Below are 144,179 nucleotides of genomic sequence, written 5' to 3' on the forward strand. Positions count from 1 at the left end.
AGGTTATTAGAGATTTTACTTTTGTGCTCTTAGTTAGTCTAGCCAGAGGTGTGTCTATTTTGTTTATCTTTTCAAAGAACCAACTTTTTGTTTTATTAATTTCCCTTATAGTTTCTTTGTTGTCCTTTTCATTTAGTTCTGATTTGATCTTAGTAATTTCTCGCCTTCTGCTGGGTTTGGGATCGTTCTGTTCTTCTTTCTCCAGCTCTTTGAGTCTATTCGTTAGGTTGTCTATTTGCATGTTTTCTGTCTTTTGGATATAGGCATTTATGGATATGAATTTTCCTCTCAGGACTGCTTTAGCTGCATCCCATAGATTTTGATAAGTTGTATCTCCATTGTCATTTAATTCAAAGAAATTTTTGATTTCCATCTTGATTTCTTCTTTTATAGAATAATTATTCAGGAGAAGGTTATTTAGCTTCCATGACTTTGAGTAAGAGTGAGGGTTTCTGTTTGTGATCATTGTTACTTTTATTCCGCTGTGATCTGAGAAGATGCATGGTATAATTTCTATTTTTTTGAATTTTTGAAGACATGATTTATGTCCTAGGACATGGTCAATCTTAGAGAATGTCCTGTGAGCTGATGAGAAGAATGTATATTCTGTGGACTTTGGGTAGAATGTCCTATAGATGTCAGCCATGCCCATTTGTTCTAGCATTCTATTTAGGTCCATTATGTCTTTGTTTATTTTCTGTTTAGAGGATCTGTCCTGTACTGTCAGTGGGGTGTTAAAGTCTCCAGCTATTACAGTATTGTTATCTATCATCTGGTTCAGATCTAGTAGGGTTTGCTTTATGAATCTAGGTGCACCTAGGTTGGGTGCATATATATTGAGTATAGTCATGGCTTCTTGTTGAATTGTGCCCTTGACCAGTATGTAGTAGCCATTTTTGTCTTTTATTATTTTTGTTGGTTTGAAAGCTAAGTTATTGGAAATTAAGATTGCCACACCAGCTTTCTTTTCGTTACCGTTTGCTTGAAATACCGATTTCCATCCTTTTACTTTCAGTCTAAATGCATCTTTGCTCGTTAGGTGGGTTTCTTGGAGACAGCAGATACTTGGCTTGTGCTTTTTTATCCATTGGGACAGTCTATGTCTCTTGAGCGGGGAATTCAAGCCATTCACATTTATTGAGAAAACTGATAAGTGAGACGGTTTTTTGTTCAGCTTGTTGGGTAGAACTTCATTGTGATGTTTTCTCTCCTGAGCCATTGTGGTATCTGGAATTTGATCTTTAGCTCTTGAGTAGTTTTACATTCGTGGATCTTTCTTGTGCTGGTCCGTGTGTAACTCTCTTTTGAGTACTTCTTGCAGGGCTGGTCTTGTCTTGGTGAATTCCCTCAACCTTTGTTTATCTGAGAATGTCTTGATTTCTCCTTCGTATAGAAAACTTAGCTTAGCTGGGTACAAGATTCTAGGCTGGGCATTATTCTGTTTCAGAAGCGTGAAAATGGGGCCCCAACCTCTTCTTGCTTGTAAGGTTTCAGCTGAGAAATCTGGCGTAATTCTGATGGGTTTTCCTTTGTAAGTTACCTGTTTCTTTCTCCTTACAGCTCGGAGAAGGGACTCTTTAGTGGATATTTTGGTCAGCCTGATGACTACGTGGCGTGGTGTTTTCCTATTTGCTATGAATCTCCCAGGGGTCCTTTGAGCTTCTTGAATCTGTATGTCTAGAGTATTGGCAAGGCCTGGAAAATTTTCCTCGATTATGTCTTCAAATAGCTTGTCCAACCCTTGCTTATTGTCTTCTTCACCCTCAGGAATGCCAATAACTCTCAAGTTAGGTTTCTTCACATAATTCCACATTTCTTGAAGACTCAGATAATTTCTCTTACTTTTTTGATCTATCTCTGTGACTGACTTATTTAGTTGGAAGGAGTTATCTTCAATTTCTGAGATTCTTTCCTCTGTTTGATCTACCCTGCTTTTGAGACTTTCCACAGTGTTTTGTAGCTCTCTGAGTGAATTCTTCATTTCTAGGAGTTCAGTTTGGTTTTTCTTCAATATTTCAATTTCTTTAGTGAATTTTTCCTCCAAATCCTGTATTTTTTTTGCATTTTCCTTGTGTTGTCTGTCCATTGATTCTTGTATATTATTCAGCTTGTTTATGATCCATAATTGGAATTCTTCCTGTGACATGTTGGTGTTTTGAGTCTGGTTTGTGTCAAATGGTTGAGAGGCGGTATTTCTCTTTGGGGGTGAGCTTTCTGTTTGATTCTTTGTGCTTCCTGTGTTTTTTCGCTGGGCCCTTCCCATCTAGATTGATCGTTGGATCTTTACTTATAGATTTAGTCTGGTTAACAGCACTCTCTGTGCTCTATTCTTAGGCTGTGGAGCAGTCTAGGTATATTGCTTCCTTTGGTAAGAGGGGAAGACTGTTGTGAATTGTTTAGAAATTTTTCTATTTCAGTTGGGGGACTGCTTCTGATGGGTCCAATCCTAGAGGATTGGAGTGATCCAAGACTGCTTTGGTGAGTTAGGACACTGTGTTGTAGTCTTTCAGAGGGCAGGCAGGGTCCACACTAGTAGTGGACCAAAATTCTCTTTGTTTGTTTGTTTCCCTTTGGTTCTTCCTCTATAGGGGTGGTTTCTGTCTCTATCTGCAGGAAAGATACTAGCTGTGGGGAGTGGATGGTGCCCTCGCTCGCTCAGCGCCCCATTTGCCGCAACTCCCACACCCAAAGGAAAAAAGGTCATTCTGTAACAAAGGCACGTGTACCCAAATGTTTATAGCAGCACAATTCACAATAGCAAAGATGTGGAAACAACCCAAATGCCCATCAATACATGATTGGATTAGTAAACTGTGGTATATGTATACCATGGAATATTACTCAGCTATAAGGAATGATGAAGATACGACATCTCTATGGTTCTCCTGGAGAGAGTTGGAACCCATTATATTAAGTGAAGTATCCCAACAATGGAAAAACAAGCATCACATGTACTCACCAGAAAATTGGTTTCCCTGATCATCACCTAAATACAAATCTGGGAATGACACCAATTGGACATCAGACTGAGGTGGGGGGTGGGGGAGGGGATGGGGGGTATGCCTACACAATGAGTGCATTGCGCACCGTTTTGGGAGTGGTTACACTTGAAGGTGCTGACTCGGGAAAGGGGGGGTGGGGAAAAATATGAAACTATTGTTTTTAACTTGCACTGTTCACTTAATAATTTATCATGAATATTTCCCATATTATTTCATATCATTGTACAAGAAATAATGTATACATTATGAGGACATACTGTATCTAACAAGATATACTGTTAGACTCTTTGATTCTGTAAAATTAAATTGAAAAAAAAAAATAAAAAAAAATAAATAAATAAATTAAAAATTTAATTTAATCTCTTCTGCACAGCCAAAGAGACAGTCACGAGAATAAACAGACAACCTACAGAATGGGAAAAAATTTTGGCATGCTACACATCACATAAAGAACTGATAACAAGAATCTATTTAGAACTCAGGAAAATGAGCAAGAAAAAATCAAACAACCCTATCAAAAAGTGGGCAAAGGGCATGAATAGAAATTTTTCAGAAGAAGATATAAGATTGGCTAGCAAACATATCAAAAATGTTCAACATCTCTAATCATCAGAGAAATGCAAATCAAAACCACAATGAGATATCACCTAACTCCAGTGAGAATGGCCTTCATCAAAAGTCCCAAAACAATACATGTTGGCATGCATACAGACAGACGGAACAGTCATACATTGCTGGTGGGACTGCAAAGTAGTGCAACCCCTGTGGAAAGGAATATGGAGATACCTTAAACAGATTCAAGTAGACTTATCATTCGATCCAGCAATCCCATTATTGGGCATCTACCCAAAAGAACAAAAGTCATTCTATAAAAAATATACCTTTACCCAAATGTTTATAGCAGCACAATTCACAATTGCAAAGATGTGGAAACAACCCAAATGCCCATCAATACCTGAGTGGATTAGTAAAATGTGGTATATATATATATATATATATACATATATATCATGGAGTATTACTTAGCCATAAGAAATAACGGTGATATAGAATCCCTTTTGTTCTCCTGGAGAGAGTTGGAACCCATTCTATTAAGTGAAGTATCCCAAGAATGGAAAAATAAGCACCACATGTACTCACCATCAAATTGGTTTCCCTGATCATCACCTAAGTGCACATTTGGGAATAACACCAACTGGATGTTGGACAGATGTGGGGGATTGGGATGAGGGGATGGGTGCATACCTACATAATGAGTGTGATGCGCACTGTCTGGGGAATGGACACGCTTGAAGCTATGACTCGGGGGGAATGGGAGGGGCATAGGCAATATGCATAACCTGATCTTTACTTTGTGGTCAGTTTACATCGAATAATTTTAGGTTTTATGGCTAGCTTTCAGGACATAATTGGTACAAGAGGCATTCAGACAAGGCAAGGTCAGAAAATTTTTGCTTCTGAAGCCTTCATTTTAAGTTAGTTTTCTGAATCCCATCAACATAACATCACCTGACTGTAGATTGAGAGAACCAAAAGAAACAAACAAACAAACAAAAAAAACTTCAGTTGCAATCCTTAGCACCTCAAACAATGATACAAAGTGGTAACATGCTTTTTACATGAGGATCAAAATTAAGCTGTTTTAAAAACAAATAGTCTCAAAACAATTTTTTTTCCTTCAGTGTATACTTGAGTACATGCAATATTTATGAAGAGTAAGACTGTTTTGAGATTCTTTTTGGATTTTAACCATCGTTCACTTTTTATCTTAAAGTAAGTTACTACACAAAAATTAATCATTTAGGAATTTTTTTTCTAGGCAAAAACTTTGTTATAGCAACATAATGTACACATAACCAGCTAGCTTGTAAGAGTGAGACAAACATGGACAAGACCAAGGGAAAACTAAAGCTACCAACTTAAGCTCTTCTAACTACAACTTCTAGGACAACTTTGATTCCCTAACAGTACTGTTAATATTACATGACAGTTAGTTAGAAACATATTTTATGTACCTCTCTACATACATTGAACTGGTGGAAGTAAACTATATCTGCAGTTAGGATTAAAAGATCAAAACCAAAAATATTTTCCTAAACCTTTGACCATAAGTTTGTTTTTAAGCTCTATCTACTTGGTCTTTTACTTATTCTAATTTGCTGACACTTAGGCACATTTGCCTTTTTAACTTAAAGTTAAACACACAGGTATTTTTTGTTAGTAACTCAGATTTAGTGATTATCATTAGTCCAAATATTAAATGTACTTTATTTATCAAAAATAACTCATTATTTTGTCTTTGGCTGAGTTTATATTTTAATAACCTTTATGTCAAATTTTGACACCTCAAGAACATAAAAATGTCCAGTAAAACCAAGGCAAAAACAAATATATGCCGACAATTTGAAAACATTTTTACTATTACTTTACTAATAACACCTTTTATTTTTTAAATAATAACACAGCTTATTTACCAATGATTACTAAATTCATGTGAACCATTTGGGTTTGATTAATTTATGAGCGCTCCCTTATTTTTAAGCCAGTCTGGAACCATGTAAGCACAAACATGTAACACATGGACATACACAAAGCATACCTAAACATATACACTGTCACACACATGTACATAAAGTTCTCATAGATTTTACCCTAGAACTCTAGCCATGAGATGGTAACACAAACTCACCAGTCTGCAAAAGACAGATGAATCCAAATTTCTTCTGACAAAACTGGAACTTGTTCACATGGCAAACTTTATTTAGTTGCCTGATAGGTAACCTAATTAGGTCTGTGGATCAAAGTTTTGCGTAAAGCAGTTACATGGCAGTTTGATTAAAAAAAAAAACAACTTTACCCTTTTTTCCTTCAGTTCAAAATGAGTTTTCAATGTTTGCCTTTTAGCTAGAACTGGCTTCAGGATCTCCAGGTAGCCTTTCAATTGTAAATACCATAAACAATGAGTTATCTTAACATCAATAGAAAAAGTTAGCAGGTTTTAGAGTAGCCAGAAAAGAGAGAGAAATAACTTGAGACATTTTAACCATATAGCAGTAGGTTGACCATTTGATCTCTGAATTTTCCTTGATGTAATTTGCCCTTTTGTAAAAACTTGTGCACAAGAATTAGCTATAACCAGATGGAGCCCTAGAAAAACCTGGCATGCCTTTTAATCTCTTTCATTTACAAAAATACTTGCAAGTAGAAGTCCCACAAAACAAATGGGTTGCCCAACGGGGGTCATTCTCCTTGTCTTTCCTCATTTTTAAAGGGTTTGTTCCCATTTTTCTTTAAAAGAAACAAACAGACTGTAATGTAGGGATTGGTGTTATGGATTAGTGTGTGCTGATTGTGGGTGGGGCTCCTCAATGTTTCACCACTGAGTCAGTCCCACACTCTTACATGCCTCAGTTTCTTCCTTGGGGGTCTAGTGCCTCTGAGAGGGCTCAAAATGCCCTCTCAAAATGCTGAGTAATCAGCTCTTATATGTGTTTCCTGGACGAGCCTTCTTTTAATTAAGTTTTTGGGGGGTTCCCTATAGGGCCACATGCGCCTCAGGGAATCACCTCAGGCAACTCCCACTCGGGACCCCGGTCACCCAGGGCTTTAAAGTCTGGGAGGAGTAAAACACCCCTTCTCTTTAGAGCTAAGGAACTCAGTCTCTCATTTATCTACAAATAAAACAGTTTGGTTTCCTCTTTCAAAAATGCACAGAAAAGCTAATTGAGATTAATTTTAGGATAAAAAGACAATGGAGAAGACCCTGTAGAATGCACATCCAAATCTAAGTTGGGTTCCCAAACAGAAATTCCTAGGAAAATAACCAGCTCAGAGTAAACCAAGACCATCAACTAAAAACGGGAGGTCCGGAGCTCAGGAGGACTTACCAGTTCTGCCAAAGGAGAAGCTCGGAGTTGGAGGGCCCAAAAGGGCCATGCCAGTACCTGGTGTGGGGTTCAGGCTACTCCTTCAGTGTTCCTGAGTCTTCTCTGAGCCCCACGTCTGGGTGCCAATCTTGTCAATGGAAAAAAAACCAAACTCTGTGAAATAATTTTAAAGAGATTTACTCTGAGCCAAATTTGAGGATCATGACCTGGAGCCATTCTTGAGCAATTGGACTCACTGTGGCTGAGTTAGTTTGGTTTATTAATATCAGGGAGACAGGGGTTACAGGTAAAGTCATAAATCAGTACGTGGGAGGCATACATTGGTTTGGCCTGAAAAGGTGGGCCATCTCAAGGGGGGTGTCTTACAGGTTTTAGGTGGATTTAAAGATTCTTTGACTTATAATTGGTTAAAGACATGAAACTTTGTCTAGAGGCTTGGAATGTTTTAACATAAGGAGCTGTTTATCAGAGATAAGCCACTGGACATACATTTGTTGTGTAAATTGAGGAACAGGAGGTTTGTCTTGGATACCCTTAGGCCTGTTAATGGGTTACAAAGGATGTCCCCAAGAAGGGAGGGGGGCATGATGAGGCATGTCTGACCTTCCTCCTACTGGCAGGCAATTTAGTTTTAGGATATTCCTTTGGCCAAGAGGGGGTCCATTCAGTCAGCTGGTGGGGGAGTGAGCCTTAAAATTTATTTTAGTTCACAATACCATGGCATATTATTCAGCCATAAAAAATGGTGAACTAATACCCTTTGTAACAACCTGCATAGAACTGGAGACTACCCTTTTAAGTGACATATGGCAAGAATGGAAAAACAAACACCACATTTACTCACTACTAAATTGGACCAAATTGCTCAATACTCATGTGCACATTTGGTAGTAAAATTCAACAGAAATCAAGCAGGTGGGAGAGTGGAGGAAGCAATGGATAAATTCACACCTAAGGGGTACAATGCACAGTATCTGGGTGATGGACACACTTAAAACTTTGACTGAAACTGTACAAAAGCAATTCATGTATCCAAAAATTTTGTATGCCCATAATATTCTGAAATTAAAAAAAGTAATCTTTTCTTCTTCAGGCTCATTCATACATTTTGCTATGTTCTCTCTCTTTCTCTCTCTCTCTGTATACACATACACACATACAGAGAGAGAAACACACATATTTATATATTAGTAATAATTGTTATCCATCTTATCATAATTTCAATATAAACTATTTTTGTTTTACATTTATACTTTTAGATGCCAGATGATAATAATTTTGTACATCTAGTAATTCTTAGAGAACTAGTAGCTCAACACTTACAGATTTCAAAGGAAAACACTAGCATCTAGATAAACCAAGTAACTTCCTCTTATGGGTGGCAGACCTGAACTTAAAATCTGGCTTCTTCATGCCTTTTTTGCTCTTCTTTTCACTCTTCCTCACCAAATTGATGATGCTATATTTATTAAAAAAATAGAAAACAAAGCATATACTCAGTCTTTAAAATGCTATTTTTTAAGATTCATTTTGTTTTTAATTTACACAAAATTGTACATATTTAGAGGAGTACAGGGTGATGTTTCAATATATATATATACTGTGTAATGATCAACTCAGGATATTTAGCATATCCATCAGTTCCAATATTTATCATTTTTTTGTGGTGACAACATTCAAAATACTCTGTTCTAGTTATTTTGAAATATACAATACCTTATTGTTAACTATAGTCACCCAACTATGCAATAGGACACTAGAACTTATTCTCCCTACCTTACTATAACTTTGTACCCATTGACCAAACTCTTCCCATCCCCTTCTCCTCCCTTTTCTCTCCAGTTCTGGTTACCACTGTTCTACTCTCTACTTCTATGAAATCAGGTCTTTTTCAGAATGTATTTATGAGAAATATTATGTAAAATTTATCTTTCTATGCCTGGCTTATTTCACTTAACATAATGTCCTTTAGGTTCATCCATGTTGCTACAAATGGCAGGATTTCATTCTTTTAATGGGTAAATAGTATTTTATTTTGCACATATATGTATAATTTTCTTCATTCATTTATCCATTAATGAACACTTAGGTGAATTCCACATCTTGGCTCTTATGAATAGTGCTGTAATAAACATGGTAATGTAGATATCTCTTCTACATACTGATTTCATATTATTTGGCTATATACCCAGTCATGAGATTGCTTGATCATATGATAGTTCTATTTTTAATTTTTTGAAGAACCTCCATACTGTTTTCGATAATGCCTATAATAGTTTACATTCCCACCAATGATGTATAAAGGTTCCCATTTCTTCACATCCTCACCAGCATTTATTTTTTCATCATAGCCATTCTAATGGGAGTGAGATAATATCTCATAGTGGTTTTCATTTGTATTTCCCTGATGATTAGTGATTCAAAAACCCCTGTTTTTAGCTCTGTGGTTAGGACTTCATTGATAGTATAATTAAAATACATAATAAATCACAGTCAGGAGAAAATAAACAGACTTTGTGTAGACAGAGTCTGAGTATGGATGAGAAATTAATGCCACATTTAAATTTGTTGATGTTTTATGCAGGATTAGAAGGTGTAATATAAGAGAATTATGTCTGTTGCTGATATTGAAGGAAGAAACTAGCTCTAGTCTATCATATTTTAACTATGTCTAGTAAATTGTTAGAAGTTGAGAAATGACCCATGGTATTATTGTATCTATGTCACAGCAAACCATGTTGAACAGGATTCTTAATACACTATACATTTTCTCTTCAAAAGATGATTTCCACAAAATGATCCTCCTACTGCATCTCTTACCAGTCATCTTTTGTGCTATAAAAAGTAATCACACTTTATTGCTGAGGCTTTCATTTCTATCAAAAGATTTTACACAGAAACCAAAGTGGTAAATAATTTAACAGTTGGATAAACTAAAGAGGATTTTCAGCAAGAGCATTCCTTTCCCTTACCCTTTGATTCAGAGGGTAACAGGGATAAGATGAGAATTTAGTCAGTGCAACTTCCTCAATAAATCTATAGTCAGCAGCATAAAATATTTTTTTGAAATCCTTTATACCTTGCAGTCAGGAAAAAATGAAAGCAGAAAAGTATAAAGCAGCAAGAAATTAGATTAACTGTCCCAGTGAAAGTTCCCTAGGGAAAAAGAATTTGATTTTTCATAAACATACCCAGCACAGAAGACGAAAACAAAGCTACCTGCTTTTATAGTATTCCTGCCTGCTAGGAGGGTTTAATGCTTTACATACTTCATAGCTAGTGTTTGTAAGAAAGAAAACTGTTTTAAATATCATGCATGTTGAAGTTAATATCCAGTGATATTTTGAGTGTATCAGAGGATAGAGATAGGGAAGTAATAAAGAAACTTTAAGGAGCAGTGGGTGCTTGATAGTCTTTAGGTAGTTAGCAGCCTAATGCAGAAATGAACTGGAAGATTAAGCAGGAAATGTTCATTGCCCGTTTTGTAATTTATTTGTTTGGATTTTTACTCAGCAAGAGTACCCAATAAAGATGAGTAACTCTTAAATATAAAATTATGGAATCTAATGGATACCACACAGTATTATTAAGAAGAGTAAGATTTGAATTGTTTTTTCCCTTTAAAACTTAATAGTGTCTTCTTGCTGATGTGCAAAAACAAAACAAAACAAAACAAAACAAAACAAAACCTTTGGGTCCATTTTATATGCATAAATTAGAGGTTTGGTATAGTCCTTGTAGTAGGGACCCCTAAACATTCAATCTTGTTACCTCCTCTCTTACCATTTGATTGATGGCAGAGATCTCAACAACAGCAATGGAAGCCAAAGGGGAAAACTTAAAATAATATCATCAAATGATGAGAGAAAAAATAGCTTTCAATCTAGAATTTGGTACCTTGAAAAGTATCTTTAAATAAGGACAAATATACTTTCATATAAACAAGAACTAAGAAAGTTTACCACTAGTAGACCTTTCATGAAAGTAAGTTTTAAAGAATGTAATTTGGGGAAAGGAAATGAAAGTTAAAAAGTTCTGAACTATAAATATGAAGAATGAGCAAAGAATTTACTAAGAGATTACCTTTAGGTATATCGAAAGTTCTTTAAACAACAAAATGATAATTTTTGTGATTTATTTTAAAGTTGGCTGTGAAGAGGGTGATCTGTTTTATAAACATTCTAAGAAATTTACATGATTGAGGTAGTCAGTCAGCTTTATTCTTTATTAATAATGCATGGTAAAACTTTAAGAGTAACCATTAAACTAATAGACATATTTGAATGATATAGAAAGACAAGGTATCCAACAGAATATTTTATTAGGATAAACATCAATTAATAAAATGTTCAGCTATGTACCCTGCTGATGCCTGTAATCTTGACACTTTGGGAGGCTGAGAGTGGAGGATTGCTTGAGGCCAGGGGTTTGAGATCAGCCTGGGAAACATAGTGAGATCTCATCTTTACAAAAAATTTAAAAATTAGCATGGCATGGTGGCATGCACCTGTAGTCCCAGATACTAGGGAGGCTCAGGCAGGAGGATCACTTGAGCCTAGGCATTCAAGGTTGCAGCGAGCTATGATTACACCACTGTACTCCAGCCTGGAAGACAGAGTTTGTTAAAAAAAAATCTCAATGACAATAATATATTTTTAAACATGCATTTGTAAATTAAACATAGACTTCTATTATTCATAAGTCAAAGAAGTCATAATGAAAAATTTGAAATATTTATGTCTGAACAAGAGTGACGATGGTATAAGTCAATGACAATGATGTGCATGGAATGTAGCAGAAGAAGTATGTAAAGTGAAACTATTGCCCCTTAAATGCTTATATAATATAACAGTAATCAGCAAATATTTTTGTAAAGGGATGTGGAGTAAATATATTTGACTCTGCAGGTCAAAAGATCTCTGTCACAAATATTTAACTCTGCCTCAACCCAAGAAGCCCTAGAAAATACATAAGTATGTGAGCATCACTATGCCACAATAAAATTTTATGAATATTAAATTTTGAATTTCTTATGATTTTTAATGTGTTCAGATGGGCATTGGGCTAGATTTGGCCCATGACTGTTATATAAGGAAGACTACAAATTAATGGGCTAAGCATTTGAGAATTTAGAAAATAATGTCTCAGCTAAAATGATTTTAATTACTGCTTCTCTGCTTGTCAAAATATAGTCACCTGTTTTACTTCTTTAAATCTTATCTGAAATATAGTTGAAGCCTCCTATTCTCTGTAACTATTAATTTTTCTTTTCTATTTTCCATTTCAATCTTTTCTGTTCTCTGCTGTAACCAAGGTGAATTTCTCAGTACAGTATTATATCTCAGTTTATTAATTCTCCCTGTTACTCTCTTTAGTAGATAAAATAATCCATTGAGAATTTTATTTTGATCACCATAGTTTTATTTATAGTCACTTGTATATCTCTTCCATTTCTGGTCCAAAGTTATCCTTATTTTAAGCATGGCTATGTTTATTGTTGCTGGCTTTATTTATTTTTTTGGATTAGGATTAGGATTTTGGAAGGGGGAAAAGGGCCATCTTGACTGAAGTTGGAATGCTTTTTGAAATCGTCTAAATTCAAACTAAAACTTTACCTGACTTTTCATGGACTAAGCTCTAGACATAGAATTATTAATACTTTGCATGAAACTAACCAGAAGAGCTAAATACCATAGAGCAGAAGTCCCCAACCATTTTTGGTACCAGGGACCAGTTCCATGGAAGACAATTTTTCCACGGACATAGGATGGGGATCAGGGGGACGCAGCGCTCAGGCAGTGATGTGAGTGATGGGGAGTGGCTATAAATACAGAGGAAGCTTCCATTGCTTTTCTACTCACCTCCTGATGTTTAATATGTGACTGTTATATTAATTTATTTAACCCATTTGAAGATGAAATAAAACAGTTTCAAATGGGTGAAATAAACCCCAATCTTATATAGATTTTTTATGACTACCTGATAGGATGAACATTTTAAAGATAAATATTGGGAAATGGTGATAGCAATAGATCCCTAAACATTAGATTGCATAGTGGAAAGGGCAAATATTTTGAAATCATTCAGACCTTATTAATTGTGTAAATTTGAGCAAGTCATTTAAATTCACTCTGTCTCTCTCAATTTCCTCATCTATTATGGGGGATAATTATTAATATAACTACAAAATAAAACTGTTGGGAGAAATTAAATGAGATATTGTACCTATAGCACTTAGCAATAAATCATGATTAAGCTTCATAGAAAAAGAATGTTTCTACACCCTTATCTGACTATTCTTCTCTTGCCACCGCCTTCCAAATTGTATTCCCTCCCATAGATGGAAATTTTTCTCTTTCTGGATATATATGACTGTATTAGGTTTTTACATACATCAGATCACCAGAAGGTGATAGTATACCAAGAATTGGCTTAAAAGGAAATTACTGTCCCATTCAGCTCTCAAGATTAAATACCATGAAACAACCAAGTTTTGACTTTTCTATTTATTGAAGATATCGGGCATAAGACCAGCTGATCACAAAGCTGTACTTTGATTATAATTTTGCTTTTTTTCCCTTGATGTTAGAGCTCTGCTGGGGGCCTCACAGTAAGGAAGGATGATTGATTGGTAGGCCAAGATTTGGGCTATTCTCTTTAATCCAGCTAAAACAATAAATACTTTCAAAACTTCACCTTGAGTTTTAACATCTGCCATTTAGGCTCAGTAAGTAGTAGCTATTATTATTAAATACTTTGATTAGATATATTTATATTTCTGAAAATAATTTCACTATTGCCTTTTACCTTACGGCTGTAATGCCACATATAATTCATTTTCTGAATTGAGAATTACTTTCCAAAAACTTTGTACTGTATATACACAAGAAATCTAGGAATGCAAGGCTCTCAATAAGTACCATCTTTCCAATATTTGAAAGCTATGGGTACTATAAACTTATTCCCAATTTTTTAAATGAATAATAATTGACTTCTCCAAACATATTTCCAAGACATAAGATGCTTGCATATTGTTGTGCAATGATTTAAGGTAATTTAGGAATGCAAAAATCAGATTTTCTTTATACACAGGAATAGCCTCCAAGAATTAAAAGTTGATTAGGGTAAACTTTCTTTCCCACAAACTTGTCACCTCAATACCATAAAATGAAAGCAATTCTCAGGCTAAATTCTGCCACCTATAAATCAAGCATATTCCCAAATGTAAGCTAAATTAATCTCAATTATTTGTCCTTTTAGGTTCTCTGACATCACCTTTCATAAAGCAATCAACTTTTGTCTATTCAGAGCGTGGTAACTGTATTAGTCAGGGTTCTCCAGAGAAACAAAACCAATAGGGTACATATATAGATAGATATAGATATAAGTAGATATATGAGAGGGAATTTATTTGGGGAACTGACTCATGTGGTCATGGAAGACAAATCCTATGATAGGCTGTCTGGAAGCTGGAGAAGCACAACAGCCAGTAGTGTGGCTCATTTCAAGTCCGAAATTCTCAGAACCAGGGAAACTAATGATATAACTCTTAGTCCAAGGCTGAAGGCCTGAGAAACCAGGGGAACACTGGTGCAAATTCCAGATTCCAAAGGCTAGAGAACCTGGAGTTCTGATGTTTATGGGCAGGAGAAGAAAGATGTTCCAGATCCAGAAGAGAAAGAAAGAGAATGAATTTACATTTCCTCTGCCTTTTTGTTCTATCTCAGCTCTCAGCAGATTGGATAAGTGACTGCCCCTGTTGAATGAGCTTAAACATTCCCCACTCAGTCCACTGATTCAAATGCTGATCTCTTCTGGAAACACCCTCACAGACATACCCATAAATAATCATTTGTCAGCTATGTGGGTATCCCTTAATCCAATCAAGTCAACACCTAAATTTAGCCATCATAGTAATTGAGTCCTCAAAAGTCAGCATGTAGACACACAACCCCTTAGAAATCAAGCCTACATGACCATTTTTAATGGTCCAGGCAACTGAAATAATTATATTTTTATACCCTATGCATGGAATTGTGAGAATGACCTTAAAATTATTCTAGACAATGCACATATTTTAAACTCTAGAAATTTTGCCAATAAAAACTCATTTATAACAATCATGTTGTTTAATGATGCCATTTTGCTATTTAAGAAAGCTACTACATGGTCTTTACATGGATTGATATATCAGACATCCTTATTCCCCAGGTCACTTGCTCTCAGCTCAACTTTTACTCCATCTAGTACTTAGGCAACCAGTCTCATATAGGTGTAATCTGACAGCATCACATTTTTGCTGAATCATGTATTTCTTACATTCTGCCCTCCAGTTTCACTAAAGGCCACTAAAAGGGATGCCGGCAGAAGACTGCTCAGAACTTTCATATACTTAAACTCGGAAAAATGGAGCAGTATCCCATACAGGATGAGATCCAAACATAAATACTCTTTACTTCCATCTCTCATCTGGATAATTCTCAGGCACAGTATGCCCAGCTCCTCAAAAAGCCCCAGCCTGACTGATCCCTGGCTGCCCACAGCAGTCTTTAGCTCCGTAATACACATTTGTATTGGCTTTCCCTTCTTCCCTAATTCAGTCTTCCTTATCTTCCACTACAGTTCTGTGGGAACACTTCCAAGAATAATTAACCTGGGGGAAAAATTGTTAGTTTCTGCTTTCTGTGAGAACACAAGATAAGACACTGATAGTGACACTGAAATATATCTAGCCACTTCAGATATCTGGAATAGACTGAATTTCATCAATTAAAAACTCATATATAACATCCAATATGCTAATTAATAAAGTCTCCTGTGTTGATCAAAGATAATAATAATGAAGTATTTACAGTAGCTATGTCCATAGTGTGGTCTTTTATAAAAATGGTAGCTAACCACCCCTGGAGTGTGCATTCCTGAATAGGACAATGGGGTCACCCAAAGCTGTTGTTTCAGAATTAGTGTGCAGAGGTATAACACACTCTGAATGCTAAAATGATTGAAAATAAATTATACACCACATAGCATATATTTGATTTACTTTAATTCACCATAGTCTCTGTTTGATTATTTGAAGAACTAATTCTCAAACTTATTTCAGGTTTGATGATGATGTTCTAAATTTTTCTTTTCCAAAAGAAGCTGAAGGTTGTGAGACTTTATTTTATTTTATAAAAACACTTGATCAAAAATGATTAATCCAACTTTGGGGAATTTTCTTAGCACTAAATAGGATTGGGAGTTAAGATGGAGTTGTGAGGGGAGGTTACATTTGACAAAGATGGAAAAAGTGACAGAAAACATACTAAGACAGATCTACATACACTTATTTATTATTATACTACAGAGTTTACATAAGTACATTTCTGATACTATATACATCAGAATCATATGCAGCATTATAAAATAAATATATTAATAGATTCCTGTCCTATACATCAGGGACATTGAATTAGAATCTCAAAGAGTGGAAGCCGAAAATTGTTCTTTTTAACAAAGCTGACCAAATGATGGATGTATCATGTATCATGTTTCATGATGAATTAGAACCATAATAATAAAGGAAAGTTGAGTATTAAAAATTATCTCTTGGTTTTAAAAGTTCTGCTTTTCTTCTTCATGCTATAGCTTACTTTTTGTCTCATCTTTAATGGATCCTTAACTTAGAAGGGCTATCACTTTGGTTCATCACGACTATGGATATCAAAGGAAGCTTTGTGATACCCTCTTCTCTATATCAATTCCAAGTTTGGAGAATTCTTCATATCCACTCTACCAAAAAACATACAGTCCCCCATCAACCAAAGCTTGTGCTGGGGGCTGCAAATCTATTAGACTAATTTATTAAGTACTCCCTGATGATTTACACTTTCATTGGGTTAAGGTATGCTATTGGATGAAAGAGTTATTTTTTTCTGCTAACATTTTGTTGCTGATTTTTGGAGAGAAGGGCCCTGATGGTGTGAGACAAAGATAAATTTCAATGGGAGAAGAACAGAAGAAAGGAAAGATCTGAAACATTACATTCCTTTATATGGAAAGCCAGAGGAATTATGAGATCATCTAACAACCCTTTATGGTTAAATTTGTGATATGGGAAGAAGTGACAAAAGGCCAAGGAAATATGGGAACCACCAAAAGTGAGGATGAAAATAAAACAAAATTTGCCTGATTTAAAGTTGTGAGGAACCTGACATACTTATTTAAAATTCTGACTCAGTTTCACGTAGACCTACATTTTGCTTTAATTTGTAACCTAGACAAGTATTCTAGCTATTTAAAATGTTTTTGATAGTTCTGTGTATTTGTAATTTAAACATTACAGCTTCAACGTGAGGTTGGGAAAAGAAAGTAAGATAATATACCCAAATGATCTATTATGTTCAAGGCCATATGAAATCATTCTAATTAACCTTTGGGAATGCTGAACATCATTGTTTTAGATTAGATTCGATTAGATTGTATTTATAGTATAGTTCAGTTGAATGGCAGGTAAAATTAGACATTAAGGTTTGTGTACCATTGCAATCTGTTCTTTTCAAGAGGCTTAGAAAAGCTTCATATTTCTCTTTTCATGGGGGAAAATATCAAACTTATTTAAAGATACTTTGAGAACTCTCAACTGCACATTTCAAGCCAGAAATATAATATGTTTCTTTCTGATAAAATTTCTGAAATGACTCCTAAAAGCATTATGCTGTCTGGGAAATCTCAACTTATACACTTATATACACCATTGTTTTTCTTCCCAAACGTTATTATGTAGCAGAATTTAAAAGCACTGATAAGGAAAAGTTTCTGTTTAGGTACATTATGCTGCTAGACTTTATATTCTATACACTTTAAGGTTTTAAATTTAATCTTTGATTAATGATTTGTGTGCCTAACCCTGTGCTCTGCATACTTGTAACAACTGAAGGAAGGTTTGGAGTGGGAGTTGGAGCTCAGAACTAAAGATGCATAAGTTTAGCTCACTGCCATGGAGGAATTGATATAATCAAGTTGGTGAGAGGAGACATGTACATATAAATCAAACTGAGGAAAGCAGACAATAGCATATGACAATGAGCCATTTTTTGTAGTATGCTTCATTACTATAGAAGGTCACAGAAGGGGCCAAGTAGGCTGAGCCAGTCATAGTGAACTTTACAGAAGAGATGGGTTTTGAGCCCAACCTTGGAGGATGGGTGGAAATTGAATAGGAGAAAAGGAAAGAGATGGCATACTAGGCAAGAATAGTATGAACAAAGTTGCAGAGGAATGATAAGCCTGCAATATTATTTTGAGAAACAGTATGGAGGTGAAGTCAGACTATTCAGTAGTGAAGGATTGTAATTTTCTTTCATTTCCAACATTTTACAGAATCATTATCATTGTTACTATAATACTTTAGTATCACTCATTTTTAGTGAATATGGATTTGGCAAAGGGACACTGAAAAAAATTAATAGAGAGAGAAAGAGTCTAAAATCATATTGCTGCTAACTTGAAAAGGGCAGTTACAGAAGAAGGAAATTGGTTAAGGAATATTGATAATGCTAAAATGTCATGACATTATTAGAATTAGAAATTTGTCTTGAACCACATGAGCAAGCTATTCCAAATTATTATAAACCTCAGAGATATTGAATTCTTATCTAATTACTCTGCATTGAGTTAACTTGCCTAAGGAAATGTTTTCTGGTTATTTCTCAATTTCATGGTATCACCCTATAACTCTCCTTTCTTTCATCATCAAATTTATGAAAGTCTTTTATATTCTCTTGCTATTTTGTCTTCCTTCAGTTGATTCTCAAACCACTGTAACCTACATTTGGTTCTCACTACAGTGGTTAACGTTCTCTTAATTGGATTCATTAGTTCATCCTGTTAAACTCAATAATATATTCTTAATACTAATGTAAACTGTTTCACCACTGATAGGAATATGATGTTATTGGCCACTTCTCCATTCTTTTTTATTTCAAAATATTAAGGGGATACAAATGTTTTAGGTAACATGGATCATTTTTGTAATGCTCGAGTCCTGGCTATAGGTATGCCTGTCACCCAAATAGTGTTTGTAGTACCCAGTAGGTTGGTTTATTCTCCTTTCCTAATCCTGCCTCCCCCAGGTTGGTTTCTACTGAGTTTTACTTTCCTTTGTGCACTTGTGTGCTCATCGGTTAGTTCCAATTTAATAGTGAGTATATGTGGTGTTTGTTTTTTCATTATTGAAATACTTCACTTAGGAGAATGGTCTCCAGTTTCATCCAGATTGTTATAAAAGGTATTAATCCATCTTTTTGTATGGCTGAGTAGTACTCTATAGTATATATATACCACATTTTCTTAATCTACTCAAGAACTGATGGGCACTTGGGTTGATACCACATCTTTGCAATTGTGAATTGTGCTGCAATAAACTTTAGAGTGTGGGTGTCTTTTTGATAAAATGACTCATTTTTCTTTGGGTAAATACCTAGTAGTGGAATTACCGGACCAAAGGGTAGGTCTACTTTTAGTTCTGTGAGGAATCTCAATACTGTTTTCCAAAGAGGTTGTACTAATTTGCAGTCCCACCAACAGTGTATAATTGTTCCTTTCTCTTTGCATCCACACCAACATCTATTGTTTTTGGATTTTTTAAATAAAAGTTATTCTAAGTCGGGTAAGGTGATATCTCACTGTGGGTTTAATTTGCATTTCTCCAATGATTAGTGATAATGAACATTTTTTCATATGTTTATTGGCCATTTGTCTTTCTTCTTTTGAAAAGCATCTGATTGTGTCTTTTGTCCACTTTTTAATGGGGTTGTTTAAATTTTTTTTTGCTGATTTTCTTGAGTTCTTTGTAAATTCTGGTTAATAGCCCTTTATCAGATATGTAGCTTGTGAATATTTTCTCCCATTTTCTAGCTTGTCCATTTGCTCTGTTAATTGTTTCCTTAACTGTGCAGAAGCTTTTTAGTTTAATCAAATCTCATTTATTTGATTTTGTTGGTGCTGTGACTGCCATTGGAGTCTTATTCATAAATTCTTTGCCTAGGCTGATATCTAGAAGAGGTCTTCCTGCATTTTCTTCTAGAATTCTTATGGGTTCATGGCTTAGATCTAAGTCTTTTATCTATCTTGAATTAATTTATGTGAGTAGTGAGAGGTAGCGGTCCTGTTTTATTCTTCTGCATGTGGCTATCCAATTCTCTAAGCACCATTTAGTGAATAGGGCTTCTTTTCCCCAGCGTATATTGTTGTCTGCTTTGTCAAATATTAGTTTCCTGTATGTGGATGGTTTTATGTCTGGGTTCTCTGTTATGTTCCACTGGTCTATGTCTCTATTTTTCTGCCAACACCAACCTGTTTTGGTTACTATAGCCTTGTAGTATAGTTTGAAGTCTGATAATGTGTTGCCTTCAGTTTTTTTTTTTCTTTTTCATTAAGATTCCTTTGGCTATTTGTGCTCTTTTATGATTATAAACAAAGAGTAGAATTATTTTATCTGGACCTGTGAAGTATGACTTCGATAACTTGATGGGGATTGTGTTGAATCTATAAATTACTTTGGGTAGTACGGACCTTTTAACAATAGTGATTCTACTTATCTATGAGCATTCTATGTTTTTCAACTTGTGTCATCTGTGACTTTTATCCTCAGAGTTTCGTGGTTCACTTTGTAAAGATCTTTCACCTCCTTGGTTAAGTATATTCCTAGGTATTTGTAGCAAATGGACACAAGCTATATCAAAATCTATGGGATAAAGAAAAAGGAGTCCTAATGGGAACACTCATAGCCTAAAATGCCTATATAAAACAGACAGAAAGATCACAAATTAGCAATCAAGTGACATGTCTTAAGGAACTAGAAAAAGAAGAGTAAACCAAACCCAAAGCCAGAAGAAGAAAAAAATAACTAAGGTCAGAGCAGAACTTTACAAAATTGAAAATAAAAAAAAATATGCAGAAGATAAACAAAACAAAAGGTTGATTCTTTGAAAAGATAAACAAAATTGATAAATCCCTTGCTAGATTAACCAGGAATTGAAGATAAAAGGCTCAAATAGCATCAATCATAAATAGAGAGGAAATATTACTAATGATATCACAGAAATAAAAAATGTCACCTGTGAATACTATAAAAATCTCTATGTACATAAACTCGGAAATGTAGACAAAATGGACACATTTCTGGAAACACACACCCTCTCCAGACTCAATCAGGAAAAAACAGAACTCCTGAACAGATGAATAATGAGCAACGAGATTGAAGCAGCAATAAAAAATCTTCCAACAAAAGAAAGCCCTAGACCTGATGGATTCACAGCCAGATTTTATCAGACCTACAAAGAAAAATTGGTACCCATTCTGCAGAAATTATTCTATAACATCAAGAAGAAAGGAATGTTCCCCAACTCATTCTATGAAGCCAGCATCACCTTGCTAACAAATCCAGGAAAGGACACAACAATAAAAGAATACTACAGATCAATATATCTTATAAATGTAGATGCAAAAATCCTCAATAAAACACTAGCAAACCAAAGTCAACAGAATATCAAAAAACTAATCCACCAGGACCAAGTGGGCTCCATCGCAGGGATGCAAGGATGGTTCAGTACATGTAAATCAATAAATGTGATTCACCACATAAAGAGAAGCAAAAACTAAGATCATATTATCTTCTCAATAGGTGCAGAAAAAGCATTTGAAAAATTTCAGCTCCCTTTCATGATAAAAACCCTCAACAAACTAGGTATAGAAGGAACATATCTGAAAATTATAAAAGCCATATATGGCAAGCCCACAGGCAGCATCATACTGAATAGGAAAAAGTTGAAAGCATTCCCAGTAAGAACTGGAAAAAGACAAGGATGCCCACTATCACCACTTCTATTCAACATAATGATGGAAGTCCTAGCCAGAGCAATCAGTTAAGAGAAAGAAAATAAGGGTATCCAAATCAGGAAAGGGGAGGTCAAACTGCTGCTTTTTGCAGATGATATGATCTTATATCTAGAAAACCCCAAAGATTTCAGCAAGTGACTCCGGGAATTAATAAATAAATTAATCAAATTCTCAGGTTACAAAATCAGTATACACAAATGAGTAGCATTCCTATACACCAATAACAGTCAACCTGAGAGTCAAATCAAAGTCTCAATATCATTCTCTCTGAATTTTTTGGTATTCAATTTTTTTCCCTGTGAAGCCCCTGTGCACATAATAAATTTTTATACATTTCCTCCTGTTAATTTGTCTCTTGTGAGTGTTCTTCATAGACTTAGTTATGAAACCCTTAGAAAGTATAGGGAATATTTCCCTCCCCTACAAATGGAACTTGAGATAGTCTCTGCCCAAATGACTCTGAGTCTACTTTCAAAGCTTGCATGAGCTTTTTCCCTGGGTTCATCCAACTAAGGTAAAACATATGCTGGTGTGCATATCCCTCTGTCTGAAGTTTAGTCAAGAGACAGCAGAAGGAAAGACTGGAGATGTGGACAGAACTTAGGCATTCAAGCTGCATTCAAGACTCCTTGAAGTACAATTCAGATAAGGCAGAGGTGGAAAGAGATGAGAGACAGGTCATGAATGGCTCTCCTGGAATTGGCACTTTTTTGATATAGAACTCCAAGCAATCTGTGGTTTCTGAGCTAGAATCTGGCCTTCCAGATCTTTATGAAAGTATACATTGCCAAGAAGAAGGTGTTTTGAGCTTAGGGTGGTGGCTCACAATTGTCCCAGCTCCTCAGGAAGCTAAAGTATGAAGATTGCTTGAGCCTAGGAATTCCGGGCTGTAGTGAGCTATGATTATGCTACTGTATTCTAACCTGGGCCACAGAGTGGGACTCTGCCTTAAAAAAATGAGAAGATATTTTGTTAAACAGTTAGTTTGATTTACAACTTTTAAATATTTAGACATATTACAGGTGAACCTCCATATGTGTTTTTGCCTCAGGCTCTGCTAATGTTTAGGGGGGATTTGTTAGTTCTTGCCTCAACTGGCTGACTATCAGCTTAATGTCAGTCAGGTGTCAAGTCATCTCCAAACAGAAATTATTTTCCTAATATCCAATTTAATAATGACTTTTAACCTCTCTCTTTTCCTATAAAATGTCCTTACTAGGAGATTATCTTTGAATTGACCTGTTTTAGGTCTCTCTCCTTGTAAGTGTGAAATACTACTTTAACATGTCCTTATAACTATATTGAATAAATTATGTTTTGAAGCACCAAAATCCCAATTTCAACCAGATTTTCTCTTGTTTTAATCTACTTTATTTTTAAAATTTTGAATAATAGTTTTTTTTTTTTGACCACAAATTTTCTTAGCTAAATAAAATGATTGAAATCTTCCATACTAGAGTGTACTGGGCCTGGGAAATAAATAGATAAATGGATTGTTGAGGCTCAGAAAATGATACCCCAAAATTAAGGCCTAAGGAATAACCTCAGAAGGAAAAGTTTATCTCTGATATTCTCCTGCCCTCCTATCTTTGACCCTTCATTATTCCCTAAGGCTAGCTATGGAAACTAGAATCCATCTTCCCAAGGTGAGTGATAGATACCAGAACCCCTTTTCCCCCAAACCAGACATGAAACCTAAAAATATTACTCTAACTCTTCCCCTTCCTTTCTATGTAAAAACTGGGCATAAATAAATTCTCTGACCTACCTTGTTTGATTGCAGGTCATAAGACCCCCATTCCAGAGACAGTCTTACCCCATATGCAGAAGGAAGAAATGCTGCACAGAGAGGCCAAGAAGAATCTGAATAGACAGAAAGGCTTTGCAGTGTTCCCCCACTCAGTCTATTAGCATTAGACCATATCCTTTCTGTGTAATAATATTTCTACATAACTGTTCATACTTTATTGAAACTAGGCATAAAAATGGACAGTTTTCCCTGTAGTTTGAGGCTTCATTCTGAAGGCTCCTTTGTCATATAAAACTACGATCAAGTAAATTTACATTCCTTTTCTCCTATTAATTTGCCTGTAGTGAGTGACATTCAGTGAACCTTCAAAGAGCAAAGGAGAAGCTTTCCCTTGGCCCCTACGGGATGATGGAAAAATGAAAGGAAGGATAGGTGGATGGGTGGATGGATGGATGGATGGATGGGTAGATTTTTAAAGTAAATTCTGTGTAATGGAATTATTTTGTCCTATGCAAGTTTCAAATTCACAACCTACAGATAATGAGGTTAATGGCATGAGGTTAATGAGCTTAATGACTATTATGGCATTTCCTGTGCCATAATAGTGTAGTAGAGTAGACAGAGACTAGGTTTTAGGATCATGCAGACCTTAATTGGCATCTTCACTTTGCCACTAACTAGCTGTATAATTCTAACAAGTTACAGGAACTCTAAAATTCACTTCCTCACTTTAAGATGGAGAAAATATACTCATTTCTCTCTATAGGAGAACAATTGCTTCTAAAAGTGTTGTTTATATGTATTAGAAGTTTTATTGCTCATTATAATTTATGTTACATTTCCAAGTTTTTAATCAATTAAAAAGTGAACTCAAGCATCAAGCTCATAATGGGCTATAATATGCATTCATAATTAGATGGGACATAAAATTGCAGTGTTAGTCATTATACCAATAAACAATGTCTATATTTTATGACTTATTTAGAAGCTGGGTAAATTACTGTAAAAGAGCAACAAGATTCTAAAGGATTTGGTAATCATTCTTAGACAAAATAAGGTTGACTTGGTTTTAGAAAGAAAAAACCCTCTGTATTTGAATGTAAGAACATAGTCTGTGAAAGTCCACTAAGAAGAGATCTAAATCAAATGCTTGTTTGGGGAGGATTAGATATGGTAGCATCTGTTAACCATCTGTTAACTACAATGCATATTTCCTAGCAGGTGATTGGTAAATATTATTTCTCTTTTATTTGCAGAAACTCAGTGTTCTCCATATGAGCATGACTGCTTATCATTTAAAGTGGTACTTGAAATGCCCCCACTGAAGGGAATGAAGTTTGAAAATATGTTCATTTTCAAAAATCTCCCATTGAAATGCCCATCCTCCTAGAAGGTCTAACCCCTTAAATAGTTATAAGTTAACATCTTAGTTGTAAGAAATTTACTGATAAGAAGAGAGTGTGGGGGCAGGGGGCGCACAGCAGGAGGTGAGCAGTGGGTGAGCAGGAAGCTTCATCTGTATTTAGAGCTGCTCTACTTCCTATTGTTTGTTTCACCACCTGAGCTCTGCCTCCTCCACCCTCCTCCATCCATGGAAATATTATCTTCCATGAAACTGGTCCCTGGTGCCAAAAAGTTTGGGGACTGCTGCTCTAAAGCATAGAGGCTACTGGGGCTCAGTACACATCACTCCAAAATATGACTGCAAGAGACCAGAATATGTCACCCTAAAATATACCTCTTTGGCATATTGAGTATTTTAAGCTGGTTATTTTAAGAAACTGCAGACACAGGAGTAGCTTCGAAGAGCTGCCCTTTTATAAAAGAAATTTACATCTGTAAAGGGAATTTTCATTACTAGGGATATCTGTATCAGGAAGAAAGCTGCTCTAAAACAATCTTTATCACCTGAGAGACTTTTATCTGCATAAATAGGCAACATTTATGCACCATGCATTTCTTCCTCTTATCCTCCCACAAGTTGTATCCACCCTGCACCCAGAAGCCCCAAACCCCTATTTCTTTCCATAGCTCAAGATGCTAAATAAGTTTCAATCAGCTGGCCCTCTGAGTTTCACATTTTTGTGGTACTCCTGTGCATGTAATTAAAATGATTTTTTTTCTCCTATTAATCTGTCTTATGTTAAGTTAATTCATAGCCCAGTCAAAGAACCTAGAAGTGGAGGGAAGCCTTTTTTTCCTTCCCTACAGGTCCCAAGGCATCAGCTCTTCTTGCTGGGATCTAAAAGAGATATCTTATACCTTGTTTCCTAGAAGAGTCCTTAATCACATCAAAGTTTATTCGGAAATTGCTTAAGCATTTTATAAGAAATACTATGCCTTTTTCAGAGTTTGTAGATTACATTATACAAACATGTTTTGTTATATACTAGGTTTATGATAATGTTATTTATCAGGGAGAGTGGTACCCATCATTCTCTCCCCTCCAACATACACACACATAATTATTGATGCACCTAGTAGGCTGTGTGAGGACAGAAAGTACAACTTTAAAACTACTGATCCACTTATAAATGGTATGGACTTTGAAAGTCAAGCCCTGAATTCCAGTATAGTTCAACTATTGCCTCTTTCTGAAAACTTGGACAAATTATTTAACCTCTTAGAAATCAATTTCTTCATTTATCACACAAGAATATTTTGGAAATCTTTTCAACAATTAAGGGGAACAAGAAGGGTATCAAGATTTATCTTCAGTTATCCACTTTCTGAGGATTGAAGTTAATACTACAAGGTTGCAAGTTACTGAGAATAGTAATTTGAAGACATTTGAGAGGAGATCCTATGAAGAAAAACAAGTTCCACAAATTGAGATGGCAAAGAGTAGTCTCCAGTGTATATATCAAGGTTTGTAGGAGGCCTGAGTGCAAAGCTCTTTAACGTTAACTGGTTTTCTACTTATATTTATGTAGCTGGCATGCTTTGAGGGGATTTGGGAATGTGTGTATTCTGTAATAGATGCAAGTGTCTTTGTAATGTTAATAATGGTAGGCATATATAAATCCACAGGACCAAATTCAAGCTTTAATTATGTCATGAGAGACAATGAGAAAGGTCATACGAAGAATAAGGAAATGAGGTTGTTCTTCTTAGTATTAGTAGACAATAGCTTTCAACTTCATTATTTGGTTTTACTAATCCCCTTACAGCTCATAGAGCAAAACTGGAATAGGGAATACAGAATAGGCCTAGGGAGGAAATGTGTGGGACTCATAACAAAAGGATAGGGACAGCAATGAAAGCTGCAAAATATGGACAAATGCTAACTTTAAAATAAAAGGAAGAAAAATCTGGGACTTTTAAAGATCTGGGGTTGGTGTATTTATGACATAATTTGAAGGAGACATTCACGTCACCCTCTTCCCCAAGAAACTTTGAAATTTTACCAAGAAACATATAATCATTTAGATGTGCATATTCTTTTTTGAAAATGCAAATTCTATTAAGCATTAAATTATCTAAATATAAGAGCTATTTTAAAGATTAAGTGAAATACTGGCAAATCAAGAACCCAGCTCAGTATTTGGTCAAAATAAATTTTTGTTAAATATTAGCTCTCCTGCCCCTTTGTATGTAAAATTAAATTACATAGCATTCTTTTCAGCTACAACTGAATGTAGTTGTATAAGTATCTTATAAATATTTATGCATTTATTAAATCAGATTAATTATCAAGCAACACATAAGATCAGTGGATTGAAATAAGACTTTTGGGTTTTGGAGGGGAAGGTCTGAAAAAGAGCCTGCAGATGACAAGGCTGGTTTGGCTGAGTGCACTCTGGACAGTGAAGACTTCTAAGTAGCTGAAGAATACTTGTGGCCTGAAGAGCAAAGATAAGAAGGAACAGAAGGGTATATATAGGGAGGCTGTCAAACAAAGGTTATTACTATGGATCAAAACTGTTAGAAAAGAGAGAGAAAAGGCATCAAAGACAAACCTACATTTTATCAAGCATATCGTTCTTAGCCTTCCAATTAGCCCTTTTTGCTACTTTACAATACAAGGGGTTTTTAGTGGATAATAACACATCTACCTTGCATTTTTTCTTTTAAAGTTACAAAATATTTCCTTAAAAACCACTTTAGAAATTACAATCCAAACCACCTGATTGTCTATATCTATAGTGTGTTAATTGATTTTTTATATTTTCACAGCAATCATGTGCAAAATACATAATATCTTTTGACTATTACATCAATTCTATGAATTAGGAACTGTAAGGTTCTTCTTATATCCATGTAACATAAATGCCCAATACTTTAATGACTACTCATCCCTTTTGTGTCAATCAATACACAGTAGGCCAAGCTCTTATACTGCTTGATTTTAAGAGTTATATTTTGTTTGTTTGTTTTTAACTAGATTCCCTTCCAGAAATATTTATGGGACTCTTCATAGAATTTTTTTCTGCTCTACAAATACATTTGAGGGTGTTCCTTGCCACCTCAGCCAGCCTCTATACTTGTGCAGGTCACACTTATACATTGAAAGCTGGTTTTCACAAGCTGCTGTAGCTCTTCCTTACACATCTTCACCACAGATGTGGGCTGCACTTTCTCCTCAATTTTCTACAGCAAAGGCCAAGATCTAGCCATAATCTTTAATAAGATTTTACTAAAGTCTTAATTGTAAGGTAATGTCGTCTGAAAACTGAATGGAGCTTCTCTCAGAGTCTATAGATCTAACAACCTTAACTAGCTCACCTTTATTGCTTATAAATACCTTTTAGCATATCTCCCCTGCTCAAAGTTCTAATCCCTACAGCTCTAAATTCCAAATAAAGTCAACTGAATTTACAAAATAGCAACATTGTTATGCAAAACAATTTATGCTTATTTTCCATTTCATATTAGAATCTTAAATACAGTATGACATAATCAAAAGACCCATGAAGTCATTTCTCCATTATAAGGGGCAGCAATCTTTCATTAAGAGTAATTTAAGCCTTTATATCCAGAGAAACAAACTTTGCAGGCATTTTACAAATGGCAGTTTGGTCCCCCTTCTAGCAGGTAACTTTTCAAAAAAAAATGTGGTTCATTTTCAACTAGAGCACCTTTCAACACTCCATTATAATCACTTTACAGAAAAAGAAATTAAGTTTAAAAATTTTGTGACTTACTCTAATTTAGTAATTGAGTTCAATGAAAATTTATTGAACACACATATCATTCAACTAACATATGGTAAAACTGAAACTAAAACTAGGTCTTCTGACTCCTCATCCAGATCTCTTTTTACTCTGCCATTATACCTTTAAAGAGTTAAGATAAAAACACTGCTATATTGTTGTTATTTTTCAAACATTGTTTGAGAAGGAAAATATTGTATGGGATTTTCAGTCTAGACAAGATAGCATAGGCTCCTCTTGCCCTTTTTCTCCCTGTGGAGTACAACTATAAACCCTGAAAATAACAGATGAGACAACTAAAGGAGAACTTTGAAAGGTGGTAAGACAAAGGTGAGCAGGTTTGGGACCTAAGAACTGGAAGAACACAGGGGCAGGGCTTCTTGTGTACCCCCCTCCACACAACCAACATAAGAAGATCACCTAACCAGCATTTCCTGACATCAAATCAAATAAGAGACGACAGAACAGGTAGGCACATTACTGCCCTGGACTGAATCGGAGTCCCACTAAGAACACCAAGCAAGCTAGGCTGCAGCACTTCCAAGGACGATCAATAGGGACCATGCTGACAATAAGCTGCCAAAGAAATACTAACCTTTCTTCCCCTCCCCCTCCCCCTTCTCCGCCTCCTCCTCCTCCATCATCATAGTGCCTGAGACATCCTACCCCTGCCAAGAGATACAGAGGCAGAGACAGGCCTGTGGGATGGTCAAAGGGGATCCTGCCTTGATAAGCAGCTTTTGCCCAGAAGCATTTTTTGTCCTACACACAGGGAATCCCAAAATAACAAGTGCTCAGCCTGGAAATCACTGTTTTGCAATGTGGGCTGGAGGGTCCCTTCCTCCACCTAAAGGTACCAGACTGCTTTGCCTGATGAAGCTGCTTCACCCTGTCAATCAGCATCAGAAACACCAGACAATCCAAGCAGAATGAAGTAACACTACAAAGGCTCTAAAAATTCAACTGCCAATGGAACCACAGATCACACAAGTAGGCCAAATAATCCAATTAGAAAATGGGCAAAAGACACAGGCAGACTTTACCAAAGAAGATATACAGAAGGCAAATAAGCACATGAAAATGTTTTCAACAATGTGAGCCATCAGAGAAATGTAAATTAAAACCACAATGAAATATCACTACACACCTATCAGAACACCTAAAATGGTTAAAAGACCAAAGGGAAGTAAGGATTTGGAGAAACTGGATTATTCATACGTTTGCTGATGGGAATGTAAAAGATACAGCCACTCTAGGAAAGACTTCAGCAGCTTCTTATAAAACTAAACGTGCAAATACCATGCAACTAAGCAGTTGGGTTCCTGGGCATTTATCACAGAGAAATGAAAATTTATGTTCACACAAAAACCTGTACATGAATTTTCATAGAAGTTTTACTCATAATAGCCAAAAACTGGTTAAAAACTGGCACAGAAAAGGTAAAAGAAACAGTTGTACATCCATACCATAAAATATTACTCAGCAATCAAAACCGTCAATGGATCAATGCAACAACTTGGATGACTTTCTAGGGAATTAAACTAAGTGGAAAAAAGAAAATAAAGATTCCAAAAGGTTACATACTGAATGACACCACTAATACAACATTCTCTACAGGACAAAATTTAAAAAATGGAAAACAGATTAGTGTTTGACTGGAATTAGGGATAGGTAAGAAGGGGGATGGGTTTGAGTATAAAAGGACAAGAGGGATTCTAGTTGTAACGGAAATGTTCTGTATCTAGACTGTATTATGCTAGTTTCTTGTTCTAATTGTACTATAGTTTTCCAAGATGTTACTGGGAAAACCGGGTAGAGGGTACATGAGATCTTATAATTGCATGTGAATCTACAGTTTTCTCAAAATAAAATGCCTAATTAGAAATGCTATATAATTTTTTTAGATTGGTAAAATACTAATGCTAATTTGCCAAAGTAACACCCAGTAACTAAGAAAATAAGCAGACAAAAAATCATAAACAATATAGTAGAACATAACCCCATATAGAAAGCTCTACACCAAATATCTGCCAAGTAGATATTCTTCTGAAGTACACATGAAACATTTACCAAGATAAGCCATAATTGGAGCTTAAAGCAATTATTAGTATATTTCAAAGTATCAAAACCATAGAGATTATGTTCTCTGCCCACAGTGAAATAAATCTAGAAAAAAATAATATAAAAACAATTTTAATAAATCATCATGTTTTTGAAAATTCAACAACACAAGTTGAAATAATCCATGGGTCAAATAACTAATCACAATATAAATTGGAATATATTTTGAACTGAGTAAAAATAAAAATAAGATTTGTCACTTGTACCCCCTAAATCTATTGAAATAAAAATAAAAACACTTATCAAAACATGTGGAATGCAGTGATAGAGGGCTTGTAGATAAATTTATAGCTAAATTAGTATATAAAATTAAATATTTAAAATTAATGATCTGTTTCCTTTCCAAGATCAAAAAATGTAATAGCAGATTAAAACACAAAGAAAGCAGAAAGAAGAAATAATAAATTTAAGAGCTGAAATAAATAAAATAGAAAATTGGCATACACTAGAGAAATTTAGCAAAGCCAAGCATTAGTTCCTTGAAAAGATTAAAAGAAAAATTAAAGACTGACTAAATCAAGACTGACCAAGAAGAAAAGGAGAAATAAAATAAATTAGCAATATCAAACTTTGAAAGTAAGACATCATAAAAGATTTCATACATTTTTAAAAATTAAATGAATATTATGAACAGCTGTTTGCCAATAAAATTGGCAATATAGAACAAATTGATAAATTCCTTGAAAACTCAATTTAAAAAAAACTGACTTGTGGAGAAATAGAAAAACTTGATTAGTCTTGTATTTATTAAATAATCAAATTTCTACAAAAAATTCTTTCTATAAAGAAAAATCCAAATGACTTGCTGATAAAATCTTTAAATATTTAAGAAAGAAAAAATAACAAATTTATACAATTCTTATGGAGTGTAGAAAAATAAATAACCTTCCCCCCTTTATGAGGTCAGAATAATTTTAATATCAATATCTTACATGGACATTAAAAAATTACAGACCAATATCTCTCATCAAAATATATACAAAAATCCAAAGGCCAATATTGGTAAATTAAATCCAGGAAGTATAAAATGATTTTAATTATAGTAATTACTGATTGATTTAATATTAGAAAATAAATCAGCACAATTCACCACATTAACATAATAAATGATAAAGATCATATAGTCACCTCAATAGGTGTAGTAAAAGCATTTGGTCAATCCAATATTCATATATTGTTTTAAAAAAGCTCAAAAGAGTAGTTACTATGTAAAAGGTCAATTCTTAGTGTATCTACAAAAACTATAGTTAACTTATGTAATTGTGAAATATTCAATGGTCTTTCCCTGAATTCAAGAACAAGACAAAACTATGTACTACTACCGGATGTTCTTTTCATCAGTGAACTGAAAGTCATTTCCAGTGCAATACAGCAAAAAGTAATTGTCATTTTTCCAGATGTCATGATTTTATGTATAGAAAACCCAAATAATACATAAAGTAAGTAGTAGCATTAATAAAGGAATTTAGGCAGGTTACATCATATAAGGTGAATAAACAAAAATCAATTGTAATTATATTATCAATAAACAATTATAAATTAAAACATTGGAATAAAAATACCATTTACAATATCCTCAAAAGTATCAAATATCTAGGAATAAATATAAAGAAATATGTTCATTTTATTTATGCTGAAAACAACGAAATACTGCTGAGAAATTAAAATGAATCTGTATAAATGGAGAAATTTTTCATATTCATGGTTTAGAAAACAATATATTTAAGATGATAATTATCCCCATTTGAAATTATAGATTCAATGCAATTCTAATTAAACCCCATAAAGTTTGTATGTATTTGTGTGTGAGTGTAAATTGAAAATCCGATTCTAAAATCTATGTGAAAAAGAATGAAGCACAAGGAATTACATTAATGGGGGCAGTAATACCACTTCATTTGCCAGTGTTACATTTCTTTTTTTTTATAGTGACAATTGCCAGATTCATTTTAATATGCTTTCTTTTTTTTTCACTTCAGCATATTATGGGGGTACAAAAGTTTAGGTTATGTATATTGTCCTCTCCTGCAGTCAGAGCTTCAAGCATGTGAATCCCGCAAATAGTGCGCACTGCACTCATTATGCATGTATATACCCATCCCATCCCCCCACCCATATCTGCCCAACACCTGATTAATGTTATTCCTAAATGTGCTCTTAGGTGATGATCAGTGAAACCAATTTGATGGTGAGTACATGTGGTGCTCATTTTTCCATTCTTGGGATACTTCATTTAGTAGAATGGGTTCCAGCTCTATCCAGGAAAATACAAGAGGTGCTATATCACCATTGTTTCTTATAGCTGAGTAGTACTCCATGGTATACATATAACACATTTTATTAATCCACTGAAGTATTGATGGGCACTTGGGTTGTTTCCACATCTTTGCAATTGTGAATTGTGCCACTATAAACAGTCGGGTGCAGATGTCTTTGTTATAGAATGTCTTTTGCTCTTTTGGGTAGATGCCCAATAATGGGATTGCTGGATTGAATGGTAGGTCTACTTGAATCTGTTTAAGGAATCTCCATAATGCTTTCCACAGGGGTTGCAATAGTTTACAGTCACACCAGCAGTGTATGAGTGTTCCTGTCTCTCAGCATCCACGCCAACCTGTGTTGTTTTGGGACCTTTTGATAAAGGCCATTATCACTGGAGTTAAGTGATATCTCATTGTGGTTTTGATTTGCATTTCCCTGATGATTAGGGATGTTGAGCATTTTTTCCTATGTTTGTTAGCCATTCTTATATCTTCTTTTGAAAAATTTCTATTCATGTCGTTTGCCCACTTTTTGATATGGTTGTTTGATTTTTTCTTGCTGATTTTCCTGAGTTCTAAATAGATTCTTGTTATCAGTCCTTTATCTGATGTGTAGTATGCGAAAATGTTTTCCCATTCTGTAGGTTGTCTTCTTATTCTCGTGACTGTTTCTTTGGCTGTGCAGAAGCTTTTTAATTTAATCAGGTCCCATTTATTTATTTTTGTTGTTGCTGTGATTGCCTTAGGGGTCTTTTTCATAAATTCTTTGCCTAGGCCAATGTCTGTAAGAGTCTTTCCTACATTTTCTTCTAGAATTCTAATCGTTTCATGTCTAAGGCTTAAGTCTGTTATCCACCGTGATTTGATTTTTGTGAGAGGTGAAAGGTGTGGGTCCTGTTTCAGTCTTCCACATGTGGCTATCCAATTTAGAAACACATAGCCTTCCCAGGCTCAACCATGAAGAAATAGAATTCCTGAATAGACCAATATCAAGAACTGAAATTGAAACAGCAATAAAAAAACCTTTCCAAAAAGAAAAGCTCTGGTCCAGGTGGGTTCACACCCGAATTTTACCACACCTACAAAGAAGAACTGGTGCCCATCCTACATAAACTATTCTCCAATATCGAGAAGGATGGACTTCTCCCCAACACGTTTTACCAAGCCAACATAACATTGATACCAAAACCAGGAAAGGATGCAACAAAAAAAAGAAACTACAGACCAATATCTCTTATGAATATAGTTGCAAAAATTCTCAATAAATCCTAGCAAATCATATCCAAGTGCTTATCAAAAAAATAATCCATCACAACCAAGTGGGCTTCATCCCAGAGATGCAGGGATGGTTCAACATACGCAAATCTATAAACGTAATTCACCACTGCAGAAGCTTTTTAATTTAATCTGGTCCCATTTATTTATTTGTTGTTGCTGTGACCTCTAATGGGTGCCTGAAACCACAGATAACACATAATTCTGTATATACTATGTTTTTTTTTCCTATACAAACATACATATGATAAAGTTTAATTTATAAATTAGGCACAGTAAGAGATGAACAATAATAATAAAATAGAACAATTATAACAGTGTATTGCAATAACAGTTATATGAATGTGGTCTCTCTCTCAAAATATGTTATTGAATTCTGATGCATGGGTAACTGAAACCATGGTAAATGAAATTGTGGATAAGGGGGCACTACTTATTGTATTAGTCTTCTCAGGCTGCCATAACAAAATACCACAGACTGGGTGGCTTAAATAACAAGAAATTTATTGTCTCACAGTTTTGAAGTTCTGAAGTCCAAGATCAAGGTTCTGGCAGGGTTAGTTTCTGATGAGGCTTCTTTTCCTGGCTTGGAGACAGTTGCTTTCTCACTGTGTCCTTTCTTTGTGCATGAAGAGAGAGAGCACAAGAAAGAGATGTCTCTTCCTCTTCTTATAAGAATACCAGTCCTAGCAGATTAGGGCCCCACATTTATGGCTTCACTACTTAAGCTTCAATTACCTCCTTAAAGGCCCGACCTCCAAATATAGCGACATTAGGGGTTAGGACTTCAGCATATGAATTTTGGGGGAAAACAATTCAGTCCATAACAGATACCAAGAATTACTATAAAATTGCATAGATAAGAGAGTGTGTTACTGGAGAAAGATTGGAAAAGTAGACTAATGAATGAGAATAGAGTCCAGAATCAGACCCACAAATGTACAGACATTTTATTTACAGGAAAGAGATTAAGTGAAAGAAATGTTGATCTTATCAATAAATGGTGCCAAGTCAATTGGATATTGATATTGCAAACAAAATTTCTGCAATATGCAAAAAGTATTTTGAGATAGATCATAGGCCTATTTGTGAAAAGTAAATTAATAAAGCTTCTAGAAAATTAGAATATCTTCACAAACTTGGGATACACAGATTTCTTAAATAGGACAGAAAGGGCACTAACTACAAAAAATATATTAAATAATTGGATGCCATTAAACTTCTGTATAACAAAAATTACCATTAAGTCAATTATAGTACAAATCATAGAGTGGGAGAAGATATTTGCAGTATGTTTATATGACAAATAAATAATAATGAGAGCATATTTCTTAATCCTACAAATAAGTAAGGTAAAGAAAATTTGGTTTTTAAAAAATGGGCACTTAACTAGGCAGCTCACAAAAAAAGATTTCCAAATAGCTATTAAGTTGCTTAATTCCAGTCATGAGTAAAATACAAATTAAAACCATAATAAAATGCCACCATACCTCCACCACAAAGGCTGATATTTAAATTTTGAAATACATTTAATATCAAGTCTTGGAAAGACTGTGGAGGCAATAAAACTCTCATACATTACCCATGGGATTGTAAAGTGGCACAATTACTTTGGAAAGCTGGTCAACATCATTGCTGAATTTCACCATAAATACACATACGATATATACTATCATACAGAAATTCCACATTACCTAACAGAAATTAGTATTTTAACCACAAAAAATATATAAAAATATTAAGGAATTAAGCCCTATAAAGCGCTAAAAGCTATGGGAACAACCCAAACTTTCATAAATAGTAGAATGAATAAATTTTTATAAATTTATGCAATGGAATACAACACAATAATGGAAAATAATAAATTATTGTTATATGCTACAGCATAAATGAATCTCAGTGACTTAAGTTTAAAGAAAAGAAACCAGGCACAAAAGGATTACTACTGTATGATTCCATTTATTTGAAGTTCAAGAATAAGCAAAACTACTCTGTGATACTAGAGGTCAGAATAATGGTTACCTTTGGGAAAGAATTGACTGGGAGGAGACATGACACAGCCTTGTGTTATGGTGAAAATAAGGTTCAGGACACACTGCTCCAAAATATGGCATCTTGACATTTAAGGAAACAGCAGAAGTGAGAAAGTCACTCTCACCTTAGTTTTGCCTTTCTACTGTGGAGCGAGCCATAAAAAAATTATGTGACTTTCCTCTAAAGTAGGATAAGACCCTCATTACCAAGGTGTCCTACCTATATCCAGAGGAAAGGAATATCACACAGAGAGGCCAAGAAAAATCTAAACAAACAGGCCATGCTAGGTTCCCCCAGTTTATTACCATTATATCATACCTTTTGGCCTCCAATCATACTTCTGTAAGATTGTCCATAAAATGCGTAGTTTTCCCAGTTTCTTTGGGTCTTTATTTATCAAGGCTCCTGTGTCATATAAAAACTTATATTCAATAAATTTGTATGCTTTTCTCTTGTCAATCTGTTTTTTTGTACTCAGGTCTTCAGCTGCGAACCTTGCAATGGGTGAAAAAATGATACTACTGTTTCTCCCCTACAATGGAAGTACTCTTTGTTTTAATCCAGGTAGTGGTAATACAATTAAACACTCAAATAAAAATTAATTGAGCTGTACTCTTAAGAGCACCAGACTTTACTCTGAAGTCAACTCAGAAAACAGGAGAAAAATTAAAAATAAACATCCATTTGAAGTCATTTGAGTGCTACCTAGGGTAGTAACAAGTTATCAAACATTATCTTAGTGCTAAAGAAAAACCAGAAAAGAGAGCTTGGGATTTGTGGCTATTTTTTTTTCAAAGAGGCTACTAAGTGCTCAAGAAGAAGAACAGAATTTGACAGTCTTTCAGGTTTAGAGAAATAAAAATTGTAATTGGAGTTTAGCACCTGCCAAGGAATAAAGGCCCTGTAAAACCCACCAGGATTTGAATTGCACTACTGAAGGGTTATATTCTAAATGTAAATGTGAATCAGAAATAGATTGGTGTAACTAGGTCTGAAATGTGGCTTCAAATCACTTATTTTCTGAAATTATATTAGGGTGATATGGAATTGCTAACATCTTAAGCCACTTGCCAGGAAAAAAAAAAAAAACCAAAAAAAAAAAACCATAAATCCTTTGTGAATGAAGATAAAATCATAAGGCCTCAAATTATTTTGACAAATTGTCACGTAGAATCTTCAGCATTGAATACAATAAGTAGAGACATTAGAAGAGAAGAACAAATTTAAAAAGGGAGAGAGAGAAACACACACACAATAGATAATGAAACAGATGTAAAGGGGAAAAAGTTTAAAAAATATACTATATAGTAGGAAGGTCTAACATAAATTTAATTTTACCTCACAAAAAAGAGAAGAAACTGGAAAGGCAAAAAATATTATTTGATGAAATAGTAGATGGAAGCATTCCAAAACTGGCAAAAGACACCAAGCCATAAGTTGAAAACATTCTACAAACACAGAAGAGGATAACAAAACCGTAAAAATGATAAAAATCAAAGAAAAAGAGAAAATATTAAAAGTACCTAGAGAAAAAGGCAAATTATTTTTAAAGGAACAAATTAAGACTGATACACACTAATGTGCTATAAAATAATTTAACATTGGCAAATAATCTTTTAAATACTAGAATGACAGTAAAAAGATCTGAATTGCACTCTTGGCTCTACCTCTAAATAACTACAAGAGCAGCATTCAGTTTTCTCCTCTATAAATGGAAGCCCAGTATTTCATCCTTTAAAAAATATGTGAGTGTAAGATGAGAAAGACACTTCTGGAAAGTAATTGGTTTTTGGATGATGAGGAGGGGGGACTAGGATCTTTAGTTTACCCAAATGTTAATAAATGTAGAAAGTGTGATGCGGCTGCTAAATAAACAAATGAACTAATAATAATAAGCTACTAGACTTCATTAAAAAAATGAGGACTAAACAAAAGGATGTAATAGTCTCTCTCAGCACATCAGGCATTTCCAGTTCTTTTTTTTTATTATTTTTATTTCAGAATATTATGGGGGTACAAACATTTTGGTTACAAGTAATGACTTTGACTCACTCAAGCCAGGGCTAGAGGCATGACCTTTCCCCATACAGTACGCACTGCATATATTAGTTGTGAGTTTACCCACCCCCACTCCCCCAACACTCAATGACTATTACCACCCTGTGAGCACCTTAGTGTTGATCAGTTAGTACCAATTTGATGGCAAATACATGTGGTGCTTATTTTTCCATTCTTGTGATACCTTGTTTTGAAGGATGGGCTCAAGCTCTATCCAGGATAATATAAGAGGTGCTAGATCACCATTGTTTTTTGTAATTGAGTAATATTCCATAGTATACATATACCACATTTTATTAATGCACTCATAGACTGAAGGGCACTTGGGTTGTTTCCACATCTTTGCAATAGCGAACTGTGCTACCATAAATATTCGAGTGAAGATGTCTTTATTATAGAATGCCTTTTGTTTCTTTGGGTAGATGCCTAGTAATGGGATTGCTGGATCAAATGGTATTTCTGTTTTTAGATCTTTGAGGTAACTCCAAATTATTCTCCACAGGGATTGTACTAATTTGCAGTCCCACCAGCAGTGTAAGAGTGCTCCTATCTCTCCACATCCATGCCAGCATTTTTTGTTTTGGGACTTTTTGATAAAAGCCATTCCCACTGGAGTTAAGTGATATCTCATTGTGGTTTTGATTTGAATTTCCCTGATTAGAGATGTTAAGCATTTTTTATATGTTTGCTGGCTATTATTCTGTATTCTTTTGAAAATTTTCTGTTCATGTCCTTTGGTCATTTATTGATGGGGTTGTTTGATTTTTCTTGCTGATTTTTTTTTTTAGTTCTATATAGATTTTTGTTATCATCCCTTTATTGGATACGTAGAAAGCAAATATTTTATCCAATTCTGTAAGTTGTCTGTTTGCTCTACTGATAGTTTCCTTGGCTGTGCAGAAGCTTTTTAATTTGATCAGGTCCCATTTATTTATTTTTGTTGCTACTATGCTTGCTTTTGCCGATGATATGATATTATATCTAGAAAACTACAAGGATTCAACCAAGAGATTCCTGGAATTGATAAATGAATTCAGAAAGTCTCAGGATAAAAAATTAACACACACAAATCAGAGGCATTCTTATACACCAATAACAGTCAAGCCGAATTTCAAATAAAAAAACATAGTACCTTTTACAATAGCCTCAAAGAAAATAAAATATCTAGGTATATATTTAATGAAAGAGGTGAGAGTCATATATAGGGAGAACTGGGAAACACTAAGAAAAGAAATTGTAGAAGATGGAAACAGATGGAAAAATCTACCATCCTCATGGATTGGCAGAGCCAATATTGTTAAAATGTCCATACTACCTAATGATCTACAGAATTAATGCAATCCCTATCAAAGTACCATCATCATTTTTTACAGATCTAGAAAAAATAATTCTTCACTTTGTATAGAACCAGAGAAGACCTCATATAGTCAAAGCAATCTTAAGCAAAAAGAACAAACTGGGAGGTATCAGTCTACCAGACTTCAAGTTTTATTACAAGGCTATAGTAACCAAAGCAGCATGGTCCTGGCAAAAGAACAGAGAGATATAATAGACCTTTGGAATAGGACTGAGAACCCACATATGAAAGCATCCGCATATTGTCTTCTGATCTTTGACAAAGCAGACAAAAAATTATACTTGGGAAAATAATATATTTTCAACAATTGGTGCTGGGGAAACTGGATAACCACATGCAGAAGATTGAAACTGGATCCCCACCTCTCACCTTTTACAAAAATTAACTCACAATGGATAATAGACTTAAACCTTAGGCATGAAACCTTAAGAATCCTAGAAGAAAATGTTGGGAAGACTCTTGTATACATTGGCCTAAGCAAAGAATTCATGAAGACCCCCAAAGCAATCACAGCAGCAACATTTCCAGTTCTGAATACTACTCTTTCTTAAGGACATTGCAGAGCTAGGCTGAGAGTTATCAGGAGCAGCATAAGGCAGATTTTCAAAAATACCCCAAAGTAGCAATGAAGATCACATGAGATTTTTACTTTGTAGAAGAATGTATTTGGGATGGAGATGGGTTTAGGATGCAATTACTATTTGTAAGTATTTGACAGCCTGTCAAGTGAAGATAAAATCAGTAATTATTTTGCATTGGTTCAGAAGACAGAATAAAATGGAAGGTATAAGAAAGTAAATAAATACAGATATCTTTTATTCAAATCTCAGCCCCTTTCTTTAGTCACTGTGTGACCTGAGATGTGCTAATCAGGATTCTCTACAGAAACAGAACCAATAGGGAACAGTGCACAATCTGCAGAGTTGATGTCCCAGTTATAGTCTGAAGGTCAAAAACTACTATAGAAACAGAAAGAACTGATGTCCCAGTTTGAGTGCTGTCAGGCAGGAGAATTTTCTTTTATTCTGAGAAGGGTCAGGTTTTGGTTTTAATCAGGCTTTTAACTGATTGGACAAGTATCATCGATATTATAAAGGGAAATTTGCTTTACCCTGTCTACCAATTTAAATGCTAATCTCACCCAAAATTGCCCTCATAGAAATAGAAAGAATGATCAAATATCTGGGCACCTAGTGACCCAGCCATGTTGACATATAAAATAAACTATGATTTGGAAAGTTGCTAAACTTCTCTCTGTGTTTGTTTCCTCATCTATAAAATGTAGCTAATTATAGTACCTACCTCAGTGATTCATTGTGATAATTGGATGATAAAATACCTAAAATGGCACTTCAAAAAAATCCCTGGAACATAGTAATTCCTAATAAATAGTAGGTAGAATTGTTTTTATGTTCAGTGTACAAAGCTATAAGATAATTACAATATTTTGGCACAATATGATAAAAGACTATAAGTCAGAAGGCAGCTGTACTTTGACCCATTTCCAGATAAGAGCAGAAAACCAAAGCTTATCCATACCCTTTATAATATCTCACATATGGCAAGCTAAGCATTTGTCAAATGATTGACAATTTGTATAACTGTATGTTAATATTTCATTACTTTATGAAATTATATTGGATAAAATTTTTGAAAGACTTGAGTTTTGATTTTACTACAAAGCAAACATAATTAGCTTATTACTGTGTAATTGTAGAAGATTCTGTCTAAACAATGACAAAGCTTTTGAATCAATGAGAGGTTAGATTTCAGAATAATTTAAAATAAATTCATTTTTATCACATTGAAGTGCAGAAAATAATGTTAAATAACAAAAGTATACCAAAAAGGAGTTTTGTCAATTTTTCTTGAATGGAGAGGCAAAAGTCGTTTGTAATCACCAGTAGAACTTTTGCTATAAATAATGAAAGTTCTAAATTCTTAAATAACAACAAATTCTCTTCATTAATTTAAATAATTTTCCCTTGGTACTTTCTCAAATTTGCTTAGCAAAATTTTTCTTCATAACAAGTGCAAAGATAAAATTCAGCTAATCATGGTTTGTAGTATTTTTAATCACTAAAGTATATTAAGGATAGTTTAATGTATGAAAGAACAAATCATAGGTAAATATGGGATGTAAAAGAAATTGTTTTTGTACTCAAAGGGTGACCCTTCCAAGTATATCACCTAGAGTGAGAATTTGTAACAGGTATACTTCATTCAGTTATTTTTTTCTTTAATTTAAAATACCTACTTGCATGTTAATATTTTATGGCATTGATTATGCCATTATAATGCTATACTGTATGTATGTCATCTTGGGAAGTATAAACATCGAATGAATTAGATGCATAAGAAGGCCTCATTATGTCTAAATTGAAGCATATCACAAATTGTCAAACATAATTTACTACTAGATTTATGTCAGATTTCCAGTTGACACTAAATACTTTATCTTTAGAAGTTCAAGGAAACACAGCTATATTCCACTTTGAGAATGTTTCCTGACTCACCATGGATATATGTGTGAATCTTCTAGTTCCCCCTTTGTGAAGCAAAAATAGAAAACTATGTATACCTACTTATTTTAATTGACCTTCTCCACCCCTGCCCAAGAAAAGCAGGCTGAAAAGGAATATAAGACCTTTAATAACCAATCTGCAAATTGGCAAGATTTTGTTGGGGGGTGGTTCTGCTATCATATTATGTATCAAGATAATTTTAACAAGCATATGTTAGAAGGCTGTGGTCTCAGTGTCCCATAAAGTTTGATATTCTGAAATTTAACAGGGTCATAGTAACTTCCATGCTGCTGTAAAGTATTGTTCATATAAAGAATATTGTCGCAAACCTGTAAAACACTTTATTTACATTTAATTACCTTCATGGAAACCTCAGTTAGTGTTTTCAAACTACAAAAGGCTACTATAGAAGTGTATGGAGGATCTTTGGAACTCTCTTAATGGTTTCTATGGAGGAAAGGAGGAGATTTTCCTCCTTTCGTCCTACTCCCAGTCTAACTTTAATCATAGTTGTTCTATTTTTTTCCTTGCTTATATATTATGCTTCTAGGTGATGTGAAAGAAAACAATTATTCATTACACTTGTTTAAAAATAATAAGGACAACTTTATTCAGAGGGACTATTGCAATCAGTATAGTGACTACTACAGTGAGGTTTAGAAATAGAGGAGAGAGATTGGGCTCACCTCCCGTTACAACAAAGAAAAGTGGGTATTTATACTCAGGAACAGGATGTGGTGTTGTGGATAAAAAATTACTAAGAGGAAATATCAGGGGTAAGGGCAGATTCTAGCTAAATCAACTTAACAGGATCCTTGCTGAAGGCAGGCCATGATGATCAGACATCATGGTGAAGGATGAGGAAGCTGAGCAAATATCAAGGGTGATCAGATATTCAGGGTGGGAGATTCTGGCTGAACTGACTTAACAGGATTCTTGCCAAAATTGGACAATGCAGGGATGAACAAGGAAGCCCAAAATGTCAAGGCCTAGTTGAAAGAGAGTTCAGAGGAGCCTGACTAGAGTTTTGTCAAGAAGAGAACACTGTCAGTGAGAATTTTTCTGAAGCAATAGCATAAGAAAAGGAGAGGCTGGGTGTGGTGGCTCACACCCATAATCCTAGCACTCTGGGAGGCCGAGGCAGGTGGATCGTTTGAGCTCAGGAGTTCAAGACCAGGCTGAGCAAGAGCGAGACCCCGTCTCTACTAAAAATAGAAAGAAATTATATGGACAACTAAAAATATGTACAGAAAAAATTAGCTGGGCATGGTGGCACATGCTTGTAGTCCCAGCTACTTGGGAGACTGAGGCAGTAGGATTGCTTGAGCCCAGGAGCTTGAGGTTGCTGTGAGCTAGGCTGATACCATGGCACTCTAGCCTGGGCAACAGAGTGAGACTCTGTCTCAAAAAAATTAAAATAAAAAAAAGGAGAGGTGATAATAAAACTAATTAAGAACAGGAAGAAGTCCATGGCTTCTGGTGTGCAGGGTTCAGGAAGTTAGGAGTTACTTTTGTGAATGAAATCCACTAGGCTTTCAAAATGACATCAACATCATTTAATATCATCCAATACTCTTTTTGGTTGTGCAACAGAGAGGATAAGTGTGAAGAATAGTAACATTTGATGAGTGAAATAAAATACCCAATCTTGCCTCTGTTCTTAAACATTATTATGCTTTGTAGAGATACAACTTTTACAATGTTTAAATGTTTTCATAAATACAGATATATTTTTAGAGCCCCAAAAGAATCTTTTGGTTTTTTTTAAATAATAGTGATTACTGAGAAATAGAAAAAAAATCACAAAATTGCAGATAATAGATCTACAAAGAAACATTTCAGACCATGGTAATGTAGCTCAACTCCCTTATTTTAATGTGAGAAAGCAAGACACAGGAGATTGACTTGTCCAGGTTCACAAGGTTTTCTGGCTCCCAGTTCAGTGCTCTTTCTTTTATGTCACCCTGCTACCAAATTCCAAACTTTTAGATGTTTTTTAAACCATACGCATTTAGAGTTCCTCAATTCAGAACAAAAAGACATAATCTCTTTTAAGAGAACTCTTTTTTCTTTTTTCTTTTTTTTTTTTTTTTTTTTTTTTTTTTGAGACAGAGTCTCACTCTGTTGCCCAGGCTAGAGTGAGTGCCATGGCGTCAGCCTAGCTCACAGCAACCTCAAACTCCTGAGCTCAAGCGATCCTCCTGTCTCAGCCTCCCGAGTAGCTAGGACTACAGGCATGCGCCACCATGCCCGGCTAATTTTTTCTATATATATTTTTAGCTGTCCATATAATTTCTTTCTATTTTTAGTAGAGATGGGGTCTCGCTCTTGCTCAGGCTGGTCTCGAACTCCTGAGCTCACACGATCCGCCCACCTCGGCCTCCCAGAGTGCTAGGATTACAGGCGTGAGCCACCACGCCCGGCCAAGAGAACTCTTAACATTAGAAATCTACATGTTGTAGGAGACCAGACTGTGTCATCCTAAAATATGACTACAGGAGACTGGAATATACTACCCCAAAATATCTTTTTTGGCATAAAGATTATTTTGTGCTGATTATTTTGAGAAACAGCAGAGACAGAAGAAAGTCAAAAAACACAAACTTACCTTCCTGTAAGGGAAATATACATTTATAAAGCAAATATCCACTTGTAAGGGTCTCTCTCTCTCTCCCCCCCCCCCACCACCATTACCAGGAAGGGAAGGATAACTCTAAATCACAATAGAATCTTATCAATTGAAAAAGCACAGACTTAAATCTACAATACAATCCTTACCCTTGTTTACTATGCTTTTCTTGGTTATAGTCCCGTAACTGGCCTCTCACATCTTTCTTTCTTTGCTTTTAGCAGAAGACAACATTTAAACCTGAATTCAAAGCCACCTCTTTGAGAATTACTCCTTCCCTGAGTTTTCTCCCGTGTATACATGAGGTATATATGTTAGTAAACATCTCTATTTTTCTCTTATTAATCTATCTTTTGTCACAGGGACCCCTGCTGAGAACTTTTAGGAATGATTTAAGAAAAATTATGGTTAAGACAGGAAACATGAAACAGGATTCTTTGACATTCCTACTCTGACTTTCTCTTAAAGAACAACACTTTTTATTTATGCCATATTATGTAGAAAATTTCAACCAGCATTGAAATTATTGTATTACATAGCTATAATTCTAGTTTGAAAATAGTTTTTGATTATCAGATGTTCCCGATCTGACGAGAGTGAGCTTTTCATCTCCAGGGTTAGGAAGGAGTCAATGATTGGAAAATTGGCTACATATGTTGTCATAAATAAGGCCATATACATAGTAGTAAAGAAAATGGCAATTTTCTTTCCCAAAGAGAAATGACTAGTTCTGTCAATAATAGAGCTTATATTTTCTAACTGGCCTCAACTAACCATTGTATCTCTAGCTTTTCTCACAAGCTATTATTGTTCTAGAACAACAAGAACATCTAGAAATGTAATTGCTTGTAACATTACTGAAGCATGAATGGAGATGAATCTTTTGCATAGTTGTTTAAATGACAAGAACTATCAAAAAACAAACAAACAAAAAAACAGTGTTTCAACAAAGGCCCTTTTAGGAAACATGAAAAGCTTATTTCATTTTAAGAATATGTTACTGATTAGTCCTGAAACACTATTTTGGAATTCAGAGTGTTAATGTGAACTTTTCTTTTTTAGTATCATTGTTCAATTACTAAATAAATTTTAGCATGTCTGTGTTGGTTTGAAAGTTACAGGGATGCTAGCTTTGGTCTATTATTTTTGTCATTGTAAACTTTGGTGTTGCATGGTTTCTATTTTGTATTTGAAATGTTATACACAAACTGGATTATTGCAAATTAAAGACAATGGCTTTGGAAATATAATAGCAGGTTGCTGGATAAAGCTTAGCTATTAGAAAATCTATTTTGGGGAAAGAAAGAGGAGAACATTATATTATGCTCTGACATAAAAATCCATAATTGTATTTCACTTGTACATCTGAGACAAGTTATATAATTATATTGCTTTTTTTTATTTGGAATGTCACTGTTTAAAGTTTACAGGCACCAACGTTTAATTTGATGATATTTTTTAACGTTGAGAAAAATTCTCAAGACTTTCAAAATGCTGAAAATAAAATGAGTGAAGTGTTTAAAAAGATTCCCTGCAAAATCAAATATGGAGGTTTCAAATGACTCCTCAAAATATAATTGAATGTTACTATTTCTTAAATTGAAATATTTCAATATACAAGCAACATATTCAATTAGAGTAATTTTATCTTGATCTATAATTATGACATTGAGGTATTTTAGGACATTTTTGCATTTCCTCAGAATCAGAATTCAAATATGTGTACATTTATCACATGGAACAATTCTCCAGGTAAAGTTATAATACTCTAAACCTAATTATATATGCAGCTACGGTTAGCTTAGTATCTTCTCTCTTATGTGCTATCTAGCTCAATTATAATGGAAGAATGCTATTTTAAATTTAAAACAATATAGATTAGAAATTGAAAAGAAAACATTACTTGTAAGACAGATCCTAGCATTGCTGGAGGGTTGACTTTAATATATTACTGAGTCTTTAGAAACCCGAGGTCCATTTCCTACAAGAGCATGCCACACACCCAACAAAATTTCCACTCTTGGAAAGTTCTTCAGTTTAGGCAATCAAATTTAAGTTAGTATGTTAATATTGTTTGATATCCTATTTGAGTTTATTTGATTGGTTGGCCCCAAAGAGGCTGTAAGTGACAACCCTTGCAAAGTACCTACAGTTGGGGCCTACAGGCTGTTAGGATGGCGTCAATCCACATGGAAGAGTATCAACGGGAAATTAAGAGCCTGTTACCCTTCATTTCTCATATTGATGAGAAATTATGGTAATGAAGTACAGTGCTAAATTCCTCATGCTGCTGAGATTTTTGACTTTTTGTTGCATTAGAGCCCTGTTTGGTGCCTTGTAGTCTCCTGCCTCCATCCTGTAACCTACATCATTCTTAATTTTCAGGTGTGCTCAGGTGAATGAGATAGGTTGAGAGTAAGGTGTGTTTTCAAGGCTGTTTTCAAAGAAACTGAAAGGACATTTTGTAACATTTATCATGAATTTAAGAGCATTCTAAGATTATATGGTAAGCAATAGCATTTATAGGATTTAGGACAAAAAGAGTGTGTTTTTGCTCATGTGAGTGTTACATTTATTCAGTCAATAAAAATGTCTCTCTCACTTGCAAATCTGTGTCTCCTTTATAGGTCCATATCTCATAGGCTCTTCCCCTCTGTGAATTCACTGCTTTAGGTTGTACTTGGCCCATCTGGGAAATTAGGTTTACACATTCAGGATATATCTAGATAGGATAGGAACAAAACAAAAGGAAACATTTTAATGCAACAAAACCATACATTGATAATTTAGATTAGTTATCTTAATCTACTAACTGGTTTATTTAAAATGATCATCAGGACAACATGACAATTTTTTTTTCTAATATCAGTTCTTGAGGAAGGTGGAACACATACACACACAAGTATAATATTAATTTTTGTGACAATATGGCAGCATGGAAAAGTTCTTATTCCTGCAGGGAAAAAATATACATAATTTTAAATAAACAATTTTTATATTTGAAAATAGAGAAATAAAAACACACAGAAGCACATGTACCCCATATACACACATATATCCCATGACCATTTCTTGAGATTAGTCTCAGGATGAATGGGGAACAAATTTTGTTTTCCTATATGGCTAAGGCCTTCAGTCACCTACTGTTTTCTCAACAGTCAGGGAACATATTTATAGTTATAGGAAGATAATGCAATCAAATTAGTCCATTTCAGTGGGAATTCTTATTTGTCTAAAAACAGAAGCAGGACTCAAGATAAAGTCACTGGAAACTCATGACTCTTCCATTTATGTTAATAGATGTTGTGGCTATTTTTGCAAGCCTGCTCTCAAAAATGTGAAAATATTCTTTGGAATCCATGTGAAGTTAATTTATCATCATGTAGAAAATATTAATTTATGACAAGCAAAATTCATCAGGGTCACTGACTACGGGAATACATGGATTCACCTCTATTCTCATTGATTTTTCTGTTATAATTAAAAATATGAGGGAAGACTTGTCTATTCTTAGATTTCCTAGAAGATAACTGAATTTAATAGAACTATAAAAATTATTTCTCATTAAAATAATGTTTATTTACACCAAAATATATTATTTACATATACTGAAATGAAATTTCTCTAGTGCTTTTTTTTTTATTTCAGCATACTGTGGTGGTACAAAAGTTGAGGTTATGTATATTGCCCATGACCCCTATCACCCTGAATCAGAGCTTCAAGCATGTCCATCCCCCAGACAGTGCACAATGCACTCATTATGTATGTATACACACATCCCCTCCCCCCCACATCTGCCCTACCCGCAATTAATGTTATTCCTGAATGTGCTCTTTGGGGATGATCAGTGAAACCAATATGATGGTGAGTACATGTGGTGCTCATTTTTCCATTCTTGGGATAATTCACTTAGTAGAATGGGCTCCAACTCTATCCAGGAAAACATAAGAGATTCTATATCACCATTATTTCTTATAGCTGAGTAATACTCCATGGTATACATATACCGCATTTCACTAATCCACTCATGTATTGATGGGCAATTGGGTTGTTTCCACATTTTTGCGATTGTGAATTGTGCTGCTATAAACATTCTGGTGCAGATGTCTTTGTTATAGAATGACTTATGTTCTTTTGGGTAGATGCCCAATAATGGGATTGCTGGATCAAATGGTAGGTCTACTTGAATCTGTTTAAGGTATCTCCATATTGCTTTCCACAGGGGTTGCACTAGTTTGCAGTCCCACCAGCAGTGTATGAGGGTTCCTGAATCTCTGCATCCACACCAACATTTATTGTTTAGGGACTTTTTGATAAAGGCCATTCTCACTGGAGATAAGTGATATCTCATTGTGGTTTTGACTTACATTTCCCTGATGATTAGAGATGTTGAGCATTTTTTCATATGTTTGTTGGCCATTCTTCTGTCTTCTTTTGAAAAATTTCTATTCATTTCCTTTGACCACTTTTTTTTTAAACTTTTTATATTTTTATTATTTTTTTTCATCTTATTGTTATGGGGGATACAGAAGTGCAGGTTACATACGTTGCCCATGTACCGCCTTTCCCCCCAAGTCAGAGCTCCAGGCGTATCCATTCCCCAGGTAGTGCGCATTGCACCCATCAGGTAGGTATATGTCCCTCCCCCCCTTCCCGAGTCAGCACCTTCAAGTGTTACCACTCCCCAAACGGTGTGCAATGCACTCATTGTGTAGGCATACCCCCATCCCCACCCCCACCCCCCACCTCAGTCTGATTTCCGATTGGTGTCGTTCCTAGATGTGTATTTAGGTGATGTTCAGGGAAACCAATTTTCTGGTGAGTACATGTGATGCTTGTTTTTCCATTCTTGGGATACTTCACTTAATATAATGGGTTCCAATTCTCTCCAGGAGAACCATAGAGATGTTGTATCTTCATTATTCCTTATAGCTGAGTAATATTCCATGGTATACATATACCACAGCTTACTAATCCAATCATGTATTGATGGGCATTTGGGTTGTTTCCACATCTTTGCGATTGTGAATTGTGCTGCTATAAACATTCGGGTACATGTGTCTTTGTTACAGAATGACCTTTTTTCCTTTGGGTATATGCCCAGTAATGGGATTGCTGGGTCAAATGGCAGGTCTACTTGAATCTGCTTAAGATACCTCCATAATGCTTTCCACAGGGGTTGCACTAGTTTGCAGTCCCACCAGCAGTGTATGAGTGTTCCTGTCTCTCCGCACCCACGCCAACATGTGTTGTTTTGGGTTTTTTTGATAAAGTTCCTTTGCCCACTTTTTGAGAGGGTTGTTTGATTTTTTTCTTGCTGATTTTCCTGAGTTCTAAATAGATTCTAGTTATCAGTCCCTTATCGAATGTGTAGCATGCAAAAATTTTTTCCCATTCTGTATGTTGTCTGTTTGCTCTCGTGACTGTTTCTTTGGCTGTGCAGAAACTATATAATTTAATCAGGTCCCATTTACTTATTTTTGTTGTTGCTGTGATTGCCTTTGGGGTCTTCTTCATATATTCTTTGCCTAGGACAATGTCTATAAGAGTCTTTCCCACATTTTCTTCTAGAATTCTAATAGTTTCACACCTAAGGTTTAAATCTGTTATCCACTGTGATTTGATTTTTGTGAGAGGAGAAGGTGTTGGTCCTGTTTCAGTCTTCTACATGTGGCTATCCAGTTTTCCCAGCACCATTTATAGAATAAGGATTCTTTTCCCCGGGGTATGTTTTTGTCTGCTTTGTCCAAGATTAGATGGCTATATGAGGATGGTTTTATATCTGGATTCTCAGTTCTGTTCCACTGGTCTGTGTCCCTGTTCTTGTGCCAATACCAAGCAGTTTTAATAACCACAGCCTTGTACTATAGTTTCAAGTCTGGTAAATTAATACTTCCCATATTGTTCTTATTGCCTAAAGTTGCTTTTGCTAAACGGGGTCTTCTGTGGTTCCATACAAAGTGTAAAATTATGTTTTCTATAGCTGTGAAAAATTATGTTGGTAATTTAATAGGGACTGCATTAAATCTGTACATCATTTTGGGTAGTATAGACTTTTTTTCTGGATTTATTTTTTATTTTTTATTTCAGCATATTATGAGGGTACAAATGTTTAGGTTACATATATTGCCTTTGCCCCACCTGATTCAGAGCTTCAAGTGTGTCCATCTCCCCGATGGTGCTCACCACACCCATTAGACGTGACATTTTAACAATGTTGATTCTTCCAATCCATGAGAACAGTATGGTTTTCCACCTGTTTACCTGCTCTGCGATTTCCTTCCTCAGTGTTTCATAGTTCTCCCTGTAGAGGTCCTTTACTTCCTCAGTTAAATATATTCCTAGGTATTTTATTTTCTTTGTTGCTATGTTGAAGGGTATTGAGTCCTTAATTTGGTTCTCTGTTTGACTGTTATTGGCATATATGAATGCCTGTGATTTGTGTGTGTTTATTTTGTATCCTGAGACTTTACTGAATTCATTGATCAATTCCAGGAGTCTCTTGGTTGAATCCTTGGGGATTTCTAGATATAACATCATATCATCAGCAAAGAGTGAGAGTTTGATCTCTTCTGTCCCTATTTAGACATCCTTGATTCTGCTCTCTTGCCTGATAGCTCTCGCAAGGACTTCCAATACTATGTTGAAAAGTAATGGGGACAGTGGGCAGCCTTGTATGGTTCCAGTTCGAAGTGGGAGTGCTTTCAATTTTTCCCCATTCAGTATGATGTTGGCTGTGGGTTTGTCAAATATGGCTTGCGTCATTTTTACATAGGCCCCTTCTATGCCTATGTTGTTAAGCATTCTTATCATAAGAGGGTGTTGAATTTTGTCAAATATTTTTTTCTGCATCTATTGAGAGGATCATATGGTCTTTGTTTTTGTTTCTATTTATGTGGTGAATTACATTTATAGATTTTCATATATTGAACCATCCCTACATCTCGGGGATGAAGCCTACTTGGTCATGTTGTATTATTTTTTTGATAAGCACTTGGATTCAATTTGCCAGGATTTTATTGAGAATTTTTGCATCTACATTCATAAGGGATATTGGTCTGTATATCCTTTTTGTTGCGTCCTTTCCTAGTTTTGGTATTAGAGTTATGTTGGCTTCACAAAATGTGTTGAGGAGGATTCTATCCTTCTCAATGTTGTGGAATAACTTTTTTAGGATTATCACCAGTTCACCAGTTCTTCTTTGTATGTGTAGCAAAATTTGGGTGTGAAACCATATGGTCCAGGGCTTTTCTTTTGGGGAAGGTTTTTTATTGGTATTTCGATTTCATTTCTTGGTGTTGGTCTTTTCAGGAATTCTATTTCTTCCTAGTTGAAACAAGGGAGGCTGTGGGTTTCTTAAAATTTGCCCTTTCCTCCACATATTCCAGTTTGTGTGCATTAAAGTTTTTGTAGAATTCATAGATGATATCTTGTGTCTCTGTGGCATCAGTTGTAATTTCTCCCTTGATGTTCCTGTTGGAGCTTATTAGAGATTTTTTTTTCTCTTTGTTACTCTAGCCAAAGGCATGCCATTTTTGTTTATCTTTTCAAAGAACCAGCATTTTTTTTATTAATTTCCCATATAGTTTTTCTGTTGTCCATTTCATTGAGTTCTGATTTGATCTTATTAATTTCACCCCTTCTGGTGGCTTTGGTGTCAGTGTGTTCTTATTTCTCCAGCTCTTTGAGTATATTCGTTAGAGTGTCTATTTGTAAATTGTCTGTCTTTTGGATATAGGCATTTATGGAATTAAACTTTCCTCTCAGAACTACATTAGCTGTGTCCCACAAATTTTGATAACTTGTGTCTCCTTTGTCATTTAGTTCAAATAATCTTTTGATTTCTGTCTTGATTTCCACATTTATAAAAAAATCATTCAGGAGAAGGTTGCTTAGCTTCCATGACTTTGAGTAGAAATGAGAGTTTCTGTTAGCTTTGATTTCTACTTTTATTCCACTGTGATCTGAGAAGATGCATTGTGTAATTTCTATTTTTTTTTTAAATTTTTTAAGACAAGCTTTGTGTCCTAGGATATGGTCAATCTTAGAGAATGTCCCATGAGCTGATGAGAAGAACATTTATTCAGTGGATTTTGGATAGAATGTCACGTAAATGTCAGTCAGGCCCATTTTTTCTAGCATTCTGCTTAAGTCCATTTTTTCTGTGTAAATTTTCTGTTTGGAGGATCTGTCTTGTGCTGTCAGTGGGGTGTTGAAGTCACCTGGGAAATTTTCCTCAATTATGTCCTCAAATAGTTTATTCAACCCTTGCTTATTATCTTCTTCACCCTCAGGGGTGAGTATAATTCTCACATTAGGCCTCTCCACATACTCCCACATTTCTTGCAGACTCTGGTGTTTTCTATTATTTCTTTGCTCTATCTCTGTGACTGACTTATTTAATTGGAAGATGTTATCTTCAATCTCTGAGATTCTTTCTTCTGTTTGATCTACCCTGCTCTTGAGGCTTTCCATTGTGTTTTGTAGTTCCCTGAATACATTCTTCATTTCCAGGAGCTCGGTTTGATTTTTCTTTAATATTTTGATTTCTTTAGTGAATTTTTCTTCCAAGTCCTCGATTTTTTTTTGTGTGTGTGTGGTTTCTTTGTGTTGATTATCTATTTTTTCTTGCATAACATTGAGTTTTCTTATGATCCATGTTTGAAATTCTTCCTCTTTCATTTTAGTGTTCTGAATTTGGTTAATGTCCATTGCTAGAGTGCTGGTGTTCCTCTTTGGGGTGTGTTTTCCATTTGATTCTTCATATTTCCAGAGTTCTTTCACTGAGCGTTTTCATTCTGGATCAATGGTTGCTTCCTACCTTTCAGTTTTCGTTTGGAAAGTAAGACACCTTGTGCAGGTTGTGTTCCAGTGGATGCTGTTGGGGGGAGTCAGTTCACCACTGCTAACAGCCTGGATGTGTTCACTTCTATGTTTGCTGCCTCTGTCACTAGGGGGAGCCACTTATGTGTTTTGCAGCATTCTTCTACCACAGTTGGGGGGCTGCTCCTGGTGGGAGATTTTACTTGGGGAGCCTGTTTTCATCTCTTACCAGGGTTTTTGTTCCCTGGCTGCTGATGGCACTGTTGGCAGCCAAATGGAGGTAAAAGTCCAGCCCCAGGATTTTGTTATGACCAAATGATCAAAAACCAGTCTGATGCATAAAATCACTGGCCTGACGACTTTTGATCTACAGCCAAGATTCACACTGGTTGCAGAGAGAACGTGGCTTTTTCTTGTCTCTCCCTACCTCCAGAGATTGTGCCTTCCACTTTCCATGTGAAAGATGCTGGCTAGGGGTGGTGCCACTGTCCACCCAGTGCCTCAGTGCCTGCAAGATCCAGGCACTAGTCTCTCACGACTGGGGGAGCACTCAGAGTTCACACATCAGAACAGGTCAGCTAGTTGACCATAGGTCATGTAAGGGTGGAGTTCATCAGGAGAGTCCCCGGGCTGGGGGAAGGAAGCTGCCCAATACCATGTCACACTGCTTTGGCTAGGCTTTGGACTCTGAAAATGGCGACTTCCTGCCTGCAGCTTGCCAGCACTGGGGGTCATTGTTCAGGGGTTGGCAGTTGTTGGATTGGGGGGCTGAGTCATCAGGATGCCCCCTTGTCTCTTTTATGTTGCCCTCCCACAATCTCACACCTATTCAGCAGGAGGTCTCGCTCTTTCTGTTCCACCCTGAATGGGTCTATTAGGTTGCAGAGGTTTCCAGGTTAGAGTCCTTTATTTAGTGTTCACCTCCATCAATCTGGACCTGCTGAGTGATAGAGGCAATTTACCTGTCTCCTAACTGCTTCCAGCGGTAGCCCAGACCAGTCCCTCCCCTACCCAGTGCAGTCCTGGCACAGAGCTTGGGGAGTTCAAGATGCTTCCCGCTATTGTCTCCTCTCCACAGAGCCCCACATCTCTCATGGTGATTTTGCACCGACTTCAGGCAGATCCCTGTCTGAGTGGGTGTGGAGGCCAGTGGGGCAGCAAGATGTTCTCCTGTGGAACTGATCTCACCTCATTTGCTGGCAAGGCAGGCACAGCCGTCCCACACTTTACTATCTATTGATTGTCTCACACTTTCCAGATTTTTGCGATCTTATCTCCCGTTCACCTTTTCTTTTTCCTGCATTTTGTGTCCCATGCTGATTCTGTTGATTCACAACACTGTTCTTGTGGGGGAGCGATCCAGTCATGTGTAGTAGACCGAGATCTATGCCTCCCTCTCTGGGAGCAAGAATCCAGGAGGTTATGTCCACTCCTCCATCTTTTCTTCACCCTCCTCTAGTGTGTTAAAATAAATGACCTAGAGGAAAGAATTCTTTCTGGAGAGTACAGTGAATTTAACATTTCCTTGTATAAATCTTCTGAGATATAAATTCAAATAATATAGCATAATCTTGTGTTAAGGATCTTTGAAATATATCATAAATATTTTATAGCTTAACAATCTTTGATGATGATTTTGGACATTATAAGGGAATTCATTAACATTTCTATAAAATTCTTCAATTTGGACACCATTATGTAGACTTAAAGCATCAAAGGTAACTTTTTTAGTACACACAATTTAGTTCCTATGTTGTAGTTTATTTGGCATATATTACTTAGATACACAATTTTAAATAAGAATAGTGAGATGCTGGAATCTTATAATGTGTATATACATATATGTATATGTGTGTGTGTATATATATATATATATCTACATATATATAAAATCAGTGATGAAAAAAGTATATTACCACAAACACTGAAGATATTCACACATTATTTGTTAACATAATTTATGCTATTAGGCTAACATATTGGAAAATTTAGAGAAAATGGAAAAACATTTAGAAAATATAAATTACCAAATTTTACCCAAGAACAGAAAACATGAGCAAATCTATAACTATGGAATAAATGGGAAAAATTATCAAAGGATTACTACATTAAATATGCCAAGCCTAGGAAATGTGATATATAAGTTCTTTGAAAGAATAGATTCTTTTCATTCTATATAAACTCTCTCACAGAATGCAGAATTATGAAAACTTTCCAATTCATTTCCTACAACTATAATAATTTTACAAAATATTTGAAGTATGGTACAAAAAACAACAGATTAATTGATGGGTGATGAAATATACTAAGTTCTAAATTAAAATATTTCAAAACCAAATTTATAAGACATTAAAGGAATAACACCATGACTAAGAAGGGATGCCTTTAAGAATTTAAACATGATTTAATATTAAGCTATCAATATAACATATCTTATAAATATATTATTCATATAAAAATAAGTTCATGCACAATAGGTATTTCATAAAACTCAACGAGTAAACCTTCCTGACAATTGCAGGTAAAATAGGAATTGATGAATTTTTCAAGATAGATCAAGTCACTCCAGTGCTCAAAGCTCTCATTGACTTTCCATATCACTCAGTAAGTTAAAGTCCTTACACTTTCCTACAAAGAAACATAAATGATCTGATCTCAAGCCCCCTCTTTAATTTCTTCTACAATTTTTCCCCTCGTTCTCTGCTATAGCTATCCTGGCATCTTTACTGTTTCTGGGACATGCCAGGTATGCCCCTATCTTAGAGTCTTTACACTTGCTGTTCGTTCTGCACAGAATGCTTTTCTTCAGATATGCATGACTCATTTCCTTATTTATAACAAGTTTTCAAATGTCAAAATTTGGATCTTTCCTACCTAACTTAACATAAATTTTAACACCGCCCATTGTCTCATGACCCCCTTCTTGCTTACTGCTTTGATTCTTTTTCTCCTTAGAATTTTTTAACAGTCTCTTTCTCCTTCCTCCCATTACCTTTTATTTTTTGTCTTCCCTAATAGAATATAAGCCCCAGGAGGTCGAGGTTTTTTTTCCTCTTGTACCTATAGATGCATGGAAGAGTTCCTGGCAAAAAGTAGGAAATTATACATATGCACATATATAAGACTGCCTTAACTTGAGGCCTATATATTTAAAATTTATAGCTAGCATCACGCCTAATAATGAAAGCTCACAAAAAATGTTCACCAAAGCATGTTCAACATTTCTCAGAATGCAAAAAATCCCATGAGAGGAAATGCAGTTTTCTTTTTATTAGACATCAACATGTTAACATGTGATGTCTGGATCTCCTACAGCTATCTTGCATCCACAAGGGGAGATGCCATTTGTACACTGAAGATGGCAGAGCAAAAACAGTGGAAAAAATCTGGTTATTGACAATATTCTTGAGCTGCTAATTTAACCAAATTTGGTACCATTCTAATTTTGGATTTCTTATATGAGCTAATAAGTCTCTTAATAATGAGATTACTTTTAATGGGCCTTCTTTAGTTTCTGGCTGATGGCATTCTATCAGACATATACACATTATTACATTATCCCTTATAGAAACCCTAAGAAGCAGTTGTTAACACCACTGCACAAAGAGTAAATTTAGTATCTGAGGGAATACTAATTTGCCTCAAGTCACACAGCTCATAATTTGTATAACTAGCATTCAAACCCAAGTCTTCTGAGCTCTAAATTTTAAGCTCTCAGTCATTATACCAGTCTGTCTTCTTTTTGTAATGATGAATACAATCCTGTAGATATTATCATAATTTATTTAAATGATATACTGTCATTTTATGTATACATTGTTTATATAAATAATATAATAATGAATATCATCATTCATGAATCTTTTTTTTTTTTTTTTTTTTGGAGACAGAGTCTTGCACTGTGGCCTTAGCTAGAGTACTGCAGCCCAGCTCACAGTAACCTCAAACACCTGGGCTCAAGTGATCCTCCTGCCTCAGCTTCCTGAATAGCTGGGACTACGGGCCCATGCCATGATGCCCAGCTAATTTTTTTCTATTTTTGGTAGAGAAGGGTCTCGCTCTTGCTCAGGCTGGTCTCGAATTCCTGTGGTCAAGCAATCCTCCTGCCAGCCTCCCAGAGTGCCAGGATTATAGGCATGAGCCACGATGCCAGCCTTCATGAATCTTTTAATCTAATTTTTCATTAGAAATAAGTACTAGATATAGAATCGCTAGGTCATTTTGTCTATGAATGCTCTAAATCTGATAATATTCTCAAGTAACTCATGCTTTTTGTTCTCCAACTGCTAAAACAATTTGTCTCCCTTCACCGTATATACCATTAAGGCTAAGGGCTTGGGTCAAAAGGAGGAAGGGAGACATAAAGGATGCGTTAGTCATGCAGGTGAGAGAAAAGCCCTCACTCTTTGGCTCAGTACAATTTGGGAATGAGAAATGCCAGAAGGGGATTGTTAAAAGATTAAGGAGATTATTGAAATCAGCAGGGAAACATTTTCCTTGCTCCCTTTTCAGGACTCTGGAAAGAGACCTCTTTACAAGTTGCACTTTCATAGGGGTAACAGCATCAACATAAAAGATAACAGGGACAGAGCTTGGATTTATGTTCTTAAACTGCATTAGCTCCACGTAATAGGAAAAAGAGACACATAAAATCTTCCATCCCCAAAGGCACTGTTTAGTTCTGGTTGTTGAGCCAGCCACATGGCAGCAATAATGAAATAACTTAAAAAAACTTCTGAGCTGCAAATGAAATGGGAGGCATAAGCAGACTGCTGGAGATTCCCCAAACTGCGGGGGTTAAAGTATAGCCAAATCACAAGAAAGAACTACAGGATTCTACCTAAGTCAAGAGAAAACAGATTGTGAGTTATACCAGCAGTAGAATCCAGCTTTGTATTGCATCAGAATGCCCAGCGACAGGACTAGACAAACTACACTTCAACCAATAACCAAAAGTACACACCAGATGTCTAGCTAAAGGTGGCCTGTATCAAAGAGCCACAAGGTCATGTAAGCCTCCTTCCTATATTGGTCATCTTGACAAGATGGGGAATTGGAAATAATCTGAAGGGTTTGGTAAGACAAAAGGCTAATACCCAAAGAGAATTGTAAATTTTGGATCAAAATGAATATACTGTTTCAGAATAAATTGTGTTTTTATTCTCCTTCCAAGATAGCAGAGGTGAATTTGGGATGAGTGCTTTGAAGGGAACACCGGGATCAGCTAAGCAAATAGTATAGGGCGACTAAATGTATAAACGCACTATAATTGTTTTAAAGCTCTCAATATTTATTGTTAAAATGATCATCCAGGAAAGACGATCTAATTTACATTAATACTTGCAATGTCCAATTTAGGTTACTAAGTATGGAATGTCTGATTTCCTTAAGTACTAAGTTTAACAGTTGGTATCTGACATTTCACTTTGACACTTCTTGTTTTATTTATTTTTTTATTGTGAAGGTACATCCTCATTCTTTCAAATGCATGTTTTGGCTTGTGATTATCTTTCAAAATATTTTTAGAGCAATTTTGGTGAAACTATGGGTAAGTCAAAAACTCATGTTATTTTTGAATATGAATTCCATCGTGGAACAAACGCAGCACAGACAGCTCAAAATATCAATAAAGTGTTTGGGAAGGATGTGGCTAATGAATTCCTCGATGGTTTGAGAAGTTGCATTCTGGTGATTTTAATCTTGAAAATGAGCCATGTGTGTGACATGAGACCAAGGCATATAATGATGAGCTGAAAGCTGTAGTGGAAATGAATCCATCTCAATCTATGCGTGAATTAGCAGCAAGGTTTGACATTATTATTCCAACAATATTGGACAATTTGAAACAAAATTGGCAAGGTAAAAAAACTGGGTAGATGGGTCCCATATGAATTAAGTAAGTGTCAGAAGAGAAATCATCTCGAAGCTTTCCTTTCTTTGCTGTCACGACATAAAGGTGAACCATTACTACACTGTATCGTTATGTGGGATGAAAAATGGATTCTTTTTGACAATCACAACCATTGAGCACAATGATTGGATTAAGATGAACTGCAACAGCACAGTCCAAAATTGAATATTCATCAAAAAAAGCTAATGGTGTCTGTTTGGTGGTTCAGCGCTGATATTATCCACTACTACTTCAGGAAACCTGGTGAAATGATTATAACAGATGTCTACTGCAACCAGTTGGATGAAATGATGAGTATGCTTGTGATCAAGGAACCCAGATTGGTCAACAGAGACAGGTCAATACTCTTGCAAGACAATGCTCGACCACATGTCACAAAAAACATCACTGCTCAAACTACAGAAGCTGGACTTGGAAAGTCTCTGTCATCCACTGTATACATCAACTGTATAACCCACACAGAGAATAGTACTCCCGTTGAATCTTATGATGTTTCTTAATGTAATAAATTAATCACTGCCATTTAGTGTTCTCCTCAACAGATGGCTTATTTCATATTTGCCTAAAGACTTATTATAAGGTACAATTTAGAAATGTGGTCCTCAACGAAGAAGCACATTCTCAGGACCTCATAGAAAAGCCTGTACCAGATACTTCAAGGTGTGTGTATGAGAACTCACAAAAGGGTGTGTAACAGTATGAGTCCATTTATATGAATGAAGTTCAAGAATAAGCAAAACTTGGCTGGGATGGTCCATTTATATGAATTTAAAGAATAAGCAAAACTTGGACTTTATATAAATGGAATCATACTGTTATGCACCCTTTTGTGTCTAAGCCATTGATAATTACATATTTATTATGCATTTGAAGACTTTCTTGAACACTATTTTTATAATATTGTGATGTATTTTAAAAACAGCAAGAATGTCATTATAGCTATAGCTGTGGGTGGTAATAGTAGTGAGAAAAACCTTTTAATAAACCTTCTTCAGTCCCATTGAACAAAACTGGGTTATGTGTTGGTGATTCAACCAATCACCAGAAAGAGAACTAGATCACTGTGATTATATTTGATTTATTTAATTCATTCTCTGGAACTGGGAGGGAAACATTTTCCCTGAACACATAGCTGTGTTGAGAGTGGATATAAAAGGAACATTTCGGTATTGCCAGTGAGAAAGAAACTGTGGAACAGTGAAGGGGATGTGACTATGTCAACTAACATCATCTAGCACAGTTTTTAAAGAATTTAGCACAGTACTTGATTCACAGTAAAACGTAAAAAATTAAAAAGTTAAACAAAGTGAAAAAAATTGTTATTACTGATTAATTCAAATACAATAAAGTTTTAGAAAAATAGTGAAATGGGAGAGTTCCCATTTTATTTCTCTAGAAAGTAGTTTATAAACTATATGATTACAATCTTGTTTTAAGATTATTGAGTAAATATACAAACATAAAATATGTACAAGAGATAAGGAAGAAGAGAAGAAGGGAGAGATATACACACACTGGAAATATAAAGAAAAAAAGTATAACAGTGAGTATCTTTGAAGGCTGATAACTGGATTAAAGATGATTTTTTTGAACATTCCAAATTATTCACAGCTTTTGTTATCAAAATAGTTACCTAAATTTAACAAGAAATATAGAGAAAAGCAAAAAGATAATTTTGTTTAATTTTACATTTTATTCATATTAATTATACTCCATATTGTCATTGAGTAAGGTCATTAATTAATTAACATGCCACTGATCATTTGGAGATTAATTAGCTGTCACCAAGCTCATCATTAAATGAATTGCTTCTCTGGGAGAATCCGTGTGTACTTTGGAAATGTTTTCTTTATAATGCACTTGACCTCTTCACCTGTGATGTTTTGTTACCATGCCTCAAACTTAGTCTGATTATGCTTCTGTTATATACCATATACATTTGAACATTCTCACAGTCAAATGATATAAAGATCTGTAGTAGGCCAAATAATGCCCACCCACCCCTCCACAAAAATGATATTCACATTCTAAACTATAAGTATTTTTACCTTACATAGCAAAAGGAGATTTGAAAATGTGTTTAAATAACTTCAGGTGGGGAAATTTTCTGGCTTACTCAGGTGAGGCCAGTGTAATCACAGGGTCCTTATAAGAGAGAAGCAGGAGGGTCAGAGTCAGAGAAGGAAATGTGACAACAGAAACAGAACTCAGAGTGTTGCAGCCACAAGGCAAAGAATGCAGGCAGCCTCTGGAAGCTGGAAAAGGCAAGGAACAGACCCCTTCCTAGAGTTTCCAGAAGGAACACAGCTTTGCAGGCAATTTGGTTTATTCTTTTAAAATACATTTTGGACTTCTCACCTCCAGAACTATCAAATAATATATTTGTGTTGTTTTAAACCACTAAGTGCTAATTTGTTATAGCAGCAATAGGATATTAATACCTTTCTACACTTTTGTATATTTTTTTTTACCCAAGTTTGTAGGAGATGATAGAGCAAAGTATTTTCATGTCTCTCTCCATTACAGAAATAAAGTAATATATGCATTTTCTTCTTAGAATAGATTTTTCTTATTCTGACTGATAAATAATTTTCTGTCCTGATGGTCACAATTTAAAAAATGCTAGCCTTGGTCAAGTGAGTGAACATTCTTGGAACAGTTTTCAAATCAATTTCTGAGTCTGTTCTGTTTCCCATGTGAGAAGTCATTTTTCTTAATACTTATATTACCATAGGTATGCAAAATAACATGCCCTATAAGCAGCATTACTTTTCTAAAAATAATTAATCCAACTCATAAGAAATGTATAATTCTGAATGGCTGAATTTCCAAGATATTCAATATCCTATCTCTATGATATAGGTTAATACAGAAGTATTTTTTAAAAATAGACTGGGCCAATATGTATTTTGGCAATTGCTCTATGCCTCAGGAAATTGTTATGGGAAAAAAAGGTTGTATATATAAAATCTTTTCAAAGTAGAATGCTGTTGCTATTATAATTTATTATCATTATAAATAATGACCTCTTTTCAAATTAAATGACCTGAATGTCTCTATATTACATACAGTTTCATTTCTGATGTGATAATTTTTTATTCCAGGATATTATGGGGGTAAAAACATTTGGTTACATGTTATGACTATTTTAATGAAAACAAAAACAGAAACGTATTTAAAATTGAAAAGAATTTTCTATTCTAAGTGGAATATGTTTTCAGGCTTTCTTTTTGTTTAAATATTGATACTAGAGGAATTGGTAGAGAAGTGCTTTTTGAAATCCTACTACATGAACTTGTAGCTCAGGCAAAGTTACCGTTAGTAACTTTAGAAAGTTACCATTAGATTTCTGGAAGGATAGAAGAGAATGGAAGAGAATAAAAGATAGCCACATTAACAAGGAGTGAATTAGAGTAAAACCACGGAATACAAGTAATGATTTTATTTATGTATGTTCCATTTTATTGGGGGATATAGCTGTAATTGTCTGGAGCTTAGTCTGACTGCAACCATGTAAGCAGACAATAGCCTTGCTGCTTTAGGATTCAGGCCAGTGAGTGGTCTCAAGTCCCTCATGACTAACCTTTCTACCCTTCTTGACTTTCTCTAATAAAAGTGAAATTTTTAATGAGTATTTGAATGCATGAGTAAAAATGGAGTTTGTGGAATATTTAACCTTCATCAGTAATTTGCCTATTTAATTTTTATGGAGATTATCTCTTTATTAACATATTTATATAACCTCAAATAAAAATGTTTGCTAAATGTGTGTCTATAAATATCATAAAGTAGGTATATCCAGAACTATTGGGAGAGGCTGTGCTAAGAGAAAAGGGATTTTCATGATTCTAAAACTACTGATCTATGCTCTTGGGTGAATATGTGACTATAGAGAGAGTCACACTTATGACAGAAATGTTTTGATATACTAATTCACATGTATTTGATATCCAGGTAATTGTGTATGTGTATATGCATCTTCATCTGAAAGAACTTATTCAAAAAGTAACATAATGGTAAGCAACCTTAATGTACCATTGAAGTCCAAGAAATGGTATAAATTATTCCTTCACTGTTCTCCTCAGGTTATCTTTTAGCCCACAAATAAGTTTCTCCTGGACTTTCAGAGACCCACTGTCTTTTGGTCCCTCTAGCCATATTGTCTCCCCTTCTGTTCTCGCACCCATGATTCATGCTCTTTTATCCCACTGCTCTTTCTATCTAAAGAAGTTTCTACAGGAAGAACATCTACAAGAAAAAATACAACCTTACTAATAATGATCTCTTCTCATAGAGCAGCTTTGATGTGTTGTTATGATAAAATACCCCTTCTCTACCAGTGCTGAACTTAAAGTGCAAAAATGAAACAGGGAAGTCACCAATCACTACCACTGACTCCTCATAAAGCAGGATATTTTTTTGTGTTAATATATTTAACTTCAACCACCACTTATATCTGAGTTAAAATGTACATACACAAACACACACAATCCTTTCAAATCTCTAGTATTATGATGTGACCTTTTGTATTTTGAATATATATAATTTTTTACATGTGACATTAGGTACTCAAATGCTTTATTCTACAATAAGCATATTCCCCCAAAAGATACCAGGTAGCTTTTCTTGTTCAGATTTATTTTTGTATCACATGACTCCTATTTAATGCTAGTCTTTAAAAGAGCTTGACATGAGGTGTCTCCAGAACATAGCCTGTTTGGTGAAATGCTCCTATTTTCTGAAAATCAAGTTTTTAAAAAACAATGATGAAAGTTGTGTATTGGAAAGTGGAAGACAGAGCAGCAAAGTTAAAACAATCAGAGTGAATGAAACAGGTGTTTGGCAATCTGACCAAGTAAACAAAAGCTTAACATTGTCACCCATGCCAAAATTTATGAGCGTCTACTATTCAGATAATCTTGTTCATGCATACAATTAAAAGTAAACATTGGAAAAGCTCCTACCATTAGTTAATCTGGCGAGTAAAAAATAGAAGCAGAATTTCTCTCTATCGTTCTATTTTTCTCTCTCTTTTCCCCCTCCACCTCCTGTCCATACCTGTGTGTGTGCATGTGCTTGTGCCTGTGTCTGTGTTTACATGTAATGTGTGTATAAATATATATACACACATATATGTTTAATATATGTCTTAAAGCATATACACATTAAAGGAGTTGCCATAGTCATTGTCAAGAATGGGATGTGTGCATATAAATATTTTTCTTGTGGTTTTTAAGATATAAACATTGAGATATAAGCATTCTGTCTGTTATGCTAAAATGGGTATTATAAAGTTATTCATTGTACGGCCGGGCGCGGTGGCTCACGCCTGTAATTCTAGCACTCTGGGAGGCCGAGGCGGGTGGATCACTCAAGATCAGGAGTTCGAGACCAGCCTGAGCAAGAGCGAGACCCCTGTCTCTACTAAAAATAGAAAGAAATTATCTGGCCAACTAAAATATATATATAGAGAGAGAGAAAAAAATTAGCCGGGCATGGTGGCACATGCCTGTAGTTCCAGCTACTCGGGAGGCTGAGGCAGTAGGATTGCTTCAGCCCAGGAGTTTGAGGTTGCTGTGAGATAGGCTGACACCAGGGCACTCACTCTAGCCAGGGCAACAAAGCGACACTCTGTCTCAAAAAATAAAATAAAATAAAATAAATAAAATAAAGTTATTCATTGTAAAGAACCATAGGGTAAGGCAGAAATAATTCAAGACTTCATCAATAAAGTCAGTCTCCACTATTGCTAACTCAAATAGAAACAGATGTTGAAAAAGGAACTAGCTTGATTTAAATAAATCTGGACTATTTTGGTAGGTATCAACCTCCTGTTACTGTTATTGTCTCTGGCTGTCTTTAAAGAAACTGGATTACATAAACTCAAACCATTTAATCTGAATGAGATTTAGAAATAGTATACTTGCATAAGAGATATACACTTTAGGCATAGATCATCTAACAACTGGTTAGAGAACAGATAAGGTAGAATCATTTACTGTGGGACTTCTTAATATCCAAGCAGAACACATTAGTTCATTCATCTCCTAATAAAAATGGTTCCAGTTGACCACATTTTTAGTTTATCCATTTAATAAAATGGCTTATTAAGAACTTTGAATTGATTTCATTGTTTTTTTCTCTCTAGTTCCTGCTCTGGGGCATATTTCTTAGATTATACAGCCTGATTTGATAAGATACTTTGCTGTATTTGGAAAAGGCTTAACATGGTTTGTTACAAGTAGATTTTATTGCAGACAACACCATTATTTTAAAGGCCTGTATATCAGAAAATGATTTTTAAAACACTGGATAAATGATCTACTTATTTCAAGAACTAATCGGTAAGATGAACTTTAAGAACCATGAGAATTAATCTAGAAAAGTGGTTGTGTTTATTTTAAAGGTTCTTGTTTCCTTACTTGAAGTAGTCTGAAAGTAGGTTTACCTTATTTTACTATGTAATTCTCAAAACTAAAACTTTGAAGTGAGGTATTAAAGTTACTTAGATGTTATTAAAAATCAATTTGCATGTATTCTTAGACTGTGACATTTCACAACCTCTATTGTGTATATGCCTATTATTTATTAATTGTATTTTGACTTTACCAATTAAAAAGAGAATAATCATTTGATTAATTCAACACATTTGGAAAAAAATATTGATAAAATGTTAAATATATCATTATAAATACTTTTGGCAAACTATTAATAGGTATGAACTTCTACATTCCAATTAAGTTTATATATCAAAAATAAAAAATCTACAACAAATATTTTACTATTACATAAGATCTTTAGATGATTTCCTTTAAAGTCAGAAACAAGAAAAGGTTCCCCAATAGCATCATTTCTATTCAACTTTGTAGTGGTGTCCCAAGTTAGTGCAGTATGTAAAGGAAAAAAATGGTAAAAGTTGACACTATTTTCAGATGACATGACTGTCCATAAAAATCTCACATAAGTATTTAGACAAATCAGCGATCCTAAAAATAGAGTGCTTATTCCTAAACACTGTCAAAAATCTCCAGAAATATAATTTTTAAAATGTAACATTTACAATTATGAGGAATACATTACCTAGAAAAGAGCCTAATGAAGCACTTTCATGTATTTTATAGAAACAATTTTAAAATTTTATTGAATGAAATAAAAGATGACCTAAATAGATAGACACATGATATTGGTTTGTAATATAGTTTGACATTCAAGTGCATATAGGAAGGTCAATAAATGCTACTCTATTAAGAGGCTATCCATGTGGTAAAAGGTAATAATGTTAGATCTTTTAGATGATGGATAAAAGGTCAATGTACAAAAATAAAAAAATGGCATTTCTACATATCAGTAACAGGTCAGAAAATGAAATTTTAAAAATAGTACTATTTATAATAGAATAAATAAAAGTGGCTAAGTTTAAATCAAATGAAAAGTGTGAAAATCTCTAAACAGAAAAGCCTAAACATCCCTGAAATTAAGGAAGACCTAAATAAATGGAATGATATACTGTATTCATAAATTATAAATCTCAATATTATAACTATGTTAATTTTCTCAAAACTGATCTATAATGTCAATATAATTATGGTTAAAATTAAACCAAGATTGTTTTCTGGAAATTGACAAGTTGATTATAAAATATGTATGGAGGTGTGAAAAGCCAAGAATTTCTGAATAAATAATTAAGGAGAACAATTCTAGGGGACTTGCACTAGCAGATATTAACTTAAAAAGCTAGAGAAACCAAGACAGTGTAATATTGGCAAATGAATGTACTAATAGACCAATGGACCATAACAGAGAAGTCAGAAACAGATTTCTATAGAAGTGGACATCTAATTCATGATGGAGATGATGCTGAAGAGGAGTGAGAAAAGAATGGCCTTCTCACTAAATAATAATGAGTCAATTAGATATTCATATAGAAAAGGGAATAAAACTTTACTGCTACCTCATATCATATAACAATTATACATGTAAATAGTAAAAAAAAACCTTCTAGAATAGAATTAAAGGTAATATTTTTGTAATCATGTCATAGAGAAAGATTTGTTTAAGCTGGATATTAAATTTAATTCATAAATGATTACATTGATGGATTGAATTTTATTAAAATTAAAGCTTTTTTATTCAAAAGACACCATTATAAGAGTAAAATCACAAAGCACTGTATGGGTGATTTGCAACACATCTAACCAACAAATGAACTTGCATAAGCAATACATAAAGAGCCTCTAAAAATCAATAAGCAAAAAGACAAACCAAAAGAAAAATGAGCAAGAAACTAGAACAGGCATTTCAAGATAAAAAAATGACAGCACCAACCATAGGCAAAGATATGGAACAATGAAAATGTTTGAAGATTTCTAGTAAGTATATAAATTGATATAACAACTTTGGAAAAACCAGTTTGGTAATGTGTAGCTAATATCGAGACACATATACCCAAGGACTAGGATGATGCTATTTCTCAATTATCGCTGGTCTAAGTTTATACTTTTTTCTCAGAATAGTTATAAATAGCACCTGCACCTCATTTTATTCTCACAGATATCATTCATATCAAAATGCATCAAATTGCACATTTTAAATATTAGCAGTAATGTACATCTATGACAGTTTGGGCAACAAATTCTATGGTCACCTAGTTTATGACTCAAAAATGTTACTCCTAGGTCTATACCCAACATAACTTATGCATATATCCACTAAAATACACGTGTGATAATGTCCATAGTAGTTTATTTGCATTATCCCTGAGGAATATTATACAGCACTGAAATTAATAAACTGCTTTGCTCAATAGCATCATTACGTCTCACAAACATAGTGAAATAAACTAAAGCCACATAATACACACTGAATAATTCCATTTTTGTAAAATTCAAGGGAGGGCAAAACTAAATTGTGGTTTTAGAATTAGGAAAGTGAGGAATATCCTGGGAGAGAAGAAGGAGTTAGTGATTGAGAGGAGATATGCAGGATACTTCCGGGGTACTGGTAATATATTTTTCTTGATGTAAGTGATAGTTACATGTATGTGCTCACTTTGTAATTAATTTGGCTATATACTGTTTAATTAATGTACTTTTTTCCCCCTAAATATTATTTTATTTGAAGACACTTGTTTTGGTGTTAAGGACTACCTAAATTAAAATGTTTATTTCAATCATTATGACAAAACAAATGTTTGCTTTTGGCCCAATATAAATGTACAAATGTTCTTGCAAATGTTAATGTACTTTTTTGAACCTATGTCATAGTTCACTAAAAAGGTTTTTAAAAAACAAATATTTATAGTTATTGCTTCTCCAAAACTCATGTTGAAATTTAGTTACCATCGTAACAGTATTAAAAGGTGAAATCTTTAAGAGATGTTTAGGTCATGAGGGCTCTGTCCTCATGAATGGATTGATGTCGTTATCAAAGGAGTGGGTTTGCCCCCTCTTGCACACACTCTCTCTCTTCTTTTGCCCTTCCAGTATATGATGACTTCCACAATGTTATGAGAAGAATGAAGGCACTTGCAAGATGCCTCCAAACTATGAGAAAATAAATTTCTGCTTTATAAATTACCTAGTCTCAGGTATTCTCTTAGAGCAGCAAAAAACAGAAAAGGCAGTTTTATAAAGTTGTATAAGGTTTGTATTAAAAACATAAGCTTGCCTCATCCCTAATTTTCTGTTCTTCAGACTCAACCTCTTTCAACTTTTTAAAGTGATATATTTTCAATATTTTCTCCATATCTTTAATAATATGCTATTTTGGTGATTCCTGGATTTTCTGTTCTTAAGATTTTCTATTATCTTTCCTTTATTGAAAATAAGAATTTACTCTTTTTTATTACCTTGTTGCTGTCTCAAACCTCTCCTGTGCACAAGCATTCTGCTTTGCCATACTTCTAATTTTATTAACTATATTTTGCTTAAATCAATTTTTATTGTTCAGATGATTATGTTTTTGAAATGCTACTCATAGCATTTAATTTTGGAAAAAAACTTTTTTTCATGGAGTAAATAATCGCCCTGTATTTTCATTTGCATAGTTTTTAATACTTATTCATAATTCACTTCTAATTTCTTACTCCATTGCATAAATATCTTCTCAATATTGTTCAAACACATATGATATTTTACCAACTTCATATTTTTTAAGAAACCTTTACTGGAGCCCTTTGACCTACTCCAATCTCTACTGTATAACCTCTAGTGTTAAAGAAAAATAATTCACATAGTTGGGAAAACATTAAGGAACATTTTATTCAATGAGTATTCCAATAGGGGAGAGATATTGAGCTCAACTCAGAATACAACAAGAAAAAGTGGAGATCTATAGCCAAAAAGCAGGGTGAGATGGTCAAGAGATGAAAAATTGAGGAGAGAAGATGGCTGACTAGAGACATCAGGTGCCAAAAGTCTCAGAAAGAAGGAAAAAAAGGTTTATTTGGGGAGACAAAAAAAAAAAAAACATAGCTTTGGTGTAACTCTGAAGGAAAAGTGCCAGAGCCTACCAGAGATTCCAAGGAAAAAAGTTGAAGAGCGGAACAAGAAGGAGCAAAATTTCACTAGAAATCCACCCCAAGAAGCTTGGAACCCAGCAGAAAGCCTGCTGCTATCTTGGGGGCTCCAGGCTTTGGGATGGATGCAGCACCCAGGGATCAACAGCAGAACTATGTGAGACAGCCAGCGCCTGAGCCCCAGCCCAGCCCCAGCCCCAAGCAAGCACTGCCATGCTTCGCACTGCTGGTCCCCAGACACACTGCGGCTGCAGGGAAGGATGCCAGTGCCTAGTAAGTTGCAGGCGTACCTCTCAGCCTGGGGAAAGTTTGTCCCACAGCCACCATTGTGAGTACACATGGGGTCTCGCCAATGTCTCTGGAAGAGTTATCCTGAAGCCACCATTGGAAGGAGACTTCAGGAAGGGAAAAAAATGGTGGATTAGAAGCAGCCCATGAACTCACAGCTCCCAAGGAAAGAAGAGTAAATAGGAAGCAGGTGCCTACCTATGTACAGCTGTTCTCAGAATGAACATTGTGAAACCACAGAGAAGCAGCACGGGACTCTCAGTGTGGAAAAAAAAGGTGATGGGGTGATACATTTAATAATATCAAAGTGTGTGTGGGGTAGATTAGCAGGATAGAGTGCTGAGGCACCATGCTCACCCTGTAGGCATTGTGGCTGAGTTATAAGAAGGCTTTCTCCACTGTCACAGATAAGGGACCTGCCTAGAGTCTGTGCAGGGTCATTGCAACAAACAGGTATGGTGAGGATTAGGCAGCAGCTAAAGCCATCCTGAGCTATTGTGTGCACAGCACCAGGTCAGCAGGGGACTCAGCTTTGCAGCTGTGACCTTCACATTGTCCCCACTGGGCTGAGGAGGGAACGGACCAACCGGAGGCTCCTGTAAGCTATACCCAGTGATTAGAAGCCAAGCGCCCCTCCCCAATAGAGTGACGGGATCTGAGCATGGGAATTGACTGCAGTGCTATGGACTCTGACCTGGGCGGCTTTGGGCGACTGCTTTGGTGGAAAGTAGAAGGTACAGGGAGAACTCCACGGTCTCTGGGCCATTAGAAATGACCCAGGTGACTTGGCATCTGCACAGTCGCCAAGCCTGTGGACCAACCCACCACCTGCTTGGCCCCAACTCCGCCTTCCAGGTCCCAACTGCCTACTGCCTGCTCAGCCCAACTGCACCCTCCAGGTCTCAACTGACTGGCACCTGATCAGCCCTGACCCTGCCCTCCAGGTCAGCTCAGCCCTGCGGCCAGCATGGTCCTGCTTAGGGCTCTGAGGCCCTGCTCAAAAGCCTTGCTTCTGGCTCCTCCCCATTCTCAGCTTTGAGGCTTACATGCCAGAGCCTGAGGTTCTGCCTCTATGGCACCAGAGCTCCCGCCAGGCCCAGATACCACCCCTGAGATTCCAGCACTGCACCTGGGCCCCAATACCCACCCCAGATCTTCCTCCACTGCCACAGGGCCGGCATAACTGCTCCAAAGTCCAATGCCCTGCCAGGGACCCCTCAGTCTCTGGCTGCCAGCACACTGGGACTTGGTTTGACGGAAAGACCACAGCCTAGTAACTCACAAACATTGCCTGGAGAGTCTCACCCAGCTGCCACTGTCACCTCTATGGGGAGACACAAGTAGAGCAATCCCCACAACACCAGCTTGAGTGAAGAGGGTCTTTCCTAGCTTCCAATTCCAACGTCCTACAACTATCTGGTGAACAACCCAACACCCAGTGCAAACAGCATCCAGCACAGGCTTGAACAGAGGCAATCACAGGTGAGCAGATCAAATCATAACAGCTGCATTATAGGCTTCTAGTGCACACATACCTCCCCTGCCTTGTCAACATTCCAGACTAGGGGATAAAAGCACCATGTAGAGACCTCCCTTTCTTCTAATTAAACACGAGAGTTCCCAAAAAAGAAAAGGTGCCTTGCAAACTTATTAGCCCTGAGTGGAGAAAAGAGATTTCAGATGAAAAGAAACCAGCAAAAGAAACCTGGAAACATGAAAAATCAAAACAAGTCAATACCCTCCAGAGATCACAATGGAGCCACAATAGCAACCCCCAACTACAAGGTAATTGTCAATTACATTGTAATTATTTGACAGAAATGGAATTCAGAATATGGATGACAAATGAGATGAATGGAATTGAAGAGAAAGTGGAAAAACAACAAAAAGAAGCCAAAAAAGGTTTCAGGAAATTAATGAAAAAGTCACTAAAGGGCTAGAAAACATAAGGAAGGATATAATAGAACTCAAAAAATAAAATAAAATAACATGAAAGAGTCATTTAGGGAATTTCAAAACAGCAGAAAGCTGTTTAGCAACAGACTAAACCAAGCAGAAGAAAGAATCTCAGAGGTTGAAGACAAGGCTCTTGAGCTAAACCAGTCATTTAAAGAGGCAGAGAAGAGAATAAAAAAGGTGGACCAATCACAGAGAGATATGGCACTATGCAAAAGAAACTAATATACAAATTATAGTTTCCCTAAGGGAGAAGAAGAAAGAGCTAACAGCATGGAAAATCTATTTGAGGGAATTATTTAGGAAAATTTCTCTGGTATTGTCAAAGATACAGACACCCAGATACAAGATGGTCATCAAATTCCAGAAAGATTCATAGCAAATAGGACATCTCCAAGACACACAGTAATAAACTTGGCCAAAGTCAAAATGAAGGAGAAAATTCTACAAGTATCTAGATGTAAGCAACAACTGACATATAAGGGAAAATCCATTAGGCTAACAGCAGACTTCTCAGTGGAAACTCTACAAGTCAAAAGGGATTGAGTTACATAACCTAAACTTTTATACCTCCACCATATGCTGAAATAAGAATAAAAAATAAATAAATAAAAAAATAAACTATTCCAGACCAAAAAAAAGGGGGGGGGGATTGAGGCCCTATATTGAAATTTCTTAAACAAAGCAGCTTCCAGCCTAGAATTTTGTATTCTACAAAACTAAGTTTCAAAATTGATGGAGAATTAAGTGTATTCTAGACAAGCAAACACTGAGGGAAATTATCATGACCAGATAGATCTTCCCTGCAGGAAATACTCAGAACTGCATTATACACGAACCAACACAACAGATGTCCAGCAGTATAAAACCATGGAATAAAGCTAAAGCTCATAACTCTTATACAAAAAATAACAGAAGAAGGGAAACAAAGCAATAAGGTACTACCCAACATGATGAATAGCACAGCATCCCATAAATCAATTCTATCTATAACATAAATGGTTTGAATACAGCACTCCAAAGACATAGGCTGGCTGAATGGATGAAAAATCATAACTATCTGCTGTCTCTAGTAGACACATCTAAATCCAAGGCCAGCAGAAGAAAACAAATAACAAAGGTCATAGCAGAACTAAATGATATAGAAAACTAACACAAAAGGTTAGTGATAAAAAGGATAAAATTACTTTTCTTTTAACAAAAATCACATTCTCATGCCTTTTTATAACTTTTTTTTACCAAAAACATACTACTTTCCTTATGCACTTTGCATATAGAATTGCTTTTCATATATCTAGTGGTTTTAATTACATATATTATTCACAATGCTAACTCTTAGTAACCCTTATTTTAGTGAAAAGTCTAGGAAGTCAATTTGAATTATGAAGCACCAAATTTAAAGCCCAGGACAAAAGATAGAGCTGTGAAGACAATGCTTGGAGAATATAATCTCTCCCAGCATGGCCAAAAGGCACAGCTGGGATGGGCAGGGAGTGGGCCTGTTATTGTTCCAAGGCCTCACCATGATCACTTGGCTAGACTTTAGAATTCAATGGCTTAAATCCAAAGATATAAGCTCATAGAAAAATACTTTACTAACAATTTGAAACCAGCTTTATTAGCTAAAGATTACTAAAATCATGTGAACTTTTAAAGCATTTGGACTTATTAATTTATGAATACTCATTCATCTTTAACTGAATTGGATTCCATGTCTATACAGTATATAATATAAATATTTGTATAGACATATACATATATGCAGACACAACATATAACACACAAAGACTTTGTAGTTTTGATTTTAGAATTGTAGCCATAAGGCAGGTAAAACTCCCTAGTTTAAAATGACATTCAAACTGTGACCTTGTAAATGGTAAAGGATAAAGTTTATCTGAAGAAGCCCTTACAGAGCATTAAAAAACAGGATAGCAATTTACATCTGAAAGCACAGAGAGAGTTTCAAGAAGGAGTTTGGGTGTGCTAGAGTGTATTCTAGACTAAAGACTAAAGACTAAAAATGGATGCCAAGCTAACACAAAATCATAGGAATTTACCATAGGATTTTATAAGGAGACTGATATCATTTGAATAAATAGCTTTTAATTTAGTGTCTGTTCTCGAACTGGACAACTCTCAGGGCAGAGCCCATTAAGGAAAAGGAGTCAACAAAGTATTTGTACTTTTTAGGGCCTAATAATTGAAATAGGTGCAGTTGGGAGGTAAATCATGTGCATCAGGAAGTCTGCCCATGGGCCCTCACTATCTCACTTCCTTTGTCTTACAGAAAATACACTACTGTTGGGAAACACCAAAAAGTTCAAGTAGTTAGTTAAAGGAGAGGATTACTTAAAAAAAAACATATAGGGTTCTTTGAAATGTGGTCATGGGGTCAATTACAAAATCAAGGATTTCACTGAATTCCAAGCCCCCCAAAAGAGGTAAATGCCATGGGGATTGAGCTGCACAATGCTTTCACAGTACACTTCACTACAAAGACATTTTTCTAAGTGTTTAAATCACACCCTCTCTTATCTAATGTGTGTGGGGGTTGAAGGGAATCTTCTCCTTTCCTCCAAAATTTTGCCAAAAAATCAACTCATAATTAAGGCATACTAATAAGATAGAGGGCTTATTTATCATGCACATGGAAAGAATCACAGAGAGATTACCCAATATCTCAGTGGGGTCTAGGAATTTATATGTCCTCCTTTTGGAGGGGAGAGGGAGATGAGGAATATAGGTAATTCTGTTTAGGGACAATAAATTGTTGCTAGGGAGGATGAATGGATGGGGGGGAAAGATGGATGGACTTGTAAATTAACCTGAGCGACAGGTACTATGTTTAAAACAATTTGGGCCAGGTCTGGTTGTGTCAGGTTTCAGTGTGAAAATGTCAGTTCTTGATGTGCTCATGGTCGAGGAATAACCACATGCAACAAAGTAAGGAAAGCATAAAAATGAGGTTCATTGAGGAGTCAAAGATAGGATTATAGGGCAAGAGCTGGGTATAGGTTTATAGAGCATGATACATATGCCACAGATGACAACCAGACCCACTGTTGCAGCAAAGGGATAGCAAAAGGAAGAGCACAAAAAATGGCCTTGTTATGATTTGTGTCTTTTTTTATAGTGCCTGCATTGCGACCTCCCTAGTGGCTTAGATGTCACCATAGAACAACTATGATTGGAGAGTTGGAAGTTGCAAGACCTGAGTCTTAACTATGTATGCAGGTTGTTCTAGGTCAATTTCCAGACGCTATGGTACCTATGCTGCTTGGCCCATGGGCTAGAGAGTCCTCTGCATTCGCTTGCAGCTGGCATGCTAAGTTACGATTGGCAGATTCTTAGGGTCTCCTCTCCTCCCCCAGGTATGGAGAGGATTAGGGTGGGGCAATTGCACCAAGGCAAAACACCCACTTTCATCCCTAGGAGACCTGGAGTCCTCACTATCTACTTAACAGTTGCATTCTTGATCTTCTTTCCTGCAATATATTTAGATAAAAAGGAGTGGAAGGGAAGTCAAATTTTCTTTCTGATAGGTCAGTCTGGTTTGTGTAGACAGAGGGAAAGCCACTTCAAAGGACCTTTAATTCAAGATGTTGGGTCGTAGTTTTCTGTTCTCAGTTCTTGGTGTTCTCTTGACCAAAGAATGACCAGACACAACAAAAGCAAGGCAAGCGTGAAACAAAATTTATTAAGGAAGAGCAATCTTGATAGATTTACAGAGCAAGAGCAAGATACATGTTTACAGAGCAAAAGCAAGACACATTTACCACTGCTGACAAACAGGCACCCCCTGCCATAACAAAAAGGCTCTGAGAGTGGTCTAGGGTCCTGTTTTATAGTTTCTGGATTGGGGCCTCCTCATGCTTTAGATGTCACCACTAAACCACTTTGATGGACAGTTAATGACATGATAATTAGGATACTCTAGGTCACTTTCCAAATTGTATTGTGCCTAGACAGCCTGGCCCCTGGGCTGGGGAATTCCCTGCATTTTTTTCAGATTAGCAGGGATTCCTCCTTCTTCCCAGGTGTGGAATGTGCTTGAGGCAGGATTAAGGTGGGGCATCATAAAGATGGGGGCCCATCTTTATCCTTCGTCCCCAGGTGGGGCAATTGCTTGAGGCAGCACCATGGCAAGGCACCCACTTTTGTCCCTAGCAGAGTCAGAGGTCCCTTTCTCTCTACCTAACAAAAATACTTTTTACACCAAGGAGTCATATTTTGGGGTGAAATTTCCTGAGTTCCTTCATGTGCAAAGAAATGAGTGTCCTCCTTATGAACTAAAATAAAATCATAAGACCCCAACCTGACTCAATGGTCCACCGTCTTGGCCAAGGGGACTCCAGAAAAACCCTAAATCTGAGTTGCTGGCCATGAGAAAGGAGGTCAGACATGCCTCATTATGCCCTTCTCCCTTCTTGGAGATATCCTTTGTAATAATAAGATGCTAAATCATGAACAGGCCTAAGGCCATATAAGAAAAAGCTTAAACCATAACTGTTGGCCATCAATTTACTTAACAGATCACTTGAGTCTTGGTAAGTGTCACTTGGCTTGTCTCTGATTAACAGACATCCTTATCTTAAGATGATTCTAAGCCTTTAGACAAAGCTTCATTTCTTTAACCAATCACAAATTAAAGACTCTTTAAACCTGCCTGTAACCTGTAATCCCCCACTTGGAGATGTCCTGCCCTTTCAGGCCAAACCAACGTATGCCCTTTATGTATTGACTTATATTTTGTATAATTCCTGAGTCCATAAATGTATAAAACTAAACTGTAACTAAGCTAACGTGGGCACATTTTCTCAGTATCTCTTCTTGAGGCCATGTGCCCCAGGCTAATCATACACATTCAACTCAGAATAAACCTCTTTAAATTATTATACAGAGTTTGGGTTTTTTCCATTAATATCCTGTAGCAAAAAACATTTACTGTAAACAACTGCAGTCAGCTACTTCTAACACTGTAGAGCTCTGGACAGTGACTCACCAGCCATTGTACACTAAGGTCAAATCTTTTCACAGTACAAAGTATTTTCTCATACTCCCCAAAGTCAAAGAGGTCACGTAACACAGTACAAAAGAGAGCAGAGTTTTAGACCTGAAAGGAGCTTGCTCATGACTCTTGAAACAATACAAGAAAAGGAGAAGACTCCAGAAAAGGGAGGGATGGAACATTTTTCTGAGTTCCTTAAGATGTCTGAGTCATTAGAAGTCTCTTCTAGATGTTTTTATATGTCACCAAAGATGGCAAAAAGTAAGTCGTGTAGGGTGGAGTACATTAAATGGAAGAACAATTTTTTAAAAAAGGAAATGAACAGAGTGACAAAGCATATTTTTAAAAAAAGGTTTTATTCCACTGGAAAAATAAATTCCAAAAGCAGGATCCAAAGTGAAAAAGCAGAGAAAGGATACACACACACACACACACACACACACACACACTCCAATGACATACTTATTTCAGCAGCAACTCAATCTAAAAGCCTCTTCAAAAAAGAAGCAATCCAAAGATCCCCCCATACTACCAGAAATAGGCTAAGATAGCAAAAGACCCTTGTTACAGACAGTTAAGGATGGTGTTTGCCTGTGCTGACCCACAATTTGTGGGGTGACTGTCAGTCACAAACAATTTATCTGTGATACTGTGTAGGCTCTCCTGGAATTGGATTTTCCTAGTACAAAGTAGGCAATAGAGTTGAGAAGACAAAAGCCCCTTCTGGATGGCACTACTTGTGACAAAACTTCCTGAGAACTTGACATAGTCAAAACAAACAAATAAAAAAATCTTAGGTTCCCAGAAAATTTCAGACTGGCCCCCTGATGCAACTTGAAAATCACATCCCCCAGATGGCAGAGACCAAGCGAGAATGCTCCCACTTGGTCACAAATCAAGCTTTCAAGGACATAAAACAAGATGATAAGAAAGTTTATCCATTATCTCTCTTATGAATGACATAGAAATATAGAGACAAAGGAAAAGACTATTTCTGGGAGGAAAGGGATCAAACAATATGAATATTCATACCACAAAGTACCAAAGGGACATAGACTTCCCACACCCCAAGACTAGTCATACACAAATCTTTTTCTCCGATTAGTCAAAATTTTGCAGAGGAAACAGCAATGTATACGGTCTGTTTGACAAGATTACACACACACACACACACACACACACAGAGAGAGAGAGAGAGAGAGAGAGAGAGACAGCAAGCATGCAAGAGCCTATCTGATAAGAAATTCCTATCCTTTTACCACCTGATCAGGTTCCTGGATGCCCTTAATTGTGGCTTCCATAACAACAGAGCTTTAAATATAGGATTACCTCAAACTGTGGAGGCCAAGGCCATTTGTCTCCTGGAGGTTTCCTAAAAATCACCCATATGAAACAGATTGATTAATAAGAGAAAAGGCATAAAAATGTTATTCAATGTGTATACATGTGAGCCTTCAAAATGAAGGACTAACCTCCCAATGAGGTTCAGAAGCTTATATGTCATCTTGAGTTTACAGAAATAATGTTTGCTCAGATCATGGCCAGAAAATAGGTTATAGGAGGGGGAGAAGAGGAGGCATGGCGAGTAAACGTGGTCTTGTTATGTAGATTAGACTTCATAGGTAACAAATCTCTGAGAGAATAAATGGTAAATGTTTCTTTCAGACTTTTAAAGGTGTCAGACTCTGTTAAACTTACCTAGATCCAGGCAAGGGAAGACCTAGCTGCATTAATGCAGATTCCCCATGGACACAAATTTCTCCCACCAAAGATACCAGGCCACATTTTTTTTTTTATTTTTCTCTCTCTCTCTTTTTTTTTCAATTTCAGCTCATTATGGGGGTACAAAAGTTCAGGTTATATATATTTCCCATGCCTCCCCATCCCCCCAAGTCTGAGCTTCAAGTGTGTCCATTCCCTAGACAGTGCACATCGCACTCATCATGTAGGTATGCACCCATCCCCTCCACCCACCCCCATCCCCCACAGTCAGAACTTCAAGCGTGTCCATTCCCCAGGCAGTGCACATCACACTCATCAAGTAGGTATACACCCATCCCTTCCCCCCAGCCCCCACCTCTGTCTGATACCCAGTTGGTGCCATTCCCAAATGTGCACTCAGGGAAACCAGTTTGCTGGTGAGTACATGTGGTGCTTATCCTTCCATTCCTGGGATACTTCACTTAAAAGAATGGGTTCCAACTCTCTCCAGGAGAACCAAAGAGATGCCATATCGCCATTATTTCTAATAGCTGAGTAATATTCCATGATATACATATACCACATTGTGCTAATCCATTCATGAATTGATGGGCATTTGGGTTGTTTCCACATCTTTGCAATTGTGAATTGTGATGCTATAAACATTCGGGTGCAGGTGTCATTTTTATAGAATTACTTTTGTTCTTCTGGGTAGATGCCCAGTAATGGGATTGCTGGATCGAATGGTAGGTCTACTTGAATCTGTTTAAGGTATCTCCACATTGCTTTCCACAGGGGTTGCACTAGTTTACAGTCCCACCAGCAGTGTATGAGTGTTCCTGTCTCTCTGCATCCACGCCAACATGTATAGTTTAGGGACTTTTTGATAAAGGCCATTATCACTGGTGTTAAGTGATATCTCATTGTGGTTTTGATTTGCATTTCCCTGATGATTAGAGATGTTGAACATTTTTTCATATGTTTGTTAGCCATTTTTATATCTTCTTTTGAAAAATTTCTATTCGTGTCCTTTGCCCACTTTTTGATAGGGTTGTTCGGTTTTTTCTTACTGATTTTCCTGAGTTCTAAGTAGATTTTTGTTATCAGTCCTTTATCTGATGGGGCTGTGATTATAAAAACTGCTTGGTATTGACACAAGTGCAGGGACACAGACCAGTGGAACAGAACAGAAAATCCAAATATAAAACCATCCTCATATGGCCATCTAATCTTTGACAAGGCAGACAAAAACATACTCTGGGGAAAAGATTCCTTATTCAATAAATGGTGCTGGGAAAACTGTATAGCCAAATGTAGAAGACTGAAACAGGACCCACAGCTTTCACCTCTCACAAAAATCAAATCACGGTGGATAACAAACTTAAACCTTAGGTGCGAAACTATTAGAATTCTAGAAGAAAATGTAGGAAAGGCTCTTATAGACATTGGCCTAGGCAAAGAATTTATGAAGAAGACCCCTAAGGCAATCCCAGCAACAACAAAAATAAATAAATGGGACCTGATCAAATTAAAAAGCTTCTGCACAGCCAAAGAAACAGTCACGAGAGTAAACAGACAACCTACAGAATGGGAAATTTTTTTTTTTTTTTTTTTTTTTTTGAGACAGAGTCTCACTCTGTTGCCCGGGCTAGAGTGAGTGCCATGGCGTCAGTCTAGCTCACAGCAACCTCAAACTCCTGGGCTTAAGCGATCCTACTGCCTCAGCCTCCCGAGTAGCTGGGACTACAGGCATGCGCCACCATGCCCGGCTAATTTTTTGTATATATATATTTTAGTTGTCCATATAATTTCTTTCTATTTTTAGTAGAGACGGGGTCTCACTCTTGTTCAGGCTGGTCTTGAACTCCTGACCTCGAGCGATCCACCCGCCTCGGCCTCCCAGAGTGCTAGGATTACAGGCATGAGCCACTGCGCCCGGCCTACAAGGCCACTTCTGTTTGCTGGCCTCTGTAGCCATCTGAAAATATATCAAAGAAATATATTTTGGGGTAAAATATTTTTATTTCCTTCAGGCGCATAAAAAAAGAGTTTGGTACTTTCCAACTTTGAAAATGTTTCTTTTTAAACTTTATCTTACTTGTTTGTTCAGCTTAACTTCTATATTATAAGTAATTTTCACCAGAATTTTGAAGGCATTTATCACCTGTCCTCTAATTTTCATATATTTTGTTTAGAATTCTAATGCTATTCATTCTATTTTATTTCTTTATGTTTGTTTCATTTCATTTTTTATCCTTGGTATTAAATCCTCTTGTTTTATTCTCTCTGAAGGCTTGAGAAGTTGAAATTAGCCTGCTTGATCTGTTTTGATGTAGATCAACTATTATCCATCACAATGGGCACTCAGGGGACCCTTTCAAGGTGGAAACTTAGGATCATCAGTTCTGGGATATTTTCTTGAATTACTTTTTTGATGACATCCTCTTCGTTTTCTATACTATTTCTTGTATATATATATATATATATATATATATATATATATTCTGTTCCTCTTGATACTCTACATTTTTTCATCTTTCTCACCTATTATATTTTTCTCTTTTTACCTCCTAATTACTAAGAGATTTTCTTAGCTTTACATTTCTCCTTTTTAGATTTTAAGGCTCCCTTTTAATTAATTAATTAATAGTATGCTTATATAATAGTGGAACATTAAAAGTTTGAATGAATGCTATGTATGGTCAAGTAAGGGTTCATTAGATTTGTCTTTTGGTGTCAGGTTCTTCAGATAAGATTCTTCCAGTCTTCTGTCTGGAGAATGTGTCCCTAGCAGCCAATATTCCTGAAATTAAATCTTGGAGTCTCATTAAGCATGAGGAATAATTTCAAGTAATCCCTTTGCTTTCTGTGAAAATCTTCTGCCCTCAAGTCTGCCTTGTGTCTTTCAATAAAAGGCCCTTCATTTTTACTCTAAGGACTAAACCTCTACTAGCCCAGGGGTCAGAAAACTATGGTCTGCAAACAAACTTGGATCACTGCCTGTATTTGAAAATAAAATTTTATTAGAATACAACCACACCTATTTGTTTACATATTGTCAATGGCTGCTTTTGCATAACATCCAAATAAGGTAGTTGTGATATAGACCTTATGGCTTGCAAAGTCAAAAATATTTTCTATTTGACCCTTTACAGAAAAAGTTTGTTGACCCCTGCTCTAGGCTTAGGGAGGAGAAACAGGAAGCTAAAAAAAAAGTTAAGTATTTTAAAAAATAAATTTTAAAAAGGAAATATATATATTAAAAGGCACAAATCATTAAAATATGGATTATGTCATAAATATCAAGTGAACTACAAGTTGGTCAAGAAAGAGAATATTATTACCTCCCCCAAGAAACTCATCTTCCCCATTTCATTCAAAATGCCCTTCCATCTCCTCAGAATTTATTTGTACACTGAATTTTATAATACTTCTTTATTTTCTGTATTGTTTTATCACCAGTGCTGAAGCCCTAAAAGACAGAGTGCACTTTTTCTTGTTTTTGAAATTTATACACACAGATACACTATTTTGGTCCTTTCATTTTTTTCACTCAATATTATGCATATAAGTTTCACCCTTGTTATTGCCATACTTTATTTTCACTGGTATTTGAAGTGAATTGTGGATGCATATGACACAATTTCAGATCCATCTTATTTTTATGAACATTTGTAATGTCTTCAAAATATTGGTTATTATAATAAAGTTGCTATATTCTTATACATGCATCTTGGTGTACATGAGTATTAATTACTTTAATGCACAGATATAGGAATGAAAGTGTAAGATAAAATGGGTTATTTATCTTTAACTTTACTAGATAATGCCAAACAATTTTACAAAGTGATTGTACCAATTTACACTTGCTCTAGCAGTCAATGAGAATTCCCATTGCTCCATCTTATCACACTATGATTTTCAACAATCTTGTGAATATGCAATAATATATCATAATAGTTTCAACTGGATATTTTTCAGCATTCTTAATGGGCACTTATATTTAGCTTTTGTAAAGATCTTTTAAAAGTATTTTGCTCACATTCTACTTAGGTTGTCTGTCATTTTCTCAGGAAATTTGTAGAATATTTTCATAGACTCTCAAAGTTTTCTTTGTTGGTAATTGTTAACAAACTAAATTTGGTCCTCCCAAAATTTGTATGTTGAAGCTCTAAGCCCAATATGACTGTATTTGGAGACAGGAGCTTTAATTAAGGTTAAATGTAGTTATAAGGGTGGGGACCTTACCCAACAGAACTGATTTTTTTTTTTATAAGAGGAAGAGACACCAGGAGTGTGCATGCACAGAGAAAAGGCCACCCATGTAAGGATAATTGTGAGAATGCAGCTGTCTTCAAGACAAGGAGAGAGGTATTAGGAAAAACCTAACCTGCTGACACTTTCAGTGTCCAGAACTGTGAGAAATATATTCCTGTTGTTTAAGCCACCCAGTCTCCCTGGCAGATTAACATAGTAGCATTTGTTGCAAATATGTTCACTTATACTGAAGCTGATGTGGAACATGTTTGATAGCATTTTTATTACCAGTAAGTAAAGTTTCTACTTATGTTGAACAATTCTCCTATGTCCTTCTGATTTTTTGCTTGTTATCTCAAATACTATGAAAAACATGTTACATTTTTTCAGAATTTTAAATTTTTCTGTTTCTCTCTTTTATTTATTTTTGCTTTATACAAGTGAAGGTTATATATTTTAAGTGTATAGAAATTTATAATCCTTATATCTTCATGGTGAATTAGAATATTTATCAATTTGAGCTGACCCTTTCTCTCTACTAATGCTTTTTTCCTAAAATCTACTTTTAATGATAATCATACAATCACATTAGCTTTCTTTTAGTTGTAATTTCATGGTATATATGTTTTGATACCTTACTTTCAATATTTCTGTGTCCTTATGTTTGAGATGTTTCTTTCATTATATTTTTATGGTTATATTTTTTCAGATACAGTACAAAAAAACATCATTTAATTCATTCATTGAGATTTAAATTGATTATCTTATTTTGTCTTTGGATCTGTCCAGTTCTTTGTATATGGATTTTAAAATAACAAACTATCAAGCAGAAACTTGGAAAAAAAATAGCAAACTCATTTCTTACCTTGTTGAAATAGTAATTTTGCCATGTAATAATTTGCAAATGATACATTTTTTTCCTATTCTCCTAGGGATTGTCTTGGTTATTATAAAATGTATGCTTATAAAAACCTAAAGTTCATAGACTAGATAAACAAAAGTAAATAAATAAATAAATAAATAAATACAAAAAAAAATCCCTAAAGTTAATCAGTACTTTACTTTCCTCTACAACATAACAAGGACTTTAAAATATTTGAAATATATATATATATATATCTTTTCTGGTGAATAAATTTTATAGTATTTAATATTTGTCAATTATAACTTTTTAATTCCATAAGATATGATTATATTATTGATTTATATTGTCAATGTTTATTTAGATTTGGATTTATTTAGACTTCCCATTTTTTCAATTTCTTACCTGTCATTACTTCCTTTATTTCATCCTAGATCCTATTACTTAAAATACATCCTTAAGAATTTTCTTTATTAAAGATCTGCCACGGACAGAGTCTCCTTTATATTTTCCGAAAATGTTTCTATTTTACTATTCCTCAAATATATTTTTACTGCATATAAAATTCTATATTTTGGTTATTTTATTTAAAAACATTCAAGATACCTTTCTCTGTGATACTCCCTCTATTTTTATTGTCAGGAATTCAGCTGTCAAATTAACTCTCAGTTGTTGACGATAACCTTTCTTTATTCTCAAGCTACTTCAAATATGTTCTCTGTGTCTTTGGTGTTTTGTGTTTTCAATATAATATGTCTAAATGTGGATTTCTTTCTAATTATTTTGATTGGGCTTTTTTGGGGGGTGTCTTGATTCTATATAATATTATATTCCATTATTCTGAAAATTTCTGACTTTTTTTCCTTTCAAATATTGTTTGCTCTACTTTTGCTCTTTTCTTTTCCTGTGATACTCATTAAAAATATCTTAAGTGCTTCACACTGTTTTCCATGTATCCTAACAATTCCCTGTTTTTCTTCTTTTTCTCAGTGATCTTCATTTTGAGTAATTTCTTCCTCCAACTTATTGTACAGTTTAAAAAACTTCTCACTATAATCACATATAAGCTGTTATTAAAATTATCTGTTGATATTTTTAAAATGTTTATATTATTTTTCATTTCTAAAAATTGTATTCCATTTTTCTGGAAATACACTGGGTCACCCTTCATAGTTTTCTGTTCCTTGAAGATATTTAATGATTGCCACTTAATCCCTTCAATACATTAAGTGTATTTATTTTATAATCTCTGTCTGATAATTAAAATATTTGAAGTATTTGTAGATACTTAGATATCTATTCTTTCTGCCTCTTCTACCTTATTAGTTCTTGTTTCCTCATGTATTTGGTTAACTTCATTGAATTCCGCTAATTGTCACTGAGAAAATATTTCTACATTTAAATGGAGGTCTAGGAAGATAATGCATTCCTTGAAAGAGAGTGCTTGCCTTAGACAGGCACCTAGGGACAGTACCTCTTGAGAACAACTATAAACTAAATACCTCACTGGAGCTCTTTTGGACCACTCAAATAATGCACATTTGGATTCTAAAAGTATGGAAGATTTTATTTAGTTTGATATTATACCCATTTTGAGAGTGTAGACTTTTAGTTTTCCAACTTAATGTGAAGGGTTTCTATTATAATCAACACTGTGTGAGCACCTGGGCTCTGATTTTTGTTCTTCCTTCATGCAAGACTATGTAAATCAAAGTTCAACATATTATTTTAATTTCAAAATATTATGGGGGTACAAGTGTTTTTGTTACATGGATGAATGTATAATACTGAACTCAGGGTTTTTATTGTGCCCATCAACAAAAAGTGTAGATTATACCAGATAGGTAAGCTTTTATCCTTCACTCCTCTCACACCCTCCCCCCTTATTAGTTTTCAATGTTCTTTATACCACTTTATGACTATATGCACCCATCATTTAGATCCCACTAGTTAATGAGAGCATGTGGTATTTATTTTTCCATTCCTGAGTTACTTCACGTAGGATAATGTTCTCCAGTTCCATCCAAGTTGCTCAAAAGAGATTATTTCATTCTTTATATGGTTAACTAGTACTCCATGGTATATATTTACCACATTTTCTTTATCCACTCGTCAAATGATAGGCACTTATGTTGATTCCATATTTTTGCAATTGTGAATTGTGTTGTGATTAGCATTTGGGTGCAGATGTCTTTTTGACATAATGACTCCTTTTCCACTCTACCCAGTAGTGGAATTGCTGGACTAAATGGTAGGACTAATTTTAGTTCCCCTATTTCTAATTTTTATTTTCTTCTATTATTGATTTTGTTTATTTTTTCAAAGAACGAACTTTTGTTTCATTGATCCTTTGTATCGTTTGTATGGTTATCATTTTGTTTAGTTCTGCTCTGAGCTTTGTTATTTATTTTCTTCTGCTAGCTTTGGGTTTGGTTTGTTTTTCTTTTTCCAGTTCCCTGAGGTGTAATATTAGATCATTAATTTGTGATCTTTCTGTCTTTTTGATTTAAGCATTTAAGGTTATGAATAGCCTCCTTAGGGTTGCTTTTTCTGTATCACATAAATTTTGAAAGCTTGTGTCCTCTTTTTCATCCAGTTCAAAAAAAATTTTGATTTTCATCTTAATTTCATCATTGACTCGAAGATCATTTAGCAACAGGTATTTTAATTTTGATGCCTTTGCGTAGATTTGAAAGTTTCTCTTGGAGTTAATTTCTAGTTTTATTCCACTGTAGTCTGAGAAAATACATGGCATAATTTAAATTTTTCTGAATTTGCTGAAACCTGTCTTATGGTCTAACATATGATTTATTTTGTAAGCTGCCCCATGTGATGATGACAAGAATGTATATTCTGTAGTTTTGGGGTTGAAATGTTTGGTAAATATCTGTTAGGTCCATTTGTTCTAGAGTCCTGATTAAGTCTGGTGTTTCTTTGTTGATTTTCTGTCTCAATTATTTGTCCAGTTTTGTTAGTGGGGTGTTGAAATCCCCAGATATTATGATGCTGCTGTTGATTTATTTGCTTAGATCTAATAGAATTTGTTTTATAAATCTGGGAGCTCCTGTGTTAGCTGCATATATATTTAGGATTGTTATATTTTCTTGATCAATTTCCCCTGTACCATTACTTAATGACAGTCTTTGTCATTTTTCTAACCATTGTTGATTTAAAAAGTCTGTTTTATCTAATATGAGAATAGGTACTCCTGCCCACTTTTCTTTTCCATTTCTGTGGAATATTTTTTTTTCCATTGCTTTTACCTTGAGTATATGAGAGTTCTTGTGACTTAGAAGGGTATCCTGGAGACAGCATATATTTGTGTTGTGTTTTTTCATCCATTCAACCAATCTGTATATTTTAAGAGGAACATTAAGACTATTTATACTCAATGTTAGTATTGATATGTGAGATAACTATTTTCTTCATTATCCTGAATGATAACTTGTTTTCTTTACCCCAATGTGCTACTGTTTTATAAGATCTGTGAGCTTTAACTTTCAGATGTTTTTACACTGGTGTATATTGATTGTTCTTTGCCATGTATGCAGCACTTTTGAGCATTTCCTATAGGGCAGATCTAGTCATGCCAAATTATCTTGCTTGCCTGGGGTAATACTTTACTTTTCCTTCATTTATGAAACTCAGTTTTGTAGGATACAAAATTCTTGGCTGGCTATTTTCTGTTTAAAACTAAAAATGGGAGCCCAATCCTTTTGCTTGTAAAGTCTTTGCTGAGAAGTTTGCTGTTAGTCTGGTGGGTTTTCCTTTGTAAGTTAATTGCCCTTTTCATCTTATAGTTTGTAGGATTTTCTCCTTTGCTTTCACTCTGGCCATAGTGATAACAGTGTGTCTTGGTGATGTCCTATTTGCTATGAATCCTCTAGGTGTTAGATGAACATCTTGTATATGGATATCTAAATCTCTGATGATACCAGGGAAGTTTTCCTCAATTATTCCCTCAAATAAGTTTTCCATGCTTTTTGCTTTTTTTCTTGTCCCTTGGGGATACCTATGTTTATGATATTAGCTTATTTTACATAGTCTCATATTGCTCTGAGTGATTGTTCATTTTTCTTTATTTTTTTCTACAATTTTGACTGACTTGGTTAATTCAAAAGCCTTGTCTTAAATCTCTGAAATTGTTTCTTCTGCTTGGTCTAGTCTGTTGTTAAAACTTTCTAGGGAATGGACACGCTTGAAGCTCAGACTCAGAGGGATGGTGGGGCATGAGCAATATATATAACCTGAACTTTTATACCCCCATAATGAGCTGAAATAAAAAAAATAATAAAAAATAAAAAAAGCTTTCTGCTATATTTAGAAATTTCTTAAATGACTTTTTAATTTTTTTTAATTCTGTTATATCTTTTCTTATGCTCTCTTTAGAGAACTTTTCATCCATGTCCTGAATTTTTTTTGTTGTTATTTGTGTTGGTTTTCAACTTCTTATCAATCCCACTCATCTTATTTGTTATCCATAAGCTGAATTCCATATCTAACATCTCAATAATTTCCTTTAGGTTGAGTTCCATTGTTAGAGACCTATTGTGATCATTTGAGGGTATCAAAATAGTTTTATTATTCATAGTGCCAGACTTCTTATGCTGGTTCTTTCTAATCTGAAATCTTTTCCCAGCTCAAGACAGATATGTTTGTGGTGCACCTTTTGTCCTCTGCTGGAAACTCTCCTACTTAGTGTAAAGAAAGAGAGGTCCCGGCCGGGCGCGGTGGCTCACGCCTGTAATCCTAGCACTCTGGGAGGCCGAGGCGGGTGGATCGCTCGAGGTCAGGAGTTCGAGACCAGCCTGAGCAAGAGTGAGACCCCGTCTCTACTAAAAAATAGAAAGAAATTATATGGACAACTAAAATATATATATACAAAAAAATTAGCCGGGCATGGTGGCTCATGCCTGTAGTCCCAGCTACTCGGGAGGCTGAGGCAGGAGGATCGCTTGAGCCCAGGAGTTTGAGGTTGCTGTGAGCTAGGCTGACGCCACGGCACTCACTCTAGCCCGGGCAACAGAGTGAGACTCTGTCTCAAAAAAAAAAAAAAAAGAAAGAAAGAAAGAGAGGTCCCTAGATGGCCTAATTGAATCTTACTCAAGAAGATTCTCCTGGCAGGAGAGGAGCAGATGTACTGAGAAACTGTAATACAGCTTTTCTTTCATTCCCTTGTGGTTGTCATGGTCCAAGCCAGTCCTATGGGATATTTGTCCAGAGTGGTGTGTTGACCCACAGGCTTCTATAAAGTTCAACTTTTTAAATCATTAACAAATGCCCTAAGGAAAAATTCTGCTCAAGGGCTTTGATTAATTATATGAGCTACTATTTTTTTAATCAATTGTTTTTAATAACCTGTGAAATTTTTAAAGCCTTCAATAAAATAATACATTTTTTGTATTTTTATTAATAGTTATTATCAGCAGTAGAATTGATCCACAAAACTTAGTTTGCCATCTCCAGAAATGATAATTTCAAGATATATCTTAAATAGACTTTCAGGCAATGCTTCCTTCTTTAGCTACTTCCTTACTCCACCCTTTTTAAAGAATCACTTGTGAACTTCGTAATATAAATTGAGAAGATTCTCAACTTTCTCTACTGGCAACTTAAAATGCAGGCTTTTTTAAGGAAAAAACAGTTGTGTCTTTTCTACAATATTATATTATTAGAATCAAATAGGCAAGTACTTAATTTCAGCAAAATTTCTGAAAAAAATGTCTATTTAATGTTACAGGAAGGCTTTTGCCAGCAAAAAAATAAATTAGTACCAACATGACTGTCTTTCTTGGAAGAAAATATTAGTAGAATTTTAATAATTCTCAGGTTTGTAAGTCTGTCTTTAAGGGCAAGCATATTTTAATTTGCACAACTCTTGAATTCAGGTTACTACCAATAGTACTAAAGTAATGTAAATAACTGACTTTTCTCTTCTTTTATACCAGATGTATTAAAATGATGTAGGACTTTACAAAAACTTTCAATCAATTTAGTTTTTGTCAAGCTTGCAATCAATAACTCACAAAAATATGGGACTGGACCTGGAACACTGGGTACATAGTCTCAATAAAACATGGAAAAATATCAGGAGCAAGAGAAATTCCAAATAGAAAGCACGTAAATACACATGATCCCTCTATATGTTTTGGTGTTGTTTTTCATGAGTACCTATTGCCAAACTTGGAAAAAAACAAACAAATATGGCAATGATTGTCCATTAGCAAGATCTGTAATGTGTTGATTAATTTCAGGCATGAGGTATGAGTTACTTTTTGTTAATGATTTGCCCTTTACTACTTTCATAACACTAGCTCCTTTTAGCCACCACTGCTTAGAAGGTTATGATTCCCTCTGCATTACTTCAGGACATCTGTCTAGGCTTTGCCTGTGATTCTATTAAAGAAGTTTCCCATACTTCATTAAGATGCAGTCCTTTGGGGTTTCTAAGGCAAATAAAACTCATCTGTCTGCTTTGCAGCTTCCAAAATTTTATATCTGCTGTCCTCCCACAGTCATCTTTATTGATTGGATTTATCTACTTAAAAATAAATTTAATTTTATTTTAGTTCTGTTTCAAGGGATTGAGCTAAATGGACTTGACCAATCTATGTTTATAGTCAAATATCAGTAAGATTTTCATATTTATTATCAAATTAAAAACCATCATATAGCATTTGATGGATTTTAGTTTTAAAAAGTACTAATCTTATTTCTTGTGAAATTAAAGTAGCATTACTTTAATAATACCACCAATCACAGTGAATTAGTGTAGAAATCCCAGTTTTACATTGAAATAAAACAAATTTTACCTCAACACACTACTGTTAAGTACTTGCAAGTACATAGCTGTTAATTGGTAGAAGTGTAAAAATAGTAGCAGTTCATCAATTTGGATTTGTTCCAGTAATTAATAAAAATAATAATTTATTCAAAATTAATTAGAACTTTTGGTTCTCCTGGAGAGAGTTGGAACCCATTCTATTAAGTGAAGTATCCCAAGAATGGAAAAATAAGCACCACATGTACTCACCAGCAAACTGGTTTCCCTGATCATCACGTAAGTGCACATTTGGGAATAACACCAATTGGGTATCGGACAGAGGTGGGGGCTGGGGGGAAAGGATGGGTGTATACCTACTTGATGAGTGTGATGCGCACTGCCTGGGGAATGGACACGCTTGATGTTCTGACTGGGGGGGGATGGGGGTGGAGGGGATGGGTGCATACCTACATGATGAGTGGGATGTGCACTGTCTAGGGAATGGACACGCTTGAAGCTCAGACTTGGGGGGATGGGGGGGCATGGGCAATATATATAACCTGAACTTTTGTACCCCCATAACGAGCTGAAATAAAAAAAAAGAACTTTTAAATTCTAATATTGACAATGCACTACAGTATCATTTTCTACAGAATAATGTGACACTTTATTAAATGTTTAATATTGTCATATATTTTACGTTTATCAAAAATGAGTAATAATACAGTTTGCTGTTAGATATGATTCAATGACTTTCCTATCAACTTGGACCAAGTAACCAATAAATATTTGATCTGGCTGTTTTTTTAATTCAGATTTCTAAAACCTGTTTATTTTTAGAACCTATATATCTAGCATATATTTACTGATAAGTACTAATACTACTTTTTTTTTTTATTTCAAGCACTGGTTCTGATTAGTCACAGCGATTATTACAACTGGTTGGTATTCATGCCAAACTAATTGTCAAAAATTTTGGATAACATACCATCAATAATTTTTAAAATGTACTTCTCTGGAATCAGAAATGCATTATAAAAATTCTTCTATTCCTCTGTCTTCCTCATCTTTAATGATCTTCCCTACCCATATTATGATATTAGGAGGGGAATGAATTTATTTTTCCTGTCAAATGATCACAGTCACAGAATGGATAAGATATTATAAATGTAATGGAAAAAAAATCAATTTAATGACATGTTAGTCAAAGCCTTTCTATTGGTTACCTTTTCTGGCTATCAATTTCATAAGTAATACCTACTTTTCTTTCCATTATATTTCTGCTGTAGATTTTAATAAGATTTTAATAAGATAATATTAATGGGAAAGCACAGCAATCTAGATATACTTGACTGAATAATAGTTATCTTCTATCTGGGAATGCCATCCTGACAATCTTGTAGTTATAGGAGAAATGGTTCTGTAGTTATAGGAGAAATGTTTCTGTAGTTGCCAGATAATCTAAATCAAATACATTATATCAAGGGACAGATTTGGAAGTTACCTAAGAGGCTTTGCTACCCATGTCATAATGATTTTCAATATTGTCAAAATGTATTCTGACAATAATTAAGATTATTTAGAAAGCATTTTCAAATTTAACTTTCTGAGATATTAGTTTCATAAACCTAAGCATAAATATAGCAATATGCTGTGAGTCATATGAGGCAAATGTGAGATATAAAATAATTGAAGTGACTAATGTGACATTAATTATGCTTGGTTTATTATTGACTTGAACGTAGAGAACATAATCACAATTTAAAAATATTTGGTGATCTCTTTCTATAAATAAAGATGAGCTAGTTATGGATAGCTGTTTATGCATGTCTAAATAAAGTATATAATTTTAAGCAGATTTCAATTTGTAATTTTATACCTCATTGTATACAGTAAATTTTTAATGTAGAGAAACTCAATTAATGAGAGCTTCAAATTGGCAGTGTTCTAAGTTTAGAAAACATAAAGACGTGTCAAAAACAACTTCTGTGATATATACTATATTCACAATACATTCTGTTCAGTTTTAATAAAGTAAGATTACCTAGATTAATGAAAATGAAGTAAAGAATTAGAATCATGTGTCCCTGCAAGCTCTTCAGTCATTAAAATCCCAAGCTATAGTGAGTTGAGCAAGACTCTTAATCCCTCTGGCTCTCAGTTATATCATCATAAAAATGGCAATAAAATATTTCACTTGCCTGAAAGAAAAGGGCTGACCTATATTTTGAGGTCTCTTTTTATATCATTTTATGATTCTGAGTAGGTATGTCACTGCAAAAATTATAATGAGAGATATTAAAATAGCAATGGCTAATACAAAGAGAGTTTCTGTCTCATTTCCAGTTGACATTCAGTTATCTATAGTCTCACAACCGCCAAGTCTGGAATTTATTTTGTCTCTATCTATTGTTATGATTTTTTTTTACTTTTTTTCCAGCATATAATGGGGGTATTAGAAGGTGGAGCTTAGTCTTAAAGTAAAACGTTCATGTTTAAAATGATTCCAAGAAGTATATGCAGTTCTATTCACATGGGAAACAGATTCACATCTAAATCTGAAATAGATAGACTTAATGTAGAAGTCATCTGTGAAAGACAGTCTAAACAATTAACTTTCCATTTTTTTTAATTGGAAGGAAATTATTCTACAGAAAAAATAAATGTGCTTTTTTAGAAGTGAGATGTAACTTCAAGATTTTCCCATTATTTTAAGAAGTTTTATTCCATATTTATTTTAAACATCCAACTCCATTGGAAAATATCACATATGCCCTTCAAAAATGTCTTTTTTGACTGGGCACAGTGGCTCATGCCTATAATCCCAACATTTTGGTAGGCCAAGGTGGGAAGATGACTTGAGGTCAGGAGTTTGAGACCGATCTGAGAAACATAACAAGGCCTCATCTCTATAAAAAATAGAAAAAATTAACTGGGTGTGGCCATGCATACCTGCAGTCCCAACTACTCAGACTGGATCCCTTGAGCCCAGGAGTTTGAGAGATTGCAGTGAGCTATGATGACACCATTATACTCTAGCTCTAGAAGCAGATCTAGACCCTCTCTCAAAAAAATGTCTTTTTTGTTCATGAAAGTCATAAAGTCAAGGAATTTCAATTGACTTTCAGAAAAGATAAAGTATTCAACATTTTAAAATATAGATCATAACATATTTAATACTTAGGATGGTGGTCATATATAAACAGAAATTGCAATAAGTACAACATACAAAGATACAAACCAAAATTCTTGTGTTGTTTTAAGGTTCAACTGATTTTTTGCCCTGTGAAGCAGTTCACAAAAAATATTGCATATGCAAAGAAAAGTTGTAAGAACTATTTTAAATGCAATAACATTATATATCATAGAAAAACATACAAGCTTCGCTTCAAAACAACTAAAAGGCAAGCTATACATCTTAAAATAATTATTTTATAGCAAACATTGTCCCTTAAGACTTGCTCATAATTTTCAAGATATGTCAGATAACTGAATGTTAATATTGATTTATGATGTGTACAACACTCTGCAGGACACAAGCAAGAGAAATTCAATACAGAGGCAGAAAAAAAACAAGATATAATTTATATTCTCCAGATTTCTGGTTGTTTTTTAAAGAGAACTCAGAGAAAATTTGTAATAAATAGCATTCAAAGGAATCTATGGACTTTACAGGGGCTTATTTAACAGCTAGTAGCAAGGGCATTTGATCTGAAAATTCATTGGCTCTGATTCTTATTGCTCATGAAGTAGGCCTTCAAAATAGTGGTATCTTGGGGCTCTAGCTTTCCTATGGCCCAGGAAGCTATGACACATTTATTGGATCTTATTTTATTAGAGCTGTAAATGGCTTTTGAAATCTACTCCAATCCTGGTATTTGATTTAAATCCAATTTTTCCTTTAAAACTTTATATAAACATATATTTTCAAGTACATTTTGATGATCTACCTTTTTATTTATCAAATTTATTCTTTCTTATTTTCTAATTAATTTATTTCAGCATTTATCTTTTTTCTTATTTCTTTTTATAATTTTTATTATAAATCCTTAATTCATTGATCCCCAGTATTTTTCTTCAATAATAAAATATTGAATGCTATAAAACTTCTCCTAAATCATTCATATTTTATGTTTGATATGAGGTGTTCATTTTTTAAGGATTACTAAGTGATTGGCCATTTCAGTTTTGGTTTTTTAATTAAACATCCAATGGCTAAGGTTCTGTTGGTTTGTTCAATTATTTCTTATATTTTTTTATTTTCTATAATCCCCTTTTGGTCAGAGAATATGATCTATAAGACTTTTACATTTTAGAAATTGTTATGGCAGTCTCTGTGAATAGTACAAAGCATGTACTATTTCAAGGGCATACACGACTGTTATGCATTCTGTGATAGACAGAGTAACTTGGAATAATCAGCATGTAGATAGTATTTTGATCCACTGGAGTAGATGACCTTCTTAAAAGACTAAGTGTAGATAGAGAAGAGAATACATTCAAGAACGGAAACAATCCAGTAAGTAAGGGTTATGAAGAAAACAAAAAAAAAAGCATGGGAAAGATTATGAGTAGAGACTAGCAAAAAAGGTCAAAAATGAGAGGTCGGTGAGGAAAGAAGACAACCATAGGAGCATGATGTCCTAAAAATGAAATGAAAAGAACCATTCATAAATAATGGAGTGATGATAGTACACTGACAACCATGTGAATAATAATAATAATAATAAAAGAATGGAGTGGTGGGCTGGGCATGGAGGCTTACATATAATCCCAGCACTTTGGGAGGCTGAAGTAGAAGAATTGTTTGAGACCAGGAGTTAGAGACCACCCTGAGCATCATAGTAAGACTTCATCTCTTCAAAAAAAAAAAAAAAAGGTGAAAGGAAAAAAAGCAAAAGAAAAATTAGCCAGGTGTGGTGGTGTATGCCTATGGTCCCAGCTACTTAGGAGGCTAAGGCAGGGAAGACTGCTTAAATCCAGGAGTTTGAAGTTGCAGTGAGCTATGATAATGCCACTGTGCTACAACCTGGGCAACAGAGTGAGACCCTATTTCAAAGTGGAGATACCTTAAACAGATTCAAGTAGACCTACCATTCGATCCAGCAATCCCATTATTGGGCATCTACCCAGAAGAACAAAAGTCATTCTATAAAAATGACACCTGCACCCGAATGTTTATAGCATCACAATTCACAATTGCAAAGATGTGGAAACAACCCAAATGCCCATCAATTCATGAATGGATTAGCAAAATGTGATATATGTATACCATGGAATATTACTCAGCTATTAGAAATAATGGTGATATGGCATCTCTTTGGTTCTCCTGGAGAGAGTTGGAACCCATTCTATTAAGTGACGTATCCCAAGAATGGAAAAATAAACACCATATGTACTCACCAGCAAACTGCTTTCTCTGAGTGCACATTTGGGAATAACACCAACTGGGTATCAGACAGAGGTGGGGGCTGTGGGGGAGGGATGGGTGTATACCTACTTGATGAGTGTGATGCGCACTGCCTGGGGAATGGACACGCTTGAAGTTCTGACTGTGGGGGATGGGGGTGGGTGTAGGGGATGGGTGTATACCTACATGATGAGTGCGATGTGCACTGTCTAGGGAATGGACACACTTGAAGCTCAGACTTGGGGGGATGGGGGAGCATGGGCAATATATATAACCTGAACTTTTGTACCCCCATAATGAGCTGAAAAAAAAAAAAGATGGTACCACTACAAAAAATAAATAAATAAAAATAAAAATAAACTCCATATTTAGAGAATACAAAAAAAAAAGAAAAGAAAAAGAAAAAAAGAATGGAGTAATGAATTGTCAAATTATGTGCGCAAGTAAAGTTATAGGATGTCTTAGTTTATTTCAGCTGTTATAACAAAATGCCATAAACTGGGTGGTTTATGAACAACAGAAATGCATCTGTCAGTGTTCTGGAGGTTGAGAAGTCCAAGATCAAGGTGCCAGTAGATTTAGTGTTTGATGCAGTCTTCTTTCTGATTTATAGATGGCTATTTTCTCCCTCTGTCCTCACATGGCAGAACGAGCAAGATAGCTCTCTGGGGTTTCTTTTATAAAGGCGTTAATACAGAGCCCTCATAACCATGGGGGCCAAGGCTCTTTATTTGCTCCCTGGAGTTTTGCTGAAAATCACAGACACGGGGCAGATTGATTAGGAGAAATGGTATATAAGTTTATTTAACGTGTATACACAGGAGCCCTCAGAATGAAGACCCAACATCCCAGTTGGATTCAGAAGTTTATATACCATTTTGAGGTTACAGAAAGAATACAGGCTCAGAGCATGGACAAAAACAGGTTAAAGTGATAAATATGGTTTTAGTGGCAAGACAGGTTATGGGAGGGAGAGGAAGCTTGTCTAGCAAAAGTGGTGTTGTTACATAGATGAAACCTCACAGGTAGCACCCCTCAGAGAGAATAGATTATAAATGTCTTTACTCAGATCTTTAAAGGTGCCAGACTCTCAGTTACTCTTTCCTAGATCTGGACAAGGGAAGGGCTGGAGACATTAATGCAGATTTTGCACATGTCTGCATATGTAAATCTCCTCTCCAAAAGACAGCCTTGCAGGGCCACTTCAAAATATGTCAAAGAAATATATTTTAGGGTTAAATATTTTTTAATTTCTTTGTGACTTAATTACCTTTCAAAGGCCCCATCTCCTAATGCCATCATCTTGGTGGTTAGTATTACAACATATGAACTTTGAGGTGACATAAGCATTTGAACTGTAGTATAAGAGGACTAAAAGTCACTTGTTCAATTTTGCACTGTAGAAGTAATTAGTGTACTTGACAAGAGCTATCTCTGTAGCGTGGTGAGAATGAAACTTTGAGCAGATTCAATAGAAAGTGGGAGGAGAAAAATTAGAGAAATAAGTCATAGGATATTTATAGGAAAGTTCATCCATTCCAACAAAAGAAATATTATATGAGTAAAAATATAGGTTAAATTGATGGATGCCGTAGAGACAGAATGTGAAAGTGTTGTTATAATGCATTTATTATTATCTTGTATTATGAAAAATTACATTCATATAAGATGTAGAATAGTATAATAAGCCCCATATAACCATCAACCAGTTTCAAAATTTATCAACTTGTTTTATCTCTACACCAAACCCCCTTCCAATTGTTTTGAAATAAAACACACATTATATTACTTTATCTGTGAATATTTCAATATGAATCTTTAAAAGATAAAGTCTCTTAAAAAACATCACCTCAATGCTATTATAGCAATTAGAAAATATTAATTAAAAATTCTTAATATCACCAAATTACCTTAATTATTGTTCTTTTAATATTCTTTTTGAATCAGGACAATTAATGTCCATACAACATTGCAATCTGTTAAAATGTTTCTTCAGTCTCTTTTAATCTATAGCAGTGGTTTGTAACCTTAGTTACTCTTAGTAATAGAAAGGGGAAGCCTTCAAAAACCCAATTTCTAAGCTATACACATGACAAAGCAAATCAAAATTTCTCTTTATGGGATGTAGGCATCAGTTTTCTTTTTTTTAACTTTTGTAAGTGATTCCAATATTCATACAAATTTGAGGAAAAAAATCTATAGATTCCCCCTTCTCTCATTTTTTTACTTGCAATTTGTTCAGTATAACTACTCACTTGCTTTACCTCATAACACACACACACAGACACACAATCTTCAGAATAACAACATCAACACTCTCATAAATAATATGATGAAAAAAAACAATTCATGATATTTTTAACAACCTGCTTTGTTTTCAGAATGCATTTCATTAGTGGTGCATAGTCTAATTACTATGTTTTAAAGTAATATAGTTTTTTCTGGGTAGTTATGCTTCCAATTTGATATACAGGCTCATTTGATTAATTTTATATTTGACTTTTTAAGGACAACCTTTTACCATTTAATTGTATTTGAAAAATTTCTACATATTTATATGGATCCCAAAGCAAATCTATAAAACATAGTATATTTAAAGGCTATATAACTGCTTTTATCATTTTTTTCACCTCCTTCTTTCCTTCCCTTATAGGTAACTATTGTTTTTTGATGTTTCATTTAACCTTCCTTTTTTTAAGTGTAACCTTCCATTTTATGTGTATTCATAGACATATATACACACATGTCTTTCCTTATTTTGACAATGACAGAATACTGCAAATACTGGAAGTCCTCTTCTCATGGCTTATTTCTCAATGAAGTATAAATAAATGACATTTATATATCTTACATTGAATCAATGATATGTGTGCATTATGTTCTTGGTACATTATTTGGAGCATAGTAGTGAACAACAAAAACATAATACCTGTTTCCTGGAGAGATTATTCTAAGAGAAAGTTGTGGGTTTTTTTTTTTGTTGTTGTTGTTGTTATTTTGTTTGTTTGTTTGTTCTTAGCCACAGTTTCCCGTTGGTCTTTGTCTAGCCTTTGGAGCAATATGTAAGAAATCAAGGAGTTCAGTGGTAAGGTTTAGAGTCACACAAACTTAGTTTACATGCTAGTTCTGCTTTTTAAAAATGCTTTACCTTAGAAAATTTACTTGACTCTCTGAGACCTTTTTTCTTTATATACGACAGGTAAAGTTTCTACTTCATTGGGTTATTTTGAGAAATTAATGATATAATGTACATAAAGAACTTGGGATAGTACCTGGCACTTAGTAAACAGAAAATAAATGCTAACTGTTTTGGTTCTTCCTTTACTACCTCATGGCTCTTCAAATGTTTATACACTATTTCCATGATTTCATTTTGTCTCCTCTTCTTACTTCCTATTATTATACTTTTCAAATTCTTATTTGACTCATGCCTTCCCGGGAACATTCTGGTCTTCTTGATTTGAAGAGTGTTTGGAGGTCTTTGGTGTTCTTCAGGAAATTTGTCAGCAATTTAGTGATTGGAAGAATGTGTCCTTCACTCACTATATAAGTAGTATTTAAGATACAGCCTTGACATTTTGGTGTCCAAAAGCATATATTTCCTCATTCTCTCAGACTCTGAGCAATTATTGTACTTTATTAAACTATTTTTGGTGTCTATAACTGAATGCTTTCCCAAAGAGAAATAAAATATTCTTTCAGAATGTGGGATTTTTTAGTATTCTCAAAGTACATTGAAAATAATAGACACTAACAGTATCTGTTGAATGAATGAATTAATTGACCACATCATGAGGGAGACTGAATCAATTACAAGTTATATTTTGTATAAAATTTTAGTTTGAAGACTATTTTTGTAAATACCTATTTTTGAGGTAAGTGACAAAGCAGTTCAACATTGAGTAATCAGAAATAGCTTCATGGTTAAGATAGAATTGAAAGTGGCCTTTGAAAGATAAATCTTTTCAACAGTTCTCAATGGCAGTAAGAGATGAAAAAACATGAGATGAATATAGTGAAGGACATTTCCTACAAACTCCATGAAACCTTCTCCAGTTACATTGGTATACAATAATCATTTATTAGATCTTCTGAAGTACTTCAGTCATGTATTCTAGGCTTTGTATATATGTGCTGGATGGAATAAAAGGTGATGTGTTGGATTTTTTGTTAGTTTTTTTTTTATTAATTCTCTCATACTACTGAGCATAAGGCTGGGCATACAATATGCCTCAATAAAGACATAATGGGAGAGGGAGGCAAGATGTCCAACTAGAGACAGAAATAGTTGAACTATCTCAGCTGGAGGGTAGAGGGTTGGACTAAGGAGACCTGAAAGCAGTTGAGGCTCAGGCATGGATTGCAGGGAGAGAAAACAGAGATGTCCGGGGACCATGCCAAGAAGGGCCGCAAAGATGAGGAAAAGGAAGAGAGGAGAAGATAGTGACAGTGTGCACCAAATCAAGAGAAGCATGGAGCCAAATGAAAGGCTAAAGGGGGTTCCCCTCCCCAAATTGGGTGCCTTCGGTAAGCAGCAGAACACAGAAGCTCTCACCCTGAGGGAGAGTGCCACAAGGGACCAGAGAGCCAGATTTTTACACCTGGATGTTTTGTCCTCTGCATCTCCCCAATTCCTGGCACTACAGAAAGCAATTTTGGCTCCAGCAGGCTTGTAGCTGTGACCACTCCCCCATAGCAACCATGGAAATGATTGGTACTACAAGAAATGTGGGATTATGTGAAGAGGCCAAACATGAAAATCATAGGCATCCCTAAGGGTGAAGAAGAAAATACACGAAGGTTGGATAATTTATTTGAGGAAATAATTGAGGAAAATTTCCCTGGCTTTGCTAGAAATCTAGATATCCAGGTACAAGAAGCACATAGGACCCCTGGGATATTCATTGTAAAGAGGCAAACATCACAACATATAGTCATTAAGCTGGCCAAAGTAAACATGAAAGAGGCACTCCCATGAGCAGTAAGGTGAAAACAGCAGGTAAATTACAAAGGAAAACCTACCAGGCTACATGCACACTTCTCAACTGAAACTGTACAAGCCAAAAGTGACTGGGGACCCATCCTCTGTCTTCTAAAACAGAATAATGACCAGCCTAGAATTTTATATCCTGAAAAACTAAGTTTCATATTTGAGGGGGAAATGAAGACTTTATCAGAGAGGCAAACACTGAGGCAATTTGTGAAGACAAGACCTGCCCCCCAGGAAGTACTCAGGACTGCATTATACAGAGATCAGTACAATGGCTTAGGAGGTAAAACAAAGCAATAAGGGTCTACCCAGGAGGATGAAATGAAATCCACCCCGTGTATCAATTCTTTTAATAAATGTGAATGGCTTTAACTCCCCACTCAAGAGACAAAGGGTTGTTAAATGAATAAAAAAATACAAGTCAATTATCTGTTATCTACAGAAAACAGATCTAATACATGAGGACTTATTTAGATTCAAGGTGAAAGGATGGAAAACAAGATTCCATGCAAGTGGAAACCAAAAGAAAGCTGATGTACCCATTATCATATCAGATAACATAAACTTCAAATTAACAACAGTAAAGAAAGACAAAGGTGGTCACTATATAATGGTGAAGGAAACAATTCAACAAGAAAATTTAGCAATCCTAAATATTTATGCACATAACATAGGAGCACCCAGATCCATAAAGCAAATCCTCCTCAATCTAAACAAAAGAACAAACGGCAGTGCCAAAATAGCCAGGAACTTCAACACCCCACTGACAGAACTGGACAGATCCTTGAGACAGAAAATAAAGAAGGAAACAATGGACTGAGACAGAACTCTAGAACAAATGAGCATAACAGATATGTACAGAGCATTCTATCCAACAACTGCTAAATATACATTATTCTCATTAGCTGATGTAACATTCTTTAAGATTGATCACATCCTACACCACAAAACCTCTCTCAACAAATTTTAAAAAATAGAAATTATGCCATGTATCTTCTCAGGCCACACTGGAATAAAATTAGAAATGAATTCCAACAGAAAAACTCACCTCTACACAAAGTCATGGAAACTAAACAACCTATTGCTGAATGATAGTTGGGTCAAGGAGGAGATAAAGGTGGAAATCAAAAGATTCTTTGAACTAAATGATAACGTGAACACAAGTTGTCAAAATCTGTGGGATACAGCAAAAGCAATGCTGAGAGGAAAACTCATAGCCTTAAATGCCCACATCCAAATTTCAGTAAGATCACAAGTAAACACTCCAATGATTTATCTCAAGGAAATGGAAAAGCAAAAGCAACCAATCCCAAATCCAGCAGAAGAAAAGAAATAACCGAGACCAGAGCAGACCTAAATGAAATCAAAAACAAAAGAATTATATAGAATATTAATGAAACAAAAATTTAGTTATTTGAAAGGGTGAACAAAATCAACAGGCCTTTTTCTAGATTAACCAGAAACAGAAAAGGAATGACTTTAATAAGCTCACTCAAAAATGAAAAAGAAGAAATCACAACCAATACCATGAAAATATAAAACATCATCTCTGAATACTATAAAAATCACTATGTTAATAAACTTGAAAACATGGAGGAAATGGACACATTATTGGAAACACAATACTTCCCCATGCTTAATCAGGAAGAAATAGAACTACTGAACAAACCTATATCAAGTACCAAAATTGAAGCAGCAATAAAAAATCTTCCAACAAAAAAATACTCAGACCAGATGGTTTCACACCGAATTTTACCAAATCTACAAAGAAGAACTGGTACCTACACTTCAGAAATTATTCCATAACATTGAGAAGAAAGGACTCCTCCCCAACTCATTCTATGAAGCCAATATCACCTTGATACCAAAGCCAGGAAAGGACACAACAAAACAAGAATACTAGAGACCAGTATCCCTTATGAATATAGATTTAAAAAAATCTCAATAATATCTTAGCAAACTGAGTTTAGCTATACATTTAAAAACACTGGTAATTCACCACAACCAAGTTGGCTTCATCTTAGAGATGCAAGGATGATTCAACATATGAAAAATCTATAAATGTAATTCACCAGATAAATACAAGCAAAAACAAAGACCATATGATCCTCTCAATAGAGTAAGAAAATGTATTTTACAAAATTCAGTACCTTTTTATGATAAGAACACTTAACTAAGTAGGAATAGATGGTACAAACTTCAAAATTGTAAAAGCCATATACAACAGACTCACAGACAACATCATACTGAACAGGGAAAAATTAAAAGCATTTCTGCTTAGAAGTGGAACCAGACAAGATTGCCCACTGTCAACACTTCTATTTAACATAGTGCTTGAAATCCTAGCCAGAGCAATCTGTCAAAAGAAAGAAATCAAGTGTATCCAAATGGGCAAAGAAGAGGTCAAACTATCACTCTTTGTTGATGGTATGATCTTATATCAAGAAAACCCCAAAGATTCTGCCAAGACTCCTGGAATTGATAACTAAATTCAGCAAAGTCTCTGGTTACAAAATCAATGTACACAAATCAGTAACATTCCCATATACCAACAACAGTCAAGATGAGAATCAAATCAAAGACTCAATAATTTTCACAATAGCAACAAAGAAAATAAAATACCTAGGAATATATTTAACAAAGGGGATGAAAGTTCATTATAGACAGACCTATGAAACAATGAGGAAGGAAATAGCAGAGGACATAAACAGGCAGAAAACCATACCATGATCATGGATCGGCAGAATCAACATTGTTAAAATGTCTATACTACCCAAAGTGATCTACAGATTCAATGAAGTCCCTATTAAAATACCAACATGATTTTTTGTGGGGAGTTAGCTACGCTCCCTGCAAAGAGGTTTTTCTCTTTCCAGTCGGGTCTCTCAGGCAGGGGTCATCGCAAAGGATGAAAAAAATAGTAGGAAACAGAAATAAAAGAATAATAGTAATAATAATACTCAGAGCCAAAGATATAGTTTATAAAGTAAAGGTTTATGAAAATAGACAAAGCAGGAGTCCAGATGGATATATTTCTTCCCACAAAAAAATATATCGAAGACTGAAATTCCACACAGGTATTTTATAGGGTAGATACAGGCTCCCGTTGCCAAGGGCAACGGGATTTACATACTAACAGGCAGTTTGGTTTAGGGTCAAAGTCTTCTAAAAGGCTACTACTCTATCTAGGGGAACAATGAGTTACAAAATCATCTTGGGGAAAACTTCTAAGTTTTATGATAAGGCTATTACTTTAGCAAAAAAGAGAGACATCTTGGCTCTGGTGATTGTGTTCTTGGAGACAGAGAGGATCTCAGAAGTCAACATGAGCTGTGCTTTGTGTTAATTGCTTTAACCTCATGGTTACATCTGGGCCCGGCTTGGGCATTAGCATATCTATTTGATCAGCTCTCATCTCTGGGGATCTTTGTCGGTGAGCTCCAGCAACCCATGGCCCTAGGTAAAGCCTGTCTTGTCTTTCAAAACAGGTGAGAACCGTAGACCCAGTTTACAGCTGTCTCTTTGAAGTGCAGTTGTTACTGACCAATGAGACACCCTCCTGAGGCGAGGCAGCTTTTGAACTAACACATTTATTTTTTCTTTAAGGCAAAGCCTTATTTGACTTCTGAAATCAAATCTTGTCCCCAGAAATACAGGGGGCATTTCTATAACTCAGTATTCTTAGGCTCAACAATTTTTCACAGATCTAGAAAAAATAATTCTATGCTTTGTATGGAACCAGAGAAGTCCCTGTATAGCAAAAGCAATCTTAATCAAAAAGAACAAATTAAGAGGCATCAATTTACCAGATTTAAAGCTATAGTACAAGGCTATAGTAACCAAAACAGCATGGTATTGGCACAAGAACAGAGAACCCAGATATAAAACCATCCTCATATTGCCATCTGATCTTTGACAAAGCAGACAAAAATATACACAGGGAAAAGAATCCCTGTTTAGTAAATAGTGCTAGGAAAATTGGGTAGCCACATGTAGAAGACTGAAACAGATTCTGCACCTCTTATCACTAACAAAAATTAATTCATTATGGATAACGGACCTAAACCTAAAGCCTAAAACTATAAAAATTCTATAAGAAAATGTTGGAAAAACTCTTATAGGTATTTGCCTTGGCAAAGAATTTATGTAGAAGACCACAAAAGTAATCATAGCAACAACAAAATAAATAAATGAAACCTGATCAAATTAAAAAGCTTCTGTTCAGCCAAAAACACAATCAATAAAGCAAATAGACTGCCTACAAAATGGGAGAAAATATTTACATGCCATACATCTGATAAGGCTGGTAACCAGAAGCTATAAGGAACTCAAGCAAATCTGCAAAGGAAAAAATCAAACAACACTCTTAAAAAGTGGGCAAGAGATATCAACCAAAACTTTTCAAATGAAGATAGACTAATGGCCAACAAACACATAAAAAAATGCTCAACGTCTGTAATCATCAGGGAAATGCAAATCAAAACCACAATGAAATGTCACCTAACTGCAGTGAGAATGGCTCTTATAAAGTCCCAAAACAACAGATGCCGGTGTGCATGTGGAGAGAAAGGTATACCTATATGATTTTGGTGGGACTACAAACTAGTACTTCTATGGAAAATACTATGGAGATACCTCAAAGAACTAAAAGTAGACCTATCATTTGATCCAGCAATCCCAGTACTAGGTATTCACCTGAAGGAAAAAAAAAGACATTTTATAAATAAGACATTTGCACTTGAATGTTTATATTGACACAATTCATAATTGCAAAGATGTAGTATGAACAAATGACCATCAACACATGAGTGTATTAATAAAATTTGGTATAGATATACCATGGTATACTACTCATCCATAAGAAAATGATCTAGTATCTTTTGTGAGAACCTAGATGGAACTGGAGACCATTTTTATTAAGTGAAATATTGCAAGAATAGAAAAACAAACACCACATGTACTCAATACTAAATTGGAACTAATTGATCAACACTCAACAGAAATCAAGCAGGTAGGAGGGAGAGAAGAGGATGGGTAAATTCACATTTAATATGTACAATGCACACTATCTGTGTGAAGGGCACAATTATAACTTTGACTCAAACTGTACAAAAGGAAACCAAAATATGTGTACTCTATCATATTCTGAAATTTAAAGATAATCTACTTTAAAATACAAGTAATATAAAAAATACTGTTTTAAATTCTCCAAAAATTTAAAGCATGTTGATTTACTGTAAAGGCTTCAGTGAAGTAGATAACTAATCTAGTGAGTAGATGAGAAATTGTATCTTGAGTTTTGAAAGAAAGTTAAAGCATTATATATTTGATAAGCTACAATTGAAAAGTGTTATCCAATAGTTCAAATAGTCATTTACAAAATATTTCTACTTATGGTCATATAGTGACTAATAATCCCAAGTAATCTATATTTCCAGTTAGTTAAATTCAATTCTCCTAGGTAATAAAGTTGCCAATAGGAACACTCCTGATAGCTTAGTAATTACTCAGAAATAATATTTTGTATAAAAATAAAGTCACAGGAATCAAATCAATATTTCAAGAAAATTTGAATTTAAATATTTTATTTCAGCTAAACAGTAGAGATTTTTGACTCTCAGGATAAAAAATATTAAGTTCAAATAAGTTAGAAAGATTTATTCTCATAAATTACCTATTTTCAAATGTAGAAAATATTATTAAAAATGAATTGATTAAGGATCAAAAATGAATAGATAGAGCAGAGTAGTAAATAGAGAAGGAGGAAGAGGCCTGGGGTATATAAAAGGATAAGAAAGGAAATCAACAGAGATAGTGTAGTGATTGATTTAGAAAAAGACTCTCATGGTCCAAAAGGAATATAGGACTACTGAGAAGGATATGCTCAACCAGCAGTAATGTTAAAGGTAATTTGTTGCTAGGAGAAGACAACCGAGCTCTCACCCAAGATGCCTCACAGAATAACACACACATACACACACACACACACGCACACACATGTATATATACTGGTGAATTTACAGCAATTTATTCTTTAAGCCTCTCAAATTTAAACATGAATAATATAACAAAGTATTCAATAAAATATTGTTGGAAGAATGGGAACCATGTTAATCATAATATTGTATAGAACATGATATGTTAACTTGGAAGGCACCCACAGATCAGTTAGCCCATGGAATTGTACATATTAAAAATTATGAGGTGTAGAGAAGTTATATAACTTAGCAATTGCTTACTGATAGGGCTTTATTTTCCCCATTTTGAAAAATCATTTGATGTAATGTTACAAGGAGTAGGTATGAAGGTTGCTTAGGGATTAAGGTTGCTTAGGGAAACAGAAGTATGTATTCTGTGTGTTTAGGAAAACACAAGATTCAGCTCAAGAAACATTATAGGGAAGTGCTTGTTCAATCACATTTCCATGGCCCGTTATCTGATGGAACGATAATTCCGTCAGAACAGCAAAATAAGATCTATCTCTCAGGAATAGATTTATATTGTCCAAGGTAAGAACAGTGATGTGCATAATCTGAATACCAATGTGTTAAATTTAATATGAAATGCCCTATAGGAGGTCTCAGCTGATTGTTACTTAGTCTCCTCATTACTTCCACTGGTTATTGAATCACTTTCTTTGCATATAAAAAATTGGGCATCTTGTTCCATGTCTAAGGATTTTTTTTTTTTTTTTTTTGCTTTGGGTATTATTTTCCCCATATATTTTATTTTATCTTTTTGTTTTTCAGCTCATTATGGGAGTACAAAATTTCAGGCTATATACATTGCCCATGCCTCCCCATCCCCCCGAGTCTGAGCTTCAATTGTGTCCATTCCCTAGATAGTGCACGTCACACTCGTCATATAGGTGTGCATGTCTAAGGAATTTTTATGAGGAAAATTCAACGGGTTACTTTGTTAGCCTTTGCCAGCTCTTACTATTTCACGATCTCAGAAATAGCTGCCTCAATATTCGGCCAAATGACTTTTTTTCTTTGGTGGACAAAATGTGTTAAGACATATTTAGGAGTGTACATAGAATCTCATATGGCAGTGAAGGGTGACAGAAGTTCAGCTGCTTATCTATATGTGAATAAAGCTTATATATGAATAAAACTTACTCCTATTCCAGTTAGGAGTTTTTGAATATAAGATAAAAACTCTCAGCCCACATTTTTAAAAAGGGTGATTAAATATAAGGGTACACATTGACTGGAAATGGAAATGGATATGATAATTAACTATTAGGAGCCAAAAATTCTCTTGGGACAGGCTAAGTTTTTCTTTCCTTTGTTTTCTCTAGCCTTTGTATTTATCATGTTCTTTCAGTTTTTAGCTACTGATGCTAACTACATTATTCTTTTTATATTTTTTATTTCAAATTCTCAGGGAACAAATTTGGATCAATTCAGTTCAATTGAGGGTGTAGGGGGCAAGCTAGCCAATGGTTTGCCTGTCCTACCTTTTGCTTAAGTAGCTAATCTTACATTAAAGATGACAGAGTAAAGTCTATGGCTATTTTTTGCTCAACAGTGTGGACAAGGCATATTCTCCTAGAAATGCTATAGTCATGGAGATCATCACAAATTTATCTAGTATACTACCATATTCCAAAGATCCATTATTATAGAGAAAAGTCACATTATTGCTTTCTATTTATTTTACTAGGACATTTTAGATAGTTATAATTATGAACACATATTCCTCCCAATTTTATATAATTATACTTCAAATTTACACAGTGCTATTTAGTTGACAAAATTCTTTAATATATATTATTTTCTTTGACTCTTAGATCTAAGGATATAAAGGAAGTTTAATTATTTCCATTTCTGAAGTTGTAATAGCTGAGTTCCCAAGAGATTGCTTGCAATATAATGAAATAAACATTTAACTGTTAGGAAATTTTGATTCTAATTCTTCCTGTGAAACTGATTAGCTGCAAGATTGGTCAAATTACTCTGAGTCTCAGGTTTCTCATTTAAAATAAAAGAGTTTGACTAAATTATCTATAAGTGTTTTATAAGCTTATATTCTATTTTTCAAAGGTATTTATCCAAGGTCAAAAATATAATTATATGGCAGAGTTTTATTTAATATCTTAATATCAGTTTATGAGGTTTTTCTTGATATTTTCAGGGCCCAATTTAGATTCCTGGGCTTTGAGTATACCTGAGTGCCACAAGATGAGAAAACCATAGGGCCACACCATCTTTGCATTAAGATGGTTAGTGTACATAGCATGAAGTTATCTTTCCAGAGTACCGGTGATTTTCTAGATTATAGAAGTTTATAGTCTTATCCCAATATGTATTGTTTTCTTTTTCCTTTTGTTGTCTGTTTTTGTTCTGTGGTTTTGATTTTTAATTAAATATTGAGTTATATAAGCAGTAAATATTTTATTATGTATGTTTTACTTGTGATTGTAGTCTTCAGTATGTAATTCATAATAGCTACAAAAGAGCTTAATGAGAGGAGGTACACCTCCATATTAGATAGTAATTAGTAAAAGGAGAAATACCTTCTTTGGTTGTGTCTTGATAACTAATGTTAACTATTCAAGTACTTGTGTTTATTTAATGTGATGTGGTGTTGTTTCAACATAAATATGTGTCAGTTTGGTTCCTCTGTAATATCTATATTCTTATATATTTCTCTTCATTTTTTCCTAAAATGAATTTTAACTTATAATAATTTGTCCTGTGCAGTGGTTTGTCAAGAAATAATTACTCTCACAAGGGTAATCTGTCTTTCTTCTTTATGTGCATCAATTTTCTAATATGAGACAGACTTAGTTACTTAATTACATTGAATAAGTATAATAAGATAAATTTATAAATATGGTAAATATGAAGTTCTCCTTAACATTTTACTTATTTTGCAAATTTAGTAATAATTTCTTATACCTTTTAACTCAAAAACATAAATCTAAATCTAGTATTCAATTTCATTGTTTTAATTTTAATTACAAAACAAATCTTTTAAATAAAAGAATAGATTATGTTTAAACCTAAGAAGAAAATATTAATGTTATATACCTTTGATATACTTCATAATATCTATTCTTAACTTGAAACATACCCCAGAATTATATATTTAGAAACAAACAAACAAAACTAACAGAAAAACAACATTTTTATTCCAAGTACTTTGGGGTTAGCTTTCCATTTCACTGAGGTGGCATATTGATAAGAGAGCCCTAGCTAGAATACAGAATTAATTCTTACAATCCATATGAGATTCACTAAGATATTTAAAAACATATAATCGTTTTAGCAGGACTTCTATACTATACAAAGGTGTCAGGCTCATGGCCAATGTTTCCAAGATTAAATTTAATTGTTTCTTCAGATTTGAATTTGCAGAACTTTCTTCCCAGGTTTTTTTAAATTATTTTTTTCTTTATTACGTTGTTTTATTTTGATATTCTTTGACACTGTTAAGATATTATACTTATTTTTCCTTTATGATTCTAAAGACACTTTAAATACAAGCTTTTCTTAAACATTTAACCTAATGCCAGGTTAGAGTCATACCTATCTGCTTAAATACTATTTGAATTTTAAAAAGTTTGCCAAATGACAAAAATAGTCAAGAGATTTTCTTTAAATTCCTTCCCTACAACAACACAACAACATTGCCTCTAAACTTTCATCTTTAATCTGAAATGTATTCATGCACAGCAAAACAGAGTCATTATTGTATCTTAAGGCACTCCAATGAACCACTATGTCAACAGAAAAGAAGCCAAACTCTGTAAAATAATTTAAAGAGGTTTATTCTGAGCCAAATTTGAGGACTGTGGCCTAGAGCCATGCCCAAGAAGCCTTGAGCAAGTGAACTCACTGTGGCTGGGTTACAGTTTGGTTTTATACATTTCGGGGAGAAAGGAATTACACATAAAGTCATAAATCAATACATGGAAGGCGTACATTTGTTTGGCCCAAAAAGATGGGACATCACAAAGTAGGGGATAACAGATTATAGGTGGGTTTAAAGACTCTTTGACTTGTAATTGGTTGAAGAAATGAAGCTTTGTCTAAAGGCTTGGCATGTTTTAAATTAAGATAAGAAAATCTGTTAATCAGAGACAAGCTACTGGTCATAATGTGTTATGTAAATTGAGGACCTGCAGGTTTGTCTTGTATAGTCTTAGGCCTGTTAATGAGTTACAAAGGATATCTCCAAGAAGGGAGGGGGGCATGATGAGGCACGTCGGACCTCCCTCTCATGACCAGTAACTCAGTTTTAGGGTATCCTCTTGGCCAAGAGGGGGTCCATTCAGCCAGCTGGTGGGGGGGAGACTTAAGATTTTATTTTAGTTCATAACTACATGGAGGAAATTATTCCACTACTTCTGTTTTATTAGTGCATTGTATCAGTGTTCCCTGTCATTGCAAGTTATATACTTTCCTAGAATTTATTTGGTCTAAAATACTATTTAATCTCCCCCGGAAGAAATTCAGTGGCTCGATTTCACATGATAGCCATTCATTTCTTTGGTTAGGAGAGTGGTACTATAGTTGAATGAATCAAAGGCAGGATGAAGAGGGAGAGTTACATTTAATAGTGATGCTTCTCTCAAACATAATGTACATAAAAATCAATTAATTTGATAATCAAAGTATGATTGGCTTAGTTTCCATGCCCCACCATACCTACATATTATATTTCTGCATCTATCTCATTTCTGGCCTTTCAAACAATTCTGCCTTTAAAGCTAGCATCAGTGTGGGTTGGGTAAATAATCTTTTGTTGTTGTTGTTGCCCGCGATGTGATTTCATTCTGTTTTAATGTTGTCTGTTAAAACAAAATTATTCAATGGTACTTGTTAAAGCATGATAAGGAAGACTTTATTTAGGACAATTGAAGTAGGTACAGAGACCCTGCAACAGGGTCTTACAGTGGGAAGGAAAGATTGGGCTTAACTCCAAATAGAGCAAGGGCAAGTGGGAATTTATAGCCAATGAGTAGAGTAAGATCAGTAAATGGAAAATAACTAAGAGGCAACATCAGGGGTAAGGGAGATTCTAGCTAAACTGACCAAAAATGATTCTTGCTGAAGACAGGACAGAGTGATCAGACATCATACTGGAAGATGAGAAACATGATCACATATCAAGGGTAATCAGATATATAGGGTAGAAGGTTCTCACTAAATTGACTTAGAAGAGTTCTTTGCTAAAATTATATTTTACAAGGAAATACACAGATGGACCTAGGAGAAGTTTCAGTGGCCTGGCTAAAGTTTGACCAAATAAAGAATCTTTGTCAAGTCTTTATATCAAATTTTAATGAATTTTAATGTAATGTAACTGTTAGTTGTTTGGAAAGATTAAAGGATATTGTGGATGCATTTTATTATCTTGGCGGGGAGATTTGGGAATGAGGAGATAACATCCAGAGCTTAAGTTAATGCACAAATTTTGTACATCCATTGTAAGTCCATCTTTAAAATTTAGATTGCAAATAATAGTCCCCAGTAGCATTGAAGGTACAATGCTCCTTATATGTCTGTATGTGTTTTCCCTGACAAAGAGATTATAAACACAAATAAAAATGTATTTTAAACTTGCTACAAGGAAATGTAACAGAGGGAATGGCCTGGAAAACTTCCCCCACTCTGGAAACTACAGCCTGGCCTGCATCCCTGAGGCAGGTTAAGTCTTTTGTTGAAACTCCCAGGTGGCACCAGACTCCCAGATGGGTGGCTGGCAGAGTTCACAGGGTTTTTCTTTGCCTGAGATGAGACATTTAGAATAGTTAACCACAGTAATTGCTTGAAACTGAGACCATTCTCTTGAAAAGCTCTATATTTCTGCCTATGTTCAGGAAATTTGTGATTTTGAGATGAGAAGGTCTACCATATTTCCTCCTTTGTTTGCAAAATCAACTCTCTTTCCTTCCTCCTCAAACTGCTTGTCCTCGTTCTTCTGATTCGGCCTCCTCAATGAGTGGCAAAGCTTTCAGTAACAGAAAGAGGTATCAACACAAGCATATTCAAAGATTTACTCTAGTAGGAAAATTATATATAAAAAACTAGTTAAACTAGAATTTAAAAATAAAGTCAGTTACAGAGCATTAGATTCTTTGTAAAACTGATTAAAGGTCATTGGGATCCCCCAGAGGCAGATAGTCAATTCTGTGGGATTCCGAGAAGGGTGTCTTGAGCTCATTAAAGTCTACAAGCATTTTATTTGGAATGTTACCTTCTTCCTATAAGCAGCTAGTCACAGAAGACCACAAAATTCTGTCCCAGAGCAAGGTTGGGGCAATTGTCTTTCTGTATTCCTCCTTTAGATCAAGATAATAATTAAATATTTATCTTACCAAAATGATATATTTCATTGTGTTTTTATGCTAAGATCATTAGTTTAATTAGTAGCTTAGTCAATAATGTTTTACAAATGTTGCATATTGTGAAAATTTGAGCATTGGCTTAATTTATATAATGAATATATAATCACAATTGCTAGCAATATTTGTGTATATGATGATTTTGTTTAAATGAGTTTCCTGTATTAGGAAATAATTTCAATGATGACCTAATGATAACAACAGCATGTTGTCTCTGCATCTGTGCCTTTATATTGTTGTGCTTTTTAGCTTGTTTTATTTTTATAAGGGCAATGACAGCCACAGAAGCCTCTTTGTTTATAGTCTATGAATCTAGGGATTGACATAACTGTTGAAAACTACTACAGTCTAAATTAACAAGCTAAATTTGTTCAGGATATTTCATTTTTAAAAATATCCAGAGCTACACTCTGAGATTATTCTTATAGTCGAAGAAATGTTCATTTATTTGTATATTCTGCACTTATCACTTTCTCTGCTTGGAGCTATAAACAAAGATTTGAGTGCTCTTCTGCATATTTCAAATTAAATATCTATAAATATCTCTCTCTTTCTAAATTCTTCAGAGTCTGATAATGTTCCAGTATTCCAGGAAGTGTCATATTTCTTTGTTTATAAGGCTGAGATCATAACTCACACAGACACACAGGGTCTTCTTGATACAGAAACACCTTTACAAATGGAAAATTATGGCCTGATGGAGATAAGACCACTGGGGCTTAGGGATCCCATTTCTGAGGCTGTGGAGGAGAGGAGTTGAAGAAATGATGCCTGAGCAGGAGCTGTAGATAAGAGCAGAAGTTAACTGTCTAGTTGGGGGAACATTCCAGCGATCTGGGAGTACAGCAAAGCAGACTCCCACCTTAAAGCCTGAGGGGCCTCATGCCTAAAAAGCTGTGGTGCGGCTTGACATGAAAGTCACCCATGGCTGTAAAGGAAGATTGCAAAATGTCAGCCCCAGAGAAGGAACCCAGGCTCCAATCCAGCAATCCCATTATTGGGCATTACCCAAAAGAACAAAAGACATTCTATAAAAAAATGATATCTGAACTGGAATGTTTATAGCAGCACAATTCACAATTGCAAAGATGTGGAAACAACCCAAGTGCCCATCAATACATGAGTGGATCAATAAAATGTGGTATATGTATACCATGGAATACTACTCAGCTATAAGAAACAGTGGTGATATAGCAGCTCTTGTATTTTCCTGGAGAGAGCTGGAACCCATTCTACTAAGTGAAGTATCCCAAGAATGGAAAAACAAGCACCATTTGTACTCACCATCAAATTGGTTTCACTGATCAACACCTAAGAGCACATATAGGAATAACAGTAATCGGGTGTCAGGCAGATGGGAGGGAGGGGATGGGTGTATACATACATAATGAGTGTGATGTACACTGTCTTGGGGATGGACACGCTTGAAGCTCTGACTTGGCGGGTGAGGGGAGGGCATGGGCAATATACGTAACCTAAACATTTGTACCCCCATAATATGCTGAAATAATAATAATAAAAAAAAACAGGTTGAGCTCCTTCCCTCCCCTTTCTCAGTAGAACGCCTCAGTTAATGGGGAGCTAACCTCCCAATAAGAAGTACTAATCTCTTTGTTCCTCAATCCAATGGGCCACACCTGCTGAGTTCAGAGATACTATCTATAGATACCTTAAGGCATAGTTGTGCTTAGTAATGAGCTATGTGTTCCTGCTTCTATAGATAAAAGAGTAATTAGCTAAGACATCTTGTGACTATTAGGGGAGACTTGAAATTTCTACACATTGTAACTCATGAATTTTTCAAGTGAAATCATTGTAATCTATAGCATGAAAAAGAGAATAAAAACAGGTACTATATTTCAGTCAGTGCCATCTGGGTCACGGGAATGCTGTTGGTCCCCTGATCTTCCCCACACCCTTTCACCTTACTTTTTGTGCCCATGTCTTTTTCTCTCCCATCCCTTGCAGTGCACACTGCCCAGGGACCCGGTTATATGGGGGGCGTCACAAACCCCCGATAGTGGCCCTCTCCTTAGGTAAACAGGGGAAGGGCAAAGAGCTCCTTCAGTGATTGCTGTATAATTACCCTTAGTTCGAAATAATCCTTATGCTGAAGTTGCATACTTTGGGGTGGCATAATCTGATACCTTTCAATTTGCTTGATTAAATATGCACATAGTGGCAACAAAGAAAAATTTAACCAAGCAGCTCTCATAAAATGAAAATTGTAGTTTTACTAAGCATAAACCATTAAAAAACCAAACCCAAATAAAAATCTACTCTGAATTGCAATTATTAGAACAACTATGTTTAAATTCCCCTGAGGATTCATTAGCTTGTAGTTAATTCTCCATGTTAGTATTAAAAATTCCTAGATCATGCTTTCCCTTAAATTGATGGAAATATGTTCCTGAATTCTAATGAATGAGGTCTCCCCAGGTGGAAAAGTATTTTGAAAAATTTAATTCCTCCATGTCTGAAATTGGATCATCTCCCATACACATTTTTATTTCCATAATTTTTGAGAAGCCATCAAGAACAATATAATCAAGAAAAGATGTCTTTTTAAAAGTCTGGTTTAGGTAAGTGAACCCCTTGAGTACAGTTTTTAAAGAATTTTTTCCCAATTGGTGGTTTATAGCTTGCTAAATTAATGGTGAGAAAATAAGAAGAAAAAAATGAGCTTTATTATAAGCCTGCTAGATGATGGAATATTTTCTTAAAATGCAAAAAAAAAAAAAAAAAAATGGCCAAATAAATAAGCACAATCATTTTCATCCAGTCCTGTATAACCAGATTTGTCTACCATTCTTGGTTCAGCAGTATACTTTTTTTGAAGCCATCTGTTTCTAGTCTAAAATAGACCTTGACCAAAACTTTAGCCAGTCTCCTCTGAGTCCTCTGCCTGACTAGGCCCAACCCTAGGCTTTCCTCTCTGTTTTTGTCAAATCCAGTTTGAGAAAGAATTCTGCTAAATCATTTTAGTCAAAATCTCTTAGCCTTTGTATTTGATCACCCTCAATATTTTATCATCCTGGTCTGCTTTTAGCAATAATAGCAAGTCAGTTTAACCAGAAACCCCTTATCCTTGATGTTTCCTCATAGTAATTCTCCATCCACTGGCCCTCACTTTTCTCCTTGGTTATAACCCCCCTCTTGTTCTTGTTGGATTCAGAGTTGAGTTCAGTCTCTCTTCCCCACTGCAAGACCCACTTCAGTAGTCCCTATAGCTATGGACATGGCCCGCCTTGAATAAAGTCTGCCTTACCATCTTTAAGAAAGTTCATGAATAATTTTTTAAATAATAACAATAGTTGAGTTCCTGGTATAGTTCTTTACACTGAGTCTCTGAAGTTGTCCTCCTTTGATTCTTCCAGATGATACTATAGCCTATAGCTTAAAACATAAGCCTATAGAAAAAATATGAAGGAAACTACTTTCTGACAGGAAAAGTGAATGGTTTGAGCTAGTTTATTATAATGACTAAACGCATCAAATTGAGAAGAATGAAATCCTCAATTGGGGTTTAGTACCTAAGTGAATAGAACTATTTCTAATCATTTAATAAGACTTTAGTGATTACTCTGAAGGGATTACTTGGGAGTTTGTATCTTAAATATTCTTCAATCAATTGAATTCATCAATATTTTTGATGCTTAAATTGTTTAATTTTACCAATTTCTTTCTCAGTGCCTGAATCAGTTTTTTTCAAAGCGCTCTGGTTTCTTTTAAAGGGGAATGGTATGATATTTAAATGAGTTCACAATCAAGGTACTTAGTGTGCAAATTACTATAGGATTGCTATTGCATTTGGGTCCTATCAAATAGTGCAAAGTAATGATTTTTAAAGAAAAATCTCCATAATATGATAACAATATTTCCACTTCAAATTTAACATTATAGAATTTTAATTTTGGTTTTTTGGTACTGTAGGGGTGAGGGAAATCTTGTTTTTCCCCCCAAAGTTTGCTGAAAGATCAACTCACAATTAAGGCAGATTAATAAGAGAAAGGTTTATTTACCATAAGCATAGGGAGAATCACAGAGTGATTACCCAATATGCCAATGAAGTTCATATATTTTTATACATGCCTTTTAGGGGGGAGGTGGAAAATGAGGAATATAGGTAATTCTATTTGGGGTGATAAAGAGTTACTAGGGAGGATGAATGGATGAGGGAAACAGATGGACTTGTAAATTAACCTGAGAGACAGGTATTGTTTTAAGTGCTTTGGGCCAGGTCTGGTTGCATTCTTGATCTTCTTTCCTGCAATATATTGAGATACCAGGGAGAGGAAGGGAAGTTAATTGCCTCCTTTGATCTTTTGATTAGGTCAATCCAGTTTATGTAGATAGAGGGAAAGCTGCCTGCAATACTTTGTTGATCTCAAGGGGCCAGCAATCCAAAATATTCTTTATACCAATGAGTCATATATTGGGGTGAAATTTCCTGAGCTCCTTCACCTGACAAACAATACCTCAAGCCTGGAAATTAAAGTTAAGATTGACAGTGATAAAACATGTTGATAATATGCACACTTGACATAATATGATGTATTAATGGAAAAAAAGCCAAACTCTATAAAGTAATTTTAAAGAGATTTACTCTGAGCCAAATTTGAGGCCCATGACCCAGAGCCACGCTCAAGAAGCCTTGAGCAAGTGGACTCGCTGTGGCTGGGTTACAGTTTGGTTTTATACAATTCAGGGAGACAGGGGTTACAGGTAAATTCATAAATCAATATGTGAGAGGCATACATTGGTTTGGCCCAAAAATGTGGGCCATCTTGAAGGGGTGGGCGGGCTTAAAGGTTATAGGTGGATTTAAAGTGTCTTTGACTTGTAATTGGTTACAGATATGAAGCTTTGTCTAAAGGTTTGGAATGTTTTAACACGAGGAACTATTTATCAGAGATAAGCCACAGGACATAGATTTGTTGTATAAAGTGAGGACCTGCAGGTTTGTCTTGCATACCCTTAGGCCTTTAATGGGTTACAAAGGATGTGCCCAAGAAGGGAGTGGGGCATGATGAGGCATGTCTGACCTCCTTCCTCCTGGCAGGCAATTTAGTTTTAAGATATTCCTTTGGCCCCGAGGGGAGTCCACTCAGTCAGCTGGAGGGGGTGGTGAGCCTTAAAATTTTATTTTTAGTTCACAGTTCTTTGACTTGTAATTGGTTAAAGACATGAAGCTTTGTCTAGAGGCTCGGAATGTTTTAAGATAAGAAGTTGTATTTCAGAGATAAGCCATGGGACATAGATTTATTGTGTAAATTGAGGACCTGCAGGTTTGTCTTGCATACACTTAATCCTGTTAATGGGTTACAAAAGATGTCCCCAAGAAGAGGGGGCCATGATGAGGCATGTCTGACCTCCCTCCTCTTGGCAGGCAATTTAGTTTTAGGATATTTCTCTGGACACGAGGGGGTCCATTCAGTCAGCCGGTGGGAGGTGATCCTTAAGATTTTATTTTAGTTCACAGATGAAAATAGCACTTTACCTCTGTAGTCTTCTTACAAAAACCAGTAACCTCAGCCTAATTATGAGAAAATTATCAGCCATACCTTAGTTGAGTGGCATTCAATAAAATATCTCTCAAGTACTCAAAACTGTTGAAGTCCTCAAAAACCAGGAAAGTTTGAGAAATTGTCATAGCAAAGGGAAATGTAAGGATAAATAACTACTAAATGTAATGTGGTATCCTAGATGGAATTCTGGAAAAGAAAAAAGACATTAGGAAAAAAAAAAAACTGAGGAATGTAAGTGACATATGGACTTTAATTAATAATAATGTAATAATATTTGTTCATTAATTGTGACAAATGTACATTATGAATGTAAGATTTTAGTAAAAGGGGGTACTGAGTTTGGGGTATGTGTGAACACAGAGTGCTATCTTTATAATTTTCTTGTAATTTGAAAACTGCTCTGAAATTAAAAAAAAATACTTAAAAACACAGGTAGTTTCAAAATAAAAATAATATTTCTACTAGCAATAAGACCACTGAGTGAAACTTAAAATTACTTTGTACCTTTACTTGTCCACAGAATATATTATACTATGTCAGTATAAGCAAAATATTATGTTCTAAGAAATAATTCCTTTCACTGTGTGGTTTGTCATTCATTTGATATACAAAGTAAGTACATGTGTTTTACTATCTTTTCCATTTTTAGGAATTCATTTTGTGTGGACATAGGCTTTCAATTTTCTTGGATATATACATAGGAGTCGAATTGCTAGGTCATGTACTATATTAATTTCCCAGGGCTGCCATAACAAGGTATCATAAGATGAGTGTCTTAAAACAATAGAAATTTATTCTCTCACAGTTTTTCTGGAGGCTTGAGTTTGAAATTAAGGTATCAGAAGGACTATGTTCTCTCTTAGATTTGCACAGAATCCTTCCTTTCCTCTTCCCAGTTTCTGGAAGTGGCTGGAAATCCTTGACATTCCTTGGCTTATTGCTGTATCACTCCAAATTCTGCCTCTGTTGTCACATGGTATTCTCCCTGTGTGTCTCTGTCTTCACATGCATTTCTTCTTTCTTATAAGGACACAGTCATATGGCATTATGGCCCACCTTAATAACATCATCTTAAGTTCATCACATCTAAAAAGAAATTTTTTTTTCCAAATAATGTCACATTTACAGATATTGGGGGTTAGGACTTCGAGTATTCTTTTGGGAAACTAAATTCAACCCATAACAAATGGTAATTCCGTATGTAACAATTCAATAAACTTCCAAACTATTTTCCTAAGTACCTACCTAAATCTTTTTCAAATACCTTTTATTGTCTGATCTTTTAATTTTAGCCATCCTAGTGTAACAGAATAGTCACCCCTCCTCCCATAGATATGGAAGCATAAAATTCAGAGTAAGGAATATGTAACAGAGGGAAAACCCTGGAAGAAAAATGGCAAAAGATGTTTTCTGTCTCTTTAAAACTTCCCCCACTCTTTTGGGGAACTAAGGCCTGCATCCCTACCTCATCTCTTGCAGGTGTTTGGGAGGGGCAGGGAAATGTCTTTTGTTCTTTGCGTTGTAAAAGATAACTCAACTGAACTATCAGCTCCATCCCAGGCCCTGCACCTAGCCAGGGGAGGTCTGGGTGGGCCTCCCAGGTGGGTGGAGGTCACAGGCTTTGTCTTCAGTAGATATGGGATGATTGGAATCATTAACTGCAGTTCAATGACATTAACCTAGAACTGAGGGACCCTCCATTAAAAACTCTATATTTCTGCTATGTACAGGAATTTGGATTTTGAGACAATAGTCTACCATTTTATTCCTTTGCCAGCAAAGTAATAAACTTCTCTTTCCTCCTCAAACCACTTCTTCTTCTTCCAATGTGGCATTGAGGACAAGTGCTGAGCTTTCAATAACACTAGTGAAGGTGGGCCGGGCGCGGTGGCTCACGCCTGTAATCCTAGCTCTCTGGGAGGCCGAGGTGGGAGGATCACTTGAGCTCAGGAGTTCGAGACCAGCCTGAGCAAGAGCGAGACCCCATCTCTACTAAAAATAGAAATTATATGGACAGCTAAAAATATATATAGAAAAAATTAGCTGGGCATGGTGGTGCATGCCTGTAGTCCCAGCTACTCGGGAGGCTGAGACAGGAGGATCGCTTGAGCCCAGGAGTTTGAGGTTGCTGTGAGCTAGGCTGACGCCACGGCACTCACTCTAGCCTGGGCAACAGAGTGAGACTCTGTCTCAAAAACAAAAAAAAACAAAAAAAACAAAAAAAAAACACTAGTGAAGGTGAAGAGGTAGCTCATTGTGGGTTTGGTTTTCATTTCCCCATTGACTAATGATTTATGGCATATTTTCATGTGTTTGTGGTTAGATGTATACCTTCTTAAAAGAAATATCTATTCAAATCCTTTGCCCAGTTTTTAACTGGATTATTTGTCTTTCTATTGTTGAGTTGTAAGGGTTATTTAAAAATTCTGTATACAAGGCCCTTATCATATATACAATCTGCAAACTTTTTTTTTCTCATGCTGTGGGCCATCTTTACACTTTCTTGATAGTGTCCTTTGAGGAAGAAAATCTTTTAATTTGGTGAAGTCAAAATTATCTATTTTTGATCACTTTTGTTTTTAAAGTCATAGCTAAGAAATTATTGCCTAATCCATGATCATGAATATTTATACCTACATTCTCTTGTGAGAGATTTATCCATTTAGTTCTTATATGTAAATATATGAGCCATTCTAGGTTAATGTTTGTTTGCTTTTTATGGTAGAAAGGGAGGCCCAGGACTTTTATTTATACCAACAGTACATGATCCAGCATAAAATCAGTCTCTATTTCCCTTCTTCAGCAACTCTTCAATTTTTCAGGGACCAGGCTATATCAACTGATGTCATCACATGCCATGCATTTGTCATAGGAATTTCTTAATCCACAGATATGATGTGCCTGCCCAAAGTTAATACCAGTTTACAATGTACTGCATGTGCTCATTACTCAGAGTGACTCTGATCTGACCTCTAAGGGGTCCTTCAGAGAGTGTGCTCTGGAAGTTGCCATTGATGAAATTGGGGTCTGTGCCTGTGATCCTGGCCATGGCCTTCAGTTCCTAATAATTCCAGTGGTTCCCTTCTAAATTGTTTTGGGGGACAAAAGGCTTCCTGGTTTCTATCAGCCTCACCATGCCAACTAGGTTCACTTCTCATTCTATCTGGTCTTTCTTCTGGGTATCAGGATTCATGTTCTTCCTAGGGATAAACCCTCTAGTTCCCAGGATGGTAGTTCCCAGGTTAGTGCAGTGGAAGGGAGTGATGACATAGGCCCCACTCTGGACTAAGGAGATTTGGCTAGCCTCCCAGGGCTCACTGGCAGGGTCCACCATAGTCTGGCGCATTATGTACAATCCTTGGAGTGGTCAGAGTGCCCCGTGACATTTACTGGCCTGTGCTGCAGATTTTTCAGTTCCATTGGGTCTGCTGGCAAAGGGATGGGCTCACTTAGAACTGTAGACTCTAATTCTTCAGTTTCAGCTTTCACTTCTGACACTGGAACTGCCAATTTCCAAGCCAAAGGCTGTCACAGGGATGAAAAGGAGGAACTACTACTTCCGCTGTTGTGGAAGATGCTTCTGCTACAGTACTGCCACATCTAGGCACAGAGAGTCCCCAGGGATGTTCCTCTGGGCAGTGATGGCTGTGGTGGTTGCGCATACCACTCTCAGCCCCAGCCCCACCACCCACAGCCCCAGCCTCCATCTGCTTGTCTGTGAAGTGAAATGTGGATATGAATGTGGATATACAGTTGTCTCAGCACTATTTGTTGAAAAGACTATTCTTTCTTCATTACATTGTCTTGGCAACCTTGTCAAAAAATCGATTTCTAAATGTAGAAATTTAGAAAAGCAAGTGTTGTAACTTGATCCTTTTCCAGTATTATTGGTTGATTTTTGGTCCCCTGATTATCAATATAAATTTTAGAATCACCTTCTGCCAAAAATATCGGCTATGATTTTGACTGGGATTGCACTAAATTTGTAGATAAATTTGAAAAGTATATTGATATTTTAACAATATTTAAGTCTTCCAATCCATGAATATGGGATACTGTTCTATTAATTATACCTTCTTCAATTTCTTTTGACAATACTTTGTTGTTGTCAATGTACCACTATTGAATTACTTTTATCAAATTTATTCCAAAATATTTATTCTTTTTGATACTATTATAAATGGAATCTTGTTATTAGTTTCATTTTTGTTGTGTTCTTAACTACTGTATAAAAATATAACTTATTTTTGTGTATTTGGTATATTTTCTTTATCTTTTATTTTGAAAACTTTCTGAATTAATTTACTATTCTAATAATGTATTTTGTGGATTCCTTAGGATTTTTTATATTTAAGGTCATGTTACCTATAAAATGATACAGTTTTACTTTTTTCATTCCAATCTGGAAGCTTTTATATATATATGTATATATATATATATATATATATATATTTTTTTTTTTTTTTTCTTTTCAGTTGCCCTGCTTAGAGCCAGGCATGGTGGCTCACACCTGTAATCCTAGCACTCTGGGAGGCTGAGCCAGGAGGATCATTTGAGCTCAGGAGTTTGAGACCAGCCTGAGCAACAGTGGGACTCTGTCTCTACTAAAAATAGAAAATATTAGGTGAGCATGGTAGCACATGCCTATAGTCCCAGCTACTTGGGAGGCTGAGGTAGAAGGACCTCTTGAGCCCAGGACTTTGAGATTGCAGTGAGCTATGATGATGCCACTGCACTCTAGCCTGGGTGACAAAGCAAGACTTTGTCTCCAAAAAAAAAATTGCTCTGATTAGAACCTCCAAAATATTGTCAAATATAAGAAATATAATAAGGAACATAAGTGATGAGAGTGGACATCCTTTTCTTATTCCTTGTCTTAGGTGGAAAGATTTCAGTCTTCCACCAAAACTATTGTGTTGACCATGGGTTTTCCATAGATTGTCCTTTATTAAAATATGGAAATTCCTTTCTATTCTTAGTTTTATTAAATTATTTATCACACAACTCTGTTGAATTTCATCAAATACTTTTTCTGCATCTGTGAATATGATTATATGGATTTGGGCTTTCTTCTATTAATATGGTACATTACAGTGTTTTCATTTCAGATGTTGAAGCAGACACACATTCCTGAGGTAATTACCATTTGATCACGGGGTCATGTAGTATAATTCTATTTTTTGTTGTTGAGATAGAATTCATATAGTATAAAATTAATGACTTTTAAAGTATACACTTCAATGTTTTTTAGTAGTTTCATTATATTGTGCCACCATCACCATTACATAATTCCAGAATAGTTCCTTCAGCCCAAAAAGAAACCCCATACCTATATGCAACTAGTACCAATTCGCTCCTCCCTCCTATTGCCTGGCAAGCACTAATTTACTTTCATTTTCTATGAATTTGCCTGTTCTTGGCATTTTATATAAATGAGATTGTATAATATGTGGCCGTTTATGTTCAGTTTCTTTCATTTGGCATAATGCTTCCATGTTGTAGCATATATCACTACTTCATTCCTTTTTATGGCTTAATAATATTCCATTGTACAGATACTCCATATCTTTTTATGTATTCGTAAGCTGATAGATATTTGGGTTGTTTCTACTTTTGGTTATTAAGGATAATATTGCTATGAATATTACTGTACAAGTTTTGGTTTGAACATATATTTTCAGTTTTCTTGGGTATATACATAGGAGTAAAATTTCCAGGTCCTATGGTGAATCAATTTTTAACTTTTTGAGTTAATGCGAATCTGTTTTCCACAGTGCCTTTACAATTTTACATTTCCACTGGCAATGTATGAAGCTTCAAATTTCTCCATATTCTCAGTAACACTTTTTCCTGTTCTTTAAAAAAATATATTATAAATTAATGATTGTGAAGTAGTATCTTATTGATTTAGATTTGCATGTTTTAAAAAACTAATTATCAAAGATGTGGAAACAACCCAAGTGCCCATCAATACATGAGTGCATCAATAAAATGTGGTATATGTATACCATGGAGTACTACTCAGCTATAAGAAACAATGGTGATATAGCACCTCTTGTATTTTCCTGGATAGAGCTGGAACACATTCTCCTAAGTGAAGTATCCAAGGAATGGAAAATTAAGCACCACATGTACTCACCATCAAACTGGTTTCACTGACCAACACCTAAGAGCACATATAGGAATAACATTAATCTGGTGTCGGGCAGATGGGGGGCAGGGGATGGGTATATATGTACATAATGAGTGTGATATGCACCATCTGGGGGATGGACACGCTTGAAGCTCTGACTTGGGGGGGAAGGGAGGGCAAGGGCAATATATGTAACCTAAACTTTTGTACCCCTGTAATATGCTGAAGTAAAAAAAAAAATATTTGGGGAAAAAATAATAAAAATAACAGAACAACAATAAAAATAATATATATAAAAATACAGTATAACAACTATTTTCATAGAATTTACATTGTATTAGCTTTTATAAGTAATCTAGAGATGATTTAAAGTACACCAGAGGATGTGCCTAGGTTACATGCAAATAAAAAAGAAAAACAAATTATCTCAAATATCTTTTTGTATGCTTATTGGCCATTTGTATATCCTTTACTTTGCTTTAAATTGAATCATTTGCTTTTAATTTCTTGAGTTGTAAGGATCCTCTATATATGCCAGGCACTAGATCCTTAACAGACATATGATTCACAAATATTTTCTACAATTCTATGGACTTTCTTTTTACTTTCTTGTTAATGTTCTTCGATACAGAGAAGTTTTTAATTTTTACGAGGTCCAATTTATCTTTTTGTTGTTGTTGCTTGTGATTTTGGTGTTACATCCAATAAAACTTTGCCGAATTGTACGTCATACAGATTTTAACCTATGCTTTTTTATAAGAGTTTTATCTCTTACATTTACATCTTTGATTCATTTGTGTTAATTTTTATATATGATGTGGTGAAGTGTCCAACCTCCTTGTTTTGCGTTGGATATCCAGTTGTCCCAGCACTATGGAACAAGACTATGTTTCTCATTGATGGACTTGGCACCCTTGTGAAAAATGAATTGAATGTAAGTGTATGGGTTTATTTCTGGATGCTCAATTATATTTATTTGCTTTATATGTCTATCCTTTCATCAGTAACACACTGCTTGGGTTACTGTAGTTGTGTAGTAAGTTTTAAACGCAAGAGATGTGAGTACTATGACTTAGCTTTCTTTTTAAAAGTTGCTTTTGATTATTCAGTGATCCATGCAATTCCATATTAATTTCAGGATCAGCTTGTCTGCTTCTGAAAAAAGAAAAGCAGTCAGGATAGGGATTGCATTGAGTCTGTAAATCAATTTTTGGAATATTAGCATTGTAATAATATTAAACCTTCCAATCCTTGAAAATGGGATGCATTTAATGTATTTAGATATTTAATTTGGTTCAAGAATATTTTATAATTTTCAATGGGCAAGTTTTGTACTTCCTTGGTTAAATTTATTTCTAGGTATCTTATTTTATAGATATTACTATAAATTTAATTATTTATTTGGTATTGATTTCAGATTTTTCATGACTAACATATAGTCATGCAAGTGATTTATGTATGGTGACCTTATATTATGAAACTTTGCTAAATGAGCTCATTTATTAGTCCTAATTTTTCATTTGTTTGTTTGTTTTGGGTAGATAATTTAGGGTTTTATATACAATATCATCTCATCTACAGATAGAGATACATTTCCCTTTTCCTTTCCAATCTGGACACTTGTTATTTCTTTATCTGGAATAATTTCTCTAGCTAAGATGTCCAGGACAATGTTGAATAAAAGTGTAAAGAAGGGACATCCTTGTCTTGCTCCTGAACATTAAAATGGCAGCTTTCAAAATTTAATATGATGTTATTTGTGGCTTTTTAATAGATATTCTTTTTCAGGTTAATAATTTTTTTGACAATTGCAAGTTTTATGAAATTAATAACAGCTTCAAAGTAGGTAAAGCAAATGTTGATGGACTAAAAGGAGAAATAGAAAAATGCACAATCATAGGTGAAGGTTTTAATATAACTTTCTCAGTAACTAATACAACAAGCACAAAAAATCATTATAGTAATAAAAGCTTGAGCTTGAGCTTCTATTACTATATTATAGAAACTTGATTAGACAATTTGACCTAATTGAACATTATTTTTTATTCCTAGTTTATTGATAGTTTTTGTCATGAAACTGTGTTGGATTTCATCAAATGCTCCTTCTGCATCCATTGAAAATTTTTTACATTATTTTATTGATATAATGTATTATATCAATTTGTTTTTTATATTTTGAACTATGTTTGCATTACTGTGATAAATTCGACTTGGCCATGATCCATCCTTTTCATGCACTGCTGTATTCAGTTCGCTAGTGTCTTGTTGAAGATTTTTTCATCTATGTTGATAAGTTATATTGGTATAGAGTTTTATTGTGATGTCTTTGTCTGACTTTGTTATCAGGTTAATGCTGACTTTATCAAATTAGTTTGGATGTGTTCATTCCTCTTCTATTATTTGTAACAGCTTGAAAAGCAATGGTGTTAATTCTTCGTTGAACTTTTAGTAGATTTCAACAGTGAAATAATCTTTTCTTGGACTTCTCTAGGTCGGAAGTTTTTTGATTACTAACTCAATCTCTTTAGCTGTTATAGATCAATTCAGATTTTCTGCTTCTTCTTGAGTCAATTTGGTAGTTTGTGTGTTTCCAGGAATTTGTCCATTTTGTCTAGATTATCTAATTTGTTTGTATGCAGTTCTATACAGTAAGTTCTTTGAATCCTTTTTATTTTCATAAGGTCAGCACTAATATTCCCTTTCGTGCTACTGATTTTAATAATTTAATTCTTCTTTCTTTTTTTCTCAGTCTAGCTAAAGTTTCTCAAGTTTATCTTTTCATATAATCAACCAAACTTTTGGTTGTTCATTTTCTTGTGTTTTTCTATTCTCTTATTTATTTTGACTCTAATTTTATTGTTCCCTTCTTTCTGCTTGCTTCGGGTTTTGTTTGTTCTTTTTCTGGTTTCTTAAAGTATAAGCTTAGATTATTGATTTGAAATCTTTCTTCTTTTTAATATATATGTTTACCACTATAACTTTTTATTTTTAAGTGGTGTTTTGGCTAGATTGCATGAGTTTGGGTATGTTGTGTTTTCACTTTCATTCTTTTGAAAATATTTTCTAATTTTCTTTGTGACTTCCCTTCTACCCATTGGTAAAACCAACCTGGAAGAGACATACTTCATTTTTGTTCATATATTATTGGCAATAATTATTCACATGGTCCTGCAAGGAGGTGTAACCATATGGAGGCAAAGAATGTAAAAGAGCATATTATGTATTTTTCTTTGCCACAGGCACACAACCTTTTCTCCCAAGTGCAAATTGACTCCAGGAGAACAATGTAAAAACAGTTTTTAGTATCTACAGCTTCAAAAACACAGAATGACCTTCTACTTTGTTGCTTATCTAATTTAATGCCAAAAGTATATCACTGCATACTCTTTCTACTTCCTTATTATCATATTTTAGGGCTATCATCTCTATAATTAACTTCTATGTGTGTGCATTTATGTATGCATGTGTGTACACTTATACATATGTATATAATTTTTTAAATAAATAAGAAGAAAATGAACATCAATAGAAAAAGGAAAAACTGTGAGAAGTAACTAAAAACAAGGAAGGTAAAGAAATACAAGTAACCAGTAAGTTCATGGAAAAGTGTTCAAATTCAATAGTAAGGAAAAAATGTATAATAAATTCAAATGTTATGTTTCTTTGATAAAATTATCTTTAATTTGGCCTTGATCATATTCTCTTTGGCCCATTGCAACAGATTTCCCTTATTTCAAACACAGAGGAGAAGAATTTGAAATGCTCACCATAGAGTGTTTCAGTCTTCCTTTCTAAAGTGATATAATTCTTCCTTCCAGATCTCTAAATAGCAAGAAGTGAAGTCATCATTGTGAGGTCAAACAAAAGATATTACTAAATGTTTTCCTTAGGCACAAAAGTCTTTTTGAATTAATTTACATAAATAAATGCATTTGCTAGGTGGGGGTGGAGGCTCATACCTGTAATCCTAGCACTCTGGGAGGCAGAGGCAGGAGGATCAATTAAGCTCAGTAGTTCCAAGACCAGCCTGAACAAGAGGGAGACCTCAGTCTCTACCAAAAATAGAAAAAATTAGTCAGGTGTGGTGGCACACTCCTGCAGTCCCAGCTACTCAGGAGGCTGAGGCAAGAGGATCATTTGCCCTCAGAAGTTTGAGGTTGCAGTGATCTATGATCATACCATTGCACTCTACCAGGGGTGACAGAGCAAGACTGTGTCTCAAAAAAAAAAGGGGGGTATGATGAGAACAAAGAATATTCCATTCATCATTGACTTTGGGCCTTGCCTCCATAAAGAATCAGCTCTGGATTATATTTCAGGGACAAAAACATTCTGATAAATAAAATATATCTACTTCTTTTCTTCCTTTCCTTCTCTTCCATGTTGGTTGTTGGTGAATATTTTCATTTAATCAATTGAGGTAGAATTTTTATTGAAAAAAATAAAAATGATTTGTTATTTACAAAAGAGGCCTTTAAGATTCAAAAGGAAATACCAGGGTACCAGGGCACTGTGTTTATACCATAACAATAAACTTTTTTTTTTTTTGAGACAGAGTCTCGCTCTGTTGCCCGGGCTAGAGTGAGTGCCGTGGCAGCAGCCTAGCTCACAGCAACCTCAAACTCCTGGGCTTAAGCGATCCTACTGCCTCAGCCTCCCAAGTAGCTAGGACTACAGGCATGCACCACCACGCCCAGCTAATTTTTTCTATATATAGTGTTAGTTGGCCAGATAATTTCTTTCTATTTTTAGTAGAGATGGGGTCTCGCTCTTGCTCAGGCTGGTCTTGAACTCCTGACCTCAAGTGATCCACCCGCCTCGGCCTCCCAGAGTGCTAGCATAACAATAAAAATTTAAAGAAAATAGAGAAATTGGCCATCACTGAGGATTTTTTTTTTTTTTTTTTTTTTGAGACAGAGTCTCATTCTGTTGCCTGGACTAGAGTGCCGTGGCATCAGTCTTGCTCACAGCAATCTCAAAGTCCTGGGCTCAAGCAATCCTTCTGCCTCAGCCTCCTGAGTAGCTGGGACTACAGGCATGCACCATCATGCCTGGCTCATTTTTTCTATATACTTTTAGCTTTCCAGATCATTTCTTTCTATTTTTAGTAGAGACGGAAGTCTCGCTCATGCTCAGGCTGGTCTTGAACTCCTGACCTCCAGCGATCCACCCGCCTCGGCCTCCCAGAGTGCTAGGATTACAGACGTGAGCCACCACACCTGGACCATTGAGGATCTTTGAGAGATTAGCGTAGTCCACTGGATTCGAAGATGGGAAGGAGCAAAGAAGACTTGAGTTGAGAGAATTCAAGGGGTTGGGGAAAATAAATTACACCTGGAAAGCTGAGAGCCAGGAAGCAGGGATTACTATTGGCAGAACTTCTGAGTAACTTTATTTTCCGTGTTTTAGAGCTGTGGGAGAGCCTAGTCAATGCCTGGATGCAAAGCTAATGCCTACAGGTAATAGAAGGGAACCTGGCAAACAAAATCCGTCAGCCCACTTCTTAACATACAGACATATCATGTGAAGAAAACTTCTGTAGTTCTTGTTTTTTTTTTTTGTTTGTTTGTTTATTAGTGTTTCTGTTTTATCCTTCTGTTATGTGGGTCTTCCATTAACGACTACCTTAAGGTTCGATTTGTCTGTTGCCTATGTTATTAGTGAGGTCTTCTTCAATTCTATCAGTTTATTTTATTCACATAGAATACAATGTAAAATACCATTTCCTAGAGTTGTGCAGTATACAAATCGTACAACCATTTGTAGGAACCCTGGAAACTCCCTACTGAAATGAACTAGAGTCATTTCAGAATTTCATCCAAACTAAGCTATATATAAACCCCTTATTAATGGCCCCAAACAATGTGAAACTCCTCAAAACAGAGGAGGATAGAGGGACAGTTGATACCAAGATGTAAAAGAAATTCCCAGTGTTGGTACTTCATTGAAAGTATAAAGTGCTGATATATCTATATCCATATATATCTAGAAATTTATCTTTATTGATTATATTATTAACATTAATATATTATTCACAATTGAACATATTTGGAGTATTCAAAAATCAATTTAAAAATTTTTGTTGTTGTTAGAATGGGGTCTCACTATGTTGCCCAGTCTGGAGTGTAGTGGCTATTCACAAGTGCTATCATAGCGCACTACAGACTTGAACTTCTAGGGTAAAGTGATACTCCTGCCTCAGCCTCCGAGTAGCTGGGACTATAGCTGCACACTATTGACCCAGCTCAAGAATCAATTTGAAATGCACTTATATTCATCTGTTGATAATATGCATACAAATTAACACTGTGAAATTTTTATTCTTCATGTATAATTGATATCCCCTTTTTTTCAGAATGAATGGTATAAAATGCAAAGTTCCTAATTAATAAATAGGTTTTAAACTATTAGTATGAGACAGGTTTATTTTAAAAATGATCATAAATTAGAATAACTAAGAGTTGTAATGTACTTTGCAAGTCCCATGCATTTGTTTTAAGTTTGCATGTGGCTCTGTTTGGCAACTTAGTGGCTACTTATAGAACAATACATCATCAGGAAGATAATGCTTATTTGAATATAAAATTACAAATGAGGCAAGACTCATTTTGTGCCAGATGTTGGTGTTTAAGTGCAATAGCTTTCAAAAGTCACGATTTATTTTGATGAGAATTAATATGACAAATTATTATTAGTGTCCTCAGAGGTTTTTTTTCCAAAGTGTCAAAGTTTATTAAACAAACAGTATATTCAAGAGAAGGAATGGGTCAACCCTTGCAAATGGAGGAGACCCTGAGTTTAAAGACAGAGTATAGAAAGTATAGTACATTCTCAAAGTCAGTAGAGAGTGGACTGCTCCAGTGAGGAGCAGCCTGAGATATTTTTTTGTAAAGGAAAGATAGTGTAAAAAATGACAGTAGAGTTTATCATATCTTAATTTTCAATGCATAAAGCTCTATAACTGATAATTGAAGTACACATGGAGCCTAGTAGTTTGGATAGTTTTTTCACATATAAAATTACGTGCTGACTTCCCACTATGTTGGGTCAAATGATAACCTGAGATTTTCATAAACTTTGCATATTTCATTGTTTTACAACTTGATGAATATTAAAGAAATGCTTCAAAGTGCTCCTAATATTTGCTTCCTGAGAAAGAGTTTGTAGAGAATATTTTGTTGTTACCACCTGAAAGTAATGAAGTCACAATGCGGTAATTGCCCATGCATTTGTAAAAGTTGTTTGAAAGAAAAAACAATGTATATTTTATTTTGTTTGCCTTTATAAACTGATGATATAAAAATACTAAATAAACATCTGTAAGTTTAAATGTCTATGCTTTACTCACAACAATGAAGAATCTCCCTTTTGTTCTCTTATCCTTATGAAAGGTTAAAATCAGTATTTTCAATTTATAAATAAAAATTATTTTACTAAAAACTTAGAGATTTGTTACACAGTAAGTCAATTGTCAGTGATATCTAATTAAATTAACAATAATATACCTTCAGATTTAGAGAAAATTAAAAATAATACAATGTTACATGCTTTCGTTTACCTCAGTTTCTTGTTGGGAATCTGGCTTGCCAGAGTGTCATGTTGAGAAAAAAATGTTGGATATAATAAAATGAACTTTTTTACCAAAACAAGTGGAACACATATAAAAATGTTTAACATTCCAGGAGTTGGTCTGCAACAGATGCTTTACAAAATTAAGTGTTTGGACACATTTCAAAATTCATCAAAACACCGTAAGGTTTTCACTAAATCTGAAGTTTTGGCATTTCATGATGCCAAGTCTTTGTCAATAAAATTAGTTTAGGGTAAACATTACAACTCTGTTTTGTTTATCCTAAAACAGTGAAGATTAACATATTTTTAGTTAGCATTCAAAACTTAAATATTAGTTAATGATTTCTTTTGGAAACAACTGTCTTTAGACTTTTCAGAAAACCTGAGCATGACAATATGTATTATACTCTTAAATCTGAAAAAAAATTCTCATTGCATTTAATATCAGAATCTATCCTGCAGCAAATCTAATAAAGCAAATAAGTTAACAAGCCTTAGAATAATGATTCTAAAGAGTCTGTTTGATTATACCAATGCTCCCCAATATATCTATCTAATCATAGCTGTATTTTACACCATAGCACTTGCTAATCATGCTCTCAGATAAGAATATTTTGAAAATAAATGTGTAATAGATAAATTTTATGTCTAATGTGGAAATGATTAAAGGATTGTGTCAAGCATTTATATCAGGAGAAAATTAAGTGGTTAAAATTCTTTAAGTTATACTCCCTTGCCTTTGGGAGCTGTCACTTTGCACATTTTGGCAGATGATCTTGTCTTCAAGATGATTTTTCCCTGAAAACCTAGGTTCTTCACATTAAGCAAAACAAGGAACATAATTTCCACTTCCACCACAATTTCAAGGGAGTTACTAAAACACAGCCAAATCTCTTGATTAAATTTTACTTCCATTTAGTCACCTTGCTTACCTTGTTAAGAAGACAGTAATGAGAAGTGAGCAGGTAAACTAAGCAGAATTTAAGCATTAATGACAGTATTTTCAGTATTTGAAGTTCCATCAAATGCTCATGTGAAATGACATAGAAATAGAAATGCAAATAGGCTACTGAAAACCAAAATGTGTTTAATGTCAAGAACTAAGGAAAAATAAAGCTGGAAAAAGTTTGTGCAAGTTAAATAAACCCTATATCTACATGAGATGTGGGGAAAATAAAACATTTTATTTACTCATTTTAAGCCCAATAATTTATAGAAACTTTTTAATAATTGGTTCCTGTGGATTAGAATTGGTAAAAACTATGTGGAATGAGAGCCAGATGGGGCAATACTAAATAATCTGCCAGCCATTTAGAATGAGCTCTAATGATATTCTACTCAGACTTTACTGTGTTGATTGTTCTGGCAATAAAATGACCACATAAAGCTTACTCTGGGTGGTAGCAAGAGGCCAAAAGAAGTGTTAACTCTTTTAATAAGGTATCTATTATGCAGAAGCAATCATTAGGTTGAAAGTCTATTCTCTTTATTTATAATTAATGTTTCTGGGGAAATCATAAGTTTTTTCTAATTTTTTTTTTATTTCAGCATATTATGGGGGTACGAATGTTTAGGTTACACATTGCCTCTGCCCCACCTGGGTCAGACCTTTAAGCATGTCCATCCCCCAGATGGTGCACACCACACCCATTAGGTGTGAATATACCCATCCTCTCCTCCCCCCTCCCACCTACCTGACATCCGATGAATGTTACTAGTATATGTGCACATAAGTGTTGATCAATTAATACCAATTTGATGGTGAGTACATGTGGTGGTTGTTTTTCCATTCTTGTGTTACTTCACTTAGTAGAATGGGCTCTAGCTCTATCCGGGTGCTAGATCACCATTGCTTTTGTGGTTTAGTGGAACTCCATGGTATATGTATACCACATTTTATTAATCCATTCATGTATTGATGGGCACTTCTGTTGTTTCCACATCTTTGCAATTGTAAATTGTGCTGCCATGAACATCTGAGTGCAGATGTCTTTTATACAAAATGTCTTTTTCTCCTTTGGGTAGATGCTCACTAATGCGACTGATGGATCAAATGGTCGTTCTACTTTTAGCTCTTTGAGGTTATCTCCATATTACTTTCCACAGAGGTTGTACAAGTTTGCCATCCGACGAGAAGTGTATGAATGTTCTTATGTATCCACATCCACGTCAACATTTATTGTCTTGGGACTTTTTGATAAAAGTCATTCTCAATGGGGTTAAGTGATATCTCTTTGTGGTTTTGATTTGCATTTCCCTGATTATTAGAGATGTTGAGCATTTTTTCATATGTTTGTTGGCCATTAGTCTGTTTTCTTTTGAAAAATTTCTGTTCATGTCCATTGCCCAATTTTTAATGGGGTTGTTTGATTTATTTCTTGCTGATTTTCCTGAGTTCTATATAGATTTTGGTTATCAAGCCTTATCAGATGTGTAGCATCTTAATATTTTTTCCCATTCTGTAGGTTTTCTGTTTGCTCTCATGAAAGTTTCCTTGGCTGTGCATAACCTTTGTAATTTTATCAGGTCCCATTTATTTATTTTTGTAGTTGCTGTGGTTGCCTTTGGGGTCTTCTTCATAAATTCTTTGCCTAGGCCAATGTCTATAAGAGTTTCTCCAACATTTTCTTCTAGAATTCTTATAGTTTCATGCCTTAGGTTTAAGTCTTATACATCTTTAGTTGATTTTTGTGAGAGGTAAGAGGTGCAGATCCTGTTTCAGTCTTCTAAATGTGGCTATCCAAATTTTCCAGCACCATTTATTAAATAAGGATTCTTTTCCCAAATGTAACTTTTTGTCTGCTTTGTCAAAGATTACATGGCTATATCAGGATTGTTTTATGTATCGGTTCTCAGTTCTGTTCCATTGGTCTATGTCTCTGTTATTGTGCCAGTACCACTGTTTTAGTTACTATAGCCTTGTAGTATAGCCTTAAGTCTGGGAAATTAATGCATCAGAATTTGTTCTTTTTGCTTTTGCTATACGGGGTATTCTCTGGTTCCATACAAAGTGTAGAATTATTTTTTCTAGTTCCGTGAAAAATGATGTTGGTATTTTAATAGGGATTGCATTGAATCTATAGCTTACTTTGGGTGGTATAGACATTTTAGCAATGTTTTTTCTGCCAACCAATGAGCACAGCATGGTTTTCCAACTGTTTATGTCATCTGCCATTTCCTTCCTCAGTGTTTTCTAGTTCTCCCTGTAGAGATCTTTCACCTCCATTTCAGCCCTCGCTGGCATATTTTCTCAGAGGCAGGGAATAGACCTATGACCACTGCTAAAAGCATTTGTGGAGCTTGATGGCAGGCTGACCCAACTCAGCCAAATCCAGTCTCACTCCTCCATGTGACCCTGCCAAGGTGGAGAATAAGAACACATCTGGAAGTCCCAAGGCTCCACCCATCCCCTGAGGCACTAGAGTGCCTCTCCAGAGGAAGTATTGCTGGTTACAGGACTCAAAAACAAAACTGCAGCTTGCTCCTCCTGGCAAGTGCCACCTACTGACAGGGAGGTCAATTTGCACACCCATTTAGTGCATTTATTGACTCATCAGTGTGTGGTCAAATCTCACTCACGAGCACCACCTACTGGCTCAGAGACTAAACTGGGCATGTCATTATCTAAATGAAAATCCAAAGGAAAGAAGCAACAGCTGCTCTAGGTGGGAAGGAATCAGTGAAAGAACTCTGGAAGTATGAAGAATCAAACCAAAAGGGCACCCCCAAAGGGAAACATCAGCTCTCTAGCAATAGATACTGATAAAATTCAGAAAACTTAAATGACAGAAGAAGAATTTTGAACATGGATTGTAAGAAAACTGAATGTTTTGCAAGAGAAAATGGATACCCAACACAAAGCAACCACAAAAAAAAAAAAAAAAAAAAATTCCAGGACTTGGAAGAAAAAAATCACAAAAGAAATTGAAACATTAAGGAAAAATCAAACAGAACTTCTGGAAATGAAGAATTTATTCAAGGAATTACAAAGCATAATGGAAAGCCTCAAGAATAGGATAGAACAAGCACAAGAAAGAATCTCAGGAATTGAAGATAACACTTTTCAATTAAAGAAGTCAGTTGCAGAGATAGAGAAGAGAAATAAGAGAAAAATCAAAGCCTACAAGAAATGTGGGATTCTGTGAAAAGGCCTATAATGAGAATCATGGGCATTCCTGAGAGTGAAGAAGAAAATATCGAGGGGTTGGATAAATTATGTGGGGATATAATGGCAGAAAATGTCCATGGATTTGCTAGAAATCTGGATATCCAGGTACAAGAAGCTTAAAGGGCTCCTGGGAAATTCATTGCAAACAAGACACCTTGACATATAGTCATAAGCCTGACCAAAGTAAACAAAAAAGAAGCCCCCTATGAGCCATAAGGTGAAAGGAGCAGGTAACCTACAAAGGAAAACCCATCAGACTAACTGCAGACTTCTCAACTGAGACCTTACAAGCCAGAAGAGACTGGGACCCCATTCTCACTCTTCTCAAACAGAATAATGCCCAGTCTAGAATTTTGTGTCCTGCAAAACTAAATTTCTTATACTAGGGAGAGATAAAGACCTTTTCAGACAAGCAAAGACTGAGGAAATCAAGACAAGACCTGCCCTCCAGGAAGTACTCAGATGGGTGTTATACATAGATCAGCACAATAGACAACCACCAATGTAAAATCACTCAAAAGCTAGAGGTCAGAAGTCAGATACAACAATGGCTCAAGAGAGAAAACAAAGCAACAAAGTTCAACTCAACAGGTCCCACTAATCAATTCTTTCAATAAATGTGAATGGCTTGAACTGCCCACTAAAGAGACATAGGCTGGCAAAATGGATAAATATATGTAAGCCAAGTATCTGCTGTCTTCAGGAAATACATCTAACCCACAAAGATATATTCAGACTCAAGGTGAAGGGATGGAAAACAGTTTTCCATGAAATTGGTAACCAAAAGAAAGCTGGCATAGCAGTTCTGATTTCGGATAACTTAGTCTTCAAATCAACAAAAGTAATGAAAGACAAAGATGATCACTACATAATGGTGAAGGGTACAATTCAACAAGAAGACATAATTCCAAATATTTATGCAGCTAACTCAGGTGAACCCAGATTCATAAAGCAAATCCTACTTGTTCTAAACAAAATGATAAACAGCAGCATTGAATAGTAGGGGACTTCAACACCCCTCTGACAGAACAGGACAGATCTTCCAAAGAGAAAATAAACAAATAAAAACTTGACTTAAACATAATTCTAGAAAAATTGGGCCTGACTGACATTTACAGAACATTCTACCCCCAAAACACTGAATATACGTTTTTCTCATCACCTCATAGGGCATTCTCTAAGATTGACCATATCCTAGGCCACAAAACTTGTTTCAACAAATTTGAAAAAAAAAAAAAGACTGAAATTATACCATGCATCTTCTCACCTCACAGTGGAATTAAATTAGAAATCAACTCCAACAGAAACTCTCATCTCTACACAAAGTCATGGAAAGTGAACAACTTTCTGCTTAATGATTACTGGGTTAAGGAGGAAATTAAGATGGAAAGCAAAGGATTCTTGAGCTAAATGATAAAGGGTACACAAAAAATTGAGAGCATTCCTGCTTAGAACTGGAACCAGATACGTTTGCCACTGTAATGCTTTCTGTTCAGTATAGTGTTAGAAGTCCTAGCCAGAGCAATCAGACAAGAGAAGGAAGTCAAGTGTATCTAAGTGGGTGCAGAAGAGATCAAACTATTTCTTTTTGCTGATTATATGCTATTATATCTAGAAAACCCCAAAGATTCTGCCATGAGACTACTGGAAATTCAGCAAAGTCTCAGGTTACAAAATCAACGTACAGATATCAGTAGCATTCCTTTACGCCAATAACAGTCAAACTGAGAACCAAATCAAAGACTCAATACCATTCACAACAGCAACAAAGAAAATAAAATATGTAGGAAATCATAAGTTTGATCCACTTTTTTATTTTTATTGCTTGGATTTTAATGCTCTCCATTATCTTTCCTTACATTAAGTAATGGCTACTATTTATTAAGCAGTTATTTAGGTACTAACTTTGGATATTTTACATATATTTTTCTCACATTACTCTCTGGCTCATTGTATTTTGCAAACATGGCCACTCCAGTATATATAAATATGAAATTTATTATTCCACTGGTCTTTTTCTGATGTGATGTTGATATCCTTCTTTGAGAGTGAGGTCAATATTTCCACACCCTGAACCTGGGTAGGCCTGTTAATATGACAGATATAAGAATATGTGACTTTTGAGGCTAGATTATAAAAGGCAATACAGCTTCTACCAGGCTTTTTCAGGACTCATGTCTTTGAAGCCTTTAGCTGCCATGTAAGATGTCAGCTCCCCTGAATGCACTACGCTGAAGAGCCCATGTAAAAAGACCACAGAGATTAAAAAAAAATGCTGGAGAGGCCCCAGCTGTTTCATTATCTAGCCATTTAAACATTTTTGTCCAGGTATCTGACGTGTAAGTGGATTAACCTTTGAGTTTAACCCAGCTACCACTTGGCTGAAAACTGATGAGAGGCTGTCCAACCAAGCTTCTCCTGAATAGCTGACCCACAGAAACTCAGGGATAATAAATGTTGTCTTAAGCCATTAAGTTTTGAGATGTTTTGTTATGCAGCCATAGTAACTGATACCCTCTCCAACAACCTTATAAATTGGAATGGGTAAGAACTAGTCTTTTGTTATACAGATGAAGAAACTCAGGCCTAAGGATGATAAATTACTTGATCAAAGCCATGCAACTAGGCCCTAGCAGAGATGGGTTTGCAATCTAGGTTTCTTTGATTGCAAAGCAAATCTTTCTATTGTAGCTCACTGTCTTCTTTCTGGTAGAGCACACTGCTCTTCATATTTCCCCAATTTGTCACTCATTCCCTATGCCCATCACATATACATTTATAAACAGAAATAATATTCAATGCCTTTATTTAAAAAAACAGTACCACGTGGTATATTAGTTATCCATTGCTGCATAATAAATTATTATAAAACTCAGCTACTTAAAATAGCACAAAATGTTTATTTTTTTATCTGTATTTCTGTGGGTCAAGAATTCAGGAGTGACTGGCAAGGTAATTCTGGCTTGAGGTCTCTCATAAGGTTGTAAGTCCATGTTGGCCAGAGCTGCAGTCATATGAAGCCTTGACTGGGGCTAAGAGATCTGATTCCAGGGTCACACAATCACATGGCTGGTAGGTTGGTGCCGACTTTGGCAAAAGCCCTCAGTTCTCCTTATAGGCAACACCACAATGTTTATTTTTATTTTTATTTTTATTTTTTGTTTGTTTTTCAGCTCATTAAGGGGGTACAAAAGATCAGGCTATATACATTGCCCATGCCTCCCCATCCCCCCGAGTCTGAGCTTCAGTTGTGTCCATTCCCTAGACAGTGCACATCACACTCATCATGTAGGTGTGCACTCCTCCCCTCCCCCCACCCCATCCCCCCAGTCAGAACTTCAATCGTGTCCATTCCCCAGGCAGTGCGCATCACACTCATCAGGTAGGTATACACCCATCCCTTCCACCCAGCCCCGACCTCTGTCCAATACCCAATTGGTGTTAATCCCAAATGTGCACTCAGGGAAACCAGTTTGCTGGTGAGTACATGTGGTGCTTGTTTTTCCATTCTTGGGATACTTCACTTAATAGAATGGGTTCCAGCTCTCTCCAGGAGAACCAAAGAGATGCCATATCGCCATTATTTCTAATAGCTGAGTAATATTCCATGGTATACATATACCACATTTTGCTAATCCATTCATGAATCGATGGGCATTTGGGTTGTTTCCACATCTTTGCGATTGTGAATTGTGCTGCTATAAACATTCGGGTGCAGGTGTCTTTTTTATAGAATGACTTTTGTTCTTCTGGGTAGATGCCCAGTTGAATGACCTTAGACACGCAGGCTGGCTCCCTCCACTGTGAGCTATCTCAGAGAGTGATATGTTCTTTATGATCTAGTCTTAGACATCCTACATCATCATCATCATTAAGCCCTGGAAGAGGCTGAAGCCAGGGTAGAAAGGGGCTGAGGGATCATAGAAAAGTGCAGAATATGTTCTGAGATAGTAAGCCATACACCCTTCCCTCCAGTTTCCAGCTGTAAGGCTCAGGGAAGCTTATCCTTGATGATTAGATGACCGTATCCTGGATTTGATTTGATTGTGTAATGGGTTAAGGCTTGCCAACTAACCGACTTGCCAACTAATATGGAACATAAGGGATTTGAGAAATGATAGTTCTGTTGGACCCTGACACACACTTGCCCACCTGGGGAAGGGATGAAATAAGTAGGGGTGCATGAGATGCTTAGAAATGTAGGGTGAAACCACAGGAACATAGGAGAAGGCAGACAGAAAGGAATCTGAATTGTCTGGCACACACAGGCTCTGTCAATGGAAAAAAAAAGGGGTCAGTTTAAAAGATCACACTGCAGCTGCATTCCATCTTAGATTTGCATTCCCCAAAGCTAGAACTAGAGATAACAGATTCTCTTAGCAGTTGTGATTTTAACCCTGTAAATGTTGAATATAACTGCTAGACGTGAGGAAAACTTTCAGGAAAAAAAAAAAAGATTTGTTTTTGTTTTTGTTTTGTTTTGTTTTGTTTTCCCCACCCTAACAGCTTTGTACTATTTTCTGTTCTATTGCATCTGGGTGTATGGTAGCAATCAATGTTGGATATTATATGCTTATCAGGAAAAGCTGCAATGACAGGTGTTAATGGGACAAACTACTTTTTGTCTCCTGTGGATGGGACAGAGGAAAACAAAAACACCCTGCTGATTTCTTACCATCAAAAAGGAGGCCACAAATCAGACCTCAACAAATTAAAAAAAATAGAAATTATTCCATGTATCTTCTCTGATCATAGTGGTATAAAATTAGAGTTTAACTCCAACAGAAATACTCGCCACCTCACAAAGTCATGGAAATTAAACAATCTATTGTTGAATAACTTTTGGGTCAAAGAGGAAATACAGAAGGAAATCAAGAGTTTCTTCCAACTAAATGATAATGGAGACACAAGTTATCAAAACCTGTGGGATACAGCAAAAGCATACCTGAGAGGAAAACTAATAGCAATAAATGCTCACATGCAAAAAACAGCTCAAAAATTGACAATCTAACAACCAGTCTCAAGGAATTTGAAAAGGAAGAGCAAACCAATTCCATACTTAGTAGAAGAAAAGAAATAACTAAGATCAAAGCAGAACTAAATGAAATTGAGAACAAGAGAATTATACAGAAAATAAAAAAAACTAAAAGCTGGTTTTTCAAAAAAAGGAGATCTAAAATCTTGTTATACTGGTTAGGTAGGGGAGACAGAGCAAGTCTCCTTGATGGATTTTTGCCATAATTTTTGTCTTGGGGAAGGCAATAAGCAAGGAAAGACGGTTGGAAAGAGATAGTTTGTCTCCCGGAGTTTTAGACAGGAAAGTAGACATGTACCTTTTTGAAAAGTAGCTGTGAAGCTTGATAATGAGCTCTTCTGGAAATGAGAAGCACCCCTTTGGGGGTGAGTTAACTCAGATTCAATGGCTGACAAAAAAAAGAAAGAAAGAAAAACCTTGCAAGTGTTAACTAAAATAAAATCTTAAGGATTCCCCCACTGAATGGACCCCCCTCTTGGCCAAGAGGATATCCTAAAACTCAATTGCCTGGTACAAGGAAGGAGGTCAGACATGCCTCATCATACCCCCCTTCCTTCTTGGAGATATTCTTTGTAACCCATTAACAGGCTTAAGGGTAGGCAAGACAAACCTGTGTGTCCTCAATTTACACAACAAATATATGTATATGTCCGGTGCTTAGCTCTGATTAACAGAGCTCCTTATCTTAAAACATTCCAAGACTTCAAAGACTCTTTAAACCTACCTATAACCTGTAAGCCCCCCTGCCCCTTCAAGTTGGCCCACCTTTTTGTGTCAAACCAATGTGTGCCTTTCACGTATTGATTTACGACTTTACCTGTAATCCCTGTCTCCTTGAAATGTATAAAACCAAACTCACCCAACCACAGCAAGTCCACTTGCTCAAGGCTTCTTGGGCATGGCTCCAGGTCATGGTCCTCAAATTTGGCTCAGAATAAATCTCTTCAAAATTATTTTACAGAGTTTGGCTTCTTTTCTCTTGACACAAGAAAGCCAGCGGAGTTTTAGCTTTTCATGAAAAAGGGACAGTTACCCCCTCTGCTTCCTGAAGCAGAGAAATGCACATTTGGGGGATTTGGGGTTGGTTGGTTGGTTGGTTGGTTGGTTTTTGATATCCTAGAATCACAAGATGTTTATTCTAATTGCTTGGACCTGATTTAAGCAATACTGCCTGCTCTAGCTTTCAAAGCTGAGAGCAGGCATGGTCATACTGTAAGTGGGCAGAACTAGGACTCTGAGACTGTTGAAAAGCACCTTCTGTGTGGCCCTGAACTGTGGGATTATTAGATGAACTGTGTGGCTCACATGCAGTTGCCCACAGAAATGGCTGTTATTTGATGAAACCACCACTGATCTAACCTGTCTCCTTCCTAACTTGTGATTGCTGAGAAAAGATGCAAGGTCAGGGAGGGCTAAATTGCAAGAGTAGAGCCACCCTGCACTCCCCCATCTTCTGTGTGAGTGAGTCAAATTGGGCTTTCATCCTCTCAGGGATATCTCACTATTCTTGGCATTTACCTTTGTACTATTTGCAATCTCAGATTTTGTGGTATTTATGGCCATGAGGACTGAACTCTTTTTCTTTGCCCAAAAAATTCCTTTCTAAGGGGGCCTGGTGCTGGTGAGTCATGCCTACAAATGATAAAATCTCAGTAAACAGGTTTTACGATGTGATTTGCTTCCTAACCTGATTCCAATATAGCATTGTCAATGGAAAAGAAGCCAAACTCCGTAAAACAATTTTAAAGAGATTTATTCTGAGCCAAATTTGAAGACCATGACCAGGAGCCACACCCAAGAAGCCTTGAACAAGTGGTCTCACTGTGGTTGGGTTACAGTTTGGTTTTATACATTTCAGGGAGACAAGATTCCAGGTAAAGTCATAAATCAATACGAGGAAGGCATACATTTGTTTTGGCCCAAAAAGTGGGCCATATCAAAGAGGGGGGTGCTTATAGATGATAG

This window comes from Eulemur rufifrons, chromosome 30, assembly GCF_041146395.1.
Source record: "Eulemur rufifrons isolate Redbay chromosome 30, OSU_ERuf_1, whole genome shotgun sequence".
NCBI lineage: Eukaryota > Metazoa > Chordata > Mammalia > Primates > Lemuridae > Eulemur > Eulemur rufifrons.